The sequence below is a fragment of the Barbus barbus genome, assembly GCF_936440315.1.
Source record: "Barbus barbus genome assembly, chromosome: 22".
NCBI classification, from domain to species: domain Eukaryota; kingdom Metazoa; phylum Chordata; class Actinopteri; order Cypriniformes; family Cyprinidae; genus Barbus; species Barbus barbus.
The window spans coordinates 22,864,547-22,988,905 of record NC_136750.1 but is presented as its reverse complement, the minus strand read 5'-3'; the positions used below and the strand labels follow the sequence as shown (position 1 = coordinate 22,988,905).

Below are 124,359 nucleotides of genomic sequence, written 5' to 3'. Positions count from 1 at the left end.
CACCTTCAACATGGCTGATTCCACTCCCGCATTCAGCCAATCACAAAAGACATCATTTCTGTCTGGTTATTCTCTCAATAAATGCAATTTTATGGTCAGTTGACTGGTAGTAATGGTATCCTTTAAGACTGATTAAGTTCATTAGTCTCTTCACTCAGGACACACAGTGAAGCGTTGGATATCGCCTTCCATCCCCGTTCATCTTTTCCTGGTACATTGCTTATATCCTCTCCACTTGCCAACATCTGCCAGTAGTCATCTTGATATGGATAAAAATGGAAGCCCTTTTCAAAATTGAATCTTTTATTGCGGTTTGCCCTTACAGAGAGAAACGAAGCAAGTGTTATTAATTACTACAGCTGGGGTCCCAATGTTTCCAACCCTGGGAGAAAGAAAGAGGCGGATTTCAAAGGTTTAATACTTTAAAAGTTTAAGAAGGATTTCTTAGAACGTTCAGCTGCAGATACATTTGTGAACAATGCATCTAAAGAGCATACTGTATATTGGTCAATATAGTATGACTGAACCATTTATATTTCTCTCCTAAAGGGCTTTGATAATGTTATTTAATATAAACTTAGTCATCTCTTCAAGTACATTGCAGACCTGAGCTATTGAAATAAGTTTCAAACCAAATCATGTGGCACTTGAAAATTTCACATGCCACATTGTACCATTTCAGACATTTTTCCTAGATGTTTAAATGAACAAAAGGCCACTTTCAAGCTTCCTTTCATTTCCTTTATACACATGAGCAATTCCATAGTCTTATCAAAAGACAGTAAAATCACTTTTCCCCTGTCTATGCCCCCTTTTTATTTGGACTAAGCTGTCTTCCAAGGTAACCTTTTCAGTGAAATCCTCCGCCTCAATGACTTATTGTGTGAATTCAGCGAGGTATTAAAACCGCATATTTGCTCATTTCAGCCCATTCTCATATCCATCTTTTGACATGCATTTTTATGAGCATGCTCACAATTCAAGCTACTGTGTCTCAATTAAAAAATGGTTTACGAGAAGACCTCAGGTAGCACATCAATATGTGGAAATGAGAATTCCCATATTTTCTGCATGTGGAATCCATAAGAATGGCAATCAAACAGCAAATTGATTAATGTGCTGTTGGATAATTTGCAACAAGGCAATAGAACATTGTTCAGCATGTGCTTTACTTAACTGTAATGACAAGCTCAGAGCCATTAAAAAGGGTGTAAAGTGCCTCCTAATCCATCCTGCCTGTAATTGCGTATTAACAAATGGGCACTAAAATGTTAATGTGCGGTTGGCTAGCAGCTGCGGGTTTGTTGATTAACATGTGCTGAATCTTCCAGGACACTATGTGATGCTCTTTGAGGTCTGGAAGGCCTTGTGTTTAGATCCAGTGCTACTATTCTGGATAGGCAGATCACTAATGCCTTTTAAAGTGATACAGTATTAATAACTATCAAAGCATTATATTACGTAACTTTTGTTATGTAACGGTTATTTCCGGCCACTGGAGTCAAAAGTGTCTATTACAGTCCAACAGCACTGGGACTTTTCACGCTTTGTATCACTAGGCTTCTCTGTGTTTTCATGTTTAAAACAGATGTATAAGTGTTTTTTTTTGTTTTTTTTGAGTGCTTCTTTTTGCCGGTTCCATCCGTACATCAGTGATGATTGACTCATTACTCAGTCGAGTCACTCAACAACTCTGATTCATTCAGGAACGAGAATACTTTTTGTACGCAAAGAAAATAACAATAACGACTTTATTCAACAAGTCGTCTTATCTGCATCACCTTAACGCCATTTTGGAGAATATCCGCTGGACACAAATAGCGTATGGTGTTCTGTGTCAGCCGCACCACACGGATATTCAAATCAGCGTAAATAAACGTAGAAAACGTATCCGTGTGGCGCAGCTGACACAGAACAGCGTATTCAGTTTGCGTTCAGAGGATACTCTTCAAAATGGCGTTACGGTGATGAAGAGGAGACGAATTGTTGAATAAAGTTTCATTATTTTTATTTTCTTTGCATACAAAAAGTATTCTCGTTGCTTCATAAAATTCAGATTGAACCACTGATGGCAGGTGAACTATTTTGACGATGCCTTTCATACTTTTCTGGGCCTTGACAGTATTATTTCCTTGGCAGTCAGTGGGACACTCACAAGCCTCCCGGTTTTCATCCAACATATCATAAATTGTGTTCTGAAGATGAACTAAGCTTTTATGGGTTTGGAACGACATGGGGGTAAGTGACTAATGACAAAATCTTCATTTTGGGGTGGAGTAACCCTTTAAGTACCTATTGTGCATAATTCAGAACACATTAGTCTACATAAAACTTTCATCAGTATGTAGTATTTTGTTTTATTTAGTGACATGAGAATAAGAGGTATTGACAATTATTTACAACATTAATAATTCTGTCAGACTGAAAAAAAGGTCTAACTAAGAGCCAGTTTCTTCTTCTGTATATGATATTTTCCTACTGAAATCATAAGGTACATCCTTTCAAAATAATATGGGTAAATACTGTACATTAATAAAACAAATGCAGATTTTTTTCCACCGGTCCTAATAGGTAGTAACTTGCTCTAAATCTTGCTTTTCTCCTGCACAGATGAAGTTAATAATGTTAACCAATAGCTGTTTGTATTTAATAAAATAAATTATCAATTTAATTCTGATTGAAATCAATATAATTTAGTTTACGGCAATAATAGTACATAATGATAGTCCCATAAAAACAAATAGCATGACATTCCGTTAACTTTAATCAGTACAAATAAAATGCTTATAGACTTATTAATAATGCTTTCCAGTTCATGTGAGCGCTATTATACTGCTGATTTTAAAAGCTTTTTAAAAATGTGTTACTTTGAATCAGGGTTACAACTTACTTAAATTATTATTGTTGGTACTTTGAACTGCCAGTGGATTTTGCTTGGAGACTCGCAGTAATGGTCACATTTTCTGCAATAACAGGTTAAAAATTTAGCAGTTTATCATCTCTCTCTCTCTGTGTGTGTGTGTGTGTGTGTGTGTATGACAGCAGCGTGGTATGAATACCAACAAGCACCTGAGGCTTGTAAAGCTTGAATACAAATGTGTCTTTGAAGAGCAACACCTTTAGTCCTCCCTAGAGTCGTCCCGTAAGTCCTCAAAATGCATCTTTTTCCTAGTAGCCCTACTACACAGTAAACTAATTTATAAGGTCATAATCTCCAACTGAATTCTTGTTCCTTTCAATTTTGAGGCTCGTAACAATGCTGGGTATTCATTTTACTTGTAGAGAAAAGTCTCTTCACGAATGGCTAAAAACATCAGAACTCTTTACGCCTCATTTCCTGATCCATTATGTTTTTGTGAGACGCTAAAAACGAAAAGCCTTTCGGTTTCACATCAAATATCTTAAAACCATGCAAATAATGCAAAACAGACACATTATTTTCTACTAAACCAGCCTCAGATTTTGGGCAAAACTAATCCAAAGAGGACAAATGAACTGCGTTTGAACTATATTGTAGATGCTATACTTAGCAGTTGCCGTGGTAACCATGTATTTGCCTCACAGTAAAGAGCTTGATGTTGTAAAGTATGTCCATCCAGCCTTGGGCCTGTGACTACAGATGTGTTTTCCTCACTTCCACTCTCACTGTGGGACGAGTTTCTCAAGGGCATCCTTTAAACATTGTCCGCTTTGTTCTGTTTCCACCCCATGCTCAGTTTAAGTGAATATCATAAATTTATCAATTTATTTTAACTTTATTTCTCACTTCATTAGTTTCTAGGGCACCGCATGGAGGGACGGGGTTGAAGATGTGTGCCTCCTCTGAGAGTAAAAATGCAATTTCACAGTCAACTTACACTGAGATACTTTACACAACAATGGAGGGAAAAAAAGACAGGAGGCCTATTTGAACACTGCAGTCTGTTATCAGACACTAGAGACAGCAGTCATAGAGGAATAAAATGCTTGCTGGAGAGTGCTACATCTCTTTAAACACTGCCAATTAAACCGCCAAGGAACGGATATGTCCAAATGTGATAGGATCTGGCCCAACGAGATAGCATACTGTCCTGTGTTAACTTCAAAAAACATTTGAACATCCTCCATTGCCAAAATTGAACAAACCGCCGAGGTAGTACATCATGTTTACAATGGAAATAAAAGAAAGAATCAGTTTTTGGAAGATAGGCAGAATTTTAATTCATAAATAAACATTTTTAGCTGGCACATTGAGACACATTTACACAGAGACTTGAACATACAGACAGCCGTTTCACAGTGAAGCAGATCACACTAATGAAGGAATCAAAACATCATTTATTACAGCAGCTTCCACTCAGTCGCGCTCTCTTACGTACACATGCTGAGAAGGCAAAGACATGACAGGAGTTGATAGATTCTTCCCGCTTCATTACCCCCCAGTCTTTCAAAGTGTAGCATAAGTCTACATCAAAATCAGCAACCGGCTAATCAAACAGAGGCTCAAACACTGCTGAAAAGGACTAAGAAAAATAGATTCATTTGGACGATTATCCTTTTCTTGCTTGAAATTAGTGGAGATTTGGCACACCTAAAAAAAAAATTAAGTGAAATCTCTTTGTAACATCACCAAGCAGCATGCTGGGTAATAATAGTTAATGTGATAAAAGGATCGTTCACTTAAAATGAATATTCTGCCATCATTTACTCACCCTCATGTCAAACTGTATGTTGTTTAATATGCATTTTATGTTATGTTTTATAGTTGAATTGTTTTACATAGTTATCAGATCCCAAAATATTGTATCCATATGGCAAAATAATGGCGAGGAAATCTTTGTCTAGTTCTGTTTCAAGCTGCATATTAAAAAACATAAAATACAAAGAGTATCTAGATTTCAGAACAAATGCTGATTCGTGAGCAAATGACTCTTAAGAACTGATTCTTTTTAAGAATCACTCAAAAATGGACAGTTCAATCACTGAATGAACTCTGAATCTTTCAGAACACTGAATCAATTTCAGACTCACTTACGGAACTGTAATTTGTCATTATTATCAGAGAAGGCCGTCTCAAAATATAAGTTATAGTAAAGTTATATGCGTGTACTACATATCATGCGTACTGATCAAGTTCCAAAAAGATCCGTATAACTTGTGAACTATTATAAAACAAGCTATTTAAGTCATTATTGCTCACAAATCAAATATGCAAGTTGGGCATCAATATCATCACCCATACTCTGAATTTGTGCTCTGCATTTAACCACACACAGTAGTGAACATACACCCGGAGCAGTGGGCAGCCATTGCTGTGGCGCCCGGGGAGCAGTTGGGGGTTCGGTGCCTTGCTCAAGAGGCTCACCTCAGTCGTGGTATTGAGGGTGGAGAGAGTGTTGTTATTCACTCCCCCCACCTGCCGGACCCGAGACTCGAACCCACAACCTTCGGGTTACAAGTCCAACTCTCTATCCATTAGGCCACGGCTGCCCTATTGCTTCTGTTGTCCTCATTTGTAAGTCGCTTTGGATAAAAGCGTCTGCCAAATGACTAAATAATAATAAAATAATAGTAATAAAGCATATGGACTACTTTAATACTTTTAATAATGTTTTATCTATGACATCATGTTGTCATTGTGAACTGCTGCTGGATGAAAACGCTGCAGGACAATTGCCTAAGGAAGAAAGAAAGTAATTTAGATTTGGAACCACTTGAGGGTGAGTATATGATGCCAGAATTTTCATTTTTTGCTTTAAAATTGGATTGTTATCTTTCAGAAAGGCAGAGTACAACTGTCCATTTCTGAACTAACAATGAAATGTGACTTGCTGGTTTCAGTCGTAGATCCACATAAGGCTTGTTTAAATCTTCATTGTGTTTGTCCACTCTGTGCAGATCAGTTATCAAAAATGATAACACTGAATTTGAGTGTACACATTCAGAGCAACAGATTTGACTCAGAGTTTGCTGTTCTTCTGGAATTGCGACACCAGTCCCAGCACCTGCTCCGAAGCCTTGATTACTTTATTCTGCAGGTAGGCGGCACTGTTAGTGCTGGTCTCTTGTAAAAAGTAGCGATAATTAACCATTATGCTGCAAGAGTTGGCGATTCCTCTTGGGCTTGTGTCCGCTTGCCAGTTCAGCCTCCACATGGTGGCGCCGTTCTGAAGATGGAAGTTGGCGACGGGGTTTAGGGTATAGCCTCGCCGTTTCTCTCCGTACAGGTACCATGCACAGAGCCGCATTAACGCAGGTTCCAGAGCGCGGACCAGGCGGTCGGAGCGGATCCACTCGCTGGTGCTGATGAGCCTGCGCAGGGCCTCCAGAGCTGGGGCACCGGGGGCGACTCCCATCACATCCTCCACCTCCCTCCACTCCTGCTCAGACAGGAGCTCTATGGCACGTCCCTCCTTCTTGTGCTGACCGAGAACCCCTTGTAGCCATAAGGAGAAGCCGGGGATGGGAGACAGACTGGAGAACTGGGCCATGTGGGGAAATTCACTCTGCACAGAAAGGTAAACACAGACAGTTAACTCTCAAATGCATATCTACTCAAACACACACAAACATTATATACAGTGCACAGCATAAATGAGTACACCCCCACTAAAACTTAACAAATTGAGCAATTACTCTTTACTTAGATGACATTTTAGGGTTCTTTGTAGATATAATGTTGCAACTAGCCTGCTTGATCAATTACCAAAGAAGAATTTCAAAATTATTCAGCAAAATAAGATTTTCTTATCAAAGTGATAAAATGTTGTGTTGCAAAAATGAGTACACCCTCCTGAAAGTTACTAAATAAAAAATGTGTATAGGTTTAAGGCTATTTTTGATCAATAGGTAAGTATATTGAACCAAAACTTATAAAGACAAGTAATTTCCTGACAATTAAAAGTGTTATTTAGCCCGCTGAATCATACTCAGACTTAATGCTGGCAGCAGTGGAACCACTTGGGAGAGAACTGCCAGTTGACTTATTTCTTAGTATAAAAGAGGACAATGTTACAAGAGGAATACCAAATTATTGTTTTAAGTGTGAAAATATAGCAGATGTAGCACCGACATTCAAAAACAATGGACTTGTGACAAGGCTCCTGAAATAATCTGGTCTTCACTTTAAAGGTGCAATAGGAGATCTCGGAAAATGCTAGCCTGATAGCACTGAAAGCGAACGTCCCACCCTCTCTGCAATAGCCATCCAAAGCCACGCCCCCTGAACGCACATACGCTCAAAGAGCAGAATACCAGAGACAACATTAAATTACTACAATAGGCTACATCAACGGTTTCCAATTACAGTCCTCCCCGCTCTGCACATTTCATATGTATATCTTATCACGTCCGACGGTTGTTCTATTCGACCGTAATAAGTGCCCTGCGAAGTGGACATCACCAGATATTCCGCCATGATTCCAGTTCAAAGCGGATGTTCTATACAAAGGGCGTAAAGTGTGCGAGACGTGAATTTAAATTGTATTTATTTACAGAGGTGTATTATGTCACACTTCACACTTCTCTAGTAAGTTTAGTAATCTGTAAATGAATGTTCCGAAGTGAAATAAACTTCAACGGATTTCCCCTGCTCAGGGAGTAGGGAGCATGTCAATTGAAACACAGTTCATGTACGGAGCTCACTTCTAATGAGCTGGTTATCTGAATCAGGTGTGTTAACTAAGCGAGGACTGGAATTGGGAACCACTGGGCTACATCATGTGTCATTCACCGGTGAGAAAACTTTATAGCACAGTTAGTAAAAGTACTACAATAATACCAGGAAGGAAGATTGGGTTGTTGATGTTTGTCTGCCATTCTCGCTCTGTCTGCACAGCGTGCGCGAACTAGGGGTTGCACCGACTAATCGACTTCAGTGCTCTGCCATGACGCTTTAAGCTTGCCGTCGACTAGTCGCTGGTCCTATAGAGGGCGCAACAGGATAAGAAATCCACATTTACGCTCCATTTTCAAACAGTTAAAATTACAAATTAATTAATACTCTGAAAGCGTTCCACAAAACATGTATGATTATATTACTGGATGTTCGAAATTGAACGGGAGAATGCACGTTTTAAACAGCTTATTGTAAAGGTAAGTTAATCGCGTTCTAATCTAATGCGCTACTGCACTGTAATGCACACACATAGGCTACAGACAGTAGCGCGTACAATACATTACGCGCAGATCGCGCGCACAGAATCATTCAGAGCAGAAATGTATTGTCAACACTGTTCTGTGATTTCTCAGTAAAATAGCTTAGAAACTGAAAAGTTCAAGCATATATTTTTTAATAACTAAATCCAACAGCTTCACTACTAGTAGAGAGAGACGCTGCCAGGTAGAATTAATTCACACGCAATTGCTCTCACTAATGCATTCATTCATATGAATGTAATCTATGTGCTACTTATCTGTGTCTGATTTAGAAGAGCAGAAATCTGTGAGAAATATAACGACCAAAGACGAAAGAAAATAAGCTGTTATAGGAGCAATAGCCATGTGGGCAGTCCTGTGTCATATGCCAAGGTGTCTCAGCTCCAGACTTATTTGTTCATTAATGACGTCATCAGCGACTAGTCGACTTCGACTCAACTTTCATCACATAAAATTCGACTTTAAAAAAATCGTTCAAGCCCTAGTGTGAACACGCTGATGACGTATCGTGTCTGCGCGAACAGGGTGCACAGAGGTATGCAAATACATCTGTTGACAGGCAGGTAGGAAATGCAATTAAAACGCTCGGACCAAACGTTTTGATTGTACGAACATTTCTTGGTCCTACACCTTCAACAGAATATATAAATACAGATAAATACATTTAGACCACTTAACTTAATGATTGCTATCAGGATGTTAAGAGACTTTCAACCAGAATAACAAAAAAATTTTTCTGAAGACAATCACCTATTGTACCTTAAGTTTTCATTTAGTGATGAGTGAATTTTTGCTAGAAAAAGTGTCTCAGAGAGACACTTTATCTCACAGAGTATGACGCAGCCTGCAGAAGTGACATGCATGGCTTTTGTTACCACTAGAATCACCTACACTGTAAAAAAAGAAAAAAAGAAAGTTGAGCCAACTTAAAATTTTAAGGCAACCAGTTTCAGCAGATTTTTGAGTTCTCAACTTTCTTTTTTTTTTTTTTTTTTCAGTGACTGTAGCCAAAGCAAAATAAACTAATTTAACCTCTTCCATAGCCCATATTTACAATATAGAGACTTCTGGGAATCCATACTCTGGTTTCAAGAGACCAAGTCAATCATTTCGGATTCCAAAAGCATCCAGAATGTTCTGGTGTTGCTAGAGGAGGAGTACAGTGAAAGGTGCTTTGTACCCACAGTAACGTTCAGTGGTAGTACAGCTCTTCTATACGGATGTATGAGTGCTGAAGATGTGAGGGAGTTGTGCTGTATTTGTAATGTAATACAAAACCTTGAAACAGAAAATGCTACCCTCCCCTCATTCCCTGCATTATTCGGCATTTTTTCAGCATGACAATGAAGATATTCATTCTCCCGAGGTGAAAATCCTTCAGTGGACATGTATTTCACTCAATCTTAACGCTCTTGAGCAGCTGTGGGGGATTCTGTAGAGATGAGCTGAGTGAAACTCCCCATTAAAGACCAGAGCATTCAAGGAGATCGTCCTCCAGGAGTTAAACAGGACAGATGTGAAAATCTGTGTTGAACTTGTACACTCAGTGCCAAGAAGGGTCAGAGCAGTATACTTAAAGTTCTGGAGGACATACCACGTACTAGAATATTATACATTTGCTGAATTAAATCTAGGGTGTACACATTTCTGCAATCCTTCATTTAAACAAAATTGGCTAATTTACTTATCTTACAGAAAATGTTGGCATATATTTTGTTGTTTTTATTAAGTATATGTTTAATACATCTCGATTTTACCATCTTTCCATGAATTATATTAGTGATCATTAAGAAAATACATCTTTTATATTTATTCAGAGGGGGTGTACTCATTTATGCTGTGCACTGTATAATGTTTAATATATATATGAAGAGTTTATTTGCAAAAACAGATAACTGTTTCTTAAAATGTTCAAAAAAACGTTTTTTATTATGTTATCATGCTTTTGTGTTTTATTGTGTTAATTAGCTGTTTTTTATTTAGTTATTTTTTAACCTGGTGAAAATAACCCAACTGCAGTTTGATTGAACATGATTTCTGTTGAGTCATCTGTTTTTGCAAATTAACTCCATATATATATATATATATATATGTCATACAGTTTCGTAGTAATCTGAGTAATACACAAAAGTTATAAGTAAAACTGAATACAGTAATATTTATAGTATAGCTCAAATTGCATCCCAAAATGTGTACCTTGAAATAACGGCAAGAAAACAAATCTTTCTGTTCAGCTATGTTTGTGAGCAAATGACTCTTACAAACTGACCCTTTTAATGAAAAACTCATAAATTACAGATTTAAATCAGATGGTTTCTGCATTGAATGAGTTATGTGTGTGTGTGTGTGTGTGTATATATCCACACACACACACACATAATTTATTTGATTAAAGATACAGTAAAAACTGCCATATACTGAAATATTAATACAATTAAAAATAACTCTTTTCTATTTTTATATATGTGAAAATGTAATTTATTACTGTGATTGAAAAAAATAAGACTTTTTTGCTGCAATTACTGTCTTCAGTGTCACATGATTCCTAATCACTATAATATGCTGATTTGGTGCTCAAAAACATTTCTTATTATTATCAATGTTGAAAACCATTGTGTTGCTGAATATTTTTGTCTAAACTGTGATATTTTATATATAAAATATCTATATCCTCTTTCCTTATTCTTCCTTTTCTCTTTATTTTTATCCTCCATCCACACTCCATTTGTACTAATTTAAAAACCATGTTGAACAAGTCCACTGTGTCTCTTTCTCATCCCCCACAAGGACATAGACACACTCATTTTCTCTCCCTCTTCTGCTCACATTCAACAAGAAAGCACTGAACAAACCAAACGTGTCAGACTGGCCCCGGAGGAGCAGAGATTTTAAGTCCTGCACATCTCAAGTCCATCACACTTCCCTCTCGCTCTCATTCTTTGCCATGCATCACTCCTTCAGATGGGCAGGAGTGAAGAAAGATTAAGCATGTCCAAGGGTCACTTTTCATTCATCAACTCAATTTACTGTAAAACATCAGCAGGTTTAAAGCTACAGAGAGCGAGAACGAGAGAGAATGAAGAGTAAGGACAAGAAGAGAGTGAATGAAAGATAGAAAGCGAGTGCAAAAGAGCCCCATGAGGATTCTGCTGAAAGACAAGCAAACCCTCCTCCCCTTCTCCTAAACCACACCGTGACCTTTCTCCACCTCTTTTTTTCTGTCCATCATCCATCCATCACACCAATCGTCCCCTTGTGGCATGGTGAGTCACCTTTACTCTTTCTTCAGCAGAAAGATGAGCTCCAGCTCTCACAGGTACTTTATAATTTCTTTCAAACTACATAAACTAAACAAAGTTTTATACACCGCTTTAAAATTCTTCTCACAGATTTAATACAAAGTTGATCAACTTAGCATGCAAGTAATCACGTATGAACTGTGTGGCTTGTTCTTCAGAAAATTTATTATTTCAAATTTAAATTTAGTTTTATAACAGCGGTAACAATAAATTCAGTACCTAGAGTAACAGTGGTGTTTTTCTGGAAACTATGGTTGGTTACCATGGTAAATTTTTGTAAGGTTCTCACATGGATATTTATGGACCAAGATGGAGAGAATTTGTTTCAAAGAAAAACAAGTGAGCTGCATTTGCACACACACACTTCAGAAATCTAATTCAAATACAAACCCAAAGCATCAACATGCACAATTTGCATGAAATAATATCTATCGAGTGTCCATTTCCACTCAAATGATGCCTTCAATCTCTCATCTGGGTAAATCAGCTCTCTGAGAACCACAGCTCTTCGCAGAGAGCTCTTTACTAGGGTTAACCTCTATTACACAAACAGCCATCCAGCACTTTGTTTCACCAACATTCCCGCTGAAGCAAAACTCATCTGAATCTATAAAGCTGAGTGCCTCTTGTTTCTTTTCCATTTAATTTCGCCTTCATCTAGTAAAGAGGCAGGAGCTCTGTGACATGCCATGTGTCCCTCCTTCTTCATGTTATGGAGGGTGACAGCTGAAATTTTATTATTTTCCTGCTTTTTTTTTCTTCTCTCTTCCAGCTTAGAAATGTGCTAAAGTACAATGCTTGACACTAGTGATGCTGTGGGACAAATACAGTTGGGCAAAAAAGTAGTCAGCCACCAATTGTGCAAGTTCTCCCACTTAAATAGATGAGAGAGGCCTGTAATTTTCATCATAGGTACACTTCAACTATGAGAGACAGAATGGGGGGAAAGAATCCAGGAAATCACATTGTCTGATTTTTAAAGAATTTATTTGCAAATTATGGTGGAAAATAAGTATTTGGTCAATAAGTTCATCTCAATACTTTGTTATATACCCTTTGTTGGCAATGACAGAGGTCAAACGTTTTCTGTAAGTCTTCACAAGGTTTTCACACACTGTTGCTGGTATTTTGGCCCATTCCTCCATGCAGATCTCCTCTAGAGCAGTGATGTTTTGGGGCTGTCGCTGGGCAACACGGACTTTCAACTCCCTCCAAATATTTTCTATGGGGTTGAGATCTGGAGACTGGCTAGGCCACTCCAGGACCTTGAAATGCTTCTTACGAAGCCACTCCTTCGTTGCCCGGGTGGTGTGTCTGAGATCATTGTCATGCTGAAAGACCCAGCCACGTTTCATCTTCAATGCCCTTGCTGATGGAAGGAGGTTTTCACTCAAAATCTCACTCCCCCATTCATTCTTTCCTTTACACGGATCAGTCGTCCTGGTCCCTTTGCAGAAAAACAGCCTCAAAGCATGATGTTTCCACCCCCATGCTTCACGGTAGGTATGGTGTTCTTTGGATGCAACACAAACACAACGAGTTGAGTTTTTACCAAAAAGTTCTATTTTGGTTTCATTTGACCACATGACATTCTCCCAATCCTCTTCTGGATCATCCCAAATCCTCTCTAGCAAACTTCAGATGGGCCCGGACATGTACTGGCTTAAGCAGGAGGACATGTCTGGCACTGCAGGATTTGAGTCCCTAGCGGCATAGTGTGTTACTGATGGTAGCCTTTGTTACTTTGGTCCCAGCTCTCTGCAGGTTCTTGTGATCATTTTGACCCCACGGGGTGAGATCTTGCGTGGAGCCCCAGATCGAGGGAGATTATCAGTGGTCTTGTATGTCTTCCATTTTCTAATAATTGCTCCCACAGTTGATTTCAAGCTGCTTGCCTATTGCAGATTCAGTCTTCCCAGCCTGGTACAGATCTACAATTTTGTTTCTGGTGTCCTTCGACAGCTCTTTGGTCTTGGCCATAGTGGAGTTTGGAGTGTGACTGTTTGAGGTTGTGGACAGGTGTCTTTTATACTGATAACGAGTTCAAACAGGTGCCATTAATACAGGTAACGAGTGGAGGACAGAGGAGCCTCTTAAAGAAGAAGTTACAGGTCTGTGAGAGCCAGAAATCTTGCTTGTTTGTAGGTGACCAAATACTTATTTTACAGAGGAATTTACCAATTAATTCATTAAAAATCCTACAATGTGATTTCCTGGATTCTTTCCCCCCATTCTCATAGTTGAAGTGTACCTATGATGAAAATTACAGGCCTCTCTCATCTTTTTAAGTGGGAGAACTTGCACAATTGGTGGCTGACTAAATACTTTTTTTGCCCAACTGTATATTATTGGTATTACAGTCCTTAGATTCCATTTCTATTCTGTATTGAGTTAATTACAATAACAATTAATTAATTTAAACTGCATATTATTTTTTGTATGCATACTAAGGGCAAAATTGGCCATTGATGACCTTGATTTGGCTCGCCATGCCGTTTCACAAAAGGAGGAAAACAATAGACAAAAAACATACTTCTAATTTATTATATAGTGAATTTGATATAAATAAAATTTCAATAACACTTTTTATTTAAATTTGTTTAATTTTTAAATGTAAAAAAATTATACATTTTATATAGTATATATAATTTTTATTTTTGTTTTATTTTAGCATTGAAATTTAAAAAAAACTGTGAATTTGATTAAAATATTATTTAAACTTTATCATTTAAAAAAAAAAAAAGTAATTAATTTTAATATAAAATATGCACACACACACACACACACATACACACACACATTTCTACAATATCCATTACTTTAACTGCTGAATACTTTTAAATATTTTATTGTGCTCTTCAAATCAAAAAGGTTGAAAATTCTGCTCGACTCTACCGTATAAATAGCAGACTGTTTTCCTAGCATTTATTATTCATCTACAGGTATTTCGCTGCAATAATTCTTCAAATAGCTGTGATAAACATCACTTTTATGATTCATTTTCTCATTCATTTGCCCACCTGCAATTCTCGGACCACTCTCTTGATGAGGTAGTTTCCAAGCTCCACCCCCTGCAATCCAGCCTGAGTGGAGGAGATGGAGTAGAAGATGGCCGCATTGATCTTGTTAACATCTTCGTCCGCGTCTAGAGTGGAAAACTCTCTTACAATTCCCTGGGAAAATAAGAGGCACACGATAAATTAATAAACTCATACAGGATTCACTGGAGGCATTGGCAGAATCTGGGACCATGAAGAATTCTGTACATTCTAAGCACAGTGTGCTGTTTTGGAGCATCTATATCCACTGTCTTACACCACTACTGTCTCCTTACATGTTCTTCTGATCCTAGCAGGTACTGGTGAGAAGTAATGATATTGCACAAGGACGCTTTCTCCCTTCATGAACCCAATAATTCATTTACACTCTATTTGACCATCAAGCCATAAATTATTCTTTGTGATGAATACCAAATGTGATTTTCATTTGCATCTACCTGGATATTATTTGCTATGTCCTCAGTTAAGGCAACGTGCAGCACCACCAGTGGTTCTCCAGGCATGGAGGCGTGGGTGAAGGCGTAACATCTCCTGTACGGCCCCACTCTGCGTTTGATATCCGTCCAGTTCCGCACAGGATGGACCGCCTCGTACCTGTAGGATCAAACAAAAAAGGCTCAACTGCGAAGACAAATAAAAAGGAAATGTTTATACATACGAGAGAGATCTTACTGGCTGATCTTCTGAAGGATCTCGCATGGGGACTGCCAAGTGATTCTTTCCAGGCGGAGTAACCCAACAGAGAACCATTCTGACAGAAGACTCTTCAGAGTGCTGTTCAGATCCTAACACCAACATATACAAACACAAGTAGATTAGAATTGAAGAATGTGACAAGTGAACATGCAGATTCATCACTAGCATACACATATAGCATTAAGTCCTGTATTAAAAAAAAAAATTGTTCTTATTATTTTAAATGTACTTTGTGAGATCCTGAACCAGTATTGTTTTACTATTATTTATATAATAATCATAGTTTTTTTTAAATATTGTGAATTGGCTTTTATTTTTATATTTTCAGTTTTTATTAAATTTGTTTTTCTTATTTTAGTTTAGTTTATTAGGTTTTTTATTTTTATTTGTATTTTTTTAAGATTACTATTGAATGTTTAATTAATTTTTTTTACAGTTTTAGTTTTAATTTAAATTTATTTCCAGTTAGTAATTTCGGTGCTTCAACATATTAATATTTTATTATTTAATATTATAATTCATGTGCAATAGCCACCGATTTTCAAGCATCTTTCCCAGTACAGCTGCGCTCATAATGGTGCCTAATTATAAAGTGTGCAGCTTCCGTCAAGGGAATTAATATTTCACAGATCGTGTGCAGCAACCTCACAGTTGCTGCCATATCATCTGTACAGTACAAAACACTTTCAGAGTCGTCTCATTTTCCTCTGCAGCTCTTAGCTTCTGTTTATTTGCTCTGGTAGTGTTCTCATTAGAGCGCCGGGATCGGCGTCGGCATCCATACTAGTACGCTGAAAGATTTCTGTGGTAAACACCGTTCCATTTCATCAAAGTGCTGTTGCTCCCCACATGAGATATGGTTCTGCACTCTCCCTCGAGGGTCAGATTTCTTTCATAATGTTGATGAGCAACACAACACGCATACAAATATCTGGATCTAGTCGCCGGGGCACTCACACAAAGCGGTTTTAAAAATTCTATGCTAGCCTGTCCCACAGATGCATGTGCTTAAAAGAATTGCAGGCCTGTCAATCAAACATCCACACCGGCCATCCGTACGTGCTTCGGCTTCATCTATAGGTAGTACACGTAAATTCTGACCTTACTGTAGCGCTTTCAGCTGTGCCTGCAAGCAAAAAGATCTCGAATTACCATTTTCCGGCACGCTTTTCCCTATAAACCCGCTCGCTCAGATCAGCATACAGAAATGTGTCGCTAAGTGATGCATTTGTATGTAGAAAATAACCAGGGGGTGTCAAGGTAAAGGCTCCCAATAGCTCAATAGCAGCAAAACAGTCTCAAAGTTGAGATTGTTGTGCTGCCTGAAAACAGGATGGCTGTTCAAGGAAAGCAGGCCATCAGAGACTCAACTGGCAATGTAGTCTACTTTTCTGTCTATCTCAGCTTTACTTGGAGTGCAATCCACAGCCCTGGGCTGCCCCAGCAGTCACCATTTCACTTAACTTTAAAACTCATCAAATCCTCTCTGGGCTGGGAAATTACTTCTAAGCATTTATTCGGTGTTCTACCTTAAGATTCAGGGCAGCCGAAAGCATTTGAAATTCTTCACCCAACAGAGTTTTGTATTTGCTTACACGGCTGAATTTACTCTAGGGCCAAGCGTACATAAGTGGAATCCAACTTTGATATGTGCCATCACACCGCAGGCCACAACTTTCAAAAGCGATGCACTGTTTGGGCCGCTTTATTTATTTTCTTACGTGCATAAGGGAAAGGAAGATATCTAACTCATGCTCAACTCTAAGCGCCAAGGCAGATGTAGATATCACAAATTATTAATCCAACCAAAGTGCTAGAAAAACCTTTGCCACGCTGAAATTTAAAAGGACAGAGAACATATGCTCGGTGGAAATAGAGTGCAGAATCTGCTCTGCACAAAAGGAGCAAGAATGTCAAGGACGTGTCAATGACTGCACCTGAACAGAACCTGAAAGTGGGCTTTTGACATTCTCTGATTTTACTGACGTGAATGAAAAGTGGAGAAGGCAAGTGCAAATGGAAGAAATCTGACAATAAAGCAATTTTCACCTGTCCATACTGTACATAAAATGAAAGCCTGTTTTACACTGTGAGCATTTGAGAAATTGTAGCTTTGTAAAATATGCTGGAAAAATATACGAAAATGGTTGAAAGGGATTTGTTAATCCCTTTAAACTAAAAAAAAATCCCTTAACATTTACTCAGCCTCTTGTTCTAAACCTGTGTGACTTACTTTCTTCTGTGGAACATGAAGCTATTTTGAAAGTGAAACAATTAACCTTTAGTATGAAAAAAAAAAAAAAACACGGACATTTTTCAAAATATATATATATTTTTTGTGTTTGGAATTCTCGATCTTGGACTTTAAAAGTTAAAACACTTTTTTGATTAATAATAACATGCAGATTCATAAATAAATAAAGTGTGTGTGTGTGTGTGTGTGTATATATATATATATATATATATATATATATATATATATATAGAGAGAGAGAGAGAGAGAGAGATCAGAAATATATGCTATATTAGTCATATTTATGACTGTTAAATTCCTATGACTTTACAGTAACATATATAAAATATATATTTTAATTTACATTTACGCCAATTAAATAATTAATGGTGTATAATAATAATTAAAAATACTGTTATCATAGCTTAGCAAAATATGCTGGAATTGCTCAATGGTTTTTTTTCACCATTTAAAATATATTTTATTTTGTTTATCTGCATATGTATTAAAAAGTCACTCCAAAATGTGTTTGTGCAAAACAGTTTAATCTCTTTAAAAAATATTACAGTATCAAATATATAGTTATTGCAAACATTTAACGTTTTCATTTGGATAACAGCCCACAGAATTGTCCGTTTCAGCCAAACAATTTGGTACAAAGCTACTTCAAAATGCTCTGAATAGAAGACATTTTTTAATGGGTCAGAGAGCAGGTCTCTCCTAATAAATATTATAAACCTCTAATGTAAATCTCAAAACTAATGAACAGAGGAAATGTAAATGTCTTACTGACAAGGCATCCAGTGTAACTTTCAATCATTAATTCTGCAGAGGACATATCAGTATATTCCTCCTAAATTGCTCTGTGAAAACCATTGCAAGCAGCTTGCTGACTGTCCAATACAATGCAGGCTTGGAGGAGTTCTGCTGGGCACCTGTTTGAGTTCAGACAGACTACGTCTGTTTATCGATTACATTTCAAGAAATGCACCTGCTCAGAGATTTGAACTGACATTTCTTTGGGATCCTGATAATTCTGCTCAGGAGAGTTTGGGATGTGTGATTAAATTTTACTGCAAAGCTCAGCATCTTAGCTGTTCTCTGTCTTGACCGATTATTGTCATTTTAACACATTTTGTTCTTCAGCACTCTAGTAGGAGGTGAGCTAAATCAGTTCAGGTGCTAGTTCACAGTTTATGGGTTTCAGATCCAGTTTTCACTCTCTCTCTGTAAAACAGAGGTGTGATAGTCACTCACTAATTTAGCATTACATGACTTTACTAAGTGCATCAAACAAAGCTCTTTCAAAGATTTAATGCCAATATCACAATACAAATACAATGAGTGCTTTTCAGTAGTTCTTCCTCAAAAACACTCATTTTATCAACCTAATTATTGTTTACCACATTACACCAGTTAGAAATAAACCATGGTTCAATCTGTGGCAGTAGTTCATGTAGGCCGAAGTGTAGAAATGGGTCATACCGACATGAACCACCGCCACAGATTGTCGGCCTTTAAAGAAATAGTTCACCCAAAAATGAGAAATTGCTGAAAGTTCACCCCTTCAAGATGTAGATGAGGTTGTTTCTTCATCAGATTTGGAGAAATTTTGCATTACTTCCCTTGCTCACCAATGAATGCTCTGCAGTGAATGGGTGCCATCAGAATAAGAGTCCAAACAGCTGATAAAAACATCACAATAATCCACAAGCAATCCACACGACTCCAGTCCATCAATTAATGGCTTGAGAAGTGTAAAGTTTATGGATTATCAGATGATATTTTGGCCAGAAGCGACAGTTTAACACCTTTATGATGGATTTGTTTCTGACAAACACACAGCTTTTTCACTTCACAAGGCGCTGTTAATTGATGGACTGGAGTCACGTGGATTACTTATTGATTATTGTGATGATTTTATCAGCTGTTTGAACTCTCATTCTGACGGCACCCATTCACTGCAGAGGATCCATTAGTGAGCAAGTAATGTAATGCTAAATTTCTCCAAATCTGAAGAAACAAACTCTTCTACATTTTGAATGGCCTGAGGGCGAGTAAATATTCCTTTAATGTTAATATATTCTTATTTGTTCATTTGAAGTATTGAGAATGTTGAAGAAATGCCAGGAACGGCTCTGTTCATGTACACTAATTGCTGTCAAACTGTTCACAGGACAATTTGTAAAGCTTGTCTGTGCATGCAACAGTAACTAATTTTAGCAAAGGGTCAGGTGATGGACAGTTAGATTTTGGGTAGCCGAAAACCACCTTACCCTGCAACTGGCTGCTATTTTACCCCACTGTCACTAGCTCATAGACATATTAATAACACAGAATCTTTTCTGATGGGCTGGAGGTGTGCCAGACGGTCTCTCTGAAGCGTACCTTAGGGATATGCTGTAATGCAATATTATTATGGAGAGCAACAAGCATGGGACGCCACTGCTGAGAGCTGTGCTAACACTCACTAACAGGTAAAAAGGCTTTTAAATGAAGTGCAGAATACACAATGATCATGTGACCAAATTATTGCTTGGCTGAATGTCAGCTTGACATCAATGGTGCTTTCAGAATGTATTCAGCTTTCATTGATTATTTCCCACTCTGCAAAGTCAAATTACAACCTTTTAAATGAAACGTTATTAGGTAATACTTTATAATGTCCATACTATATAAATTTGATACTATTCGGAATAGCAAACTACCATATTAATCTTATCATTTCTGCAGTATATAAAACAAATTAAATTGAAGAAATATTTTTTTCCAGACAATTTTTGATTAATTAATGAACACCACTCACATAATTAAACATGCACAAGCTCATGAGGCAACAATGAAACATAATTATTCTTGCATATGGGTACTGTTTCACATACTGCTTTTAAATAATAGTAATGTGAAATTTTGTAGAAAGACTGATAAAGTATTTTTTATAATATTTTGACATCTTTGAAAAATCTTTTGTTTTGTTTATTACTATGTACATAATCAGTTCTAATGTTTTTTTGTTTTTTTCTCTCAATCCACCTGTTCAAGTACACAATAAATGCTGACTTTGAAGTCTCATTACTAAAACAGCAGATCAGATCATCCCTGCTGCCATGAAGGCCAAAGAGCTACCCGTGAAACTTTGAGATAACGTTAGAAAAAAATACCTGAAGTAGGCTATAAAAAGACTGCCAAAACTTCAAACTTTCCAAGAATCACTGTGAAGTCCTTTGTAACAAAACGGGGGGAAAAACACTGGAATTGAGATTGGAATGCCTTCAAAATAAGCATCAGGACAAGGTGCTGTGCAAGTGACCCAGAGGCTGTCTACAGCACTAACATCTCTTTGACTGAAATGGAGGAAACTGCCCAGAGTTCAATAATTTATTTGCACTTCACAGAGCTAGAGCAACTGAAGCTCACTTTTGAAAAAGACAGATGGTGTCACAACGGAAATTTGCTAAGCTTCACGAGGCAAAACTGGAAATATTTTTCTTTTTTGGTCTGGTAAGACCTACCTGGCCTGAAAACAGCCCAACAAACAGGAAACCTCATAGACCTAATTCAAAATAGCAAGGCTGTTTATGTCTAATTTTCCCAGAATATGTTTCTGTCATCTGGGAATTTTTTAGACAGACATATTTTCAGTGGTCTGTCAGCTGAAAGATGGACACCTAGTAGCTGCACAGACTGTATTTCTATCACTCACAGCCTTATTTTCATTCTTTAAACTTTAAGTATGGCATCTGCCCTGACAAAGGTCTATATTGTACTAAGTAAGTCCATACTGCCAGTTTCATTCTATGATTGTTGCCATCTACAGATGAGGCCAGTACAGACAAATCCTTGGGGAGAAACAGTGTCATTCTGACAGAGTGTTGTTTGTGGGATGTTTCGGCAGAAAAATAACCCATAGGACATAAGAATGCCTTAGGGGATATAACAAGAAGGTTTTTATTCTGGAATGGCCAAACCAGAGCCTAGACTAGAATCCTAATGAAAAGCTTATTGTCCGTATGAACGGGCCCAGACAGACTATTTTCCCATTTTCTACACTGACTTTGAAAGAAGGTATCTCTGGAATTCTGCTGAACGGCATTTAAACCAGGTAAATGTGTAAAATGGAGATGAAAGCATAATCAAATTGACCAAAATATAACTTGCACAAATGCACAGGGATGTGTTAAATTTTGAGAATGACAAGTGTTCCAATTCAGCATGCATAAAATGTGTCAAACTAAAAAAACTAAATAATAAATTATTAATTGAAAAATCATTATCATGTTTAATGGATAAAAAATGTATAGGAGTTTGACCAAATTTGGAGGAGCTATAACAGGAATGAAATGTGAGGCACTGTAGACTTTGTATGCACAACAGACATGTTTCCATGATGTCATGGCTTAAATTAAAATGTCATGGCATAAATTCAAATGTATATTTGGCACCAAAACATTACAAACTATGTCACAGCTGAAGCCTGTGACGTTCACCAATGTGGGACAAAGGTTGTCTGGCTCCAAACACAACCAGCCATGCGAAATCAGAGACCACCAGGATCTAAAGTAGGGGAAAGGGCACATCACAAGTTGTCATAACCAAAGCCAATGTTAGGAATGCAGTAGTCACTGAAACCACTGGAAAAGCCAAAAGGTCATTCCATGGCATGGGCACCTACACAGCGTTCATTTACAAAGATATAATGCTGATGTTTCTACAACTATATCATATTTTCAATAATCAGTTAATTACTGTACAAAATCATGGAAACAGAGTTCATCAAGAGTTAGAAGGTATTAAGAAACATTTATGATGGTAAACAGGGTTGGCACGTAACCTACAATGCAACTCTTTTTAATATGCTCACTAAAATCGAAAAATATTTAATTTGTTATCTTTTATTTCTGTTTAATCACAATTCCACAGAATTGTGGGATATTAACTCAAAAGTTGGAAACAGGTCTGGTAAATAAGAATATATGTAGATAGATAGATAGATAGATAGATAGATATGTTCATGAGGGACACAAAAGGCATCTTTTTTTCTTGGAAGTTCCCAAAAACTAATAAATTTGACATCTATATAGCAAAAACAGTAGCAATAAAATGATGTGTAACGTTATTTACCCTCATATGCGGGCTGTCACTAATTTTTGAGGACGCGAACTCGATGAGATCTGCCCTGAGGTCCACCAGAAACTTCACCCCGCCCTGAACCTTGCTGATGTGCGTGAGCAGCTGCCGGTACCGGGGTGTTAAACTGTACCGTAACCTGTCCTCCACCTGCAGGATGGTGGCCACATCCCGCCCCTGAGTGTCCAGCAACTTCGCAGCCAGATCCGAAGCCCATCTGTGGTCTACCCCGAAATCATGAGACAACTTCTCGAGAAACTCCAGCTTTTGCTCTTTCTCTAAACTCTTGTACAAGTGCATGAACTCCAGACTGTTGGATTCGGGTGGAGGTGGAGATTTGTCTCTCATCTCATAGGTGGGCAATGGGGCCACTGTCCTTCTCAGGATCTCCTCCATGCTGTTGTGTACTGCGATGGAAGTACATGGATACATGTTTCTGAACTCCCACACTCTGAGTACCTGGACCGTTTTTAATACTGCTCTGTGTCGATAAGACTTTAGCAAAGAGCGCGCGGCTGTACATAAATGTAAGGGTGTCATTGCGTGCCTGACAAATACGCACCAAAATAAACCTTGTATTAGTGCTGCATTTCACATCCACTTCCGGGGTCTCTTAAAGGAGACGCGCACATTTGTTTGTCAAATGCATGACAGCACAGAAAAAAATAATAATAATAATAATACAAAAAAAAAGGTGATCATACAAACTCAAAAATATGAAGTAAGTTTTTAAAAAGACGTAATATATTATATTACGTAGTATATAAGTAATATATATTTTTAAAAGGAAGGGTAGGTGCCTTAAAAGTATTTTAATAAAATAAAAAAGGTTTATAAAATATGTATGTATATATAAACAAACAAGTAAATAAATTTATTCTATGAAATCTGCCAATGTATGCAATATGTGTGAAGTCATGCATATTTTACATTACCTTCAGATGAGGTAACAGATCTTCAGGTTATTTTTCTGCAGCTTTATGCAAATTATTAACAATTGTGAATATGGTGATGATATCTATTAATTTAAATAAAATCGTATTTGCGTGTGGTATCTTACCTTAAAAAATCATGGGTGTCGAACACATGTATAGCTATATTATAATTAAATATTATTTTAATGTTATTGTCAGAAAAAAATCCTTATTGTCTTCCTATTTTTTTGTAAGTTTACTGGCGAAAAATCGCTGTTGTTTCAGTGACAGCACTGTTAGCCAATCAGAAGACGGCTTTCTGCCAAAATCAACCAATAGCGTGGGCTTGAGGCGGGAATATCTTTTTGTCCGACCAATGGGAGTATTTGAGGAAACCATGGGAAACCTGTTTGGAAAACAATTTTTTCAACGCACGTGCAATTTAATACCCATTTTAAATTAATATTTGTTGAACCAGCAGGTAATTTTACAATCACACTGGAAATGTAGCATAAACTACTCAATAAATAGCAACGACACCAAACCCTCATCAGTGGCTCGAACCACGCAGATTGATAAACACCGCACAATATACCAATTTGCAGGTAACGTTACATTGATGTTGATTGATTTTATTCACATCTCAGAGTAAATATTCCTGTTTTAGTATGCTAGATTAATTAGTGTATTTATTTTGTGAGGTTCATGAACGTATTAAAACGCCTGCTTTGCACAAGGGCTGCTTTCAGTGAATTTTGAATTTAATGAATTCAGTTGAATTGTTGGCATCAACTTTTAGGGATGGCAGAAGACTCCAACTCTGTGAAAACCGTGGCAAAGGAGTTAAAAGATAATCCAGGCTCGAGTGGAGGTGCACTTGTGTGAGTACAATAGTTATAAAATGACAACACACCACTAGGCCCTTTATACATGTCAAATAAAGTTGCATTGTATGTCCAATCACATCCTCAAACACTTGTCCAAATGTACTGTAAGTATAAGCAGCCCTTGATCTTGACTGACTTCCATCCAGTAATTGGGCTTTGCTGGCATACACTCTATTAATGCATCTGTGAATTCTGTATATGAGTATAGAAGTGAGCGAAATATTTGTTATTCAACTGAGAATAAGCACGATTTAATGGCAACACAAACAACAGCTGCACAATATTATACACAGCGCTGCACTTTGCAGCAGGAAACGCCTTACGCGTTACTGCGAAAGATGGAGACAAATTGAGCCTCCCAAACAAACGATATGCACCAGAAATCATAAATCTAACCAAGTGTGAAGTGAGTGCCAAAGAGCTTGTATTCATTATTCAGTGAGTTGTACTCCATCTTCTTTATGAATAAATTATTTTACTTTGATATCTAATGCATTATATGGGCGCACACTTATGCCGGGGACATCCATCCGTCTCTGGTGTTTGTAATTAATCTGATGAAAGGCTTAGACACCTGTAAGTGTTGCTGACAGCCGCCTGTTGTGACGAGGCCTGCTGGCAGGCTGTCGCAAACTCCAGTGAAGGGAGAAGTTTATTTGTAAAGCACTAATATGGATTCAGAACTCTTCAGCACTAATGGCCTTTTTATGTCCCGCCCTCGTCTCATCTATTCCCACCCCCCCTCCTTTTCTCATATACATTTGTCTTTTGTCTCCTATTCCTCCCATCATCTTTTCCTCTTCCTTTTTGTTCCTCCGCAGAGTAAAACCGAAGAAAAAGAAAGCAAAAGGCAAGTCGAAGCCTCAGCAAGAAGGGAAGGAGAAAACACACAGGAAGGTAGTTTTTCAATGTCACCATTAATTTTCTTTCGTCATGCCCTGGGATTCTCTCTTCAAGTCCGGCTTAATTAAGAGGCCCTGTTAGCTTTGCTGTAAAGGAATATTTATGCATTCAGAGCCTTCTTCGTACTGTAGGTTACAGAGACCCAAATATAACAAGAACCGACTGCTACACAGAGCATAACCTAAAAGCATTTAGTCAGCGAGCAATCCAGTCTGTGATCGGGATTTCAGATTCATAGGTTGTCAAAACCTAGATGTAACAAGAATAGACTGTTACGCAGAGAGAAGCAAACAGTGCAATCTTCCCTCTTCAGGGCGGTTGCACGAAACTGCTCATTATCTGTGAATGGTAGTAATAGTATTTTGCCATTATGCAAGTCTGTTCTTTAATGCAACATACTTCCAGCCATGTTGATTTTTTTTTAGAGGAATATGATTCTCCTTGACAGCTCCGGGCTCCGGTTTGGCCTCAAGTGATCTGGATGGCTTTCCTTGATAGCAGGTTGTAAGCCATTGATTAGACTGGGCTTCCCTGTGGTGCGTCACACAAATAGCCCTACTTTGCCCGTGCACCTTTACATTAGCATAATGTGGCTTCTTGAGCTTCTTCATCTTTGATATTTCCATTTATTGCCTCTTCTTTATTTATTACCTGCCACCTTAATACAGTGATTTACTGGTACTTGCACAGTGGAACAAGATGGAATTAGAAAGGAACGTCCTTGTAAGTCAGTATGTAGGTTGCTTGGAACTTATTTTTGATTTTTAGCATATATGATTTTTAGACCTTATATGTATAGATTTTTTTTTAAATAATCAACAGTGACTTTAAAAGTCGAATAAATGCTTTTCATTTGTTCTATTTATCAAATAATTCTGAAAAAATCATGGATTCCACACAAATATTTGGCAGCACAACTGTTTTCAACATTGTTAATGAGAAGAAATGTTTCTTGAGGACCAAACTGGTATATTAGAATATTTGTGAAGGCTCATGTGACCCTGAAGACTGGAGTAATGGCTGCTGAAATTTCAGGAATAAAATACATTTTAAAATTTAATAAAATAGAAAACAGTTTTTTTACTTCACAGTATTTCCTTTTTTTCTGTATTTTTGCTCAGATAAATGCAACCTTGGTGAGCAAAAGAATATATATATTTTAAAACTTTTTGTTTTTGTCGAAACCTGTATTTGAACTGTAAAGTTCTGCTCATTTGGTATTCATTTTATTTGTTCGGGTCTTAAAAAATGCCTTAAAAAGCTTCAAATTTGATTTAAAACCTGTGCAGATACTCTGATATATACATACGCATACATTTATGAACAAATTTTATTTAATTATATATTTAATATTTTTTTTATGTATATAATTATAATATTTGGGAAAGCAATACATAAGTTTCTATCATCTAGTTGTCATGTTTTTTGATCTTTCAGATGAAAACGCCTAAAGAAGAGAGCATGGACTTTGAAGACAGTGGTGACAGAAGGTACCGTGAGATCGCTGTGTCACATGTGATGGTATTTTTAGTAGCCAGTACTGCACATTCACGGATTCAGGCTTTTGATTTAGAGAAATGGCTTCAGCAGCCAGCAGCTGCACTTGGAAATGAGTTTTAATCCATTTACGATTCAAATATGCAATCATACTTTTTTTTTCTTGCCTTTGGAGTTGATGAAAATTAATTCTGATGATTTGAATGTGTGCAGTTCTGGACAATATCCATTCCGATTTTCTCGCTACATTGGCTGTCTTTCAGAAAATTAATTTATTTATTGGAAAGAAAGCTGTGGCATGTCAGAAAAGTAATAAGTGAAAGGCATTCAGATCGGACTGGATGGGAGGGGGTCCTGGGTGGGGGGGGTGTAGAATGGAGCCTGAGGCATAAATCTGCGCAAGCAAACATTTAACCTGAAATTATATTTCATACACAGAAATACATTTTATATGTAAGATTTTTAGATAGAAAAGTTGGACCATCTAAAATCTCTCGTTGGCTGTTTCTGTCTCCCGATAAGAACAGTATGTCTCTAATCAGGGACTTTGACAATCAGACGCTTTGTAAATCAAGTCCTGCCGGTGATTGCAGGTGGGAGGTTGATTTACACGACAGAGGTCAGACTCTAAAACTGCTGAAGGTGTCCGAGTGTTCTTTTACACTTAATCTCTCCCAGAAAGTTCTCAGCTGAATTGAACTGTTTGTTATGGTGATTGTAATTAATTGATTTGGTCTGTTCACCTCCCGCCACATCTGAATCATGCTTTATGGAAATTGAAGCTTGTATCTCTCCGCAATTATCCTTGGGCATAATTAGCGTAATTATATAATTATCATCAGTGGCCATTAAGCATTATTGTGTAATCACTGTAATTTAGTCATTGGTCAATGCATATTTGTCCTTTTTGAGGTTTTTTTTTTTTTTTTTTTTTTTTTTTAGACTAAAGTTCTTACAGCCTTTAAATGTGTTTTTTTGGTTGTTTGTCTCTTTAGCTCTCGGGTGAATGTGAAGGAAGAGCCAGAGGAAGATCCAGACTTTGTAACAAAAGGGAAAGGTAAAAAGAGGAAAAGAAAGATGGATAACATGGATGATCCCTCTTCTACCTCTGAAGCTCCTTTGTAAGTGCTTGTTTTTCCTAGGCGTAGCAATGAATGAATAGGCCTATTTTACTAATAAAAAATTACACTTTGATATATTTACGGTAGGAAATTTACTAAATATCTTCATGGAACTTGATCTTTAATTAATATCCTAATGATTTTTGGCATAAAAAAAATCAATAATTTTGACTCCTACAATGTACAGTATTGTTGGGTATTGATGTATGGTTTTGTGGTCTAGGGTCACATTTCTTATTTATTGAGCCAGTGGGGTAAGCTGTGCCACTTTTTATTTAAAGGGATATATCACCCCAACATTTACTCGCCTTCATGTCGTTCCAAACCTACATTGACTTACTATTTCAAAAGGAGATGTTTAGCTGAATGTCAAAGCTACTTATACTTACACCTTAAAATGGGCTTTTACATAATTGATTATAATGGCATTTTAGGGTGGATTTCAGAGACCTTGCAATTAATTGTCTAGCTTATTTTTTTATTTTTCTCGAAGAGGATGGAATTTCTATTTATAGTCGCCTTTGAATTTTTAGCATGATGAAAGTGGTCATGTGCTTTATCACAGACAGCTCTTTATGCTGGGCCCATTCTACATATAAACTGTTATTTAAACATTTGGGGGGTTTTATGTTTTTGAAAGTCTCTTACTGTTTGCTCACCAAGGCAACAGATGTTTTATTACAAATCCATAAAAAAATGCAATATTATGAAATATTATTAGAATCAAACTCTTTTCTAATTGTAAAATTTTTAAAATTTAATTTCCTCTGGTGATGGCAAATCGGAATTTTCAGCAGCCATTATTCCAGTCTTTGTCACATGATCCTTCAGAAATATGCTGATTTGCTGCTCAAAAATGGATGCTTTACATGTATTGTCTGCTTGCTGAATTTCTCTGAAAGGCCAAAGAAGAAGAAAGCTGCGGAAGAGGAACAGTTGAACTCAGCAACAGTGAAGAAAAAGATCAAGGGAAAAAAAGAAAAGGTGGGCTTTACCCAGAGTGCATTAGCAGTATATTGATTATAGAGAGAAGAACTGAGTGACAGAGCGCTCGCTGAAATGATAATAATTAGGATATTTAAAATCTTTAAAAAGGACAAATGCTGAGATAAGCTACATAAAGGCAAGTCAGAAAGTTCTGAATGCCAGTAAAGTCTGCTTTAACTATAGTACCATGCAGGGTTGATTTTGTGTTAATGTCTTTACCAGTTTTAGTAATATGCAACATTTTGGGGTTGAAACTTCTGTTCACATGATGAATAGGCATGTTAGCACTTCCCCTTTTTTTTTCACACAAATCACAGAAATGTCATTTCATTTATCTTTTGATATTTATCTAAGCTGCCATCTGCAGGTCAACTTCACAATCACCCTCCAATTTGATGGATTTAAAAGACCATATCACAAAGCGATTGCCTGTGCTGAAAAGCCGTCATTTTGTTCAACAACTGTTGCTCTCTATCATTGATAGTAATTTTAATTCTGCAGAGAGCAGTTTTTGGGAACATTTCTCTCTTGCAGAGCTCAAAATCTTATTCTCAGGAGAAACTGTTTACAGTTTTATTTTTGGCTTACTGTGAAAAGATGCTGTCCACACTGCCCTTCAGGAGTTCATTCTGATCAGGTGTTGTCTATTTTCCCATTGCAGACTAGACTTCTGTGCGCTTCAATTTCTCAAAGTAGTTTTATCTTTGGAAAAGTAAATGTTTTGTGTCTCATGTGGATCCACCTGTATCTCAATGAGAAAAGCTTTTTATCTAAATAGCAAAATGCCATTTGTCACTATTGTATTCCTCCATTGTAACAAAGAAGACATGTTTAGAGATCTATACCTTGCAAGTTTTACCACCAGAAACTTTCTAAACAGAAACTTGTTGATTTGAGTGTTAATCTTCCTGTCAAGTTTGGGGTGCAGTGTTGTGCCAAAAGATTGTTCAAAGTTGTAATGTAGGTGATTTGTTCAATTAAAAGTGTTGTACTTTTTTTCAGGGTTCAGCTTAAACCGTTTTATTGAACTGACATGTATAAGATGTAGTGAACATTGTTAAACATTGTGAATTCTGCTAATTTACAGTGGAGAAAAAAATTATTTGATCCCCTGCTGATTTTGTATGTTTGCCCACTAAACAAAGAAATGATCAGTCTATAATTTTAATGGTAGGTTTATTTTAACAGTGAGAGACAGAAAAAAAACAGAAAAACGTATATTTCAAAAAAGTTATAAATTGATTTGCATTTTAATGAGTAAAATAAGTATTTTACCCCTTCACAAAACATGACTTAGTACTTGGTGGCAAAACCCTTGCAATCACGGAGTTCAGACGTTTCTTGTAGTTGGCCACCAGGTTTGCACACATCTCAGGAGAGATTTTGTTTCACTCCTCTTTGCAGATCCTCTCCAAGTCATTAAGGTGTCGAGACTGACGTTTGGCAACTCGAACCTTCAGATGCCTCCACAGATTTTCTATGGGATTAAGGTCTGGAGGCTGTCTAGGCCACTCCAGGACCTTAATGTGCTTCTTCTTGAGCCACTCCTTTGCTGCCTTGGCCGTGTGTTTTGGGTCATTGTCATGCTGGAATACCCATCCACGACCCATTTTCAATGCCCTGGCCCTGATGGTACATGGCCCCGTCCAGCGTCCCTTTGATGTGTTGCAGTTGTCCTGTCCCCTTAGCAGAAAAACACCCCCAAGGCATAATGTTTCCACCTCCATGTTTGACTGTGGGGATGGTGTTCTTGGGGTCATTGGCAGCATTCCTCCTCCTCCAAACACGGCGAGTTGAGTTGATGCCAAAGAGCTGGCTTTTGGTCTCATCTGACCACAACACTTTCACCCAGTTCTCCTCTGAATCATTGGCAAAATTCAGACGGGCCTGTACATGTGCTTTCTTGAGCAAGGGGACCTTGCGGATGCTGCAGGATTTCAGTCCTTCACAGCGTAGTGTTACCAATTGTTTTCTTGGTGACTATGGTCCCAGCTGCCTTGAGATCATTGACAAGATCCTCCCGTGTAGTTCTGAGCTGATTCCTCAACGTTATCATGATCATTGAAACTCCACGAGGTGAGATCTTGCATGGAGCCCCAGACCGAGGGAGATTGACAGTTATTTTGTGTTTCTTCCATTTGCGAATAATCGCACCAACTGTTGTCACCTTCTCACCAAGCTGCTTGTGGATGTTCTTGTAGCCCATTCCATCATGTGTATGTCTGCAATCTTGTCCCTGACATCCTTGGACAGCTCTTTGGTCTTGGCCATGGTGGAGAGTTTGGAATCTGATGGATTGATTGCTTCTGTGGACAGGTGTCTTTATACAGGTAACAAGCTGAGATTAGGAGCACTCTCTTAAAGGGAGTGCTCCTAAGCTGATTGATAGGGGATCAAATACTTATTTGACTCATTAAAATGCAAATCAATTTATAACTTTTTTGAAAATCGTTTTTCTGGATTTTTTTTGTTATTGTCTCTCACTGTTCAAATAAACCTACCATTAAAATTATAGACTGATCATTTCTTTGTCAGTGGGCAAACGCACAAAATCAGCAGGGGATCAAATATTTTTTTTCTCGCCGTAAATATGCCACCAAGGTCATGTTAACTAGGTAGATTTGCAACTCCTGCAAAATGCAGACAATATTCACAAAATGTGCAGTGACTGACTCCTTTTTCCTTTTCAAAGGTGATAAAAGAGGAAGGAAGGCGTTCTGTCTCCACTAAGAAGAAAAAAACCAAGGAAGAAATAGAGGCAGCCAGGGCTCTCAAGATTAAGAAGAAAGAAGAGGAAGAGAAACAAAGATGGAGATGGTAGGCTCTCTGCATGCATCTTCTTGTCTGTATGGAAGAGAGACACCTTTTAGCCCAGAAGTTTTGTTTGTCTCTCTTTTACTTTTCTCAACTTCTTGACTTTTTCACAGGTGGGAAGAGGAGAAGTATGAGGATGGAATTAAATGGAGGTTTCTAGAACACAAAGGGCCGTATTTCCCTCCTGAGTATCAACCCCTTCCAGATGATGTCAAGTTTTACTATAACGGTATGTATTCAGATGTTATAAAGATCTAGTTTTGTCTATTACACTGATGCATCACATGCAATCGTTTCAAGGCAAAACATGTTCAAAAGAAAGAGATTTTGGTCAGAGAGCGGTTAGTTCATTGGTCAATGCTGTTCCCTTTCATTTTCTCGGTTTGGGCACACAGCCCAGCTCAAGGTTGACCTGTTCCTCCGCTGGTGTCAGGCGTACTCCAGAAAGCACAGGAAGTCTTTAATCTCTTTGCTAAACTTTAAGGTCAGCTTCCTCTATTAATATCCACTCTGCCATTTACCGTAGAGAGGCGTTTCTTAAACTATAAGTGCGTTTCAGAAGGCCCAGGCCATTAATCTTAGACAATAACCCAGAGGAGAAAGTATTTGGATTTTGTACCTGAGACTCTCTGAATGGTAAGCTATAAATGCAGTTTTGATTATATTTGTCCTAGGCCATGATTCTCGGTGATGCATTTAAAGTCCTATTTTGCGGGGTGTGCTGGGGAGTCCTGTGGGAACGCGAGTCTGATGACTCATCTTAACGTGGTTATAAAAACCGTCAGCAATCTTCTGTAGTAGATCTGTGCAAAAGATATCGTGTTTATGTGCTTTTGACTCTTATGTTTTATGTTCTTATGTCTTTGGAGGAAATAAGCAAATAAATAAATGAACCAATGTTTATTTGCTGAATTTTCAGAAACAAACTTTTAGTGATAAGAATGCTCAAATTTAGGATTAGTGTACACTAATTATTTAATTTTCATGCAGTTATTGCTATAGACATGAATGAAATCTCAAATCATTCAGCTTATGGAGAAGATATGACCTGTTTTTGTTTTTTCTCATTGTGCCTTGCAAACAATGAAACAGTGCAGTGTCTAATTTCTTTATAGACAAGGTGTGTCCGATTGACACTGTATTATCCCATGAGGCCTTGGAAAAGGAATCATTATATTTGTGAATGACTGTTGAATTTAAATTGAAAAAAAAATAATGCAGTAATTTTGATATTATGGAATATTACCAATAAATGGCCAAAGTTAAAATTCTGTTCCATGTAGTGTCCAAAAAAAAGATTAAAAAGATTATAAAATATTGAAAGTATAATATTAAAAGTGAATTTGGGTGTCACTACATATGAAATTAATATATTCCTTTTTAAAATCTTCTGAAGATTCATATAACAGCATTATTATATTTATTATTAAAGTGGTGGTGAAACAAAAGTAGCAAACAAATAAAAGTTCTTGGTTGTATCCATAGATTTTTAAATGGATTTTGAAATTTGGGCATTGCACTCAAAAATGACATTTTGATTATAAATGATCAAAAAACATGTAAAAAAATAAATAACCTATGCACAGACAATTAGTTAAAAATAAGGTAGGGTGCATTTTCGTTTCATGTTGACTTTAAAGATTAGTGTCAATATATTAACACTAGATGATGGCTATTTATCTACTGCATATTTATAAAACATACTTTATTAATGTTGCATACTTTGATCAAACCCACACATAGCTGGTTGTTAGCTGGTTGTTTTTTTTCGCTAAAATTCTTATAGTAAGTAAATATGTTCCGTTTTGTTGTAGGAAAGCCAGTGAAGCTCAGCCTGCCAGCTGAGGAAGTGGCCCTTTTCTTTGCTCAGATGCTAGATCACGAATACACCACAAAAGAGGTCTTCCGCAATAACTTCTTCAGGGACTGGAGGAAGGTAAACCTCTCTGACACTGAAGCCTAGCTCAATCTTTAACCACTAGCTTTTACACTTGCACATCATTTGTGGAGGCTCTTGGAGGGATGGGTTTCAGGTTATGAGTACGGAACAGTTATGAAGCTTACAGCATCCCAGAAGGCCTCGGGGCGTATCATGCAGAATTAATTTCGTGCTGCTTAGTGCTCAATGCTCTTGAAAATACGATTTGTGTAAAGGCATTGATATGCTAATCCAGACAACTCGCTTCCCGCATATGAACAAATCCAATTTAACTGTTTTATTATAACACGGAAGCCCCTGCTCGCTTCACTGAGCACAGTCCCCGCCCCGTGCCCGACTGTCAATCTCGAGAACGAGCGAGAGAGGGATTCAAGTGATGAGACACCGGCTCTATTATTATAGTGCTTTCGAAAAGTGTTGAGAGCGTTTTTGTGTCGGCTAGTTTGTTGCTCGCTGTTATCTTCCGGGTGATCTGCAGTGCAGCGCTTGCAGCAAACACTTGTTTAAAAATGTTAATTTAGATGTATCATGACCTTTTGACCCATTTAGTACTTATTAATGGAGACCAAACTTCTGAATACCATTGTGGATAATGAATTTCTTGTTTCAATGTATGGCTGCCCACAGTTGTGCCCGCATTCATTGACTGTGCAGTGCAGACAGCAATTAGGAAAACAAGGTCAATGAAAAGTGTGCTGGGAGGGAGGAGGCATGTTTATGTACTTCTTAGCATTTGGTAATTACTGCACATTAGAGACCCGCCAGAACTGGGCGCCACAGGACATAATCAGAGAGCAGCTTAACTTGTAACTAGCTACAAAACTGTGTTTAGGATAAGTGCAATTGCAGGTATAGCAGAATTCATATTTGATTGTCTTTACTTAGTGATGTCTTCAACTAGGGAAGCAGAGATACTGATATTCTGGCCAATACAGAGAAGACTTTTTTTTTCAGTTATGCCAAGCAACCAATAAATGTCTGAGATATATATCAGTGGTGTCTGGTAGTGTTCTGAAATCAGGAGGCAAAGTTTTAAAGGGGGGTACAATGCTGTTTCATGAATTCAGAGTTGTTTACACTGTTAAAGAGTTGGATTCACATGCTAAGCATGGACAAAGATTCAAAAAACAATTTGGAACTCCTTATATGGGCATTTCTCCCGGAAGAACACTGCACGGGACTCGCTCGGGAAGAATGTCTCTAAAGAGGTGTGTTTTTGGTTGTGAGGGAAAGATAACCTTGTTCAGCTTCCCAAAAGAACCCACCGTTACGTGAACAGTGGATACAGTTTGTTTTTTCGGGGCAGCAATGGAGTTTCTCTAGTGTGTTTGTTGACGAACGTTTTATAAACAAGGCCCAGTTCGACGCTGGATTTGCACATCGTTTAATACTGAAAGATGGAGCAGTCCCACCCGGTCATGATTCAGAACTGCAGACGGTAAGTGAAACGGCATCAAATGTCTCTTGTTTTGTTGGCGATCGGTGCAAGTGCTCGTCACTCTTTAGCTCCGCCCACAATATCATATCAAATGTAAATTCATGTCCCAGTCACATTTTCTTGGTTAAACATTACTTAAGAAAAAATAAATAAATATATATATATTTTTTTTTTTACGTTGACAATGTAATAAATATTCTGTTTATTAAAGCCAAGCATGAATCTCATCAAGTTAGTGTTTTTCATGTTTACATTTACTCAAAAATAATAACTCAAGGTAGTAACCATAAACAATATATTTTATTCGTGAGCTAATGTCCAGCCATTCTTTTTAATAGTTAACTTTTAAGGATTTTTGAATTTTTCGGATCATCAGTCATCAAAGCTAGGTAAATACTAGTCTCAGACACAGAGATTTACTTTAAATTTCACCAAGCTGATTACTCACTAAAAACTACCACGGATCATGTTTTCAGGCCATTTCATGTCTTATTTTGATATAACCACTTTGTTGCATCTTAAATGTGCGACTTGTTCACTTTTTTTTTTTTATAGTATTCCCATTAACGCCATTATATTGTTAATTCAGACTGATTCACGAATGTGGAACGTGCACAAACACGAGGTGGGATTTATCATATGAACCGATCATAACCAGTCATGTCCAATCATATCGCGATCATCTTCTCACGTGACTTTCCCTCATTCATTCTCAGATACCCCCCACCAAACTCACGGCACTTTCTAGGGGGTCTGTTAAAGTGCCCCTATTATGGGTTATGAAAGGTTCATATTTTGGTTTTGGGAGTCCCCAACAACAGGTTGATAAGCATGCAAGTTTAAATTTAATTTTCTTATTATATGCATTTATTCTTACCTTATTTGCTCAACGACTCCCAAATGATTCGTTTTTCTAAACCCCTCCTTTGCGTGACACTAATCTGCGGTGATTGGTCCGATTTATAGCAGTGTTTGTAATTGTGGCCAGTGCTGCTTTGTGTACAGCCGTTACCGGGGAAACAGCTATTTTTAATGCTCCTAGTGGCAACAAGTGGGTGGGCAATATGCTAATGTTTCATTTTGGTATCGCTGTTGGAAAGTGTTTATTTCGAAAAATGAGTGATTTATACACTTTTTAATGTTATATTTTGTAACGTTTGCATTGTTTTTATTTTTGTACTTTTTTTTTTTTTTTCTCGTACAATTGTTTTGAGGAGGCACTGCCTCTGTTATAAGTTTAAGAAATTACACTAAAAACTAAATTACACTCCACTTTTTTGGGAAATAGGCTTATTTTACAACTCCCCTAGAGGTAAACAGTTGAGTTTTACCGTTTTTGAATCCATTCAGCCGATCTCCTGGTTTGGCGGTAGCACTTTTAGCTTAGCTTAGCATAGATCATTGAATCGGATTAGACCCATACCGAATATGTGACCCTGGACCACAAAACCAGTCTTAAGTAGCGTGGGTTTGTAGCAATAGCCAAAAATACATTGTGTGGATCAAAATTATAGATTTTTTTTTATGCCAAAAATAATTAGGATATTAATGTTCAATGAAGATATTTTTTAAATTTCCTACCAATTTCACAAAATTTACGCTTAAGACTGGTTTTGTGTTCCAGGGTCATATATACTTTTACGGTCACTGCTTACAATTTCAACTTCCCTTTATTGTAGTAATCCTAAAAGAGCTCACAGGAAACCCAAAGGCTCTCTACAAGTGCCACTCACTAATAATAACTTAATATCAAGAACAGTTTTATCATTAATAGAATATAAAATGAATAAAATATATCAAGTAGATTACACTTTATGCAATATATCAAACTTTTAACACAGTGGAAGAATAAGCAACCCCTGGCAACATTTAAAAAGTAAATTAGGGAAAATGGGCTTTTTTTTTTTTTTCATTTGTTGCCACAGAAATGACCTTTTACCTTTAAATAAGTGACCCATTTTTTGATTGCCAGTTTGTTGTGCCATTTAGTAAATTTGATTTATTCAAGTATAGACTCATGGATCGTGCTGTGCTCTTATCCGTTGTAATTGATTTGTGGGTCTGTGAGGTTTGAGAGTCTGTTCGTGTGCCATTTTTGGGCCCTTCTCTCACTTACCCTCTCATTTTACTATTTTCCTCCCCTCTGCGCTGGGCTCTGCTCCCTGGCTAATGGCCCAGGGGTGCCATTCATAGTCGAGTGTGTGTATGTGTGTGACCGAATAGGGAGATGGAGGGGGGCAGGTCAGAGGAAATTGCTTGTGTGAGGTCCCGTGGCGTGGGTTCTCTTCAGCAGCCCCAGGAGGAGAGATTAGAGTGAATCAGTGTTAGTGTGACATTTAGCACCGCAAAAGTGCAAGAATAAATCATAAGCCGACAAAAGAGAAATGTGTATGGCAGTCCTCTGTGACCCCTCCATCCCATACTTACTTTTCTCTCCTCTCGTTTTTAGCTTGTCATCCTCTTCTTTCTCCTTTTTCTTTTCCCCCACGGGGAAGCTGTGATCATCACAGGTGAGGGGATCTCGGTCCTCTAGAGTTGCTTGGATGATCTTTAGTGTCTTCTGATGTAGGATGTACTTGTTGTTATTGTATGTCATGAAACAGGCCATGTCCCAAAGCAATTTCAGTGCCAAGGATCAGAAAGCAGGCTTTTTCTAGTCGCTGAGATGTAGACAACTGCTAAAAAACAAGAAATTGCACACTCAAAGCAGTTTAACTTTTGAAGTAGGGCTGTCAATAGTTAAAATTTAAATTTATTAACATACCAGTTAATTAATGACATATTTAAATACTTGCTGAGAAAATCTCCCAGAAGTAAATAATTCAGGCATTATTATGCAAGATTGAATACACATTGCGATGAGATGCTTTAGAAGTCCATTTATTATTTGTCAATTTATTATTAACTAAAAAATGGTTTCAAGTCAGTTATTTCTATCTTTTGATGTAATGTGTCAGTAAATATCAGTTTGCATTTCCAAACATTCATTTTGCCATTAATTGTAATAATCCAGTGAGATTTTTGTTTGGAAGTCTGGAAGTGCTCCACACAGAGATCTGATCTCATCATCATCATCCAGTCTCTCTGGAATGTCATGAAGAAACAGAACAAACTGAGACAGACTAAATCCAGAAGAACTGTGGAAACATCTCCAAGATGCTTCAACAAACCTACCTGCAAAGCTACAGTACTGTTAAAAGTTTAAGGGCACTTGTGTAAAAATGCTGTAAAATGAGGATGCTGTCAAAAATAATGTCATGAATAGATGTTCTTTATCAATTAACTTCTATTAACTAAATTAAATCAACATTTGGTGTGACCATCCTTTGTGTTTAAAGTAGATTTTGCCCTAGGTGCGCATTGTTTTTCTGGTAGGTTTCTTGATCAGATCAGATCTCTGTGTGGAGCACTGGCTGTTGTCAGACTCCTTGTGCAAACAAAAATCTCACCTGATTATTACAATTAATGGCAATTAATGGCACATTTTTGTTTGGAAATGTAAACTTATATTTCCTACTGACACACTACAGCAAAAGATAAAATTAACTGACTTTAAACCATTTTTTAGTTGGTGAAAATGCTAGTTTTCTAATAATTGTGCCCACCACTAACTATTACTAACTATTAATAAGCAGCAAATTAGGAGTATATTGAGGCAGAAGTTGTAGTTAATGGCGAGAATTGGACCTTTAAAATAAAATGTGACCGGTTTTCCTTTACAAAGTTGCAATTCATGACAGGACTACCAATTGGAATCAACCTGAATGCATGCCTAACTCAAAAACCTGCTGTAATCTCTCAAAATCTTGACCCCTGAGCAAATTCACAGCTCATCTTATTTCTAACATTTTGAGCGATGTACACTATGATTCAAAAGTTTTTTTTTTTTTTTTTTTTTATTATTTTAGTGTCTTATGCTGCATTTTTAATTGAAATACAGTAAAAACAATAATTGTTTAATATTACAATTTTAAAAAACTGTTTTCTATTTTAATGTATTGTTCATCAAAAGTTCTACTCCAAGTCTGATGATTCAAAGCCTTTACTGCCAGAAGCTTCGGGATCATTTGTATAATGTTTCAAAGGCTAAACGGTACTCTTGTTAATTCTTTCTCATCAGTTTTTTCACATAATCCTCCTTGTAACAATTCTTGCTGCTGATACAGAAAAAGGCCAAGTTCTGATACAGTATGAGCAGTTCTTGTGGTTAAGTGTGTATGTGTTCCTAAAAAACATCAGAGTGCCTGTGAGAAGTTTCTGATCTTCACACACATACGCTTACCCAAGGTCAGCTGAAGTTCACTGCCTGGTGAACCTTCAATATAGATTTAGACCTTTATGCCAACTTTCTGTGTAAAATAACAGTTGGGGGTTCAAGTAATGCTGGCATCTCATCTGATTTGAAAATAAAATTAAATCAATAAGGAAAGCTGCTGCTCTGTAGAGCAGCGTCTGGTCTGATCCTCAACACCTAATAATTGTTTCTTATAACTAGCACATACTGTATAAACGTTTGGTGTATTTTAGTTGATTTCACATGATAGACTCATAACAGTGTTGTTATTGTTAATTAACTAATATTTAAAAAAATTTTGTAGTTAGAATAAAGCTTAAAATAAAAAATATTAGATTAAAAAACTAAACCTAAAAACATGGCAACTCACTGAAATAAGTTGAATTACTAGATGTAATAAAGTGAAATAAAAACTTTAAAACAAAAATATAAAAATGACAGACACAACTAAATTAATACAATGTAAACTACAATTAAAATGAATTAATAATTGTTAATAAATATGAATAAATACTATAATAATACATTAATACTAATGTAACACTGTCTGTAACACCCAAAATCCAGACAATAAACAATCTTAGTTAAAACTGCAGAAATCCAAATTCACAGACGTCTTAAGTTATCCTAGCTCAAACTTCATTTGCAAAGTCTTGGTTTTGATGGTTTATACATGCTCTTCTGCACAGGAGATGACTTTGGAGGAGAGACAGCTAATAATGGACCTGAACAAGTGTGATTTTGGGGAACTCAATACTATGCATAAACAGAAGGTGGAAGCCAGGAAGAACTTGAGCAAAGAGGAGAAGTTGGTAGGTGTCCTTCGTAACATCTGAATGTTTTAAATACAGTATAAATCAAAGTTAAAATCTTTGCTCCTCTGATGTTCCTCTGAATTGATAAATGTTCTCCAGGTTAACAAAGAGGCCAATCAAAAAATTGTTGATGAGTATGGATACTGTGTGTTGGACCACCATCGTGAACGCATTGGGAACTTTAAGATTGAACCTCCAGGGCTTTTCCGAGGCAGAGGAGACCATCCTAAACAGGGAATGCTGAAGAAGAGGATTCAGCCTGAAGACGTCGTCATCAACTGCAGCAAGTGAGGCTTTGTCGTAACAGTCCACTGTCAGCATTGCTTTTCAAGCCGTAGTATATGTTCAGAAGTGGAATCATTGCTGTAGCGCTCTGGCATAAATGCAAGGCCTAACAAAAGCACATCACAGATATGTTTCATAGAAAGTTGTATGCCAGTGGGAAAAAGCTATTTTCCCTTAAGAGAGCTCTTTTGAAAAATCATATGCAATATCAAGTAATGTTTCACTCTACAATCGGTGTGTACAGAGGGAAGCGTAAGGTTTGAATTTACCCCACAGGGACTGTCGTATCCCAGAACCCCCAGCTGGTCATCATTGGAAGGAAGTTCGTAAAGACAACACTGTAACATGGCTAGCAAGTTGGACCGAGAATGTGCAAGGATCTTGTAAATATGTGATGCTCAATGCCAACTCCAAACTTAAGGTATATATTATAGTCTCAGATACAAATTCAAAGCTTTAAGCACTTAAACAACATTTACTATTTGAAGGTATTATTATGGCAACTATTATTATTAGTAACTAAATTTATATAGAATTTTTATTTATTTTCTACCTTTTATTTGCTCTAGAAAAAAACTTACTGGTGTATTCAGATAAAACCATTACAAAAGAACACTTAAAAACAAAACAAAAACTATGATTGGTTGCTTTATATGTTGGTCGGATAAACTCTTTTTTTTTTTATACAAGTTAAAGGTTATTGGTCAGAATAAGCTGCAATCTTGATGCAACTTCATGCAGTTAGTCAAAAGTCTGGTGATGTGAGTAATATTTTAGTGAGTACCTTATTATTCACTTGATTAAAACGTACTTGTTGCCCTCTCCCTTCTCTCTGCCTGCACATTCCTTCATTTCCAACTTATCGTCACGTCCTCTTCACCTCCTGACTGTCTGTCTCTGTCACCTTGTTAATAATAGATGTGATTTGATGTCGCGTTTCAGCGCCGAGTCTGGGCCAATCAAACAGATCAGATGTGTATTCTCGCGTTCTGCCGAATCACGCTCACTTAGTTTCAGCTCAGCACCTCATCTTCACCTTCGTTCCACTCACTTCCTCTCGCTAATTAAATTAGAAAGCAAAGCGGTCCTTTTCGTCAGAACTGAGTGATGGACACTTCTAAAGAAAATTAATAATCATAACTGAAGAACAGATTCACAACACTGCCTCATCTCTTTGCTTTTCTTTCCTGAGTCCTTTCATTTGTCTGCTTCTTGTTGCTTTATATGTGCAGAGTCAGTGAAGGTTAAATTATTTTACACCATTTTGGTCACTATGCTGTTGCTGTAACAACAAAGTAACTTATTTGTACAAATTAAGTGCTACTGGCTGGATTCAGACAAACCTGAGGTTTAAGTAAAGGTAAATACGATAATGGTTTTCTGTATTTGAAGTCATCTGTATGCTAGTAAATGTACTTTTAGCTAATATATAAGCCTTTTGATATTTTCTGTTCCCAGCTTCCTGTAAAATTGCACAGGAAAGGCTGGGAAAAAATTGTATCAGTCAAACCATTTCATGGAGTCTTTAAGCTATTTTTTTAAGTCTCTTATGAAACAAACTTTTACATCACCTCGGAATTCAATCTGCTTCTTTTGAATAAGATGGTACTTTAAAACTGATCACTCATGGTGTGTCAGGGTGAGCTGTCCCTTGTCAGATAATTTGGTTTTTCTTTATTATTTTTGGCTCCTGTAGGGTGAGAAGGATTGGGAAAAGTATGAGGTAGCTCGTAAACTGAAGACATGTGTGGATGCCATCCGAGCCCAGTACCAGGAGGACCTCAAGTCCAAACAGATGGGCACACGCCAGAGAGCCGTAGCCCTCTACTTTATTGACAAGGTCAGGCCACACAAGCTGCACAAACATAATTTGTGTACTTGCACTACATCAGTGGGCTTTCAATCATGATGACTTTATTTTAGAAAGACCAAAGAGTTAGAGCGTACCGTTAATCATTTCATGTCAATTAAATTTCCTGTTGAGAAAAAATACAGCAGAGATTGAGGAGATATCATAGAGGACAGCATGGTGCATTATTTCCTGGCCATTTGTTTAAACTGTGACAACCACTCAGAAATATCTGCAGGTGTTCATAGGAGGTTATATTATACATTTTGGCACATTTTTCCCCCTGTGGTTAACTTGTAATATTATTTGATGTTTTTTGGACTGTGTTAATGAATTTTGGTTCCTGAAGTTGAGTTGCAAAATCCAAGGATTTAGGTTTCAATTAATGGTCGTTTTGGTCTGAAGTTTTAAGTTCTTGACAGTTAGTCATACTATAATGAAATCTTCAATTCAAAAGTTCATAGTTCAGTTTCTCATGTTATGGTTAATTTAAGTTACCTTATGAAGCTAGACAATAATATCAGTAAGTTTATTTGCTGCAATTTTACTTTCTTATAATTGATGTAACTTTTCTCATGAAACCATAGTGTCACAATTGCAGCGTTCTCATACTTGTGGCTTATTCTTATTAGGGATGTAACGATTCACTCAACTCACGATGCGATATGATTCACAATACTGGTTTCACAATACAATTTTCTCACAATTATTATTATTTTTTTACAAAATGAGATTTGAGACCAATTGGAAACGAAAAGGTGTCCTTTTATTATTTCTCAAAATGCTAAACATTTCTTTGAGAATTTGAAATGTCAAATAGTAAAACTAAATTGTAATTTAAAACAAACCACAAATCAAATGAAAGAAACCTAAATATAAATAAACTAAGGTTTTGTCTATGCTATTTCCATTTAAAATTGGAGGCAACCACTATATTTTAATCATGATCGAAACAAAGACGCTGCATGCGTGAGCAGTTTTTAATCTAAATTACATTGTATAATTTTGAAATTTGAAGCAAAAAACACACAATGGTTTGACTTTAGTTTTGTGAAACTATACTAAAAACATCTGAATGAAAGAACAACAGCAGATGGGCTGAATGAGAGCGCAGATTCATTCTCTGACAGCAGGTGGCGCTTATCAGCGGTGATACAGCGTATAGCAATTCATTGAACATCTCAACTTATTTTAAATAGTCACATATTTGTATCGATTTTCAACTGGCTCAGGGGGCATCTTATACCCCTACTTCACATATTAGCAAATTTGTCAGTTGCAACTTTCTCCTAATTTGCAACTTTAAATAAAAAATTATAATGCATTTTTTGTAACTCTCATTGTTATTTATTTTTTACTCTCACAGTCTAACTTATGATGTGACGTTTGTTAAATGGAACTATCTCAAAGGCAAGCTTCTTTCCTCAGTTTCAAAAAGTTGTGTGGAGAGACTCGATCAAATGTTACATCCAGTATCAAAGCTTTTATGAGTCAGATCTTATTACATTCAGCAGTACCATGTTGCAGCTTTCAGTCCACTGTCATATCCAAACGTTCACAAACAGCTAAGCGTTCGCTCTAAGATGTTCTGGAGATGTAGTGTCATGTCTGTATGAAGCAGGTGTATGTCTGTGTTAAACTCTTCAGCTGGCTCTGAGAGCAGGTAATGAAAAGGAAGAGGGTGAGACGGCAGACACCGTGGGTTGTTGCTCACTACGTGTGGAGCACATCACTTTACACGACACACTGGACGGGCAGAAGTGTGTGGTAGAGTTCGATTTCCTGGGTAAAGATTGCATCCGTTACTACAACAAGGTCCCAGTGATCAAAAGGGTAAGGATTTTTTAAAAGAAGGGTGATTGTGCTTGCTTGCATCTACATTTCTTTGTCTGGTCTGTTTTGATTTGTATAAATTTCTAATAATATTTAAGATTCAATTTTGGCAATCTTCCATTGACTTTATAAAATCTTTTTTTTTTGCCTTTATTTGCATACTGAATTGTGCTTGAATTGTTCTTTCTTATATAAAATGCAAATCTAGACCTTTTATCAATTACCTCCTTAGAGCACCAGCTGAAGAAAAAAAGAATGTTTATGGTAATTTTAGTCATAACAGGTGGGTTGTTGTTATTTTAGCACAGCTCATAGCTGTAGAAGTATTGTTTCTTCATTGTTCACAAGCAGCAGGTCACTCTAGAGGAAGCGTGTGAGATGTGTGCTGTGCTCAGCCGCTGGAACTTGTTTAGGCTTGCATAGGCCTCATAATGTAAATGAGAACATTTGAAAGAAGCTCATCGAGTGAAAATTAATTAGTTTCTGAATATCTTGCAAGTTTATTTGGCGATAGGCAGTCTTTGCGGAAATGTCAGATATAATTGCAGGTATGGTGAAAACCAACCCCCACTTCCTCATCACCTTGTTATAAGTATAATGAATGACAATTAAATTCTTGGAACTTCATGCCACATCATCTGGAGCTGATCTTTGGTTTTAGATTCATTACATTTACATTTATTCATTTAGCTGACGCTTTTATCCAAAGCTTACTTACAATTGCTATATATGTCAGAGGTCGCACGCCTCTGGAGCAACTAGGGGTTCAGTGTCTTGCTCAGGGACACATTGGTGTCTCACACTGGATTCGAACCCGGGTCTCTCACACCAAAGGCATGTGTCTTATCCACTGCGCCATCACCACCCATCCTTTTCTGTTATTTTAATAAAATACATGTTCAGGTGTCTGAGGCTGCATAAGAAATCTGGCATTTAAAGCCTAATTTTAGAAATTAAAATAAAAAAACAGAATGCTTTAAAGCAAAGAAAATAAATATTTAAGATCCTGCACTATTTTTAAGTCACTAATTATGCAAAGTTGTGACATTGATTATGTAAGTCCTTTTGTACAGGTTTACTTCCATTGAAGCCCAAGGTGCTCTCTCAGATCATCTCAGAACATGATTATCTGGTTTTACACAAACTCAAGTGTTGCTGTAGAATTTGCTGAAGACATTGTAGAATTCACTTTAATGTCCCAGTTCAAGTTTTCACTCAAACATTTTTGCTAGTGGTCTGAGAATTTTGGACCTGCTTAATCTGGCCATATTAGGTTGAGTGTTGAATATGTGATCATGTTAATGTTGATCTCCCCTCTGTGTGCTTATTAGACAGGAAGGTCAGCATATGAATCAATCATTAGTACCATATGAGCGTGTTAAATTGGGGGAAAATGTTCCAGAAATATAAATTCTGTCATTGCTTGGCGAGCGGTCTGTTTACTTTCTTCTTCATGCATTTGGCTCAAGGATAAATTGTTATTCAAATGAGACTGATTTAAAAGCACCACATCTGCTACCATTAATTAGTTCCATGCATATTTTAGCTGGTTTATTTAGTAGGAGTGGAGAAAAACAGGACTTCTGCGAAATGTCAAATATAATTGAGAGTGCCTCTCCCTCTCTTTCCTTTCCTCTCAACCTCTGTTCTGTGCATACGATAAACAAGCTAACATGTGTTTTCTGTTACAGGTTTTCAAAAACCTCAAGCTTTTCATGGAAAACAAGCAAGAAGGAGACGACCTCTTTGAACGACTCAATGTGAGTGTAATGTTCTGAAACGGCGGCAGACAGTCTTAGATTTTTCATTCTGAGGGATACGATTCTCGAGAGACTTGCATCATAAAAGCTCTCACTAACGGATGGTAGTTTTTCTTTTCAGCCTGTTTTTTAAATATTTCAGTCTTAATTTTTGCAGCTGAAAGATCTTGCCCTCACTGAAGGACAGAGAGAGACGGATTGTGAGAAAATTGGAAAACTGTTTTGTGTGTGAGAGAGAGGGAGAGAGAAATGTGCCCTTTCAGTGTGGTCAGGTTGGTAATGGTGGGCCATCGTGGAGGGGGAACGTTAATCTGTACTTTGGGCTCTTCCGATTGACTCGGCGAAAGGCCGAGCGAAGGGGTGAACGAGGGAGGATGCAGCAGAGAGTAATACTGGCCCTCTTCCACAAAGTGTTGCAAATCTTATTACATGGTGCTGTGCTTTTAAGCTTGTGTGCTTAAGTGTGTGCATGTATGATGCTCAGAAAAAATAAGTGCCTTTAACTTGGCTGAACCCTCAATAGAACAGACGCTGTTTTATATACAGTCAGATGCAATCATTTACCTAGCTATCGAAACAGAAACATTATAATGAGGGAATGCTTGCATCGGAGGATACAAATGGAGTATTTAATTGACCTATTACCTGTTCTATTGCTTTTGTCTGTGATAAGATACGCATACAATCAAATGGGAAAAAAATACCATAAACTTTCAGTGAAAGAGGGATGTAAGCCATATTTTATTTTTATGTATTTGATGTTTTTTTGTTGCTCTGTTTTGTTAGTTTTTGTTTAATTTTTTTTTTTGTGCACAGTTGAATGTGTTTCTTAGAGGCTTGAGTCCACATTTTGTAATTTCTGTATTTTTGTTCTTTTTTAGTTTTGTTTGTTTCATTTCGTTTAATTTTGTGTGCACTTTTTGATGTGTTTCTTAGTCTCGAGTCCACATCGTCATTTCTGTATTTTAGTTCTTTTTTGTTTGTGTTTTTGTTTTGTTTAATTTTGTTTTGTGCACATTTGAATGTGTTTCTTAGAGGCTTGAGTCCACATCGTCACTTCCTTCATCACTTTCCACTGTTGTTTTGTCTCTTTTTTCCTCTTTTTATTCATATCCACACAATGGCAAAAAGGCCAAAATAATGAAAAAGGCTAACTATAATTATATACAAACTAATCTGCTTGTCTGCAAATTATAGTCTTATCCCTATAATACAACTGTAGAGCTAAAAAAGGACATTTAGTCATTTTTATGAGGATGTCTCCAAAAGTAGCAGGTTAAGTAAGTAGCAAAAGTGTCAGGTTTAGCCAACATTTGAGGGACATTTTGCAGCAGTTGTGTTCCCAGAAGTACAGTTTAGTTAAAAACACACACATAAACTCTTTGTTGTGTTCCTTTGAGTCACTGGGTGTCCTAGCCCAAATGTCACAGTGTTCCCTGGTGAACAGTGTCGAACAGACCGACATGTTCAACATGCGTCAAGTGTCTTGCCATGCGCGTGTCATCAGACGGCAGTGCGTGTGCTGAACATTAGCAGCGGTTGACATGCTAGGACACAGCTGGTGTCATTAGCATTTAGTATCTTTAAGAAAACACATCTAGCTTCGTTAAAATGCAGATGTGTGACTGTACTTGTATTCCACTGGGTCGCACAAAACCAGTTTATGAAGTAAATATTTGGATTTTTAGTACTTTGGTCGTGAAGGAAAAGTGAGCAGGGGTTTTTACAGTTAAGAAGTTTTCGAATGAGTGTGATGTGGATGCACATCAGACAACTTGTTGGTTGCATAGCTTGTCTGTGAACCCTTTTTAAGAAACATCTTGTTGACGCAGCCAGATTTAATGGATATCTTTTCTTTATGTCTAGAACATACAACTCATACTCCTGCACTTACAAATCCATTAAATTTGGAACAAATGTCTGATATCTTTGAAAAAAAAAAAAGATTGACGTATTAAGAATTGCTCTTTTAGACATCTTTTTTTTTATGTGCATTTATTTATAGACAATAAAGGCAACAGCGCCATCTTGTGGTTTACAGTGAAGCTGGATAATAAAATACGATGATTTCTCTGTGTTTGTGTTTGAATGCTACCTTTAATGTCTTGTTTTTGCCTTTACAGACTCAAATGCTGAATAAACACCTGAGTTCCCTCATGCCAGGATTGACTGCAAAGGTTTTTAGGACATACAACGCCTCCATAACCCTGCAGCAACAGCTGAGAGAACTCCGCAACAGTGAGTGTCTTGTTTGTCTGCCTCTCATATTCTATCAATCAAACTTTAAATGAACTTTCAACATCAAGAAAACTTGTACAACTTCCAGATGTTCAGTCATGCCGTCAGCATGGATGCATGTTGGAACATTTACTAAAACGCTTGAATATGATGCCAATATGGATTGCTGTCAGAGTGTTTAAAACAGCGTACATTTTGACAACTGTGAGTCCACAGGAACATATGGATATTGTTAGTGTGACAGTGTGTCCAAACTTTATGCAAGCAACATAATTGACAAAGTTTCTACTTTGCGAAAAGAAAAAGTGACTAGCCGCAGTTTCATGTCAGTGTTTAGAGTCCGTAGCTCATTGCAGCCTTACTGATTGTCCTTCTGGGTTATTATAGTTTTCATTTTTTTATTACTTTATTGTGCAGTTTCTATTTCTTTTTTTGTTTTCTTTCCCTTTTTCTCAACTTAGTTTACATTTTTGTTTTCATTTCTATTTTATCTTTTTAAGCTCTGGTACTTTTTATTGTATTGGGTAATGTTTAAAATATACATTTCTCACCAAAGTCTAGTGTTATTGGTTTCAAGTACCATGAATCTAAAATAATTTGTGATTTTTAAAAAATAATTTTTTAGTCATCCATTACTACACTGTCTGTGTGCAAAATTTTGGTCTTTTCCACAGACTTCAAGTGTATATTGCATCAGTGGTTCTTCAGTTTTACACCGCAAGCAGACGTAGCAGCTAATCAGACAATAACATGATTTCTGGGTTGCAAAGTTGAGTTTTTCCTTTGTCATAAATCATAGATCTATGGAGCCAAAATTACTGTTGATCTTTGCCTGAATTGGTCATGAATTAAGACAAAAACTCCTTATTAACATGGAAGATGTTGCTTTTATTGCATCATGCCTGGTTAGGACACGGTTTGACAAGCGCATTCTAGTTTGTTTGTGCCGCTAGCATTGGTGTTTTCATTAATTACTGATTGTGTGTTTTGTTGAGTAGTGTAACTATCCGAGTATCTCTAGAGCAAGTGCTGCAGTGTGTGCATGTGATGTGTGTGTAATGCTGGGGTGGAGGTGTCAGATCACCACTGAGAGGAAATCTGTTTGCTGTATCCACTACAAGCTCTAATTAAATCATCTCAGTGTGTGGCAGGGTCTCGCCCATTAGGTGCCATGGGCTCTGTGTGTGTAAGTGGTGTTCATGTTGGCTTGGAATTTACAAATTTACAGAGAAGCCGGTTTGAGGCCCTGTAATTATCCATTTCTAGCCATTTTAGTGATGTTTTTGCGCTTTTTTTTTTTTCCCCTTCATACAAAATTTGAATTATGAACCTCAAACTATGCAGGTAACTGGGTAAATCTTTAGTATAGGGACCAATTGTCACTGTTAATTAGTTGCTTATTAGCATGTTGGCTGTTTATTAGGACTTATAAATGTTCCTAAACGTTCCTAATCGTACCCAATATCTTAACTTAACTCAACTACCTTACTAACCATTAATAAGCAGCAGATTAGGAGTTTTTGGCAAAAGTCGTAGTTAATGGCTTGTTAATAGCGAGAATTGGACCTTGAAATAAAGTGTGACCAGTAATTGTTTTATCCCAAAGTCAATTTTTTTTTTTTTTTTCATGAAGAATATTTATTGTTTTATAACAGAAGATAATGTATTTAGCCTTTTTTTATTATTATTAGAATTAAGCACTAGTCTCTTTACTATAAAGTGAAAAAAATATATATATTTTAATGCAAAAAATATAGTTTAAATGGAAGTATTTTTACTTTATATGCGTACTTGCATTTAATTAAAAACTTTTAATCTAATTAATTACATGATGTGCCGATTGGCGGAGAAATTAACCCCTAAAAGATAAAGTCGTTGTGTTAAACGAAAAAAAAAATGACACAAAAGCAGCTTTAGAAAGAAATATTTAGCATAAGCAATGATAATATTGAAGTATTGAAAAAAAAATGATAATCTAAATGGGAAACTAAAATAGGTGGCAGCAAGTCACTGTCTTAAGTCATTCAGTCATTACTTCAAGGATTCTTTCAAACAGCTGATTCATTCAGAAATGAAGCAGCTGTCTTTATGAATCAGTCAATGAATTATTGGCTTACTCATTTCTTGTTTATGTAGTTTAGTTTGATTTGTTAAATAATCTTTATAAGTAATTGTTTAAAAAGTAGTAGTTATTTTGTTCAAATGGATGTGACATGTTTATTCTGAAGGAGGAATGTAACGGCTGCAAGTTTCCACATTTAAATCTGTTATTTAGCATATCTTTTTACTTCTCTTTCTCTCTCGCCGTGTGTGTGTGTGTGTGTGTGTTTTAAATGTGTCATTCTTACTTCAGTGAAGGATAATGTGGCAGAGAAGTTGCTCTCTTACAACAGGGCAAACCGTGCGGTTGCAATTCTATGTAACCATCAGCGGGCGCCGCCAAAGACCTTCGAACAGTCCATGGCTAACCTGCAGGCAAAGGTACTGGAGATATTAAACTGAATAGTGAAAAAATAATAATAAAAGAAGCATTTGAACATGATTCTGTTTTATTAGGTTTGGTTTTTCTCTCTTCTCTTCTTTAAGATTGACAGCAGGAAGGAACAGCTGGACTTGGCTCAGAAAGAGCTAAAGCAGGCCAAGAAAGAAGCCAAAAGGAGCTCAGACAACAAGCTGCTCATGTCAGTATCTCATTCCAGGCCTCTGACAGGGGATGTTTATTTGCTCTTCCAGCTATTAGGATCCTTTTATAAATGATTATGATATTCACATGTAAAAGCATTGTATGTGTGTTCAGGGTTGTGGAAAAGAAGAAGAAAGCTGTGCAGAGGTGTGAAGAACAGCTGCTGAAGATGGAGGTTCAGGCTACAGACCGAGAGGAGAACAAACTGATTGCCCTGAGCACCTCCAAACTCAACTACCTGGATCCACGCATCAGCGTGGCCTGGTGATGATGTCATACTCATACACAGACTTGCCACACAGGAAGTCTTGTTGTATTTCATGTGAGAATGTTTTCAGTGTTTCTTTATTTTCTGCTTCTAGGTGTAAGAATATGGAGGTGCCGCTGGATAAAATTTACAACAAAACCCTAAGGGATAAGTTTGCCTGGGCTATCGACATGACTGAACATGACTTTATGTTCTAAGCTTGGTTTGTTCATTCTCCAATTGACCTCAGTATTTTATGCAAATGTACATTTTAATAGAAACTGTGCAGCGTTTTGCTGATTATTGTCACTTTTATATTTGTTTAATCAAATGTTCCAAGTTATTTTAAGAAAGTTCAATAAATGTTATTCCTATATAGGGAAATCTAAGTCCTTTTTTTAATTATTATTATTATTATTATTACCACAAAAGCTTTTTGAGACAAAGCTCAGAGAAATATTTGGGTTGTATTTCAACCCAAAATAAGGAAAAAAGGGGAAATTAATATTACTCCATTAATTAGTCACAATACAAAAAAAAAATTGTGTGTGTGTGTTGCATATACATATATATATATATATATATATATATATAACACTTTTTTTGTGTGTGTGTGTTGTGACAGTATCAACACAAATATTTTAAAAAACATTAATTCTTAACAATATGAAAATGTAATAAAACAGCAATGAAAATCATCTGGCCCTGATACAATTCTATATGACACATAATTCCAAGGTCCCTTCAAGCCTTTTTCCATGAGTCCAGATTCAAAAGAATAGATTTTTCTTGGAGGCGAAAAATCTTAATCGATTTAGTCAAATTTTAACTGAAGTCATTGATGTTCTGCATCACGCGTTAGACCTTTGATAGTAGTATAGGTTTAAATTGCATATAAAGGTGTTAATCATCATCTTGCATATTGATCAATTATAAACGATGTGATTTACCTTTCCAAGAATTCACCCTGTTAGTTTTAGCTTGAGCATATTTGATCCAGGAGATTTTGCATGTCAGCATGCATTCCTTTTTATTATATTTAACTAACTTGCAACTGCTAGAGAGGAGAGGGTGAAACCATGAACTATAATGGTGTTAATACAGACTTCACAGTTTGGTTTAAAATAGCTATACCAGTAAAGAGAGAGGACGACACCGGTTTTAAGAAACAACTTTAATTCAACAACAAAATTCACTTGAAAAGGAATGGTGTTAGGTTGGCACTTGGGCTAGTGCTATTACAGTAACGCAGGGTTCGGTTCTACAGTTGGATGTCGTGTTTAAAAAATTCTTTGCAATCCATTACAGAAAAAGGGTAGCAAACCAAAATATGTTAGTCACCATAGAGAAATCTTGCTGCTCCTGAAGTGTGTTGATAGTTTTTGCTACTCAGGATTCTGTGAAAGATAACACTGAATCAGGGCAGTGCATTTTAATACTGCATACCAGAATTAAATGCATTTCAAATGATCATTTAGAATCAAACATTCAACTAAAATAGTTTAATTGATAGAAATGGAAAGTACCTCTACTAGGAGGCCTCTCCCTCTTTGACCTTGTTCTCCCCTTCAACCTCTTCCACTCCCGCCTGAGTCATCAGGTCTGCAATATTCTTCTCTAGATCATCGATGCGGGTGCTCATTTCATCAAGTGGATCTTATTAAGGAAGATACTGGAGCCAAGTACACCATTTAGATCCACATATCAAGAGCATGGCTAAAGCAATGTCTGCTTCGTAGATCTTGACTCGAAACAAAATGTATGTATTTGTAAACCTGCATAGCACTGGATTACAGCATTTATTTGTTTGGATTTTTGCAGATAGTTTTGTGAACCTTATCACAGAGCGGCAATAGGATTTTGAGGATCTTGTGGTTGTGGCAAAATTTGGTTCTATGAAAATGTGGAGCTTTTCTGAAGAGATTTATGGCTGATATATGGGTCTGAGATTTGTAGAGATTTTGAGATGCTCTTCCTGTTCGACGATGGTTGTGGCATTTTAGTGGTTAAAGATCTGGATTAACCCCCTGAAGACAGACAGTTCAGACTTTGGAAGAGTTAAATTCCCCTTCTCACCTTTGTACCCTCATGGATTCTGCAGGTTTTATAGAGGTAAAATTTTAAACTTTTTTCCAAGACCAAGTAAAGAAAATCTAAGAGGTTGTATTTGCAACACTTCAAAGTTTGAAAATACAACTTTCAAACAATCTCCATTACTTTTTTTTTTAACAAACGAAGTTGAATACTTTTGCCCCAAACCATTCCTCAGTATTTTTGTCTGGTTTTTCAGTGCAAATCTATAAAGATTATTAAATAAACTTGCTTGAAGCAAAATGACACGAAGTGTCAAAATGAAGTGAGTTTGATTAAAGAATAAATATGACAATGTGTTTAAAAATCAGCGTCCATACCCATCTGATGGATATTTGTTCTTGTTTTAAACACTTGATTTTGTTCAATTTCTCAGAATAGACTTCATATCATCATTGCATCAAGTAAAGGCATCTTCATTTAAAGATTTTTAGATATTTGCATTGGGAAAACAAGACCGAAAAATACTGAGATCATTTTTAGCAGTGCATGCAACAGTCAATGCCATTACTGCTGTGGTTTAAATACTTAAAGCCTTAATTTGTGGAAAACTTTAATGCCTTTTTAAGACCTGCATAAACACCTGAGCAGGGCATTTTGCCCCCATTTGCTTAAAATGGACTGTTTGCAAAAATGAAACCCTATTTTAGATGATAAAGAATCTGCTAAATGACAGCTAACTTCATTTAAATTCCTCTAAACAGTTTACTGTCACATTAAAAATAAGGCGCTATCACTGAGATTAATATTACCTCGTTGAAAGTCTATAGCTGTGCTAAAAACAAGAAAGGATATTTCTCCCAATGATCTGGTCTGACATCGTCTGGAATTTATCCTGCATCTGCTGCAGCAATGTCTGCACCTGTTAAGAGAGAAACATTCAGTTCATCTAACGTGTAAAAATAAACAGACATGACAAATAAATCACCTTGTTTACATCACAACAACTGTATTCTCAGATCATTTTAATCTAACGGTAAACGAAGTTTATGTCGCATCATAATAATCCACGTAGAACAGATAAACAGGGCCTAGCATTAGCCTAGTTTAGCTAACCACAAAAATATGTCGTTTATTATCAAACCTACCACTGCTGTGAGATCCTGCGCCGATTTTGGGTCCGTCTCTGCCATATTTCTTTAATAAATAGATAGTACAACTGCAAAAAAATGTTTATTAATCTTTAAATTGTGTATCTTCCCAGCTCTTTGCTTTCTAATGATCAGCTGTTGGATAAATCACGAAATCGTGACAAATATCGCGAGATTATAGAGACCTCGCAGTGAGACATTCTCGCAGCTGCAGGCATGCAAATCAACTTCTGGCGTGATCAGACATTTCATCTATTAAAACCAGTGACAGGTTACAGCAGGATAAGCCAGACTTTAAATAATTCAGCTGATTTTGTTGCGAATTCAAAAAAAAAAGGTAGGTAGTGGAAGCAGAGATTATCAAAGTCTTTGTTTTACAGTTGTATGTAACTTTCATAGAAAACAGGCTTAATTTAGAGTAGATTAATGGTTAAAAAAATAAATATTGAACGATAAATTACTTTTAAAAGTTGTGTGTGTTCGATTTATACATGAAAGGGACGTGTTTTATTTTGTTACCACCCGTTCCGATAATCTAATAAACATCGAAATGAAGACAATAGAAGTAGTATCGCTACTCAAAAACACATTTGGTTTGATAAGATCTCGTGGTGTTCCCTGTTTTTCTTTCCTCTTCCTCTGTAACATTAGACCGATGAAAGCTGCGCGGTCAAGCCCACATCTCCAAACTGCATCAGCCTGATTTAGATGATGCCTAGATGAGACAGCGTATGCTCATGAGAGAGAGAGAGAGAGAGAGAGAGAGAGAGAGAGAGAGCGCGTGTGTGTGTGTGTGTGTGCGCGCGCTATAGTTGCCAAACAAGTCTTCGCCCGAAACAAGGTATGCTTGAACTTCCTAAGGTTTTTTTCCCCTTCTTTGCAACTTCGTTCTATCAAGCTGTTTCGTTACAGTAAAGCGAAACTCTGCTGAATATGCATAAAGAGTTTTGAGTTTAGCTTTTAAAGCGAAAAGTCTTGTGCATTGCGTTTAACTGCTGATCGGAGAGTTCTTGCACGCGATGCTGCATTAATATTCACTTTGATTTATCAGGTTCGCTTGATGTCGAACAAGATAAGTCGATAAAATATGCACACCCGGATTCATGCATCCCCGAATGGTTTGTCCATATCCTTGTAAGGATAGCGAGGTCGTGTTTGTGTTCTTTTGATTCGGATCTTTAAAAAAAAAAAAGATTTTTTTTTTAACCGGTTCACAAAACAGGTCCGGACGATGTCGTTCAAGGATAAACCTGAAACATAGGGTTGCTCGACTTAACCGAGTGGGTCGGACTGAATCTCCTCGAAATGCTACTATTTCGGATATGTCCGATTCGTTATGAGCCGAGAAGCCATGATTGAAATTATACAATTTAACAAATTAAAGTAAATAGAGGATTAAACTAATAAGTCAAAAAGTTGCTATAATAGCTGAAATATTAACTAAAAAAACAGACGTATTTACGACTCGACTGTAAGGTGGTTTAAAAAAAAAAAAAAAAAACTTTCCGCATTGTGGGAAATACATTTGACTATTTAATACTGTAAATTCAAATCGACCTATATTTAGGGTTCTAATGTACATTTTATTGAATCATGGCTGCGAAAAACTAGACTGAGTCACAATATTAAACTCTTAGGTTCAAACTTAATTTAAAAGTACAATAATACATACACGGTTTATTAAAAAGCTTTCGATCTTGTGATACATGACGTAAACGAACCACTGAATCGTTTTTAAACGAGCTGTTCAAAAGAATCGATTCACTCAAATGATTCAATTTCCCATCACTAATAATAGTCTTAGTGGCCTTTCACACAAGGCTTTGTTGCTCTTCAAACAGCTAACTGGAGTGTGACTGAATGAAATGTCAAAGAGTGTATATTTATACAGGAAAGGGAATGTTTAAAAAGCAATACAGTGACAACTCTGTTATTTGTAAACTAATTCTTTATATAGGAACCAATTTAAGGGATTTTCCTGCTGTCCAAATTTGCTGCTGGATCCGGTTTCTAAAGATCATAACACAGACGTGCACATGGCATTGTGAAGTGCCTCAAGCATACCAAACGTATTTTATGCCCATGTTTTCCATTCCAGAAAAATGATCGTCTTTTTACGTCCAGCAAAGCTAAATGTGTTTACAGTAGGTGTGGATCTAAACTTGTGTTCATGTAGGAGACACAAACGAGAGAGAGGTGGAGACATGTCAGAAGAGCCCAACCCCCTACGGAACGCAGAAGTTATGCAACACCTCTATGTACAGTAGCAGAGAGAGAGCATACTTCACTGCTAGTCCTCCACTATAGAGGTCATGAGCAATGCTCAAGTACTTGTGACTTCATGGGGACTAGGAAACATTCCTTACTAATCTGATCACTTAAACCCACAAAATCTCCTTTAAAATGTTGCAGGACCTTTAGACTTGGGGTTTATTTTCATATGCAGCATTTTATGGCTTAATTGCACACTTTTTTATGTGAAATTTGGTTGCAAATTTTCCTTGTCAGCCATCAGCATGTCAGCTAGTAAGTCTTCTAACTGGATAACAGAAAAAGTTAATTTGAAAGTGACTTGTGATAGTCTTGGTAACATCATCAAGAACCAGCTGAAAAATGACAAACCAATCTGCAATGTTTTGCCATCTATGCCACTTGCCTTTTTTTTTTTTTTAGCCCCTTTTTGTTTCAAGAAGAGCATTTCTCAATATAATTTTTAATGTAGTTATATATGTGTTTAATGTATACTGTCTGTTTTTAAATTAAAAATCAATTAAAATATAACTTTATATATAACATAGGGGTGTTCTCACTTTTGTGGCCAGTGGTTTAGACATTAATGGCTGTGTGTTGAGTTATTTTGAGGGGACAGCAAATTTAAACTGTTATACAAGCTGTACACTCACTACTTTACATTGTAGCAAAGTGTCATTTCTTCAGTATTGTCACATGAAAAGATATAATAAAATATTTACAAAAATGTAAAAATTTAATTATTATATTTAAAACTATACATAATATAACATTACAATTTAAATCCATATAAAAATTACTTTTTTGTGTGTGTTTGGGCCAGTAATGCTGTTGGTCAAGTAGAAATCTGAATTGGTCAGAAAAAATTAAATGTAATGTTAGCATAGATTACACATTCTTGCATCACAAACCCTTTTTTTTTTTACATCCTTTAAAGAATATTCACACCCTCAGGAAACACATCTGTCTAAAGACTTGCACTGAATTGGGGAACTGATGCTGCAAAGTAAGCTCAAAATTATTTCGAAACTTCTCAGCAGTGTTTTCTAGAACCTGTGACTCAGCCTGTTCTTTTGATATGACGTTTGTCTGGTCAGAAACAAAAAGAAGCCTTATCTTATGGTGCACAGTCCTCATGTGAGCACAAACGTCCTGTTTAGCTGAGGTGCTGTCAGAATGGGTGGCAGCATGTAGACGAGTCTTACTGTTCCTGACTACTGTGAAAATAGCCCCTCATTGGATTTCGTGTCCAGAAAGGCCCACATGAATCATTTACAATGTGTTTATATTGTAGGTATTATTGTTCCTGTGGGAGCTTTAAGGTTACTGAAGGTGGCACTGTTGCTTTTATTGGTGTTTAAGGGTTTGTTGCAGCAATATATACCTCTTTTATTAGTTTTAGCTTCTTTTAGTTTGCAGACAGCTAATTTAATCTCGACTACATTGCATTGCACTTTTTTTATTTGTGATCAAATGGAAACGTGTCCTAACCTCTTCTTGCAGGGGATGGGAGTATAAAGACAGTGGTTTGAGAAGGACTAAGCGATGGAGCAGGGGTCAGAGGAGAACATGGAGAGCTCATGGGCTCTGCTTTCCTGGCTTGCTTCTGGAGTGTTGGTGTTTGGAGGTGCGGTTCCCTACGTCCCCCAGTACCAGGAGATCCAGAGGACCAATAACTCTGAGGGATTCTCAACAAGAGTCTGTCTGGTTCTGCTCGTTGCTAATATACTTCGCATTTTCTTCTGGTGAGTGGAGGAGAGTTAATGTTACTGCAGCAGTTAGAGCTGATTGATGGCTTAGAGGCCGATGTGGAAATCAAAGTAAAATAAACAAGAACAAATCTAATTTGTAATGGCTGATTTATTTGTATGCATATTCTATTTTATGTATTCATTCATTTGGTCCCATTTTGTTTGGAGAATAGCATTTCTTCTCAATATAATTGTGTAATGCAGTTTCATGTATGTTTTGGTTATGTGTGTGTTTCAAATTGCCTTTTTCTTTAATGTATAAACAAATTTAAAAGTTAATTAAGATATCAAATTAAAATCCACCCATTTATTTTCTAAATGCATCTTGCTCATCTTATTGTGAACTATTAATTCATGCATATGTCTCATTTTTAAACTGTTTTTTGACCTTGTCATTTTTAATCGATGTCATAATTCAATCTTCCGGTAAACAACACATGATATATGCCAGACTTCTCAAGTTGCATTCAGATCTGCCAATCAACGACCAGTTGAACCAAGCCCCGGCCTACATTTGTTTTCTTTTTGAAAATCACTTTCATTTGCATATGCTTCATAATGCGGAAGAAAAGATCTCTCCACATCAGTTACATCGTGACTTTAAAGTAATAGTTCATCCATAAGAAATGAACATTTGCTGAACATTTACTCACCTGCAAGCCATCCAAGATGCTGATGAGTTTGTTTCTTCATCAGAACAGATTTGGAGAAATTTAGCATTACATCACTTGCTCACCAAAGGATCCTCTGCAGTGAATGGGTGCCGTCAGAATGAGAGTTCAAAGAGCTGATAAAAACATCACAATAACGACCCACAAGTAATCCACGTAGTGGATAGTGGTATTGTTTTATCCACATGTTTGTATTTGGGCAAACAAAAACAACTTTAAGCAATTTATAGTTACACTCAAAAGTGTAAACATTTTCAGTTCATTTCTTTCAAAATTAAATTTGTTTGAGTGTCTGAACCAGCCATAGCAACAATGGCTTAACCAATGGCATGTTTGGGATTAGTCCTGAGGGAACTCTTGGGAAACCTGTTTGAAAACAGTTGTTATTTTTCCAGTTCTGTTTGGTTCCTCTAGAGGCACAGCTTTTACACACTTTACCTTTAAATTAAGCATTTATTGTTTTGTTTTGCAGGATAGGCAAGCAGTTTGAGCTGCCTTTGCTCCTGCAGAGTGTGGTGATGATTCTCACCATGTTGGCTATGCTACATTTGTGCTGTTCCATCCAGAGCAGCAACCGTGTCAGTACTAAACAGCACCACATCACAGGTAATCCCATTAAACAGTCTGTCCAGCGGTAGTGTGAAATGCTTGGCTTAAAAACTGTGCTTTTTCTACTTGTAAATACTACTTTATTTAATATTTAGTTATCTCATACGTTTTTAAAGTGTACAATATTTGGGGGAACATATTAAGGCATAAAACTTTGAAAGGTAGTGATAATCTACAGTATATGATGAAAGTAGAAATTTGTAAAGTGCCAATTTTAATGATTGCAAAGGCCTTACAGTGTGCACGTGTGATATATTAATGCCTGAGGTCATGTGAATGGTATATAAACGTCAGCATGTGAGAATATTACTAAACAGATATCACCTCCTTGTCTTCTGTCATGTAGATGGGATTAAAATCGCATAAATGTTACTCATTGCCCGGGGCGTTAGTCTAGTCCCATATTCATTTATAATGAAGATGTTAAGTGTCTGAGAATATTGGTGTCACGTGGATCAGGGTGCAAACTGTGTAATTTCCTCTTCGCTCTTCCACAGAACTGATTTATGATAAAGTTAGGCTCCCGTTGATTGGCTTTTTCTGGGTTTTCTAGGGAAAACTCAATCTGGAGTCATCTTTTTTTATGAGATCACTGTCAGGGAGGGAGCTTGGAATGATAACGTTTTACTATGCTGTAATAATTAGAAAATTGAATGTGAAATCAGACAGCCCTAATTTACCTGTCATGTTGATTGATTGAGCTGGAGGCTGTAGCACGCTCTTACACTTTGTTATAAAGTTTCAGTGTGCGAAGCCTGTGTTAGTGCTGATCAGCGCATATTGTTAGACTTAAAGAAATTGATTTCCTAATGTGGACAGTCAGCTGACTCTATTTAGGAGTCCATGGGGGAGGGGGCTTCCTCTCTCTAAAATGAGAGACCTGTCTGAGTTTTGACAGTTTTAGGGGAAATCATGGGGGAACTTTTTTTGAAAGTTTTGGTGGAACTCAAAGAAATACTTTATTTGCACTTTTTATATGGTATAATTTAATTGTCATTGATCCCAAAGAAAAATGTTAATGTTTTGACATCCCTAATATCACCCCTCAAAATAATATTTAGGCCTAAATTAAAGATTTGTGACCCTGGACCACAAAACCAGTCATAAGTAGCACAGGTATAAATAGACAGAAATACATTGTATGGGTCAAAATTAACAATTTTTCTTTTATGCCAAAAACCATTAGGATATTAATTAAAGATCATGTTCCATGAAGAAATTTTGTTAATTTTCTTCCGTAAATATATCAAAGCTTAATTTTTTATTAATAGTATGCATTGCTAAGAACTTCATTTGGACAACTTTAAAGGCGATTTTCTCATTGTTTTGATTTTTTTTGCACCCTCAGATTCCAGATATTAAAATAGCTGTATCTTGGCCAAATATTGTGCTATTCTAACAAACCATTCATCAACAGAAAGCTTATTTATTCAGCTTTGCAAAAGCCTGCAAAGCTACCTAAAAAACTATGCACAAATGCACCTAGGGCAAAAGCTGCTTTAAACGCAGAGGATGCTCACACCAGATGTTGATTTAATTTAGTTAATCGAAGTTAATTGATAGAAAATCTATTTATGGCATTATTTTTGACAGCATCCTCATGTTACAGCATTTTTATACAAGTGCTTAAAACTTTTAACAGCATATAGCTTTGCAGGTAGGTTTCTTGAAGCATCTTGGAGACGTTGCCACAGTTCTTCTGGATTTAGTCTGTCTCAGTTTGTTCTGTTTCTTCATGTCTCTCCAGACAGACTGGATGATGATGAGATCGGATGTCACTGGATTATTACAAATAATGGCAAATTAAATGTTTGGAAATGTAAACTGATATTTCCTACTGACACACTACAGCAAAAGATAGAAATAACTCTCTTAAAACCATTTTTAGCTGATGAAAATACTATAGTGTTCTAATAATTTTGGCCACCTCTGTATGTATGACTGACAAATATCGATCACTTTAAGTTTATTAGTTTATGTTAAGTCTCTGTAATCCAAATGGGTGGAAATTTCATACATATTCAAGTTAGACCTTTTTTGATCTGTCACAATTCGTTTTAATAGGTGTAACAATAACGCAGAATCATTTTGCCCAAGTCAAATTATAATGCAAGCATTCTTATATATTTAACTTTTTTTTACTGACTTGATTTTTATTCTTGTTGTAAGGTGTAGAAAAGGATTTCCTATATCAGTTAGCTTCTGTAAAGTGTTTTCCGATCTTAAAACAAAACAGTTTTTCTTATATCAGCTCCCCCTAATGTGCCTGCGAACAGCAGTTTGAGTGCTGAACATCCGGTTTGATAGAGGAACTGTGTGCGTCAGCGGGTTTGCCTGAATGGCAGTTAAGGTGTCCGGTTACAGCAGGGACAGAAGGGAAGGGTGTGGGGTGTGTGCTGGACCCAGAATAGCACGGACATCGGGTCCTCCCTCTGAAAGTTAGAAGTCATCTGAGACCCTCTTTAATCACTGACTATCCCGCTGGCTATGTGCGACCTACAGCCCACCTGTCCCTGCATACCTTCACACCTACACACACACACACACACACACACAAGCAATCAGGCTGCAAGAACAAATCTTCAAAAAAACACACGTGTGCATTTTTTGAAGGTATATGCTCAAAGTGGCCAATTAACCTATACGTTTTTGTATATGTGCTGTATGATGTACCCTCACATGTTTCTGTTGTCAGTTACAGGGAATATGTAAGGTCACATGTAAAGCTTGGATCTGTTTACCGCTGCGAGCTATGAATGATTTTGCATTGACTCACACGGATTGCCCTCAGGCTGTTCATTAGGCTCCTACTGTTGTTGTCTTGACATGAATTTGTAGATGTTGAGAGAGAGAGAGAGGTGTTACAGTGTGACCTTTAGAAGACGGAATTAAGGAAGCCAATGTCCCATATCTGTTTCATTTGTTGTTTTAGAGTGTGTACTTTAAATGCCAGTGTGCTTTGCCCTGGAGTTTGTGTCAGTTCTATTTCATACAGAATACTTTTCTTCTATTGGCCTTTTCAGAGTATATCTTCACATATTTTAGCAAAACTGTGTTGCCGCTTCACAATAATTAGCACTTTTCTTACTGTCATTATGACAAGACTATATTCACCCCACAGCTTAGATCTTACACTATCGTTCAAAAGTTTGTGGTTGGTATGATTTTGTTTTTGTTGTTGACATAAAGAAGTCTTTTATGTTCACCAAGACTGCATTTATTTTTATAATTTTTTTTCTATTTTGATATATTTTAAAATCTAATTTATTGCTGTGATGACAAATTTTATAGTTTTCAGTGTCACATGATATTTAAGAATCATTCTAATATGGTAATGTATTGTTAAAAAAAATCACATCTGTATTTTTATTATTTTTGTCGAAACTCATACTTTGTTTAGGATTGTTTTATGAAAGTTAAAAGGACAGTTTATTTTACAGTATATTTAATATTATAAAGGTCTTCACTGTCACTTTTAATCAATTTAAATATTGAACTAAATTAAAAAATCTAACTGAATTAAAGTATTAATAAAAAAATTAATTTACTGACCCCCCCCCCCCCCCCCCCCCCCCCCCAGTTTTTGATGTATTTAGGCCTAATATCACAGGCGTGTCTTGTTATTTATTATTTAATCATCATTTATTGCTTAATGTTTTTATCTAGGTTGAAGTGTATCCCAGACATTTAGAGGAATTTATAAAATATATATTACATTTTATTAAATTATAATGAGTCATTAAAGATTAGAACAGAGAGCCCTCTTGTGGAGACATGTGGAACCTGACTTGAGTTTAGATGTATAGTGGCCCCAAGAAGTATTTAGTAGTAATAGTAATAATTTTATTTATTTTTTTAAATTGACACATAAAATTAGTTGAGAAACAGACTTGTGTGATTTGTTTGCAAATGTCACTTGCTTGGTTATTTTATACTCTAGAGCAGCGAAACTCACTTTTTTAGTGTCACTCAAGTGTCACTAAAAAAGTGATACTTTGGGGGTCACAGTAAATTAAACCATATTGAATATAGTGACATGGTTGTTTGAGCATGCTCAGTGAGTTTCTTGTGGGCACAGCAGTGGCAGGTGCTGTTATCTGTGTCTCGCAGAGCTGAATTGTGGTCACTCAAGTGTGGCCTCTTACTGGGGACTCAGCTCTGATACACCCTGGTGTGTGTCCAATTAAGTCAAATTGTAGTTTAATAAGTACATGCATCCAAGTGATACAGTTTGGCCAATGATGTAATTGCATAAGGCAGAGTTCAGTTGTATCCCAATATCTGTGTTTCATTGCAATCGTGTGTGTTCATGTGTGCACACTTCAGCTTTGCGGCAGATTGACTCATGTATATGTGAAAAGCCCACCTGGAGCTCCCACTGTGTTATGAATACTTGAAATAATTGTTAGGTGATAGCTTCACACTTCTGCTGTAAGACTCTTACATGAATTGAGACTACATGGAATATATCATAGATCCTTGGAAGACTCCCTGCCACCTCTTTCCTTCCCACTGAACGTGTTTTGATGTTTTTATATTGGCTTCTGTGCAAATATTGTGTAAATGTTGAATGTGAAATATATAATATCAGACAGCAGGAATTAATCTGCTTAAATTTCCATCTTCTTGCTACTTCAGGTATCACTATTTGGCATGTAGCAAGTTTTGCATTGTTTATGCTATGGATTTAAAAGATATTTCAAATTTGCATTGCAGTCGTGCAATTAATTTTATAAGCAATCAGACTTAGGATTCTCCCCTGGAACATGATAAAATAGAGAGAGAAAAAAAGCAAACCAGGCCATTGGCTCTAAAATATTGTAGGTTTTTTCACATAAGCAATTTTCATTCAGTATCATTAATTAAAAAGTCTCACAAAATTATTTTATTTTATATAATAAAATAATTATTATTAAAAAGCATTTTCGATTTTTGGCCAAGTGCTTCCAGACTTTTTGCTTGCGGCACAGAATTTTGATTTCGGTGCATCCCTTCTATATATCTTTTTTTCTTTCTTTCTTTTTTGCATTTATAATTAACTTCAAACTGCAGATCTGAAGGTTTGACTAAACTGAACTGAGTATGAAAATTGGATTTTTGCTGCCCTAGCAACTAGAAACCCCATAGCAATGCCTTGGCAACCACATCCTTGCACTTTTATATGCATTGCCCCACTCACATTTTCACATTTTTAAATGAGCCATTTCCCCTTTCACTCTGCACATATCCGTTTCACTTTACTTTGAGTCAGGAGTTCATACAGCTCATCCATTAGCGCTTAAAACTCTTTAGTTCTTTAGTGTCCGGCCGTGGCTGTGTCTGCTAGTTATTTGTGAGGTGCTTTTATAAATTCATGAGTTCATCTTTGACTCTCGGTTCTGGAGTCTGTTCTCAGCAGGGGCTTCTGACAGGCGGATCCCCTCCCCATCTCTCAATCACTCCATGCTTATTGGGCTCTGACAGAACAGTCAATGGCACGTAACAAGGTGAAAACTCCATAAGGAGATGGTCTTCTAGAGCTTAAAACAGTGCCGCAGGGTCATCGTCTCTAAGCTCTTCCTGTTGGAGAGCTCTTCAGCGAGTCTAAATCTCTTTCTCCTTCTGCACACTTTCATTTTCTTGCTGCCCTTTTGCTGCTCTTTCCCAAACCTGATCTCCATAATACCTTTGGCTCCTTCTCTATCCTTCGCCACTCAATCTCATAAAACCTGTGCTTAAAATTCATGAAAATAATGTTGCAATGGAAAAAATATTGATGGCCTCAAAATAGACCTCATTTTCTTTGTGCTAAATATTTTTTTTCTTGTGGTTTTGGAGTGAAATGTGACCCTGGACATGTTTTAATGAGATTCACCCCTCTAGGCTTTGCTTTGTAGTGACTTTTTCCACTCATTAATGCTTTTAGGGAATGCTACCTGGGTTATTTCTGATGCAAGATTTGTAATAAAAGTCTGATCCCATCTATTTTAGTTTACGTTTTACTTAAAATACTGTTCAAGGTTTGCCGTTTACATTGCATGATCCTCATAAGCTCACACCCACAATCAAGTTCACATTTCAAATGCTTTTTGGCAGCGGACTGGCACCTGCTATGGACAAATGTGACGCAATCTGAAAGTTCTTGGTGTACAACAGACAAGGCAATGATTTCTAAATTCTCCCTCTTTTCTCACTGTAGACGTGACTGCTCTGGTGACAGTCCAGATGGATGATAAATGAGAGTGCTGGTTAGCCACTGCTTGCCCCCAGGGGCCTCAATTCCACATGTTGCCTGTCTCATTTCTATTATTAATGAGAGGTCACTTAGACCCCACGCTGTAAAAAAAAAATAAAAATCCTGTGAAACTTACGAAAAAAAAAAAGTGGTTGCCAGAAATTCATTGTAAAAAAAAAAAAAAAAAAACTCCAGCCACAATTTATATGCCATATTTATAACTGTATATTTTAAGAAGTGATATAATGTTAATACTAAGCTGCTTGATCTACCAAAATTTGCTTTTTTACTTTAAAATGTACTGATAGCCACCATAGTAATAGAGGTGGCACTATACAAAGCCACATGTTGAATCAGAGTTTATCGTAAATGGCTTGTAATACATGGCCAATACTTGTGTATAGAAGATACACACACTGAAAAAATATTTTATTTCACTCAACTTACCCAACTTAAGTTATGTTTATACTATGACTCCGACTAAGTTGTATATACTTACAGGTACATCTAAAAAAAATTAGAATATTGTGAAAAACTGTTTTTTTTTACTTATTTCAAAAAGTGAAACTTTCATATATATATTTTAGATTCAATACATGTAAAGGAAGACATTTCAAAAGTTTTTTTTTTGTTTGTTTTAATTTTGATGATTAGAGCTTAGAGCTTATGAAAGTCAAAATCCAGTATCTCAATATATTAGAATATTTATATTTGAGTTTCATTAAACGGCCATCTGTACAGTATAAATTCTGGGTATAAATTCTCGTTCTTTGAAACCACAATAATGGGGAAGACTGCTGACTTGGCAATGGTCCAGAAGACAATCATTGACACCCTCCACAAAGAGGGTAAGTCACAGAGGGTCATTACTGAAAGGAGTGGCTGTTCACAGAGTGCTGTATCAAAGCATATTAAATGCAAAGTTGACTGGAAGGAAGAAATTGGGTAGGAAAAGGTGCACAAGCAACAGGGATGACCACAAGCTTGAGAATACTGTCAAGAAAAGCTGATTCAAACACTTGGAAGAGTTTCACGAGGAGTGGATTGAAGCTGGAGTCAGTGCATCAAGAGTCACCAAGCTCCGACGTCTTCAGGAAAAGGGCTACCAAGCCACTTCTGAACCAGAGACAACGTCAGAAGCATCTTACCTGGGCTAAGGAGAAAAATAACTGGACTGTTGCTCAGTGCTCCAAAGTCCTCTTTTCAGATAAATTTAAATTTTGCATTTCATTTGGAAATCAATGTCTGGAGGAAGACTGGAGAGGCACAGAACCCAAGCTGCTTGAAGTCCAGTTTGAAGTTTCCACAGTCAGTGATGATTTGGGGAGCCGTAACTTCTGCTGGTGTTGGTCCATTGTGTTTTATCAAGTCCAGAGTCAATGCAGCCGTCCACCAGGAGATTTTGGAGCACTTGCATCTGCTGACAAGCTTTATGGAGATGCTGATTTGCTTTTCCAGCAGGACTTTAGCACCTGCCCACATTGCCAAAACCACTTCCAAGTGGTTTGATGACCATGATATTACTGTGCTTGATTGGCCAGCCAACATGCCTGACCTGAACAACATATGGAATCTATGGTATATTTTCAAGAGAAAGATGAGAGACAGTCGATCCAACAATACAGACGAGCTGAAGGGTCAATAGTGCCTCAGCAGAGCCACAGGCTGATCGCTTCCATGCCATTCCTCACTGATGCTGGAGTTTGTGCTAAAGGAACCCTGACAAAGTATTGAGTGCATAAATCAACATACTTTAAAGAACTTGAACTTTTCGGCTTTGCAAATAATTTTTTGATTGATCTTAGGAAATATTGTAATATTTTGAGATAATGGATTTTGACTTTCATGAGCTGTAAGCGCTAATCATCAAAATTAAAACAAAAAACTTTTGAAATGTCTTTACATGTAATGAATCTTATATATATATATATATATATATATGAAGGTTTCACTTTTTGAAATAAGTTACAAAAAAAATGCAGTTTTTCACGATATTCAAATTTTCTTAGAGGTACCTGTAGAATATTAAATATTTTCAATTTACAAATTTATTTCAGGTACCCTGGACTTGCCAAGTTTAGCTAGCTGAATGTCGTTATAAAAGTAAAGTGAACTTACTTTTTTTTTAAACTTGTCTGTATTAAAATTCTACGACGGCGTTTTAGTGCCACCTTAAAAAATAAAAAAAATCTAAGATTACGAGATTAAAGTCGTAATATTTCGAGAATAAAGTCGAAACTACGAGAATAAAGTCGAAATATTACGAGAATAAAGTCAAAACACTACGAGAATAAAGTCGAAACTACGAGAATAAAGTCGAAATGTTACGAGAATAAAGTCGTAATATTTCGAGAATAAAGTCGAAACTACGAGAATAAAGTCGAAATGTTACGAGAATAAAGACGAAACACTATGAGAATAAAGTCGTCATTTTTTTTTTTTTTTTTTTTTTTTTTTCGTGAATGTTGTAGTTTGTTATGTTTAAGCACGTCATCTGAGCCAGTTAGTTCTTAGTTCTACGGAAGGCCTTGCAAACATCAGCGGTCATTTAAAAGGTAAGCTTAATTAAAAACTCTTTAGTACACATTTGTTAATGTAGTTTGATGGAATTGAATAGATAGGCTATACAATAACGTTGCAGTTAAAACCGAGAGTATTGCATTTTTAATGCTAGCAATCGAGTTTTTTTAACTATCTTAACTGACCATATACAGTAGCTAAATATCATAACCAGGAGAAAACACTGGCAGTGAAATTTAGTAATCAAGTTAGCGGAGCTGAATTTGTGAACGTTTGTGCGAGCTCTATGTTCACGAAACATGGATTTTTTCCCTATCCTCTGATAATGCGTCACAGCGCAGAACTGTTAACATATGTGCGTGTCATATGTTACAACAGTTGTTTGATTTAGTGTCCTCTGTCTCTTAATGTAATCCCAGACTTGCTCAATGAAGTTGACATCAGATCTCTGTGTGGACCTGTTATCGGACAGCTGTTTCATACAAAATGTCCCTGGAATATTACACCTAATGAATATTTGGACATATTAAACATGTTAAAGCTAAAGTTTTTTTAAGGATCCATCCCCCCCTTTAGCAAAGTCTAACATTCCAAACACTTTGCACAGTACTGTACTGTATATCATTTTCAGGATTTGTTGAAGGTTTAAAAAAATAAAAGGGTAAATACATGCAGAAGGCATAAAGATTAATTTTGTCCAAAGATGCATTATCACTGTTTCTTCCCACTAGTCTTATAAATTATATTAAAGTTATCCAATTTAAATTTAACACTCCTGTGCACTACTTTGCAGCCCCAAGAATGGAGGAAAATAGTGATAGTTTCAATTTCCTAAGAGATCGAGGCATCCCTGAGGAAGAAATTACAGCAATGAAGCAGCAAAAGGTATGGTGTTTTGGTTAATTTGATTAAGTTATTAGGCACATTGAATATGGTTCAACTAACTAATAAAATATGGTTCAACTAAAATAAAATATGAACACATAACAAATAATAAGAATACAATTTTTTTTCAATTTTCTTTTATCCTTCTGTTAAAAGACAGTCCCTAGGGCCTTTTGCACCACAGAAACCTTTTAATGGTACTGTGAAATAGTTTGCGCAAAATCGTCCGAGTACTTTAGTACTGTACTTTTAGTTCTGGAACTAAAGCAGTGTGAAAGTCCCTCCTGTCATGTAAACAATAACAGTACTTCTAAACTTCTAACTAAACTTCTCTGCCCTGTCACAACCTAATATCCCTTTAAACATGCACCTACTGCAGGGATGGGCAGCATCAGTCCTGGAGGGCACTGTCCTGCAGAGTTTACCTCCATCATACCTAATTAAGGGGCAGTCACACTACACTTTTCATTCCATTAACTTACATTTCATATGCAAATCCGAGAGAGTGGAAACCATAAGTTTGGTGAACTCTAACCTGCAAATTCATATGAAACCGTGTGACCAGTAGAAGATTGATACATCACAGCATGACCTCATCCACTGTGAGACACCAATGTGTCCCTGAGCAAGACACTTAACCCCTAGTTGCTCCAGAGGCGTGCGACCTCTGACATATATAGCAATTGTAAGTCGCTTTGGATAAAAGCGTCAGCTAAATGAATAAATGTAAATGTAAATTTTGCAAGTCTAGCACACTTAAAATTTTCAAGCAATCCTGATGATTTTTCAGATGTGTTTGATTAGGGATGGAGCTAAACACTGCATAACATTGGCCCTGCAGGACCGGATTTGTCCTGACAGTTGTATCAAATCTGAGTGACCAGATTTTACATTTGGTTCTTCTTTTTAATAACATGTCCTTTTAGCTGTTATGAAACAGTATGATTGATTTTCTTGTTCCAAAAGTTAACGTGCATGTCCCTCTTCTTTCACAGATTGACAGAGAAGTCATCCTGCTTATGGAAGATGCAGACCTGGCCAAGTACCTTCCCTCATATGGAGACAGGATTGCCCTGATACATTTTTGCAGGCATCAGACCCCATCTGCAAAGCGAAAGCTGGGTCTTTTTGACAAATTGAGAGAAAAAATGAAGATTAGAAAGGCGGCAAATGAGGATGAAGAGGAGCCACAAACATCAAACAAAAAAGCAAGCTGCAAAGCAAAATCATGCAAACGAAATATTGAAATTGGGTGGCTTCATGATGAAAATGGTGTAATAAAACAGGTTCGAGCAAGGCAAGGTGGGGGGACCAGAAAACTACAGATAAATGCTGAGGCAAGATATGATGATATACTAAAAGAAGGAAAGGCATTATTCTTTCAGAATGGAAACTCCACCAAAGGCGAAGAGTCTGATTTTGAATTTGAAGTTTGGGATTTCAAGCTAAATCCACTCCCCAAGGATGTCTCAGTTGGAATGATTTACAACACTGTCAAACTCCCCATTTTGCGTTTCTATGTAGCAACTCGTCCAAAAATGAGCTTTAAATATATATTAAATATTTTGCATGTATTACGTTGATTATAGTTAGTTTTTGGTGTACTGTAATTTCTTGTTTGTATAAGAATACACCACAACTGTTCATTAAAAATATTTATTACACTTAACTCAAGATAATACATTTACATTTATTCATTTAGCTGACGCTTTTATCCAAAGCGACTTACAATTGCTATATATGTCAGAGGTTGCACGCCTCTGGAGCAACTAGGGGTTAAGTGTCTTGCTCAGGGACACATTGGTGTCTCACAGTGGATTCGAACCCGGGTCTCTCACACCAAAGGCATGTGTCTTATCCACTGCGCCATCACCACCCATAATAAAATATATTAGCATAACACTGTAATACACATACTATTTTAATACGGTCTCTAATGTAATATAGACCTGAGTTCAAATTTAATTATGCTTTCATTAAAATACAAACATGTAAAGTTTTTCTTTCTAGATATTCTCTAGTATCTCATTTCTTAACAGAGTGTACAGTTCAGCTGCATGGTATGGGTCCACAGGAACAATTAATCCTTTTTCTTCCATAAGAAGAACACAGAGCTCAAATACAGTCTTGTCACGGGGTACTGCCCCTTTGGGTTGCACTCCTCTTTGCAAGCAGCCACTTCTTGAGGAAGAACAGATTTAAGTTTGTCTTCTGTTGCACCATGAATTTCTGGCAAAGAGAACATCAGAACTGGGCGAACTGCGGGCAATCCCTGGCCTGGTCGTGGTCTTATTTGGTGGGTGTTCCATGTTCTCACAACTTCATCTAGCTCATTCTGCATGACAAATAAAGACATTCATTATTAAAACTGGATGTAGACTGAGCTGCAGAATCACCATCATACATATAACCCCCCCAAAAAAGTTATTGTTCATGAATTTTGACACTAAAAATGATTCACCATTTTATCTATAACTATTTACTGCACAACTTATATGCACAAAATACATCCTTGCATAAACAACACTTTGAACTTCACATAATAGTTAAATCCAGTTGTTTATAGTATTTGAACTTCAGTTCAAAGTGGATATTACTGTATGATTAGCCTTTAGAGGTAATCGTAATAAATACCTAATAAATTGTTACATACCTGGACAAGGTTCAAGAAGCAGAACTGTATAAGATTTTTATCCAAGAAATCACCAGAGAAATGCCCATCGTCTTTGAGGGTCTGAAAGATGTCCATCCAAAGTTGTCCACTTTGTTTACGCAGTATGCCCCACCATGCCTCTATGCGTTGATTTGCCGTGCTGCATCCATAAAACTTTTCTCTCCTACGTAACTGTCCGTGTGGTTTCTGCGCAGGAAAACCTGCATGTCTTTGACGTGTCCATTTTCTGTTCCTGGGTCGGCGCGCAGTCGCTCGGGACAATGCGGGTTACAGTGGAAATGTAGTAGTCTGCAATTACTTTGGGGTCACTGTTTATTCTCATAATTTCGACTTTATTCTCGTAGTTTCGACTTTAATCTCGAAATATTACGACTTTATTCTCGTAACATTTCGACTTTATTCTCGTAGTTTCGACTTTATTCTCGAAATATTACGACTTTATTCTCGTAACATTTCGACTTTATTCTCGTAGTTTCGACTTTATTCTCGAAATATTACGACTTTATTCTCGTAACATTTCGACTTTATTCTCGTAGTTTCGACTTTATTCTCGAAATATTACGACTTTATTCTCGTAACATTTCGACTTTATTCTCGTAGTTTCGACTTTATTCTCGAAATATTACGACTTTAATCTCGTAATCTTAGATTTTTTTTATTTTTTAAGGTGGCACTAAAACGCCGTCGTAAAATTCAAGTTAATTTTCCTAGTTTAAATTAAATAAAAACACATTTTAAGATCTTTGTCAATTGTTTCCTTTACATATTTACAAATGGAACTGACAGAATTAAAATGTGTTCAAATATCCAGAGCTTCAATCTGACAAATGATTAATATATTTCTATAAGTAAATAAATTAATCATATTTTTAGAAATTGCAGGGTCAACAAAGACAACAAACCAAATGACATTAAAATAATGGAATATACATGAACTAAATAACATAAAATGTTATTAATACAAAACATTATATATTTACAACTTAATCAATGTGATGTATTACACCAGGCATTTCTAGGAATATCCTTGTACTGTATTTCAATGTAAATAATGGTAGTTTATGGTTTCTACTTGTGAAAATCATATACATTTGACAGTATTTTACAGTAAAATTCTATATAGTGTAATGTTATTTACAATTTTTCACCTTAAGTTAACAAATTAGCTGGTTTTTACTGTGATTATATGTCCCTTTATACAAAAAATTAAATTCAAAACACTTTTTTTTTTTTTTTTTTATTAGAATCCTCATCTTAACTTAGTGTAATGCAGTTTAGATGCTCTATAGTTAGCTGGAGGTTTCATCTGGGCTTTGTTCTGCCCTGACCATGCGTATCATGCTGTGCTTTCTGGTTTTCAGTTCCCTCAATGCCTCATTAAAAATGACCGGCATCAGATACAGCTCTCCGATGACCATTCGGACCCCGGAGTTGAGGTCTGCCTTACGGTTAGCGCAGCTGCATATTTCTTCTAATGGATCCCCACTATTCTTCACTTCTTCCTTTTGCTTTCTTCAGTGACCTCAGATTCATTCCTTTGATTGCACTCTCTCATTCTGTCTCAGACTCTTGTTCTTTATCTTTATCTCTCTCTCTTGGCTTGTCTGTTTCTCTCATTTCCTCACTCGCTTTCTCTTTCTCATTTTCTTTGCTTTCCCTCTCTCAAGGCCCATTAAAACCATATCTGTATCATCCATCAAACGCGTGCAGACAGATTCCACCTATTTCATTAGGTAGGAGATAAAAGGTGCCCACTGCTCTGTGCTACACTGAGCTATGTGAGAAGCAGACAACTTTTGTTTATCTACTAAAAAGTTTTTATTGTTTCTGTTTGTGACAGCTGTTTCTGGATCTCCTAGTTTTACAGACCAACGTCTTGTTTTGACTAATAGTCATAGCCATTTCACATGGAAGATATCTGTTCTAGATCAACCACATCTGTGTGCAGCTGCTTTTCTTTTTCTTTTGTTTTTCTTTTTTTTTTTTTTGCTAATTTAACACAATGTTGTTAGATTTTTATCCAATAGACATATAGCGTTGATACTTAACTATAGTTAATTTTTTTTTTTTTTTTCCAAGATTCAAGATTTTTTATTTGTCTCACACACAATTATACAGAGTATAACCAGCAGTGAAATGTAGGTCAGGTCCGCTCCAAGGACAGTGCAATTCTATAGAATACAAATATTAAGAAAAATAAAAGTAGAAAAAATTAAATAATAAAATAAAAGATAAAAAATATAAATATAAATGTGCAGGTCAGTATGTTGTTGACTTAAATAGTAATAAAGAGGAATGTGCAAAAAAGTTGTACAGGGTATTTAAATAGCAGCAATATGAGGTAGAGAAAAATTATGAATAGCTTATTGATATGGTGATATTTACATGGAGTCAAGTGATGTTATGACAGAGTTAGAGTTTAGGAGCGTGATGGCCTGGGGGAAGAAGCCTCTCAGTTTTTGCCATCAGAATACGGAAGCGCTTACCAGATGGAAGCAAAGTGAATAGACGGTTACCAGGGTGATTTGAGTCCTTGATGATTTTGACAGCTCTATTTTTGCCAGCGTTTGAGGTAGATGTCCTGCAGAGAGGGGAGAGCAGACCCTTAGATGCGCTCAGCTAAGCGCACAACTCTCTGTAGTGCTTTGCAGTCCTGATTGGAGCTGTTTCCATACCACTCTGAGATGCACTGAGTCAATACACTTTCTATGGTCCCTGAATAGAAAGTTTTCTGGATTGCTGGTGAGACCCTGAATTTCCTCAGCTGTCGCAGATGGTACAGTCTTTGCCTGGCTTTCTTAACCTGTGTTTGGATGTGTGTAGTCCAAGGCAGGTTCTCGGAGATGTTTACACCGAGGTACTTGAAGCTACTCACCCTCTCCACAGGAGTCCCACTGATCATAAGAGGAGTGTAGGGCTGCTGCTGTCTCTTCCTGAAGTCCATGATCAGCTCTTTAGTTTTGCTCACATTCAAAGAGAGACAGTTGTCCTGCACCATGATGTGAGACCCAAGTATGCGGTCTCATCGTTGTTGGAGATGAGGCCCAGAACCACAGTATCATCAGCGAATGTGATAATAGATGTGGAGCTGTGAGAGGACACACAGTCATGCGTGTAGAGAGAGTAGAGCAGGGGACTCAGGACACAGCCCTGTGGGGCTTCTACATTCAGGGTGATGGGGTTTGAGGTGAACTGGCCAACTTTCACCACTTTAGGTCTGCCGGTGAGGAAGTCTTGAATCCAGTCACAGAGTGAGGAGTTTAGGCCGAGGTCTGTGAGTTTAGAAGCCAGCTTGATGGGGACTATAGTATTGAAAGCTGAGCTATAGTCAATGAATAGCAGCCTTACATAAATCCCATTGTTGCTGTCCAAGTGTGTGAGGGAAGAGTGGAGGACGTGAGAGATGGCATCGTCAGTGGGTCTGTTTGGGCGATAGGCAAACTGAAGAGGGTCCAAAGTATCAGGTATGGAGCAAATGTGGCTCTTTACAAGTCTCTCAAAAACCTTCATGACTATAGATGTGAGGGCAACTGGGCGATAGTCATTCAGGCAAGAGGGTTTATTGTTCTTTGGCACAGGGATAATGATGGATTTTTTGAATGAGGTGGGAACCACGGAGGTAGCAAGGGACTCATTAATGATGGAAGTGAACAAACCAGCGAGCTGATCGGCGCAGGACCTCAGAACACGGCCGGTTATCCCATCAGGTCCGGCTGCTTTCCTGACGTTCACTTTCTTTAGCGCCCTCCGAACCTCATCCTCCGACACGGTGATTACAGGATTATCGCTGCTCTGCCTGCTGCTTCCTGACGCGCTGGACGGCAGAGACGCGCTGCCGCCGTTGCAATCGAAGCGGCCGTAGAAGATGTTTAACTTGTCGGCCAGCAACGGATCTGCTCTCACCTCTGCGGAGGATTTGTTTCCGAAGGCACAGATGTTCCTCAGTCCCTGCCACATCCGTCGAGAGTCATTGAGCTGGAAATGAGACTCAATTCTCTCTCTGTATCTGTGTTTAGCGGCTCTTACTGCACGTCGGAGAGCATAGCACGATGCTTTGTACTCACTCATATTCCCAGTCAGAAGAGCCTCATTGTAAGCGGCAGTGCGTGTGTTAACCGCAGCACGAATTGTTCTGTCCACCCCCGGTTTCTGGTTGGAGAATGTCCTTATCGTTATTGTTTCTGTAGCTTGCTCTGTTAGCGTGTTTACAAAGCTTAATGCTACATCAGTGAACTCGCTGACATCAGAAGAACTCGCCCGGAACATGTCCCAGTCGACATCATCAAGAGCCAGCGCGGAGGATGCGGAGGACCAGCGCGTCACCGGGGGATCCTGAACGAGCCTTTGTTTATATTCCGGTGTGAGGAAAATGGTAGCATGGTCCGATAATGAGCGGGCTTTGTAGGCATTCTTGAACCGAGTGTAGCAATGATCCGGTGTATTTGGTCCTCTAGTTGGACAGGATACATGTTGATAAAAGTTCGGCATGACCTGCCTGAGGTTGGCTTTGTTAAAGTCTCCCGCGATGATAAAGGCAGCGTCAGGATGTTTGTTAATGTAGCCGCTGAGCACATCGTGAAGCTTAGACAAAGCCAAGCCGGTGTCCACCTGTGGTGGAATGTACACCGCAGTAACAATGATCGATGAAAACTCCCAGGGCAGATAAAATGGGCGGCAAATAATGGAAAGATGTTCCAGATGAGGCGAGCAGGAACGCGACAGAATGGAGAAATTCCTGGGATCACACCATTTCTTGTTAATCATGAAACACACTCCTCCACCCCTGGATTTACCGGCCTCTGCTGTTCTGTCCATCCGAAAAACAGAGAAGTTATCACTTGGCATTACAGCAGTGTCCGGGACCGAGCGCGTGAGCCATGTTTCTCACAAACAAAGGATATTACAGTCCCTTATGTCCCGTTGGAAACTAATCCTGGCTCTAAGATCGTCCATCTTATTCTCCAAGGATTGGACATTTGCGAGCAGAATGCTCGGAAGAGGAGGACTGTGAGCCCTTTTCCTGAGTCTATCTCGAATCCCAGCGTTTCCCGCTGTGTTTCTTGATCCGTCGCCTCGGGGGGTTATTGTTCATCTCTGCGTTCCGAAGAATCTCCAGAGGTCACGCAGGATTCGTGGCTAAAGTGTCCTGGAAAGGTTAGTGGAGCGGTTTCCAATGTCCAAAAGTGTTTCTATGTTATAGGTGATCGGTGCCGACGTGAAATGTGTAAAAAGAGAACGTAAAAGTAAGTAAAAAAGTAAATTAAAGCAAAATCTAAGCGGAGCGGGCCCGAACGGCGTCCGAACACTGCGGCGCCATTTTGAATTAATTAATTAATTTCCTGGGAAAATACTTAAAACTACGAATTGTTACATTTAAGTATGATGTTCAAAGTATAATAATCTAAACAAAGAGTCAAATAAACAAAAATATGAAAATTTCAATGATTTGTCCCACATTTTTTAAAAGCCATTATATTTTCAACCTCTTTAGTGCCTTTTTGTCATTAGTTTTAACACAAATTTTTATATTTATTTCTATCAATTGTTTTCCCACAGTTGTGATTTTATTTTAACTACAGCAAACATTTTTGCATGTGACCATTTAATTCCAAAAATTCTCATTTGTCATTTTCACTACAGAATTTTTATTTTTTTTACTTTATACAAAATTCTCATATTTAAGGCAGCTACAAGAGATTTTAAGTTGAAGTAGGTGTAAATTTTTTTACAGTGCATATTTACATATTTACAAAAAAGAGAGTTGAATGAAATTGAGAGTAAAAAAATCTTTTAAAATTCAGTTTTTACAAAGCCCACATGGCCAAAAGAGCCCATAGTTTAAGAAAAATACTTTCAACATCATTGCGGGGTCTTTGAGGACGTCATCCATGTTCTCCTTTATACACTAAGTCATAGGCATCAAGTTATAGTGTACATAACTTTAATCCTCTTGACCTTGTGGTGAGACGGTGAGATGAAGATGACAGTAAAAACAGTTTATGTCTGTGTGTTTGGCATGGCTCTGTAGTTCTGTCCTGTCCATTTCTTTCTGTGTCTAGTGGGACAAATAGCTGACAGTGAGGGGATCCGGAGCTCCTACAGGCTGCACTGCACCATAATGTATATTCATTCAGAGAGACGCTCAAACTAAATAATTCATTCAAGTCCTGTGGCTATACATCCTGCTTTTTATTACACCGCTCTCTTGAATATTTGAGCTGTGGCATTGAGCAGTCAGATATTTTTAACTAATTTCTGCTAAGATGTATATCGCTGTTGCCCATGGCAACATGCCGGTGCTACTTTCTTATCACTTTTATCACTCAGCAGTCGGTTTCTTTGAACAGTTGCAACAACACAAATTAGAATAGGTAATTAGCATAAATATCAGACTTTGAGGGACTTGTGACAAGTCTGTTGACAAGTATTTGGCTGAAAAGAAATATATAGGACTACATACTTTTCAGCAAATTTATTTACAATGTTGTCTCAAATGATGATGAATGTAGATGAACTGACAGTGGTGGAAATTTCATAGCTAATATTTTCTGTACTCTGACCAAATTATGCAAAAAGTGTAATTTTGTATATTTAGTTTACAGAAAATGTTCTGTTCAAAAGTGATATTTTCCTTGATTTTTCTTAGTTTTCTTTGCGCTCGTCTCAAATTATCTCACGCATTAATACTGTCTATCGTCTTATTATATAGTTAACTGATTGTCTATCGTCTTATTATATAGTTAACTAAAACTGAAACTAAATTTAAAACCAATTTTTACTTGAAATAAAACAAACATTAATATAAAATAAAATACTAATACAAAAAAAACTAAATTGTATTTCAGCTAGTTGTCAAGGCAACATTTCTTGTTATTAAATGAGAAAATGATTAATTAATTAATTTATTAATTATTTATTTATTAAGAAATTATAATTTCTTAAACCTAAAACTAAAATAAAAAAATAACAACAACAAAATTATTGAAACATTAATTAATTAAATGAAGTGAAAACAGAAAATGGAAAAAGGAAAAATGGAAACCGATTCAAAATATTAACAAAAACTATAATAGTATAACACGGGTCTATTGATAACAATGTATGGGAATTAATTACATGATTTCATTTGCTGTATTTAATAGCAGAAACACAAAGAATGATCAAAATAAATGCTTAAGGTTGTGTTAAAGTTTCCAAGACAGTTTTAATGTGACCTTCATATAACAGAAAGAAAAAGATGTTAATTTTATTCAAATCGACTCTTTGAAGGCAAAGGCAAAGTATATTTGAAGAACCACACATTGATGAAGTGACAGATTCACCTTGCGGCATTATAATCCCACATCCTGCTTTAGTTGTTGATGAATAGTTCTGTTCTGACTTTGAAATGAGTTTCTAATCTCTCTCTCTCTCTCTCTTTTCACACCCACTCTCTCACCTCCATCTGTACATTGTCTGTTTTTGTCCTGATGGCACTGTTTTCCCTTTCTCATTAACACGAGTTTCACACCCTTCCCTTTCACTGTGAATTATGTCATTGACTGAATTGTGCAGCACATCCTGGATCTCTGCAGTCTTTACACAGTCATGGTGCGGCACAAATGGCTGCATTGTCATGGCAGGTAAATCTTGCATTGGCTCAGCCTCGTTGTTTGGGGAATCCCTCCTGCAGCGTCTGAGTGTGTGTGTGTTTTCTTTATGCTGTGTCCTTGACTCACTGTCAGAGTCTTGCGTATTCTTATGTAACCTGTATCAGAGTTGATTTTAGTGTTCTCCTCTCTCTCTCTCGCTCTCTCTCGCTCTCTCTCTCTCTCTCTCGCTCTCATCTAGCCTTTCTCTTCTTCTCCTGCATGCCTACTGCTGCCTCGTAACTCCAGAATCCCTGATGAAATACTGGCCTGTGCTGACAAGCTCTCCGGTGTGTTTTTGCCTGGGTAATCACTGACAGGCCGAGAGGAAAGCAGTAAGGGTAAGATTTCATCATATAGCAGAGAGTCCATCACTTGACATTGATGTTCTAGTGGGGACGCTTGAGTTTAGAGTTACTTAATTGCTTTTCAATAATCTCACACATTTCTTGCTGTGGACTGTGCCCCCCCCCTATTGACTTGTTCAGCTCTATGTACCCTACTAATTAGAGCAAAACTACATATTAGACTAGTTAACTAATTGGTCTTAAGATATCCCTGAATAGGCAAGGTTCAAGGTTAACTAACCTGTTCAGACATCTTTCTTAAATGGCATTCGCATACACGTTTAAAAGTAAATCCTCCTGGGGTTTTTTTTTTTTGTTTGTTTTTTTTTATTTTCTAAATTGCTAATGAATTTCACCCTGTAAACAATAATAAAAGTAAACATTGAATGAAAAACATTTTTAAGTAGAAAGACTTAAATAGCATTTTCTTATAAAAAAAAAAATAATTACTTTTTTTTTTTAAACTATTCATGTCTTCAAAATGGAAATGTCAGGGTCAATAGTAGTAGGGATGCATAATATTAAAACTAGTGCTGTCAAGCGATTAATTACATCCAAAATAAATGTTTTAAATACATAAACTTAAATCACTGACACCAAGTGGCATGAATGAGGAATTAGAATTTTGTTTTCCTTTAATGAACTATAATTTGTCGAATTCATCTTTAATATTTTGTATAATAAATCTTTAGTATTTACAGTGTGAAAATGATTATGACTGTATTTCTGATGTTTTTAATTATTGAATTTTCCATTGTTATACAATTTAAAGTTAATTGGTGGAGTACATATTGATGATTGTCTATTTAGACTGTAGGTTTGTAGACTATAATAGTGATGAATGAGAGTTTATTTTGGATGCGATTAATTGCGATTAATCATTTGACAGCACTAATTAAAATTATGGCCTTATAGCGATAAACCGTTAATTATTTTCATGGTATGGCAGACAACCTATAAATAGTTGATAAAATTCAGTACTATTTTTCTAAATAAATAAAAAAGTAATAAAATTAGTTGTTGCAAATGCTGCAAGTATCACAAAATTATGATATACAACATAAAAAAAATATTTTAAGATTTATAAATAATAGTAATCTTTAATATCTTTAACCATTAGCAGGGTTATTATAGTTATCTAAAACTAAAACCATAAATAAGAGTTATTTCATTACTTGAAATGAAATAAATGTTAATTGCAATAGAATCAAATATTTAAAAAGATTATTCAGCTATTTGCCAAGGCAACGTTTATTATTTTCATTTAGTTTAACGTGATGTGCTAAGACATCTAAAACTAAAACTGAAGTTAAACTATACAGACATTTAAAAAAACAACTAATAAAAATGACAAACAATGAAATTACTAAAACTATAAAATGAAGGAAAATATATTTATAAAGCAGATTCAAAATATTAACAATTTTATAGTATTGTAATTATACTAAAATAACAGATTATTAATATTTTTATCAAATAATTAAATACAACATTTTTATATCTACGTAATGTTATGAAATTATTAGAGTTTTTAAAGATTAGGTGTAACTAACCACTTGATTACGACAAAGAAGAAATTGGGGCAAGCATACAAAATTAATCTAATCTAATATTGACCTCAGTATACAGTCTATATTAACAATACGATATGGTACATTGCTGTGCCTCCCTAATTCACATCTTAAGTCCTGAAGTTTATGATTGGTTAACCTCTTTGCTTTATAATCATCTGTGGGTTTGTTGTAAGCTCAGGGGCCGTGACTGTAGTTAAAATTGTGTGCCCTCAGCACAGCTGGGTAAAGTGAGGGAGCTTCTGCATGAGCCCTCCCTCCACGGCCACCTGCCCTCACCGCGTTTAGCAGGAAGATGACTGAATGCACAGGTAGACATGAAGAATTGCTTTGGCAAAGCGATCTCGATGCCTTTGCCTGAGGTTAGAGATTGGTCGATCATGACTGCTGAACTCAAACAGAATAGTCAGTCTGAGAGAATGCGTTTACCCTTAAACAACTAATCTCTCCTTTCCCCTCTCATTTTATGGCCACTTAGATTTATCACAGAGAACGATTAAGATTTTATCCAGACACATGCGCATACACACACCGGCATGAAGGTGATCTGGATGTCCATCAGTGGCAAAGCAGTTGGACAGAGGAGAAGTGTGATAAGGAGAGATAGACCAAAAAAAAAAATCATGCCTCTGTTCAATAATGGCTTTAAATATTGACCAGTACACACCATCAACAAGGGAGCTGAGAGGAAGATAAGCTGCTTTAAACGATTGATAATCCCTAGTGTACGTGCTATCTGATGAGGTAGTGAGGCCTTCTTATATACGGCTAGTTTATAACAACAAAGCCTGACCTAATAGCTAAAAATCTGGTTTACCTAACAGAAAATGTAGTTTACTAAAAAATATAGTTGAAAAACATTCATCTAAAAACACTGTACATCTAAACTTCAACTTAGTTGGTTTGTACTTTTGTCTCTATATAAGTAGAATCTCAATCGATTACCTGTTTCCAACACAAAATGTTAGCCGGCCAGGGGCAAACCTTGAGGCAGCCCATCATACCATCATAGTTTTCTCAACCACCTTCTAACTATCTCTCAATGATGTATTGCTGTAAAGTTGCATCAGGGCTGTCAGAGCTCACCAAGGTTGCTTGTAGGTTGTGGAGACGTTCAGGTCGAGACGCTCGGAGTGAGACTTGGTCGGTGCCTGTTCCAGATGTTTCCTCAAATTCCCATCAAAACATTTGACAAATACGACGCATGCATGTAAAAAGCACTTTTTCTTGATAAACTGCTTCACTAATTAACCCACAAGGTTTCTAATTAATATTCAGTGAGCTCCAAATGGAGACACTTGGCAGGAAATAAGCGCATGATATGGGTGAAATCCATTGCAAAGTGGTGTGCGTATCACTTTATTGCATGAATATTCATTGAGTGGATCAGCTCAGAGTAGTTTTGTCAGTCAAAAAAAACACAGAATGAGAAGGTTCATTAGGACTCTCATACTGCTTATCATGGATAAACTGTGTGAGAGAGAAAGCACTGCTTAAGGTATATAGAACCGTCACACTTGACAGGAAATATGTTGAACGCATGCATACTAAGTAAGTATCAATGCAAAGTAGTATCACCAATTGTATAAATATTCATGAAGTGCATCAGGTTTTAGTAGTTGTGATTATGTCGGTCAAAATTTTGGGGGGGGGGGGGGGGGGGGGTTTGAGGGATTTTGGTCTGAGTTTTACGGAGCCCCTAAGAGCTCATGGTGGTGGAAAGATTTCGGGGTGGGTGAAAAAAATTCGGGGTTGGATATTTTTCAAATCTTTTATGTTCTCTCGCAAAACTTTGCGTTCTCTCGAAATGAGTTGGAAAGAAGTGTCTTTTGTTCACCAAGTAAAAACTGAAATATTGTGAAATATTGTAACAATTTAAAATCTGTTTTCTGTTTTAATATATTTTAAAATGTTATTTATTTTTGTGATGGTGAAGCTGAATATTCAGCTGCCAGTCTTTAGTGTCACATTATCCTTCAGAAATCATTCTAATATGCTGCTTTAGTGCATAGTAAGTATTTCTTACTATGAATGTTGTAGAAACTGTGATTTTGTGTGTATGTTCTTTAATGAATAGAAGGTTTAAAAAAAAAGCACTTATTTGAAATATATGTTTTGTAACAATGTAAAAATATTTACAGTTTTTGTTTGTTTATTTAATGCAATTTATATATTTTTTTATCAATACTTACTTAATAAAAATATTTTTTCCATAAAAACATCACAACCCTAAATGTTTGAACAGTAATATAAGTTAAATTGTAACCATTGTTATCTGACCTTAGCTGATGTGATTCAAATAAAATCCCATTTAATTTTTTTATGAAAAAAAAAATCTTTTTTTTTCTTGTGTGTCATATGATGCTGAGTGATACAAATAATATCTGCTGTTTATCACAAAAAAAGGTCAATTATATTTGTACATAAACCTAAATCTACTTTTAGTACCACATATAGTGGTACCACAGCTGATTTTGGACCAATATCACATGAATTCATGGAAACTATACTTTCATGTTGTCAGGAAGAGGCCGTTCACATTTTTTCTTTTCCTTCCTAGCTTAGCACTTACCGTTTATGTGATTTCTGAGGCTTTTTCATTCCTGATCCTATCTGTTCTCCAATTTCAAGCCGTGAGTTTTCTGATAATACGGTGCATTAATCACACAAACACACATCGAGACATCTCGCCCCTAGCTTTAGCACACAGTCATGCAAATGTTTCCTGACAGCGGATGGCACAGCGGCCACACTACAGTGCCGGTGCCTGTCAGGTAGACACATGCAAGAAATCAGAACATAAAACCTACTAAATGACGATGTGTGGTCTGCGGGCTCTCTGCTGCTGAACGCGACACTCCAGCCAGAGCTGTAACAAATAGGGCTATTATTTAGCTATCAATTCTCTGGAGCTGATGTCAGCTCATTTCAGGATCCTGTGCCATCATTTTGGGCGAGAGACAGGTACTCGTTGATCATGTCAGGATGTTTCACATGGTTCGTGATCACTAATGTAGAGATGACCAATGTGATGAAGCTGTCTTACTATCCTGTGTCTTATTTGTTTGTCTCTTCTACTGATTCTTTAATTTCTATTTTGCCATTCATTATTTAAACATAATAGCTCTTTATACTGCATGAATGTACTAATTTATATTAACTGTTTATTTGTAAATTATACAGTTATCACTCGGCACTTTTTGAATTCATTCAGAAAAAAATGGAAGTTACATTTTACTTGATGCCCTTTTATATAACACACTTTTTAATGCATTAATTATGCTTTGTAATGCACCTTTGTTGTATGATGTCATAAATAATTGTAAGTTATAAAACAATATTAGTATTATTAGTAATATACTTTCCTATTCATTGTTTCACATTTAGAAAGTAAAAACGCATTACAAACAACTAATTTCAGATGTAACAAGGAATCTGCTAATATTACAATGCTTTTTAACTTTAATTGCAAATATTTATGAAAAGATTCTACATTATGAATACCTTTTATAATGTATTATACATAAAGGCTTCAAGTGTTACCAAAATATTTTAATGATTTCCATTTTTCTTAAGTTTATTATTTTGTGCTCTCTACATAGTTTATACAAAGAAATATTTTTTGTTTGTTTGGTTTTGAAAGAATTCTCTTATGCTCACCAAGGCTGCACATATTTGAGCAACAAAACATTCAAAAACAGGCCAATTGTTATTACAATTTAATATATTTTATTTTATTTTTTTGTTACGGCAAATCTGCATTTTCAGCAGCCATTACTTACATTTACATTTACATTTATTAATTTAGCTGACGCTTTTATCCAAAGCGACTTACAATTGCTATATATGTCAGAGGTCGCACGCCTCTGGAGCAACTAGGGGTTAAGTGTCTTGCTCAGGGACACATTAGTGTCTCACAGTGGATTCGAACCTGGGTCTCTCACACCAAAGGCATGTATCTTATCCACTGCGCCATCACCACCCCACTTAAGTCTTAAATGTTTCTTTTCCAAGAAAAAATAAATAAATCTTACTGAACTTCTTATATACAGTATATCCATATGTGTATGGTTTATTTTCCGCTGACTGGAGTACAGTTGTGCTTTTGTTATTATTTTATGCAAGTGCTTAATCCTCACTGCTGAATGTTTGGCTGTCTTCCCCTGGAGAAGCCTGGTCATTTATTTCACGGCTCTCAGGAAAATTGTAAATGAAATGCTGAGTTGTCGTAAATGGGTTTCTTTATATAATGGAGATTTGCAGAAAGAGGCACACAGGTTTCAAAGATCATTTAACTTTTAGAGTTTGTGTGAGGTGTTGAGCATTGTGATATGCATACTAATAATAAAAAAGTTTCCCTTTCTTATTTTCTTGAGTAGTATTATAGAGAGATGCTTGGAGATATCGCATTGTCTGTATATGAAATACTTTTATGATCCTTTTTTATCTTTCTTTCTTTGTCTCTCCTGCAGACTTGGACCTTCGGTATTTCTGGAGCTGGAGTTCTTTTGAGGACTATCTGATGTTTTGCTTTGCCTTCACACTGCTGTGTGCTTTCATAACGTTCCTCTTTCTGGACTGGGTCCTATTTGTGGAGGCCTTGGGCTCTTTGGCTGTAATGTTTGAAGCCATGTTGGGACTGCCTCAGCTGCTGCAGAACTACAACAACCGCTCCACCCGAGGCATGAGGTAAACAAGACCCAAACTGTTATTGATCTTTTAATAAAATGTTTAATTTGGGTATTACATTACAGTACATTACATCAAAATGTTACATTCAAAAACTCACCAAGCAGAAAATGCAATCCCGAAGTTCATTGTAACAGGTTTAGTGTAAAAATGCTGTTTGGGTAATGTTGACTGTAAAGATCCACAATATATCAGTATCATATAATTTATCAGATGATATTAGAGGTAATTTGGCAATGTTGGTTATTCAATTGTTAATTCTCTTTTCCCGTTTTTACATTTAGATTAAGTGAGCATTAGATTGCAGTAAAGGTGAAGTTGTTCTTTAAAAACAGCTCCGTCCCAAATTAATCTGAACATAAATTAAATCATAAAAAAAACGTGCATTATAATGTTATGATACTTAAAGAAATATTTCATCCAAAAATGAACATCAGGCCATAGAATAAATTAGTTTGTTTCTTCATCAGAACATATTTCTCACCAATGAATCCTCTGTAGTGAATGGGTGCCGTCAGAATGTGAGTCCAAAACAGCTAAAAACATCACAATAATCCATAAGTAAACCACACAACCCTATATATTTAATCAATGATTGTTTTGTGAAGTGAAAAACTGCATGTTTATTATAAACAAATGACGGCTTTTGTTTCCTACAAATGTTTTTGACGGCACCCATTTACAGAGGATCCAATGGTGAGCAATGGTGTAATGCTAAATTTCTCCAAATTTGTTCTGATTAAGAAACAAACTCATCTACATCTTGGATGCCATCAGTGTATACAATTTATTTAGCAATTTTTAATTTTTGGGTGAACTATTCTGTAACTGTAACATTTAAAACAGCTGATTTTAGTTTTCAGTGTTTTGTATTTTGTTTAATTAGACAAAAAATAGTATGTCCATGTATGTTATTTTCCATGCAGCATTCAAAATATACAGCTTATGCCTTACATCCTCTTGTGGTATTTTTTGCTCGTTGTTGCCATAATGTGTGTCGCCTGTGCCATGACAGGTAGATGGTGAGAAGGTTAAAGTCACACATGGTAATTGTTTGCAGGACATGCTTCACCCTAGACATCACTCATTAAAGGCGCGTAATGAAGATAATTAATTTTAGACACGCTAATGAGCTCGTTAATTGATGTTATAGCCCACTCTGCTCGAATCCGAAGACTCCTTGGTGAAACAAAGTTGACCTTACTGGTACTTTAAAAAAAAATGAGTGAGTACCAGAGAGAATTTAGAGTAAAGCTAATATCTTTAGCCTCAGGCTTCAGTCAGCATAATAATCACAGCTCAATATCAGCTCCACTTCAGCTGAAGCCAGCTCTTTTTCCCTCTTTTTATTTAAAAAAAAATAGGAAAAAGCCCTTCATCTCATGGTCTGCTCCACAGAACTCAGTGTGACACACGCTCCAGGCTCCCCTTTATGAGCCAAATTAAACATTGTGAGCACAGTTTAGGCTGAGAGAGGGAAAATGGAAGCTAATGTAAATGGCATTTCTCCGGAAATCCATCTTTTTATGAACACAATGAATGTGTCACTGCCATAGCGTGTAGTGTGTAATGCCTTTGCCCTTGACGTGATTTCAGAGTGTCTGCAGGCATCGGCGGCCCTCGACCGATCACTGCACTGACATCTGTGTTTTTTGGGGTATGCGAGGGAATTTATTATTATTGCAAAGTCTTTGGAGACATGGTACAGAGTGTGTATTTAAAGCCATCCTTCAACATCTATGAATGGAAAATATCTGTCACCAAGACAGCACTGCAGTAAACAATATATTGTGTTCATATATCTGCGTATAAATATGTAGTGAACCTTTAAACCTGACAAGGCTCCACACAAACTTTTTGGGATTTTGTCTAAAATGATTAAATGTGCAGAAACTACTACAAACAATATAAAAAAAATAATAATAATTCACTCAATTAATTCAGGATCTACATATTGCATTTGTGATCTGTCTGTGATTTAAGCTTCGGTACACAGACGTGTGAATGAGATTTGAGAGCTTCTGCAGATAATGAATAATTGAGAAATTTTGATTTGTTCTTCATATTTGTTTTTGGTTTTTTTTGGTTGTAAAATGCTGTCTAGCTTTGCAGCTTACCAGGTTGTGGAGCAGAGCTTGTGTTTGTGTTGCTGTGCCCTTGTAGAGCGAGTTGTATGAGGTATTGTGATAGACTCCACATCAGTACCTCTACCAATGACACATGCAGTACTGTCTTTAACAAGAGCAACCATCCATACCCTCCTACTGTCCGTAATACGGGCCAGTGAAGCTGGGAGGGTCCAACGCTGTGCCCTTGAGCCAGACATTTATTGAACCTGAAGGATTTAAATGGTCCATCTCCCCTTGCTATTCTCTGAAAGCTCCCATCTCGTTGACCTTCTTTCTCCTCGTTTGAACTTCTCGTTGATTCTGTGTCCACCTCTGCTGCTGTTTAAATTCATTTTGCTCTGGTGGAAACACAGATGTAAAAATAGGATGAAGTGAGGAACAGCAGGACAATGTGTGTCTTAGACTGTGACTGACATTAATGGACCGGGTATCCAGCCACATGCTGACTCCCTTCTCCCATGAGGCTTTACCCCATTTTTCAAGTTCTGAAAGGCCCTCAGAATTCTTGACAAAGGCTTTTTTTTGTGTGTTCACATTTGTATTTTTACAGAAATTGATTCCTGATCTTTTTCATTTCAAATTTTGTACCCTGGGGGCTCTGTTGACACGTGAGCAAAAGGAGCTCAACCTATTTTATCTAAGGTTTTTTCTTTTTTGGGTATCTGACAACCACATTCAGTATGAATTATATTTCAAATGGCTATCGTCTTTAGCCTTGGTGTGGACTCTTTGATGATGGTTCTAATTATAGAGACTTAACGAACCAGCATACATGGAGTCTCACCCTGTGAACCCCTTTTTCTCCTACAGCATATTCTCCAACACAGACTCACACTCATTATCCTCATTTTAAAACATCTTGTCTGATGCAAGACCTTAGATGCCGGTTGTTGTTGGAGTAAAGGGTCATTCACACCAAGACTGATACTGATAACTATAACTATAAAGTTTTAATAATCATTCTAATAATTATAATGTAATTCAATGACAACAAGGTAGTCCACGCCACAATTAGAACAATAACAGAGGAATGTAATAGTGGAACTATTTATTATTCTTATTCAACTTTTCTGATTTTCCGACACTTGCTTAGCTGCTCCAGTAATGTTAAAGATATGGTTTTAGACGGTGATTCATCATAACGTGCTGCTTTAGCAAAATTTTATATGCAGATAAAGGTAAAACAGAAGAGCATCCATAATTCAGTATGCAATTTTTTCAGTAATGGCATCAGTGTTGGTTCAAGTCAATGGCAATAATACCACAAAATGGTGTTTAGGTTTTAGGTAAACTGAGATTTTAGACTTTGATTTTGCTTAAATGAAATGTTGCATCACAGTTGCACTTGTTGCATGTCATTGCACTTCTGCATTAGATCCAACAAATAACCTGCAGCATCTTTGAATTTTGTAAGATTGAAAAAGAAACCGAACTGAAGAGGCTTTTCCATGCATTTCTTTAATTCAAAATCACTATATATAGTTTAAGTCTAATTGAATAAGTCTCAAATACTCAGATTGCACAGCAAGCATCACTGTACTGTTGCTGTCTTTCACCTGCTGTCTCCCACTTCTCCCAGTTCAGGTGCCACAGGAGCTTTAAAATGTTAAAAAGTTAACAAAAAAAGTTCGAGCCACTCAGCTCTAATATCGGCTGAGACCAGTTACTGGGGTTTAGGCTCCATGCTAAGTCAAGAGCGTAGTTAGCATCCCCTGCTGTGTTGATGAAGCCAAGTGCGCTATAATCTGTCTCCCTAACAAGCAGAGACACGCAGCCAGATTCTCCCTCGAGACAGAGCTTCGCCATGGGCCTCGCTGCTCACACAGAGCCCTGATCAGCCCTGATTACCCCTGGGAGTTTCACACCCATTGGAAACGCTTCCGTATTTATAAAAATAAGGAAGCAGCGGATATAACTTGGCTATGCAGGGTATCTGGGGAAAGGAATAGTGTCCTTGAATAGCATAGATGCGGTTCTGATTTGTTGTGGCTGCTGTTATGACAACTGGTGGGAGCTATTTGTCTTTCTGTGGTCTGTTTGTGCATGTGATCTACCTTATATTCGCTTCAAATGGTGCTCAGTGAAACACCCAGGTGGTAAAAACTCATTTATCATGGCTAGCGAAGCAAAATCCATGAAAATGGACACAAGCAGAGTAAAAGAAATGCGTTATTAACCTAAAAGCAAGTCAACAAAACTGAGGGATGCCATTTCTTTTTCTTATTTGCCAACAACCTACTATATGTTTAGAATGGAATACTAGAAAGTATATATTGTATTCTACTTACTGTTGTTTAAAAATTTAAATACGTGAAACATAATGCAATGATAATCTTTTTTAAACTTTTCAAGTTTTGCATTGTTGTCTTAGACATCGTCTTTGAATATTACATTTGGCAGCTACTTTGCATTTTTAATTTCAGTAATGTAGGTTTAATCCTATTTTGTGCAAAGTGTTATAACTTAGTCCAATAAAATAATAAAAGGACATGTTTAAAAATCATTGTACTCTATATTGTATATTGTACATTTAGTCAAATGTAGTACACTAATACTTGTTTTCTTGTATATATTTTAAATTAATTTATTAAATTTCTTTTCCTATTGGGATCATTTTCTCACACCCTTTTTTCTTATTTTAAGCATTCGATATACAGTATATCTAAAAACAAGTCTTCTTATCTTTGCAAGTAAATCTGTCCAGTTTTAGGATTAATTTAGGATAATTTTACTGAAAACAAAGTGAAAATACTGATTATGTAAATATGTTTTGCAGTGTACAAGTTTGGGGTCAGAAAATGTTTTTGAAAAGTCTCTTAAGCTCACTAAGCCAATTATTTTTTTATTAAAAAATATAGTAAAATAGTAAAATTGTGGCATATTATTACAATTTGAAATAACTATTTTCTATTTTAATATATTTTAAAAAATGTATTCCTTTCCAAATCTTTATTTACCATATTTTCAATGTTTTCTTTTTATTTTATGTCTTTACATGACTTTTGATCAATTTATTGCATCCTTGCAGAATAAAAGTATTAATTTCTTTAAAAAAAAAAAATCTTACTGACCCCAAGTTTTTGAAGATAGTGTAGCTCAGTTATTCCCTGCATGTATAAAATAAACATACTGTGTATGGATGCACAATACTGAATAAAAGCTAATAACTGCAATCTGAATTATTTCCATGTTATGGCCGATAACCGATAAAACGTGTATATTGCAAATCTAATCTAGACTAATTTTATTCAGCCTTATATTATTTATAAGCCTTTTCATAATGGCAAGAGTTAGCTAAATCTTATATACAGACAAAAAATAAAATAAGTAAATGACCAATATGGGCCGCTACTGATAAATCGAAGAATTTGTCCATCATGGCTGATAACTGATATGTTGTGAATATATTTTGCTTATATTTTCCTTAATTTGGTATTGAAGAGGTCATGATTCATACTCCAGAAATAGTAATATACTGTTCTAAACATAGCCATTGACTTTCTGATACCTGGCAGTGATGTTTCACCTCAGCACATATTAGCAAGGTATGTCCGGACACATTTCGATCTTTGAGTTGCTATCGCTTAGAGGCACGCAAACATACAGAACTTTATCAGTAGAGTTGTTGCCCTCACAGTTGTTGGCTGTCATGTCTGGGTTAATTAGAGAAGAAAAAGCCATTGGAGTGGATCCCCACATGACCCAAGGTGAGCTGAGGTATGCCAGCATCCTGCACAGTCCCCATTGATCAGAATGAGTCGTGTGATTAAATTAGAGGAGCCGCTAACATCCACTGCTTGCCAGGACCAGTACCGCAACAGAATTATTCACATTCCCTCCAGGGCAAAGCACAGCGGAGGAGGGGGGTGAGGAACAAGAAAAATACAAGAGAGCAGAGTGCCGGCATTCTGGAGGGAACGAAAGAGAAAACAATCGTTTTTTTCTGGTTGACATGCCAATTTGTATGACATTAGCATCACTCATAAGGGTTTGTGTATACAGAAGTAGAAATATATCACGGAGGATGTTATAATGTCCAACCGTACTGATTTAAAGGCCACTTGAACACTCTATTTCCATCCAAAGCACGTCGCAGCTGTGCTGAATGTATTTTCTGACTATTTTGATTGGCTAAGCTTTGTTTGTAAGACAGTGATCCGTGTGAGCTTGTTTGGTTGCCATATGGTGGAGAACCATAATTTGATTTGAGGCATTTAATGTCTCCATCACTTTTTCCTCTTGGAGGTTTTTCTGTGGTTTGTCTTTTATTTTGTGTGTGTGGAGACTGATCTGTTTTAGGAAGTGTGTAAACTCTCTCGTGTTTGAGCCGGATGGATCGATCTATATGCATATTTCATATTCTTTTTGTTGAGGATGGCCTGTCTTTTCTCTCACTGACCGTTTGAATTCGCCCGTCTTCAAATGTGCCAAAGTTTTGAAGAGCTTACTTTACCTTCAGCCCTTCAATGGTTCATACAGTTGCTGTCCCTGACGGAGTCTCAAGGTTTTGTTTTGTGCTTATCTTTGTCTTTCCATAGGTGAAGAGCGACTAGAAGCAGGAAAAGTTTCTGTTTCTCTTCAGTCCCTTTGTGGACATTTGTAGTGAGTGAGGGTCTTTATGAGAGAGTTCTGGTACCTCTTTCAGAGGCTACTCTCTGGTCACGGTTTATTGCTCCATCGATGTGAATTCAGTAGAGAGAAACCAGAGAGACTGTGAAAAAGGAAGATGCCGGTGTGTCGATAGATCTGTCTGGAGCAGATCTTCAGAATGTTGCCCCTTCTTAGATGTCTCTGCCAAATGTCAAAACTGAAATCTCATCAGAAGCCTGGTAGGCTTGTCTTGCGTCTTATATATCTGGTGTCTCTAGCCTCCAGTAGACAGACCTTTTAACTATCGATTTGAAGTATGCTTCACCAGACCAACGGACCAGTTATACAAGAAGGGGTTGTATCATTCCATCTATTGTTCTAACTACCATTTGGTTTGTGTGCTGCTATATCTATTGTTCTTTCTGATCATTGCAGCTATAATTCTCTCTATCATTCTATCTCGATTTATCATTCTGTCTATCAATCAATCATTCTCTTGATTTATCACTCCCTTTATCATTCCATCTATCTGTATATTGTCTATTATATTTATTGTTTTATTTTTATATAACATTTGTCTATGGTTCTATTGATAATTCAGTTTATCCTCCAGTCCTTTGTGTTCTAACACTTTTTTTCCTCATTCTGTATGTCTGTTCTTAACGTTTTATCTGTTTATGATGGTAACATTCTACCCCTCTATCATTCGTTTTGTTTATTGACCTGTCTGTCTGTCTTTTCATTTTGACTACTATTAATCTTTCTTTCGGTCTGTAATCTTTCTTCACTTGCTGCCTCTCTCTTTCCCTCTCAGTGTAGAGATGAGAGTGTCAGGTTGAAGAGGATCAACTGAAGGCTTGTCAGGGTTGTTCAGTGTGGACTGGGAGTGCTGTAACCGTGGCCTCAGTTCTGCTAATCAATGCAATAATCACTTCTACCTCTCTCACAGGCCCTGAAACGCTGCTCACTATTTGCCGAGCATTTCTTTCATCTGCTGTCAATCCGCATAGGGCTCAGAGGGGAAGGGGAGCAGGGAAAAAGATAGCAGGGTTTTTTTTTGTGAGCGAGAAAAGGCGTGTTTGTTTGAATTAATATTTGGGAACAATTGAAAGAGTTTGAGATCACTGGGCGGAAGATGGAGAACCAATAAGTGGTTTTTATTGTGGAGTCACTGTTATCATCGCTCTTGTACAGATGACCCACCCCCCTTTAATTACCTCATTAATGTTTCATCCCCATTAATGATGTTTGAAGATGGTCTCTAGAGTAAACTAATGCAAAAGACGAATGAAGGAGAAGAGGAATGAGAGGCGTAACTTTGAGATCAGACATAGAGGACACGTTTCCTCTCAAAGCATATTAAGCAGGATGTTTTAATGGAGATTTTCGGATATAAAATGTTCCATTTTATGAAAAGTATAACTTTCAGGATCCCTATTGGCCCTTTCCATTTCATTGTTGCACCTCGTTCACCTCCATGACACTTTTTTTTGTTTGTTTGTTTGCTTGAAGCACCAACTATCTGAATTTTGTGGACAATGTGCTCCAGGACTATGAAGATAAAGTGCCTAATCTATTTGATCTAGTAGGGAAGTGTCCATAACAGGATATTTTAGCACTCTAAAGTATCTGAGAGCCAGATAAATGATGATATTTCACACTGCTGTTAGCGAACATCGCTTCTCCTGCCAGCAGATGTTCCTACATTCTTATTCGCAATCTTCTTGTGACACCAGAGCAGTGCATAGACAGAGATAAGGAAGAACGTAATGCACAATAATCAATTTCATGTTGAGATGGGTGGGTTTTCAATATCAAGTAGACAGCTAGCAAGAATGGACCATTTCATTACTGTAGATGTCTGCTTCTGCTGCCCCACGTTGTGTGAAAAATTGCCATGAGCACAAAAAGTCCAATGCTCATTTCTCTCTGACTGTGACAGCTGATGTATAGACTGTACTCATCTTTAGACCACCTTTTCCCTCTTTAAACTTGAAAGAAATGAATGAACTCATTCAGCATAAATACCGCTGAGAATGCAGTGTCTCTCCTTGGCTGCTTCTTGGAAGTTTTTACAGCTAAACTTTTTAAAAAGGAACAAGGATTGATATTTACAAAATATTGTGCTTTGGTGATCCCCACGCATCCTGAAGATGGCTCAGTCCGCGTCCCAGGATGCACTGTTCCTTCCGTCTCTTAACCTCACAAGGTCAAATTGACATTTAAATGTAAGTTTTCTGCATATAATGCATAAATGGATCTATTTATAGCTTCTATGAGCCATAATATACCTTATGGCTTCTATGAGCCATAATATACCTTAAGGATAGTATTTTTCACCCAAAAAGGAAAATTACCCCATGATTTACTCACTCTCAAGCCATTCTTGGTGTATATAACTTTCTTCTTTCAGACGAATACAATCGGAGTTATATTAAAAATATCCTGGCTCCTCCAAACTTTATAATGGCAGTGAATGGGGGTCGAGATTTTGAAGCCCAAAAAAGTGCATCCATCCATCATAAAATGACGATAGAGTGGCGTTCCTGCGGATGCCATAGGACGTTGGCCTAAGCGTAAGTGACGAATGCGGAAGCGCAGAGGAGAGAGCAAAACAAAACACTGGTCACGAACTAGAAGTACAAAACAAGGATTTGTAAAGAGAAATTTTGGAGGATTTCAATCAGAGATGTTCACAAGTCTTTAACTTGGAGTCCGAGTCAAGTCTGAAGTCTTTGTCCCTGGAGTCCGAGTCAAGTCTCAAGTCATTTAATGGCTCGCTAAAAAAATCCCATTCATAATCCTCATGTACTGAAATCTTCCTGTTTACGAAGCTGTTTTATAGGCTATAGACCAAATATATGATCTATGATCTGCTTTTTTTTTTTTTTTTAAAGAGGAGTTAAGATGTAAGGTTAATGTACATCCAGCCTGTTACATGTTTTAATCCATTCCCATGGTCAAAACAGTTTTTCTGTAATCAAATTCTATAATAAGAGTCCTATCTACCATGACACATAAGGAAATATGTGACACAGATATTACAAAACCATACAAATCAAGTATTTAGTTTTCATAAAAGTCACGGGTATTCAATTAAAGTTCCAAGAGGTGTGGCCTCTATATATTCTTCCAAGCAAAGGTCCAGACAAAAATATACATATTTTTTACATGTATTATACTTTTACATTTAGATACATACGAGGCCATGTGACAAAAAACATTGTTTCTGTTCAGGGTTTTCCTCCTGAAATCTATGCTATTTAAATATAGCCTATTGTAAGCATTATCTTCTAAAAATGTCTGCAATAAACAAAACGTTCTCATCTTGAGCAGAAAACAAATATCAGTTTCAAAGTTTAAGTTCTATCCAAGCCATCTAACAACAGTTTTCCCAATTATGATTCTTTTGAAATGCTCTTAGCCTACAGATTAATAATGCTAAATGTAGATCAGAAACGGCTTCTCACATCTGGTTTGAACAGTCAGAGTCATAGTAAGAAAAATAACTAGATTTGCAGCATTGTTTCTGTTGGTGTTAAAATTACCACGTCATCCGCAGCTCTTAAACTTGGTGCCGGTGCGCGTCTGGAGAGAGAGAGAGAGAAAGCGCATGGAGCTGAAAGGGCTTGAATTAAGCATGTTTGGCTTTAGATAAAAATACTAGAGTATATAGTGCTGAAAGATATTTGCCATAAACGACGCTTGTTATGTGATCCACTCAAAGTCCAGACCTCAACCCCATCGAACAAATTTGGGGCGAGTTGGAAAATAAACTGAACAGATCTATTGTACTTTCAAAGGAAAGCCTTTGGCTTGAGTTGCAGAAAGCATGGGATAACATTAGTGTTAAACGTCTCAGGGAATAGGCCATATGTTGACACTATGCCAAAGATGTGCAGCTGTAATTGCTGCAAAAGGTGGACATACTAAATACTAAAGTTCAAAGTGGATAAAAACAGTACGACTCACTTCATCTGATATTTTTTGTTCTCCGAGAAACCATTTGCATGTTTTATTAATATTATGAAATGAAATCATGTTTTGGAAGCAAAAGAGGTCAATATTTTCAGATCTGTCAGGTGTTCTAATAATTTTGGCCACCACTGTAAGCCAAGAGGAGACTGGTTTTCCTTTGCGAGACTAGCATATTCTCAACAGAGCTTACATTACGACTACTTCTTACATCATCCACTGGAATACCATAAACATGTACAACAGTGGAAGCTAGAGATTTTTATTTATTTATTTTTTTTTATCTTGATATTTTCCATACACAAATGCATCCCGCCCACCCCCCAAATCTGTGTGTGTGTTTTTTATAATGGATGGATGCACTTTTTTGGGCTTCAAAATCTTGAACCCTATTCACTGCCATTATAAAGCTTGGAAGAGCCAGGACATTTTTTTATATAACTCAGATTGTATTTGTCTGAAGTAAGAAAGTCATATACACCTAGGATTGCTTGAGGTGAGTAAATCATGGGTAATTTTCATTTTTGGGTGAACTATCCCTTTAAGTTTGATAATTGGAGTCTACCTGTTTCCTCACCCCTTCACTATTTTATAGAAATTTTATATAAATAATTGCGTCCTCTAAATTCAATTAAGTTTAGCTGAAAGCTGCACTCAATTGCACAAGACTTCAGAGACTTGTAAATGTGTGAGATATACAGATGTATGACTTTATCAACTGGGAGGACAGGACATTGTACGATACATTACTCTGATGTATTGGTGACGCCTTTAAAAGGTTTCGAATGAGGTTCATTTATCAGAGCTTTATAGCTGAGTGGGATCTTGCCAACTGCTGAGAGACTATTCAAATGTATTTCTGAATGTTTCAATAAAATGTTCTATTTCTTTGTCTCTCTCCCTTTTTTCAGCGTAAAGATGGTGCTTTTATGGACGGCTGGTGACATCTTTAAGACCACGTATTTCGTGATCAATGAAAGCCCCACCCAGTTTGTGGTCTGTGGTGCAGTACAGATCTTAATTGACATTGCCATTCTGCTCCAGGTGGGATACTACGGCCAGGACACCAGAATCAAACTGGGCTGAGATCACTACAATAATGATGATCAACTCTCCTAAATAAGGACATTTCTATGTGCTACTTGCCTGCAAAACTACATGCTTTTATTTTTATTTTATAATTTTTTTTATACACAGTGGGGTTTAAAAGTCTGAAACTGCTAGTGAAAATAGTTCTATTTTGCTTTTCTCTCTTTTAATATAACTTCAATTTAATGTTAATATTTAATCATATATTTATTTTTATTTTATCTAATGTTTTTATTAGAAAGTGTATTATTAGCCTTAAAATTTGAGTGAAAGTTCTATTAAAAATGTTTCAATATTTTATTTGGTAAAGCAAAAAAAAAAGTTATCTAATATTTTGTATTTGATTAGTTGTAATGCTGCTTGGTTTTAATTCTATTTAAAATCCTAAAACTTAGATTTTGGATCCCAGATTTTCAATGTGGTTTCAGTCTGTTGAACCCTGCTGTATTTTAATTTTTTATTCAACAAGATTTTTTTTTCTTAAGTTATTTATGTCTTACCAAACAGCAAGTTTTTCATTCAAAGAAGAGTGAACAGGCCTTATATGCAATGGCTGGATATCCTTATACCTTTTTTATTTTTTTGTTAAAATAATTTGTTAAAAACATTTAACTAATCCAACCAACAAACCATCACTACCACAGGACAAATGAATGCCCCTTCACTTTGTTATTTTTACATTATTTGTACTTTTGTGAGAGCCAATATGCTCTTAGTGCAATTGAAGTGCTGGGAAATGCATGTTCCAAATGCATCTGCCACAACCTGTATTCAAACTGCTAGCTCATTTGTTAACAATTTGTGGTTCTTTTTTCATTTTAGAGTACCTAAATAATTGTTACTTGCATAATTGCACACAAAAATCCATATTTTAAGTAGCAGATTAATGTTAGACTTTTAAACCTGAGACTGAGTCAAAACCAGTAGCTTATGAATGACTGTATTACCAAACTTTAATTACCAAACCATATCAGTGGAAATGCATGAGGGTATGCCATAAATATATAATGCACAATTGATTTATTATGTATTATTGCATTGCAAATGAGAAAAAAACAGACAGATTTGTTATCAAAGATCAGTAGTCACTTTTCAGCAAAGTAATTTCACTTTATACTGTTAGTGCTAGTGTTTCGTAAAATAAATATTTTTTCCCAGGGTTTTTGATTTGTAAAAGTGGAATAATAATGTGTAATATTCCAATGAAAAAGCAGTTGCAGTTCATAGTAACCACACAAAGCCAATGATGGACAGCTTTGAGCCATCTTGGGTTCATATTCTGCTATGTCCTTTAAGGATGACAATGAATACCTCAACCAGTCATATATCGTTCATGTTTATCCATGCATGTCACACCAAGATGAAGGCCAGCCTGCCCACAAATATTGACATTTGGACTGTTGATGGGACTGGTGAGGAAAAAATGCAGTCACCTCAACGCGGTTGATCACATATGAGGAGACCTCATCATAAAATAGTTCCACTCTATTAAGTTACCATTCACACCAGCACTGAGTTATGTGCTATTTATCACTGCAAAGAAAAGGTCACTATAACTTTAAATCCCACTATAGCGCCAGGCTGCTCAGGACTACAGGTGTGGCCTTAAAAAAGCATTTCCAGATTCCATCTTAGTTTTGGCTCTCTTTCTACTTCCCTGCCCATGTTTAACCGTTAGGATTTCAACATGCCCATGGACTGTTTAAGCCCGTTGGCTCCTTTAGCATTAGTTGATCGTCAAAGTTTAGCCATTGGTTGTTACAGGTGGTCACAAAGCCTCAGCTGTTTACTCCCTGCATGGGCAGCTTTATTGGCTTTAGCTCTCATTGTGCTAAGACTTTGTGTGTGGTAAATATTTGTTCTGTTGTGTTGTTAACCGACATATCAACATATCTGACCCCAGCAAAGGTCAAAACCACCAACAAATTTAGTCATAGGTTGACTTTGTGTGAGCTCACTCTCTTCCAAAAAAAGAATACATTGCATTAATGCTGTTCTATGCAATACATATGTTTGAATGTCATATGGAAATAACTATATACTTTTGTACATTTTAAGTTAATATTGATTGATCACGTACGCTACTGTTCAAAAGTTTGGGGTCCTTTTTGTTGGCTAATAAGTATTTGAGCTCCAAATCAGCATATTAGAATGAATTCTGATCATGTGATACTGAAGACTAGAATAATGGCTGCTGAAAATTCATAATATTATTTGTCCTACTATCCTCAAACTTTTGAATGGTTGTGTCCATGATTTAGTTTTGTCCTGTCTCACACCAATACACTCCCTTAGAGGAAAGATTTGTTGATCAGAGGTTGTGCTTTCATAACTCAGGAGACTTTATGAGAGTAGTTTCAGTTGTTTATCAGTTTTTCATTCAAATTTTCTTAGGAACAGTAAAAATAGACACTTTAGACACTATTAGACACTATTTTTGAACTATGAAATGATTGTTGATATTTAGTTTTGTGAGATTTTAAGTTCATATTGTTATTTCTCAGTTTCTCTGCACATTTGCAGTACAGTTGTCTTGTGAAACTCTAGAGGAGACACTTGCACAATTTTTTGAATCTTTTTTTTTTTTTAAGAAGAAACAGAAGATGAGAAGATGTAGACTTCTGCAAAAGTCTCTATTTTCTCTCCATTTCTCCTTTGCTTTTGTTTTTCTTTATCTTTTTTTGCCAACATTCTGGACCTCTTAAAACCTCCCTTTAACCCAAAAAAAATGTAGTTACATCCAAAGACTTTTTCCAAAGATTATATTAAAGACATTTTTTCTTTAATATAATCATGGATATGTTTCTGTTGTGTCTGTTTATGTATCCAATTTTCAGTGTTTTGTTAGTTGCACATGACTGCTACAGTAAATAGCTTTGCCAAGCTTTGTAATTCTCTAATCATCAGTGTGGATGAGCAAGATAATGCTCTATTATGTGATAATGATCGTTTAATGTTGCCTTAATGGTCTGAACATTTTTGTCATTCAGGTCAAAAAGGTGCCTTAAAAAGTGACATGACAGACTATCTTAATTTGTTATAATACAGCATTGTGGACATAATTATAAATCTTTCAGGGTATTAGTGACTATGGAATTATGCACAGGATGTGTGCGTGCGCACTCACATACATTGTATGAAATATCCAAACATTACTTTTGTCCTTTTTTTTAGTTTTGTAATTTTCATCCACACATCCTGTTGTGTGAATATCAGATGAACCACTATATGGCACCATGTTATGTAACAATATATGTATTGCTTTTAGAATTTTTTTTTTTTGCTGAATTGTTTGTATGTGCAAAGCTTCAGCGACGTACTTGATTTAATAACATCTGATGCATGATTGCACATTTGAAATTACATGTAAATTGCTTGTGTGACCAGTGTAGTGGGGTGTAAAATTGAAAAACCAAATTCCATCCTTTCCTGATTCTGTACTGAGCGTGTGTGACCGAAGACAGTGAATGACCATTACTGATAATAAAGACAGCTTCAGATGATCAGAAAGTGTTCAGCTTTACTGTACCGCATTTTACAAGGCTGCATGATCATTTGGTGTCGGCAGTGAAAGAGATTCTGTATGAAATATTCAAGGTTGTGGGGAAGACTGGATTATAGATGAGAGACTAAGCCTGCAGAATACATGTATCCCTCCATTAATCGAAATCCCATACATTAATGATATGGTACAGGATGTTACATTGATGACTGCAGGAATCCTGGGTGTTCTTGGTCAGTCCTAGGAATGGGGGCGTTCAGGTGGGCGGTAGAGGAGCCTGATGCAGGGACAGGGAATGACGGATTGAGTTACCACATTTGCTTGTTTTTATCTTCTGTAGACACTGTCCATTACGACAATGAAAGCAGATGTTTCACATTTCAAAGGCTTCAGCAGCACAAAGTAAAGCAAGAACTGACAGTCAAAAATATTTAACCCCAAAATCATCATTCATATACATACATAAACACATATACATAGATACATACACACACACACACATATATATATATATATATATATATGTGTGTGTGTGCAGGGCCGGCGCTAGCCATTTGGGTGCCCTAAGCACAAACGCTTGGCGGTGCCCCCCCCACCACCACCAAAGAAATAACTACCATTCAGAATTTCTTAGTTAGGTTCTCTTTACTTCCAAAATAACTGCTGCAAATAAATAATTGGAACAGAACAATGTAAACACAGAAAGTTAAAAGTGCAAAAAAAGTTTAAAGTGCAAATAACAGTATAAGTGTATGAATTTTATGAAGTATGAATTTTAAAGTGCACATTTTAAACTGCAAATAACCATACATAACTGCACAGTAGAATTTACTTCTACATACTCCTGGCCTTGAGTTGCTCCTTGCATGTATTTTAGCATTGACCCTGCATTCAGAAATACAAGACAAAATATTCAGGGATTCTACTGAAATGCATTTTTGATTGAACCATCAACCATCATACAAAAATATTGCACACATTAGTCTTTTATATAGGCCTATGTGTCACTGGAACATTTAAAATTCAAAACTCTATTTTACCTTTAAAAGAGGTCTGATGCGGCACAATATAATAATTCTGTACATAATTTGTAGGGCTGGGAAAAGATTAATCGCGATTAATCGCATCCAAAATAAAAGTTTGTGTCTACATGATATATGTGCGTGTACTGTGTATAATTATTTTGTATATATAATTTATATAATTTGTATAATTATTTTGTATATATAATTTTGTATAATTATTTTGTATATATAATTTCTATATACAAAATAATTATACACAGTACACGCACATATATCATGTAGACACAAACTTTTATTTTGGATGCGATTAATCGAGATTAATCTTTTCCCAGCCCTAATAATTTGACAACTCTGTGAATATGAAAATATACAAACACTGAGATTGTGGGGTTTTTTTTTCTAATTTCAGTTTCACCAACAGATGTCGCCCTTGGCCGAACCTCTTGAAAATGACCGCATAGAACAACAACGAAAAAACTTTATCTAAGCGGTCTAATTTGGCAAAATCACATCACGTTCAGTTGCAGGGTTTTTCTAAAGTTCACCTTACCAAGAGGCAGATAGGCATTATATTGAAGCGAAGAAATTACAATAGGGAACGTTCTGCACTAATAGCTATATGCACACACATCTGTAACATATAGCCTACCTAGGGGGAAAATTAGCTTTATTTGTCATTCAAATATGACGATGAGGACCCCAACGATTGGCCTTCCTTTCCTTCTCAAACAAACTGCATCTTTAACAGCCCAAGTTTCAAAATTTCCCGGGGGAGAAACCCCCGGACCCCGTTAAAATAAAAGACTCAACATGCAGGGCTAAAGCCCCGGATCTTTTGCACTACTAGCGACGCGGACGCGCCGACGCCCCTGGACATGCATACTACACGCACAAAACTAACATTTTTATTTAAAACATTGCCTTACCTGCAAGCGACGCGCGAGCATCATCCCGCTGTCTCTTCTTTTTTCCGCCCCCGACTCTTGGTGCCTTTTCGAGGCCATGTCTGAGGTCGGTGTCGGCCAAATTTGAAATTGATTGAAGCATAATTGAACAGACCACTGGGAGGTGGGGAAGGGGGGGCACCAGAGGGAGACTGGCACAGAGATTCACCTTTTTCTCGACTAATTTGGTCTAGGCCTATATTACTTTTGTATTGCGTTTGTATATTAACATGCTAGAAATATTTTATTTGTTATTTATACTAGTAGCCTATATTGTGATGATATTTTCACGACCCAGATTTTTTGGTGCCCTCCCCAAGCACTTGGTGCCCTACGCGCAGTGCGTGATGTGCGTGTGCGGAGCGCCGGCCCTGTGTGTGTGTGTATATATAACAGTGTGCGTGCGTGCGTGCATGTTTATGTGGTTTATGAGGACACAAATTTGTATAATGACATGGGCATGACGGAGGTATTACAATATGAAGGTGGATTATGAGGACACTGCCTATGTCCCCGTAATTCAAAAGGCTTAAAAAACATACTAAATGGTGTTTTTTTTTTAAATCTAAAAATGCACAAAGTCTCCTGTGAGGGCTAAGTTTAGGTGTAGGGTTGGTGTAGGGCAATAGCACACACAGTTTGTTCAGTATAAAACCATTACGCCTATGGAGAGTCCCCATAAACCCCAAAAACCAACGTGTGTGTGTGTGTATATATAATTCGGTAACACTTTATAATAACGTCCAGTTATAAGTCATTTATAAGTGATTAGTTAATGATTAACTAATCAGTTACAAAACATTCATAAGCGATTAATAAGTGATATGCTAACAATTTGTGTATGTTTTGTTAATTCATTTAAAAGTAATTTACAAGTAATTAGCTAATGATGAACTAATCATTTACAAAACATAACTATACATTCACAAATGATTAAGTAATATGCTATAAATAGCATCATGAAATAATTAAACACATCCTTAATGGTTAATAGTTACTAGTTAATATATTATTAATCACTTATAGATCATTGAAATGTCAACATTGTACTATTATCTCAATAAACATTATAAATCATTTACAAAGCTTTCTGCATCCCCTAATCTAAAGTGTAAACTACTCATCAGTTGTAAATGTTTTACAAACCTTCAAGGTTACAGGTTCTTTGTGAATACATATATATATTTATGCACACACGACTGGAAACCATAAAGTTTGTAAAACATTTACAACTGATGAGTAGTTTACACGTTAGATTAGGGGATGCAGAAAGCTTTGTAAATGATTTATAATGTTTATTGAGATAATAGTACAATGTTGACATTTCAATGATCTATAAGTGATTAATAATATATTAACTAGTAACTATTAACCATTAAGGATCTGTTTGATCATTTAATGATGCTATTTATAAAGATAACTTATGACAGATTTATAAATTGTTAGCATATTACTTAATCATTTGTGAATGTATAGTTATGTTTTGTAAATGATTAGTTCATCATCATCTAATCACTTGTAAATGATTCAAAACTTATTCTACAAAACATACCATTAACATATCAATTATTAATCATCTATGAATGCATAGTCATGTTTTGTAAATGATTAGTTCATCATTAGCTAATTACTTGTAAATTACTTTTAAATGAATTAACAAAACATACACAAATTGTTAGCATATCACTTATTAATTGCTTATGAATGTTTTGTAAACGATTAGTTAATCATTAACTAATCACTTATAAATTACTTATAACTGGACGTTATTATAAAGTGTTACCTATAATTCATTTATATATTTATTTATTTATTAGGGGTGGCACGGTACATGTATTCGTACCGAACCGTCACGGTACGGGCATCTTGGTTCGGTGCATGAGGCCTTATGACGAATACAGGCAATTAACCCTCAATCCAGAAGGGGGCGCCCGCAGAACAGCGAATGTCGTGAGTTGCGCACTTGAAAACAAAGCCCACTAGACAGTGACCTTGTGCTGATTCTGAACGCGTCTCTCACATAGACTGACAAAGGAGTAAACTTTAAAAGCTTGTGCACTCAACTGTTTGCGAAATAGAGCTTATAAAATAGAGCTTATATAAATATATATTAGTGCTGTCAAACGATTAATTGCAATTAATCGTTTGACAGTACTTATTGGACACTTATTGGAGATAGCCTCTATATATATATATATCCAATAAGTGCTGTCAGGCGATTAATTGCGATTAATCGCATCTAAAATACATTGTTTACATTATGTATGTGTACTGTGTATATTTATTATGTATATATAAATATATACACATACAGCATATATTTTGAAAATATTGACACATTTATACATTTATATCTTCATATTCTTATTTTTTATATTATATATACATTCACCAGCCACTTTATTAGGTACACCTGTTCAATTGCTTGGTAACACAAATTGCTAATCAGCCAATCACATGGCAGCAACTCAATGCATTTAGGCATCTAGATGTGCTGAAGACGACTTGCTGAAGTTCAAACCGAGCATCAGAATGGGGAAGAAAGGGGATTTAAGTGACTTTGAACGTGGAATGGTTGTTGGTGCCAGACGGGCTGGTCTGAGTATTTCAAAAACTGCTGATCTACTGGGATTTTCAAGCACAACCATCTCTAGGGTTTACAGAGAATGGTCCGAAAAAGAGAAAATATCCAGTGAGCAGCAGTTGTGTGGACGAAAATGCCTTGTTGATGTCAGAGGTCAGAGGAGAATGGGTAGACTGGTTAGAGATGATAGAAAGGCAACGGTAACTGAATATACAAATATTGTATTACACTGTTATACAAGCTGAACACTCACTACTTTACATTGTAGCAAAGTGTAATTTCACATGCAGTTGTCACATGAAAAGATATAATAAAATATTTACAAAAATGTTAGGGGTGTACTCACTTCTGTGAGATACTGTACATAATAAATATACATAGTACAGTTGTGTTTTTTTGTGGGAACCATGATATATATTTTTAATCATTATCAGTGTTTTTACTGTTGTTGTTTTTTTAAATCAATTGAATGTCTTTATTTAAAACAAATTTTACTGACCCCAAAACTTTTAATGGTATTGTTTATTTTATTATTGTATTATCTTTTTATATTAATAATATTTAAATAGTAAAATTATTCATGAATTATAAATTTTTTGTTGTAACTTTTATAATATTTCATATAATTAAAATAATTATTTTACACATAATACAATGCATACATCATGGTAATGAGCAACTGAGCTTAAACTGTCATTAAAATAATTTTACTACAAAAAAAAAACTGGTCTTAAAAATGACTTTTCTTTATGCAAAATATAATTCAGTTTCTTTTTTTTTCTTTTCTTTCTTTTTTTGGTAACATTACAATAAGGTTCATTAGTTAACATTAGTTAACAACATTAGTAAACATGAACTAAGAATGAACAATACTTCTACAGCATTTATTAATCTTAGTTAATGTTAATTTCAGCATTTACTAATGCATTATTAAAATCACAAGTTGTGTTTGTTAACATTAGTTAATGCACTGTGAACTAACACGAATAAACAATGAATAACTGTATTTTCATTAACATGATCAAAGATTAATAAATAGTGTAATAAATTCATTGTTTGTTCATGTTAGTTAATACATTAACTAATGTTAACAAATTACACTTTATTGTAAAGTGTTACCTTTTTTAAAATATTGGGGTGAAATGTGACCTGTGCATGTTTTCATCAAGAGATTTACCACTTTCACCGGTGTTATGCCAAGAATAATATGGGGACAAATGTGTGGTTGATTTCTCTGATGTCTAATGACAAGTCATTCTTGCTCAACCCTCTCGATGGACCATCTTTTGTCATGCGGAACATCTCTGCTGCGCTTTAAAGCTGTTCTTGATCCCTGATAATTGCTTGTGTAGTGGTGAGTTGACCTGACGTAATATGACCTGACCTGACATTTCTCCTTTGCCTTCATATTGGTTTTCCAATTTATATACAGTTACATGAGAGAAAAGACATTTGTGTCATATGTGACATGATTGATGTTTGTGTTAACTTCCTTTTATAGACACAAAAACACGTGAAATGTTGCCAAGGGAGGAGTGCTTCAGCACTATGTGTGTTACCCAACTATAGTGCAGGTGTCATATTTCACAGGACATAAGCTACTTTGATAAGGTCAACGTGCTGTGCAATAATGCAATGCTTTTTAAGGTTCTTAAAGCATGCAGTATGTGTCTAGATTGAGCTGGCGGTGGTGATGTATTGTGGATGCTTTATGAAGTATGTGGGCAGGGGATATTTTGTTCCTAATTGCACACCGTCAGCTAATGGGGTCAAGGGGTCATGCAGTACTTTAGCTCTTCACTTGAGATACCATTACAGATGTCATTACACATGTATGCACGTGACACGCTCCGTAGCTCTGTAGGATGTTGCCTCAGACGGTCAGCTAATCGATAATCAATTGTCAGGGAATTCAAACACAGTTTGAAGATGAGGAATGCTTTTGAGTGTAATCAGCCGTGATGAGCTAAACAAATATGTAGCACTTTCACAAAATCAATGATGATTTGAATGATTTTATATTAGACTAAGATACAGAATGTATATACACTGCTGGTCACAAATTTGTATGTTTTGGAAAGAAGTCTCTAATTTGATCAAAATTATAGTAATAAGCTGTGTGGCTTTTTAATAAGGGTTACAAAACATACATTACATTCTACATACATTCATAACTTTTTTCTTGTTTTCATATTTCCCACTCTGTATTCTAGCATCACTCCCTGTTTTTTATCAGTTTAACATGTAAATAACGTAAGGACCATCTTTAGTACTGACTGATCTGTTGTCTGTCGTCTTCTCTTCCTGTCCTGTGTGTAAACAATGACTTGAACAGACTCTGGGGATGCTGCTTCACTGTATGATGGAGTGGCTCTGTGATCCTGTTTGTTTTAAACGGTCATAAACGCCTCTTTCAGTCTACCCAGGCTAAATTATTCAATCTGTTAGTGTAATGAGAAGGTCTCACGCACCAGAAGAGGTTGAAATATCTTCCTTGTCGCTACGCTACACCTGGCTGACTACTGCACTGTTCAGCTCAACTGCAGGGAAAGGCTTTTATTTTTGTTACCACAGCATCGCACCTTTGTTCACAGGATTTGAAAAGGTGATATTACTTATTATCAATGTTGAAAGAATCAAGAACAGCATTTATTTGAAATATAAATATTTTGGAACATTATTAATCCCTTTGATATCACTTTTGATCAATTTAATGCATCCTCTCTGAATGTGAATATATAAATATAATTTCATTGACATTTTAAATTTAAATTGTACTTTTCCTTATAATATTAATAATTTTAACTGTAGAAAATGTAATTGTATTGTCATTTTTTCTTTCTGTTTCTGTTAAAATTGCTAACATTTTTTTATAGTGCTTTAGCCATGGTATTTCTTATTTTTGCCTCCCTCTGGATTTTTCTTTCTTTCATTCTTTCTTTTCTGTGTAAGGTCAGGCTGTCAGCTCGCACAGCCTTGCAGAAAAACTGCAGCACCGATGGTAGTCAACAAACTGACTCAGTCACTGCGGCTGATACTGAGCACTGCTACTGCTGTTCCAAATGATTAGCAGAGTGGCTGCACTCGCGGACTTCCTCTGAATGCCCCCAGGATCCTTTACCCGAGCAATTAGCCCTCAATCTGATTGAGGGCAGTCTCCAGCTCAGCCGGAATCACTGTGCTACACCATATTTAAATCAATATCAGTTTCTCTCCCACCAATTACAACTTTTTTCTCATTACTGGTGATTCAAATGAAACAATCATTAATCGGGCCGTTTGGCAGTGGAGCTATTTTCTGTTCAGGTTACTATGAGCCGTGTTAAATTACTACAGTAAGTTTATGGTGCGCACAACCTTTCCCTTACATTCCCCCATTTAATAACGGGCAATATCGATTTAGGTTTTTAGCATAATGATGGGACATATATTACTATGACTGATATAGATCATAACTGTCATTGTCTTCTCATCCATGCTATAGGCACACCAGAGAAAATGTTCAACTGGGAAATTGCTAAAAGTCATGCAAAGGCTTTGGAAATGGAGCGTAACTATGGTACAAAGGCATCTGTGAGAGATTATGACAGATGAATATCACTTTTGTTTATGGCCACACCCCTCCCCTTGCTTTTAAAGGGACAGTTCCCTCAAAATGGAATGTTCTGTCATCATTCATCTTCAAGATAGATATTTTGCAGAATTTCTTTGTTGCTCTTTGTGTGCTATGATCTAAACTGAAGTATCAACCATCATTTATTTATTCTCTTTATGAATTTTTCACCATTTTCTTTCACTATTTTTATAGATGTTGGTAATACTAGCTAACACCTTTTTTGGGTAAGCGCGACCTCTCTTAACCTGCCATGAACAGTGTTCAGAGAGCAGAGGAGACATTAGTGTTTGGTGTTTTCCTGCTCAGAAATGGCCCATGTGTCTCTGTGTCCTCCCTCACATCACAGAAAATGAGATTTCAGGAACAGAACCAAGCACTCTATTTCCAAAGGCTCCCAGGCAGACTTATATAAAGACACAAACGAGTGCAGGGATTTTATTAAACCAATGATATTTCAATCCAATCAGAGAAGTTGCCCGTGATTACAGCTTCTTGCACCGCTGCATTATTTAGAGTGTGAAATTAAGATTTAATTAGTCAAGCATGTGAATAATGACAAACCTGTCTACTATCTATCCAACCATTCTTGTTCTATTGTTCTGTCTGTCTGTCTGTCTATTGTTTTGTCATTCTATCTATCGTTCTGTCATTCTGTCTGTCTATCTATCTATCTATCTATCTATCTGTCTGTCTGTCTGTCTGTCTGTCTGTCTGTCTGTCTATCGTTCTATCTATCGTTCTATCTATCGTTCTATCTATCGTTCTATCTATCTATCGTGCTATCTATCGTTCTGTCATTCTGTCTGTCTGTCTGTCTGTCTGTCTGTCTGTCTGTCTGTCTATCGTTCTATCTATCGTTCTATCTATCGTTCTATCTATCTATCGTGCTATCTATCGTTCTGTCATTCTGTCTGTCTGTCTGTCTGTCTCATTCTATATCCATCTATCGTTCTATCTATCTGTCTATCCATCTGTCCATCCGTTCGTTCTTCCATGTCTATCTATCACTCTATCATTCTATCATTCTTTTTTATCTATCTATCAATCCGTCCGTCCATCTGTCCATTTTTTTTTCAGATACAAATTACAATTATATGAATTTCTTTGAATTTCAGTTCATTTTAGTTCTACTTCCTTACATTTATTAGAACTGGACCACAGCCACACATTTATTGTTCTGACGTTGTGCATATCCTCTCCATCTGAATGTTACAGCATTAATCCAGTGTCCTTGAAGACCCCTGCATTTGCCTGCATTGACACTGCGCTCATGCTATAGCCACCGCCTCTGGGAAATGCAAATATATGTAGGCTCTGAGGCTAATCATTATTTCTATCCACACTTGCTGAGCTGTATCTACTTCCATCAATCACCGCTCCCATCTCTCTCACTTCTACCATGCTTGTTCCTTTTGCCCCCTCATTTCAGATCCAACTCTTTGGTGAATAGCTGCCTGAATGCGTCCTTGCCATACATTGCTATACATGGTGTCCCCCAGGGTGGACCCCTTTTGTTAGACATTACTCTCATTCCATGGCAAGGGACGTCAAGGGCATCCTGATCTATCTCGTGGCCTGCTCCAACCACCTCCCCCCTGGCGATTATTCTTGCCCATCCCCTGGGCAGTAATCCCACACAGACTAATTAAACCATTACAGAACATACTAGTATGGGACCCTCCTTGTCACTGCTGAAGGTGACCATGAGCACCTCATGACGCAGGTAGCTTTGTTTAATTCCTTTGATGCTAGTGTACATTTCAGCAAGAAGATATAAAGTTACCAAATATATAATCTTTTATATAGCACTGCTTGTTCCTGCATATTTAGTTATTTATTTATATCTTATGAGGTGCTTTATCTTTCATTCTCTCCATAGCATTGATATTCACTGCTTCTCATGTTGCCCTCTCAAATAGAAATGGATTCAAATTACATGGTATAGAATTCATCATTTTTGTTTCAGCAGGGCTCTTCTGCAAACCTCAGACCTAAGGCCAGTTTTGGTGGTCTCTAAAACAAAATATATGCATCATTAAACAAAAATAGATTCAAAGAAGCATGTAAAAAGCTCAGAATAGTCAGAACCCTTAAACAGGCCCTCAGTCGAAGCACTTTGATCATTATGAACAAGTTCATTCAATATAGTAATGAAAAGAAATGCAATCATGAGAAACCAAGACTGTTTCTACAAAGTTAGGTTTCAATTAATTCCAACAAATTAATCTCTGAAAATGAAACTCTGGCAGGCACAGCAGAATTACTAGCTGGAAATGTGCATTTGGGGATTTGTCTGTTTCAAAACGCTGGATATTGCAGTGGTCTTCACTTCATTTAGACAAAAAAAAAAAAAAGAAGAAGATGTGAGCATCTTGATGTGAGAACTATGAGCATAATTTCTTCATTTTATATATTTTCACCCTTCTTATACTCTTCTCAGCTGACGTCTTCACCAGTCCAGGTAGGGTTTTATGCAGGCAAAAGGCCTGTTTTCCATTGACAGCCTTTCAGACGTAGCTGTACATTCTGACTGGTGCTGACTGCAAACTGCCATTGAGATGAATGGGAATGATGCTAACAGATAGCTTTTGACATTTATTGTAGACCTCCTTGGGCCAGACAGGAGGGTAGAGTTCTTCGGAGAAGGTGAAAATCTTGCCAAGATTAAACGGAAATTTAACCCCTTTTGCCCTACAGACATTGGAGCAGATCCAAACAGTTTTCAGAGGACTTACATTTGCTCATTTTCTATTCCATCAACAGGACACCTCATGAAAAATTCACTGAGTGGTTGATGCTTACTAGTTCACTCAGTGGACCTGACTTGCAGATTGTTCTTTAGGTTCAGTCTTCTGCTTTTGGTGACACTGGATGAAATCTTTAGTGGTTTGTTCCCTCTTCCTTCTTTTTCTTCTGTCTTTCTCCCTCCCCTTTTTTATTTTAAGTAATGAATGTCCTGTGTAAGAGAGTCTGAGCTTGGGAAAGACTGAGATCGTTGAAAAGGATCCTGAGCATTGTGAGTTAAGTTTCTGTGCAGTTTTAAGCACTGGTCAGGTTGGCAGACGAAAAGTAAAACATTTTGGAGAGAGAAAGTTTTTTAAAGACGTCATCCTACTCTGCAATATTGTTCTGAAATATTCAGAGCCTCATGTACGATGTAAGGGTTTTTGAAAGGTCTCTATATGTGCTCACCAAAGCTGCATTTATTTGATCAAAAGTACAGTAAAAACACTAATGTTGTGAAATATTTACAATTTTAAAAATTCCATTTGAATATATTGTAATGTATTCCTATGATGAAAAGATTCATTTTCAGAAGCAGTGTCTTTTTTAATGCATCATTGCTCAATAAAAGTATTATTTTTTAAATCTTACTGACCCCAAACTTTTAAACGGTAGTGTATATGCATTATATTATATTATATTATATTATATTATATTATATACTGTATGTACCTACATGTATCTGTAATTTCTCTCTTCCTCCCTCACAGACAGTGTGATGGCACTACAGCGGGTTTTATTGCCCTGTTCTGTCAGGAAGTTAGTTATTTACTACTTTGTAATGACGGACAGAGCAGTGGGACTTCAGCAATAGCAAACTTTTTTTTATAAATGCCCAGAGATGATCATAAAAACCAGGACCACTCTCCTCACTTCCTGAAATTGATCACGGGATGGGCGGCTTCTGTGTCTTCCACTTCCTCTCACCTGTCCCTGACCCTCTTCACAGTGCAGTGTGAACACTGAAAACGCATTAAACAAACCCAGTGATTTATCACAGGCTGACCTATGCTGACACTCAGGCTCTCCCGCACCTAAGGGGAGATTGATGGGACCACCAACATAAAGCCTTTGAAGTTGTGACCTTTCAAAGTCCTATCTCTGATTTTTCCTCTTTCTTTGGTTTTTATTAGCAGTGGGATGTGAGAAAGTGTTCGGACCCTCCATTCTACACCTGAACAATATTTAGCAATACCAATATTTTCAATATTTCGGTTTATGGTGCTTCATATAACATTATCCAAAGAAACAAGTGTTAATGATAAATCCCCTGGGATGTTTGTACTGGCTACTGTATACAGGACACCAGGGCACCATACAGACTTTATTAAAGAATTTGCTGATTTTCTATCTGAATTAGTGCTGGCTGCAGATAAAGTCCTAATTGCTGGTGATTTTAATATCCATGTTGATAATGAAAAAGATTCGTTGGGATCAGCATTTATAGACATTCTAAACTCTATTGGTGTTAAAAAACAGGACCTACTCATTGTCGAAATCATACTCTAGATTTAATACTGTCACATGGAATTGATGTCAGTGGCGTTGAAATTTTGCAGCAGAGCGATGATATCTCAGATCATTATCTAGTTCATGTTTTCATATTCCATACTCTAATACTTGATGGCTGTTCTGTAAATTCTTCGTCATCAGCTAGGAACCTAGGCGTACTTTTTGATAGCAATCTTTCCTTCGAAAACATGTTTCTAGCATTTGTAAAACTGCATTTTTCCATCTTAAAAATATATCTAAATTATGACCTACAGTATGCTCTCAATGTCAAATGCAGAAACATTCATTAATGCGTTCATGACCTCGAAGCTAGATTATTGTAATGCTTTATTGGGTGGGTGCTCTGCACGTTTAATAAGCAAACTCCAGCTGGTTCAAAATGCAGCAGCTAGAGTTCTTACTAGAACCAGGAAGTATGACCATATTAGCCCGGTTCTGTCAACACTGCACTGGCTCCCTATTTTAAACATCCTATAAGGCCCTGAATGGTTTGGCACCTCAGTATTTGAGTGAGCTCTTATCACACTATAGTCCTTCACGTCCGCTGCGATCTCAAAACTCTGGCCATTTGATAATACCTAGAATATCAAAATCAACTGCGGGCTGGAGATCGTTCTCCTATTTAGCGCCCAAACTCTGGAACAATTTACCTAACACTGTTCGGGAAGCAAACACACTCTGTTAGTTTAAATCTAGATTAAAGACCCATCTCTTTAACCTGGTTTACACATAATATACTATCGCATTTCTATAATTCAAATCCGTTAAAGAATTGTTAGGCTGCATTAATTAGGTCAACCGGAACCGGGAACACATCCCAAAACACCTGATGTGTTTGTTACATCGTTAGAAGAATGTCATCTACGCTAATATTAGTCTGTTTCTCTCTTAGGTCACCGTAGCCACCCAGATCGAGACTGTATCCAGATCAGATGGTCACTGCAGCCATCCGGATCCAGTCCGTATCCAGATCAGATGGTGGATCAGCACCTAGAGATGACCTCTACAGCCCTGAACATCAGCGGAGACCAGGACACCTAGATGAGCCCCAGAGACTGATCCCCAGTGAAGACCCTGTCTCTTAGGCGGCCATCGGGACAAGATCACAGGAACCAGATGAGTCGTTTGCACAATCTGACTCTACTTTAGCCTAGATTTAAACTGCTGATTTTGTCTGGCCAGAGGAGAATGACACTATTTCGACAAACTATTTCCCAGTCTAAATACTGTAAAGCTGATATAAAGCCACCCAGCTTTATATCAATCTGATGTAAAGCTGCTTTGACACAATTTGTAATGTTAATAGCACTATACAAATAATAGTGACTTGACTTGAACAGTGCTGCGGTTGCTGTTGTAACTCCTGAAAGATCACAAGTCCAACAGGTGGTCACTTCTAACCAACCAAAGTAAGTAAGATTAAATGTATATTCTAAATACTCCTAAGTGTATTGTATTCCATTTTGAACATGTAGAATCGCGATGTGTGCTTGTAAGTAAGGTATAATGTTCAGTCAGACAGTCATTATCACAAAATAAACTCCAACAGGGTCTGGTATCATCCCGAATGGATCTATTTTGTTGTCTGAGTGTACATTATATGGATTATTCCATGGCCACTTATCAAATAATAAATGCACATGAATTATCGATTTAAGCTGACATCATGCTATTGTTGTTTTATTTCTGAGAGCTGTGTATTAAATTGTAATAGGTTCTTGGTATTTAAATGTAAGATTTCTATTGTTAACTATCAGGGGGAAAAAAGAAAAAAAATCAAGATATTAAAGTTATATTTTATACATATAACACTACATAGAAGAGTAAAAGAATATAGAGTATAACCAACTGTTTTCATAAACCTTGTTTCTTTATATTTGTTTGTTATGTTGGTTTGTTTCGTGAATACCAATGAAGGGATTAATATGAGACCAGAAGGAAGAAGAAAATTAGCTTTTGAAATGAAAGATCTCATTAAAAGACCCCCATCTCTCTCTCTCTCTCTCTCTCTGTTTACTATTTTCTCTCGATTTCCTCTCACACGTCCAAGATTTTTTTTTTCAGATAGCCTCGTTACAACAGCTGGATATTACGTGGTTTCTGACCATCCATATGTGTCTTTGTTTACACCCTTCAATATCCATAGGCAAATCTACTCTTCTCACCATATGTGTTGTTCTCATTTCTGTCCACTATATATTATGTCTCCCTGCTGTGACGTCAAAATGGGCCAGCTTTACATTTGATATTGGTAATTATGTTGAGAGTGGAGGTGAATGCACCATAACCATATCAGCAATGGATTAGGAAAAGCTCTCCAGTTCTGCCCTTTGAGACCCAGAGCGGTGGATTCAAGTTATTTTCCATTTACAGAGTTTACTTCATGCTCCACTACCAGAACAGTTTCCATCCATATAAGACTGCTGCAAATGAGCCAATCAAAATAAAAAGGACTGCCTTCAGTGTCTTTGGTTGTGATATACAGCAGTAACACATTTGAAATAACTATCGGGTTATGATATTACAGCATCCTACCTGATGGGAAAGCAGCATGTATTTGCTCAGACAGAATTTAATTCAATCATACGGTAGTGCTTATAGTCTTGGTCTGTGTAGTGTGATTATTGAAATGGGAGATCAAATGGTACTTTCTCTTTTTCTTAGTCTGCTGCATGGTCAATAAAAATATTCTTTGCTTTTAACCTACTATACATATAAAATCACATTTAAAATTGCTATAAAGAGCAGTAAATGGGCCTTTTGAGTTACTTTTTGCATATTTAAATGGGATGATAGCAGATTTTTGCTCTTTTTTTATGAGCAAAGATATAATTGCTAGATTTGCATTTTGTAGGACGTGCTAAATTTAACGATATAATATTAATGAACCTAACTGTTGCCAAAAGGTGGCGCAAAATTAAAATACAATCCATCCCGAGAGATTTACTGGCTTTAATGCGCTAAAATTCAGCTTCTATTTTGGAATGTATGTCTGGAGCTTTAAAGGGATAGTTAACCTTAAAACATTGTAAAATTGTGCCATTATTTTCTCATCATTTTATCACTTGGTCACTGTTAGATCTGATTTCAGAGCAATATAGATTAGAATGAAAAGAGCAGAACTGGTTTCATTGAACAATGTTATAAGCCAGCAATCATAGTGAGAACCATTGAAATAAAATTTTGTTATATGAATTTCTTCTGGAAAGAAATGTGGGTCTCTCTTCAATCAACGATCTGTCCAATCAAGAATTAGTAATTTAGTTTCAAATTGATCATTTTTTTAAAATGTGTTTGTAATGTGTAATGTGATTTTTAAAAATACATTTTTCAAAGTGCATATTTTAATACACGTATTACTCCTGTGCATATTTCTAGATGCATATATTTTTTGACAGCATGTCCTCATGCTGTCATGAGGACAAGGGAAGGTAAGTTGTGGCCTAATGGTTAGAGTGTCGGACTTGTAATCCAAAGGTTGCGGGTTCGAGTCTTGGGCCAGCAGGGTTTGTAGGTGGGAGGAGTGAATGTCCAGTGCTCTCTCCACCCTCAATACCACGACTGAGGTGAGACCCTTGAGCAAGGCACCGAACCCCCAACTGCTCCCCGGGCGCCGCAGCATGAATGGCTGCCCACTGCTCCGGGTGTGTGTTCACGGTGTGTGTGTTCACTGCTGTGTGTGTGTGCACATGGGATGGGTTAAATGCAGAGCACGAATTCCGAGTATGGGTCACCATACTTGGCCATATGTCACTTCACTTCACTTCATCCACTTTCATTATTCCAAATGACCAAGATATTCTTCAGAAAGTCACACTATGGATCCTGAGGAAATAAGTTGTGTGGTGCTTGTTTCGGCATGAGGGAGAGTAAATAATGACCATTTTCTTTTCTGGATGAACTGTTCCTTTAACAAGTGTGTGTGTGAGATTAAAAGCAAAGGAGGCAAGAACAGCCCATGATGAAAGGAGAATAGGGAGGCTGACCTGTATTTGATTAGGAAGAATGCCGAGAGCTTGCTGCTGAGTTCTGTACCCTAGAGGTATGTGTGTCTTTCTGTGGCTTCATCAGCATTTTAATCTGCCCGCTACACTCTAGAGTGAACCTCAAATATAAGACATTATCATTTACTGTCATCCTAAATACGTTTCACAACACAGCTATATTATATCAGCTAATCATAGCTGAGATGTTTGGAAATGTTTACCAAGGATCCTTTTATGCTCACATAAGAGGGTTTTTTAAATTCGTCACCCTTTTAATCAGAAAACGGTCAACATTTCTTTGCCCCGAATAAATATTTTTGCTTAATGAGAGAATCACTCAAATAGCAATTCTGGAATTGGTACCAATCTCTGAACCTTCTGTAACAAAGGTTTTGAATATATAATGATAACATGCTTCATCTGTGTTCATTTAAGTTTTTTAATGTTTATTTTGGCTTCTGATTTTTTTTTTTTACCCAAAAGAGAACAATGTTACTAGAATGGATACCAGTCACATTTCTAAAATTTTGAAATATGTATCACAGAATTTATTTCAGCAGAGTCCATTACATTTCTAGTCAGAGGCAGCTGCTCCATATTCAGCAGGCTGGACTGGAGGCACTGATCCTTTCTCTCTTTATGATTAGACCGGCCATTCCTCTTCCATCTTATTTGATCACCGATGGTTGTACTGTACACTGCTGTCACAAGAGAACATGACTCAGGCCCAGCCAACGGCACATGTTTTTTAAATGAGGTCTGAAGCTTTGTCATGTACTTTAGAGGTCATTCATTAATTTTGCTGTTTGTCTTAAACTTGTCTCCTTAGGCTATGGCAGGTCCTGTGGCATTGAATGGACTGTATGTACCAGTAAAAAAGGAACACAAAGGCGAAGATTTTGTGAACTTATATGCGTTCACCATTTCCTCACTAAACCTGGTGTTCCAAATGTACTTTTATATAATAGGTCTGAGGCAGTTTAGCGAATTAATTAATTAATTAATTAAGCACATGTTCAAAGTCTACTGAAATGTACTACAGTGGTGTGAAAAAGTGTTGGCCCCCTTCCTGATTTATTAATTTTTTTTGCATGTTTGTCACACTTTAATGTTTCAGATCATCAAACAAATTTAAATATTAATCAAAGATAACACAAGTAAACACAACATGCAGTTTTTGAATGAAGTTTTTTATTATGAAGGGAAAACAAAATCCAAAACCACATGGCCCTGTGTGAAAAAGTGCTTGCCCCCTAAACCTAATAACTGGTTGGGCCACCCTTAGCAGCAACAACTGCAATCAAGCGTTTGCGATAACTTGCAATGAGTCTGTTACAGCGTTGTGGAAGAATTTTGGCCCACTCATCTTGGCAGAATTGTTGTAATTCAGCCACATTGGAGGGTTTTCGAGCATGAACCGCCCTTTTAATGTCATGCCACAGCATCTCAGTAGGATTCAGGTCTGGACTTTGACTAGGCCACTCCAAAGTCTTCATTTTTTTCTTCAGCCATTCAGAGGTGGATTTGCTGGTGTGTTTTGGATCATTGTCCTGCTGCAGAACCCAAGTTCGCTTCAGCTTGAGGTTACGAACAGATGGCCGGACATTGTCCTTCAGGATTTTTTGGTAGACAGCTGATTTCATGGTTCCATTTATCACAGCAAGTCTTCCAGGTCCTGAAGCAGCAAAACAGCCCCAGACCATCTCACTACCACCACCATATTTTACTGTTGGTATGATGTTCTTTTTCTGAAATGCTGTGTTACTTTTACGCCAGATGTAATGGGACACACACCTTCCAAAAAGTTCAACTTTTGTCTCATCAGTCCACAGAGTATTTTCCCAAAAGTCTTGGGGATCATCAAGATGTTTTCTGGCACAACTGAGACGAGCCTTTATGTTCTTTTTGCTCAGCAGCAGTTTTCGTCTTGGAACTCTGCCATGCAGGCCATTTTTGCCCAGTCTCTTTCTTATGGTGGAGTCATGAACACTGACCTTAACTGAGGCAAGTGAGGCCTGCAGTTCTTTAGATGTTATTGTGGGGTCTTTTGTGACCTCTTGGATGAGTCGTCGCTGCGCTCTTGGGGTAATTTTGGTCGGCCGGCCACTCCTGGGAAGGTTCACCACTGTTCCATGTTTTCGCCATTTGTGGATAATGGCTCTCACTGTGGTTCGCTGGAGTCCCAAAGCTTTAGAAATGGCTTTATAACCTTTTCCAGACTGATAGATCTCAATTACTTTTTCTCATTTGTTCCTGAATTCACTTTTTCACACAGGGCCATGTGGGTTTGGATTTAGTTTTCCCTTCATAAACCCTTCATTTAAAAACTGCATGTTGTGTTTACTTGTGTTATCTTTTATTAATATTTAAATTAGTTTTATGATCTGAAACATTAAAGTGTGACAAACATGCAAAAAATAAAAAATCAGGAAGGGGGCCAACACTTTTTCACACCACTGTATATATACAGACATTATAGCAATGTTATTTTAGTATTTTTTTAGTTTTTATAATTGTATTTATATACTATTGTAATATTAAAACTTTTCATTTGTACTTTTTAGTTTTTGATTTATATTTTTTTTATATTTTTTTAAAAATTTTATTTAGCTCAATTAATTTTATTTCAGTTAGATGCCAAGGCAAAATTTCTCATTTTCATTTAAGTTTTATTTTATTTCACTTCACTTAATAATGACGCTGTGCTTAAAGCAGACACAAGCTTTTATTAACTGAAAATAGTCTTAAGAATCTTAGCAGAATATTTTTATTTCTGTAATTTGTATATTATCTTTTCCATGCAACGGAAACTTTTTTATAGTTCGATAGATTTACTGTCACTGTTTACATCAAACATTCTGATAAACTTTTTTGTTCCATGGAAGTAGAAATCATAAGGTTTGGAATTCATTTTTGGAAGAAATGCTTTAATTATCATGGCTTTTTTTATCAAAATGATCATGCAAAAACAACATAAAGCTAAAACATAAATCAGTTTATACTTTGGCAGAACCAGCACTGCTCCTCGTGTTTGATGCTGTGGTGTGCTAACATACTGTCAATATTCCCACCGTATGCAGTGTATTGGCAAAGAGATGAGAAAGAGCTCTATTAACTCAGCTAGCTAGCAAATACTTCCTGACAAGAATATTGAATTCTGTTGCAGCGTAATGATTAATTGGACCAGGCAATGTAACAACCCAGCATGTGTTTGCTTATCAGAGTTATTTCTCCCCTGAAATTAAAATAGATCATTCCTGCCAGGTTTTAATTATTAAAAACTTATTTTTCCCCCCTTTTACTTGCCCTTAGGCATGGAGAGGTGTGGAGGAGAGAGGCTGACTGATTCAGTCTATTGAGGGTTTTGTTATGATGCGTGTCAATGGGTGCCTGGTGTGTAGAAGGAACTTAATTTTAATACTGGGATACATTGTAATGAGTTAATGATTCTTTGCAGGAATGGAGATTCCATTTGGATGCCTGTCTGTGTGCTGTAGGGAGACCAAATATAGCTGACTTATCTGTCCCAGGATTGCGTGGTCCCTAAATCCACAGGCACCAATATAGCCGCTGGGTGAGTGATTTGCAACACAAAAATATGAGACTTCATGTACTGTGTATTTTGCTGGAAGCGGTTGTCTCCACGACTCACGCGCTCACATTCTGTCTTGGTCTATTCTTCATTCTTTGCCAGCATGTTGACAGGTCGGGGTATTTGGAAAAAGTTGAGAGGCTCTGATCGGTTTCCTCCTGTCTTCAAAGTCAACATGCAATCAATATTTACACTACTTTTCTTAACACACTTTCTTGGCTCATCGTGCGCAATTCATAAGGAGAAGGTTGGTATTTGTAATTTTATATTCAAAACAGATGAACATGTATCTGAATCTTGTGTTTATTGGGGCAGTTTTATTTCCAGTGATATGATATTTCCATGATAGTGGCATGATATTTCCAGTGAGTTGCGCTTAAACGTTAATACTCTATTGCATTTCAAAATAATGTACCACCTAAACTCTACCTTAAACCTAACCAACAGAGTTCACAAAAGCAAATGTGAGCTAAAAACCCATTTTATGAAGCAACCGTGTCATTTTTGCTTTCTCACAAGCTTTTGTGCAATTTTATCATGATTTGTGTTTCACAGGAAACATTTTATCATAATTTCAATGCTGTACCAGGTGAGCTACTGAGCAAGTTTGCTATATCAGAAAAGCCATATATATGGATCTGATTATGTGAAGCAACCACCAAAATGTATTAGTTTACAAATCATACACTATGGTAAGAATTTTTTATGATCATAACATAGTATTGTGCAAGGAACTGCACAATCGTATTTATTAACTGTTAATCTGCACTTTAAATAATAATTAGTTTGAAAATGAATAAAAGTTGTCGGTGTTTTACTGCCACTAGTGTTCATTTCAGCTGGACATTGCAGTGAAATATTTGTAATAGGAAACTTTTTGCAGTTTTGTGAAACTAAAGGCACATTTTTTCAGCTGTTCTGCTCTTTTGGTTAATGTTAACCAATATCTAAATATTTAGCCATTGTGATAGAAAATGACAGTTGATTTGAAAAAAAAAAACTTTGCATTGGGATTTTAAGGGTGAACCTGACCTTCAGGCTCAAAAAAAAAAAAACTGGTGGCTAAAGTGGCTTCTGGTGGTGTTTTAAGAGAGAATTCCTCAGCACCCAATTTTCATTTAATTTCTGATGGATAAAATCATATCCCACTCCATATTTGTTCCTCACCCTGTTTCACTTGTACATGTATCACATTACAAATGTTAAATGGGTTGGAAAAGCAGTTTTATGTTGACTTTAACAAGAGATGAGACATTGAAATCTCTCATTCTATAGAAAGAAAGAAAGAAACACAGACAGACAGAAAGAAAAGTTTTTTCCAGTGTTCTGATTTGATTTATGAAGGACCGGGAAATGGAGCCACGGTGTCTGTAAACTGATCAGAGATCAGGGAAGTGAGATGATCGGGTTTAGCTCTCAAGTTCTTATCCAGGTGTGTCATTACAGGTAACCTGAGCAGCAGGGTAAGGGCTGCTGATGTAAATAGACTCAATTAATGTGGAAATAAAACTGCACGCACAGCAGAGACCACAGAAAGTCCCTCACTGTGAGAGGGACGGTCCCCTGTTAGTTTCACTGCTGGCTGCAGTTATGGCAATGTCATGTGTCCTTGTCAACTATATCATTTTTGATGTTGTCGACAAAAAGTGGACGCTTCTAGAGTTGCATGTGAGAGTTAACTGATAGGCAGATGGATTCATTCTATAGAACATGAGGTTTGTTTGAAATGCTGACGGAGCACTTTTGGTACAGGAAAGGCTCAAATGTGCTTCACCCTGCACAGATGATGAAGACCATGCTATTTTTGGCCCTCCTGTATAGGGATATCCGGTCTGCAGTTTTCTCTCTCACAAGCACACACACATGCACTAGACACACGCAGAGAGGTGGTGTGACTGAGGGAGTTCTACGTTCCTGGCTGTTCTCAAATTCCAATTTAAACTCAAATGGAGATTTGATGTCTGCATAAAGGGATAGGTCCACTCATCCCGTCCTCCAGCATTAATGTTTAATACGGAAACACCATGGAAAGCTTCATACTGCATATCTCTCTCTTCAAAAATCTCCAGCGCTACTACTGCCCCAAAGTCCAGATGACTGACATCTGCCGTCCCCCTGGAGAAATCTCATTTAACCTGCTTCTCTTGGCTGCCTTCAGGATTTGATTACAAATTTGAATGTTATGTAAATCATCCTGGATTAGGATTGCCATGACAAAACACAGCCTGGTTATGTCCAAACCAACATTTCCTGCTCCATCATACCTAGTCACAGTGCTTTATGCACAACGAAAATCACGTGTTTGGTTGTATTGACTCAATTGGTTGGGAAGGGAATTAATCAAACACCTGTTATTGGGATTGAGAAAGTCTCACAGCTCTATAGCTCATTCTTCAGCATGCTCTCTCCTTTCTTGGCAGGCGACCGATCTGCAGTAATCTAACTATTCACACATCTGCTTGAGGAGCAGTTTGGTTGATCTGAACATTCACTGGATCAAACGGATGTCAGTGGGACATACCACTGCCCATCAGCTGCTGAAGCTGTTCCCCGTCCCGTCTCCCAGCACGATTCTCTCATCAGTCTGACCCCATCTCGCTGTCCCTGGGGATTACAGTTTAATCCTCCAACTGATTTCTGTCCTTTTTCGCCTCATTCTCACTCTCAAACAGTCTCTTTCTCTCAAAAATGTTTTAGGTCCATCGCTTCAACCACTGTATCCTTGATGAAGCCACATGCTTGTGTGTATAAAGAGGGACAACACCACAAAAGGGTTTCATCTGGGAGACATCCAGGAATATTGTCCTGTGCCCTTTAACAAGGGGAGTCAACTAAGATACGACTGGTCTTCGGGACTGTGAATTCAAGAAATGGCAAATTCCAGAAAGCAAGTGATTAAAAGTTAAATGTTGCTCTCATTGTTAAAATAAATTCATAAATTAACTATAAGTCATACTTCATTGTTTAGAGGAAATTCGATGGAAGA

At 36.7% G+C, this 124,359-nt stretch overlaps 4 protein-coding genes and 1 long non-coding RNA gene across 6 annotated transcripts; 3 read left to right on the top strand and 2 right to left on the bottom strand.

Annotated features, from left to right (window-relative positions):
- Positions 1 to 4,179: 4,179 nt before the first annotated feature.
- On the bottom strand, positions 4,180 to 23,201 carry LOC306888765 (malonyl-CoA decarboxylase, mitochondrial-like). Its single transcript, XM_079447205.1, has 5 exons — positions 22,545 to 23,201; positions 15,167 to 15,279; positions 14,932 to 15,088; positions 14,456 to 14,608; positions 4,180 to 6,485 (listed from the first exon to the last, which is right to left on the bottom strand). Exons 1-5 carry the CDS (start codon positions 23,088 to 23,090, stop codon positions 5,940 to 5,942), a joined length of 1,515 nt encoding a protein of 504 aa, XP_079303331.1. The 5' UTR covers positions 23,091 to 23,201; the 3' UTR covers positions 4,180 to 5,939.
- Positions 23,202 to 23,839: 638 nt separating this feature from the next.
- LOC306888760 (DNA topoisomerase I, mitochondrial-like) lies at positions 23,840 to 51,442 on the top strand. Its single transcript, XM_079447200.1, has 20 exons — positions 23,840 to 24,069; positions 24,264 to 24,345; positions 25,173 to 25,248; positions 26,692 to 26,744; positions 27,747 to 27,872; positions 28,775 to 28,856; positions 31,552 to 31,676; positions 31,787 to 31,902; positions 33,488 to 33,609; positions 40,034 to 40,156; positions 40,259 to 40,446; positions 40,721 to 40,865; positions 42,141 to 42,284; positions 43,941 to 44,126; positions 45,818 to 45,886; positions 48,010 to 48,124; positions 50,478 to 50,605; positions 50,711 to 50,805; positions 50,922 to 51,071; positions 51,170 to 51,442. The coding sequence occupies exons 2-20, from the start codon at positions 24,266 to 24,268 to the stop codon at positions 51,270 to 51,272; spliced, it is 2,226 nt and encodes a 741-aa protein (XP_079303326.1). The 5' UTR covers positions 23,840 to 24,069; positions 24,264 to 24,265; the 3' UTR covers positions 51,273 to 51,442.
- Positions 51,200 to 99,794, top strand: LOC306888761 (solute carrier family 66 member 2-like). Of its 2 annotated transcripts, XM_079447201.1 has the most exons (6): positions 54,478 to 54,573; positions 54,888 to 55,077; positions 57,990 to 58,231; positions 59,381 to 59,514; positions 85,829 to 86,045; positions 97,651 to 99,794. In XM_079447201.1, the coding sequence occupies exons 3-6, from the start codon at positions 58,032 to 58,034 to the stop codon at positions 97,823 to 97,825; spliced, it is 726 nt and encodes a 241-aa protein (XP_079303327.1). In that variant the 5' UTR covers positions 54,478 to 54,573; positions 54,888 to 55,077; positions 57,990 to 58,031; the 3' UTR covers positions 97,826 to 99,794. The 2 variants fall into 2 exon arrangements, with proteins under 2 accessions (XP_079303328.1, XP_079303327.1); XM_079447202.1 differs by lacking the exons at positions 54,478 to 54,573; positions 54,888 to 55,077 and adding an exon at positions 51,200 to 51,277.
- LOC306888762 (heat shock factor-binding protein 1-like) lies at positions 51,659 to 54,946 on the bottom strand. The gene is made up of 4 exons (XM_079447203.1): positions 54,234 to 54,946; positions 53,941 to 54,007; positions 52,581 to 52,704; positions 51,659 to 52,451 (listed from the first exon to the last, which is right to left on the bottom strand). Exons 1-3 carry the CDS (start codon positions 54,276 to 54,278, stop codon positions 52,586 to 52,588), a joined length of 231 nt encoding a protein of 76 aa, XP_079303329.1. The 5' UTR covers positions 54,279 to 54,946; the 3' UTR covers positions 51,659 to 52,451; positions 52,581 to 52,585.
- On the top strand, positions 67,878 to 70,955 carry LOC306888764. The gene is made up of 3 exons (XR_013785768.1): positions 67,878 to 68,286; positions 69,045 to 69,136; positions 70,132 to 70,955. It is a non-coding gene; the product is annotated as an uncharacterized lncRNA (long non-coding RNA).
- Positions 99,795 to 124,359: the final 24,565 nt, after the last annotated feature.

Excerpts from the sequence above, each read along its gene's own strand:
- LOC306888765 (XM_079447205.1), bottom strand. The coding sequence starts at position 23,090 with ATGACACCCTTACATTTATGTACAGCCGCGCGCTCTTTGCTAAAGTCT. Across the intron at positions 15,280-22,544 it reads GTGACAGCCCGCATATGAGG|GATCTGAACAGCACTCTGAA; the intron begins GTAAATAACGTT and ends TGTTGGTGTTAG. Across the intron at positions 15,089-15,166 it reads ATCCTTCAGAAGATCAGCCA|GTACGAGGCGGTCCATCCTG; the intron begins GTAAGATCTCTC and ends TTGATCCTACAG.
- LOC306888760 (XM_079447200.1), top strand. The coding sequence starts at position 24,266 with ATGGCAGAAGACTCCAACTCTGTGAAAACCGTGGCAAAGGAGTTAAAA. Across the intron at positions 48,125-50,477 it reads GCTGAGAGAACTCCGCAACA|TGAAGGATAATGTGGCAGAG; the intron begins GTGAGTGTCTTG and ends TTCTTACTTCAG. Across the intron at positions 50,606-50,710 it reads TGGCTAACCTGCAGGCAAAG|ATTGACAGCAGGAAGGAACA; the intron begins GTACTGGAGATA and ends CTCTTCTTTAAG.
- LOC306888762 (XM_079447203.1), bottom strand. The coding sequence starts at position 54,278 with ATGGCAGAGACGGACCCAAAATCGGCGCAGGATCTCACAGCAGTG. Across the intron at positions 54,008-54,233 it reads CGCAGGATCTCACAGCAGTG|GTGCAGACATTGCTGCAGCA; the intron begins GTAGGTTTGATA and ends CTCTCTTAACAG. Across the intron at positions 52,705-53,940 it reads AGACCAGATCATTGGGAGAA|TTGATGAAATGAGCACCCGC; the intron begins ATATCCTTTCTT and ends AATAAGATCCAC.
- LOC306888761 (XM_079447202.1), top strand. The coding sequence starts at position 58,032 with ATGGAGCAGGGGTCAGAGGAGAACATGGAGAGCTCATGGGCTCTGCTT. Across the intron at positions 59,515-85,828 it reads TAAACAGCACCACATCACAG|ACTTGGACCTTCGGTATTTC; the intron begins GTAATCCCATTA and ends TCTCTCCTGCAG. Across the intron at positions 86,046-97,650 it reads CGCTCCACCCGAGGCATGAG|CGTAAAGATGGTGCTTTTAT; the intron begins GTAAACAAGACC and ends CCCTTTTTTCAG.